General features: G+C 38.6%; 1 protein-coding gene across 7 annotated transcripts; it reads right to left on the bottom strand.

The window, feature by feature from the left end:
- Positions 1 to 56,784: 56,784 nt before the first annotated feature.
- AGFG1 (ArfGAP with FG repeats 1) lies at positions 56,785 to 128,644 on the bottom strand. 7 transcript variants are annotated; one of them, XM_081242468.1, is made up of 14 exons: positions 128,374 to 128,644; positions 110,711 to 110,804; positions 86,678 to 86,793; positions 82,952 to 83,114; positions 81,772 to 81,925; positions 76,225 to 76,344; positions 75,489 to 75,560; positions 73,974 to 74,183; positions 72,705 to 72,885; positions 70,176 to 70,255; positions 69,870 to 69,962; positions 63,190 to 63,348; positions 62,222 to 62,307; positions 56,785 to 61,486 (listed from the first exon to the last, which is right to left on the bottom strand). In XM_081242468.1, the coding sequence occupies exons 1-14, from the start codon at positions 128,538 to 128,540 to the stop codon at positions 61,427 to 61,429; spliced, it is 1,755 nt and encodes a 584-aa protein (XP_081098594.1). In that variant the 5' UTR covers positions 128,541 to 128,644; the 3' UTR covers positions 56,785 to 61,426. The 7 variants fall into 7 exon arrangements, with proteins under 7 accessions (XP_081098594.1, XP_081098590.1, XP_081098588.1 ...); XM_081242464.1 differs by lacking the exon at positions 75,489 to 75,560 and having other exon boundaries at positions 128,374 to 128,642; XM_081242462.1 differs by lacking the exon at positions 75,489 to 75,560 and having other exon boundaries at positions 62,222 to 62,313; positions 128,374 to 128,641.
- Between the last annotated feature and the right edge of the window lie 15,535 nt (positions 128,645 to 144,179).

Below are 144,179 nucleotides of genomic sequence, written 5' to 3'. Positions count from 1 at the left end.
ACCTTGACATTAATTATACATTTTGTACTAATGATCCACAATCCAAATTAGCTGGCTCTGATATTATGAGCTTTTACTTTATTAGCAATTCTTTGGCCCTTGTGATTTCCTGGGTCACTGAGACTAGATCAGATTCTCAAAGAAAGACAAGGGAAAGACCCTGGTACTTGTTGTGTTAGGCGCTGCTCTGAGCCCTCTCCTACTGACCTCATTTACTCCTACAAATGGTAAAGTAGATCATTTTTATCTTCTTTTAATCAGTGGGACTCAGAAAGACTAAGGGATTTGAGTGAGTTCAGCCAACTATGATTAAGTACAACAGAAAAAAAGAATATATGTGGTCTGATGGCCCACATCACATAATAGCTGGGATATTTATTTAATTCCCACCCACTCATGGAGTGAGCCAGCTACGCAAACAGCCAGGGCCTCCAGGTTCCCAGACACCAGAGCTGAAATGACGCCAGGATAGATCAGTGTCCTGAACCAGAAGCCCCCGCTTTCAGTGCACCCAACTTTGCATTTTAACATAATTAGGAGCATATCAAGGCATTTGTTTGGTAACATTTTAACTGATTACCAGTAACCTTTGAAGCAACAGGTTAAAAATTAACTAAAAATTATCACCTGCTTGAAATATTAAAAATTGTACCACTAAGATAACCTGGGATTGTAAATTCAGTATCTGGCCTTTTTTAAAGTTACAACACCACCCCTAATTTTTAAAATTAAAAAAAAAATGCCTTAGAATTAGAAAAAGAGCTCTAAGAAAGGTGTGTTTCAACTTTCAGGTTGAGTTTTTCTGCTCCCTTCAATCTATTTTTTTTTTTTTTTTTGCGGTACGCAGGCCTCTCACTGTTGTGGCCTCTCCCGTTGTGGAGCACAGGCTGCGGACACGCAGGCTCAGCAGCCATGGCTCACGGGCCCAGCCGCTCCACAGCATGTGGGATCTTCCCGGACCAGGGCACGAACCTGTGTCCCCTGCATCGGCAGGCGGACTCTCAACCACTGTGCCACCAGGAAAGCCCGCTCCCTTCAATCTTAGCAGAGACAACAGATCAAGGACTACTGTACTCCTCATGTTTTCAAAGTTCTTCCTAAGAAGCCATTAGGTTTCCGCAGACCATAGGAAAGTCATTCAATTCAGAGGGGCTGTGTAGGCAGAACATGGATAGGTAAAATAAAAACACACCGTCTTTTTGCAATAAATAAAGATAACAGCAGGGGGCAAACTTGGAGCCTGTCCTAACTGGAGTACTGTAGTGGAAATCTCACATTCGAGAGGATTTGCTGTACTATTTCTCCATGCAATCACTTATTATAGGAGTCTTTTCATGGTGGTGGTAATGGATTCCATAATCTAGTCAAACCAATCCACACATTTTGAGCCCAATATTCTGCTTTTACCAACTGGCTGCTGACATTAGGGGTAGAATTGGAAGTTATTTTCAACATAAAAACCTGAGACATGGTTTCTTTGAAATCAAAGTCCCTGGTCTCAAAAATGACGCTATTTCATTCCTGCCAACAACCGAGACATAGTTTCAGGAGGGGGATTTGAGATTTCCTCAATACAACCTCTATTAGAAACTATCTGATTCCACTCTGCATTTTATTAGTAGTATCCCAAGAATTACTACTCTCTCAAAAACACTTTCAAAAACTTCAATGGGTCTGACAGTGAGAAATTATGAATTTTTAGAAAGTATGCAATTATTTAGTATGTTGCTCTTTAGGGGATTACTTTCTGATGAATAGAAAACTCCCCTGGCTGTTCCCCTTAACTGCCAGCAGGACTGATCTGTGTAAAAACCATCTCAATTGCTAAACTCACTCACTTAAAACCTAATTGTCCCAGGTTCTAGAACGTACTCACAGATTAAGCATGTCATACTCCAACAGAAACCAGCGCAATGGTGCCAAATGCCACCACTCTCTAGTATTTTCCCTATCCATTGCCACAGAAGTTTGATGTGGATTCTCCAGGTAGAGGCAGGAATCTAGTCCATGTTATGTACCTGCAACAATGACAGGCATTATGCCAGGAAATCTCCCCACAGCTACACTCATGTGATGGACATTACAATACACCTGTGCAGGTGAAGAAAACTGAGGTCCCAACACACTAAGAAACTTGTCCAGAGTCACACGACTTGAGAGGGCAGATTAAAGATTTGAATTTGCTCAACCACGAAGCCGATGTCTTCCCACCAGGAAATCCTCTTTTCCTTATTCCAAAACTGCTCTAAGAGTAACCTACATATTTTTGAAAATCAAATGGTGTGTAGTTCCCACTCCAGAGAACAACTTTAAATAACTGAACACTTGGAAAACTTCTTGTTCTTATTATTTTGAATTTTTCTGGTCAGTTAGAAACTCCTTTTGGTCCAATGGCTGTACTTACAACAACTTTCCAGGAGACCTTCAGTGTGTCAGATCCTGTGCTAGACTCTGGGTGACAAAGATGAATCCCTGCTCCCGAGGAGCTCCCAGGCCAAGGAGCAGAACTGCACAGCCACACATCGGTGCCTTTCAAGCTATCAATATTACAGACTGTAGAGCTCGTGCTTATGAACTGGCATTGTTCTATCAGGTACTGAATCATGTAATCCTCACCATATAAGGGAATTATTATCGTCCTCATTTTACACATGAGAAAGCTGTGCAGAGTGGTCCAGGAACTTGCCTAAGATCATATGGCTGTATGTAGAAGAGAAGGATTTGGACCTAATTGACTCTAGAGCCCTGTCTTTGACTGCTGTGCCATAATGTCTTGCCCAGGGCTGTAACTGAGATGAGACACACAGTAAGGAGGGAGAGAAGCAGGAGAGAGTCAAGAGGCTTCAGAGAGGAAAACCCAGTCAATGACCAAGTGAGTGAGATTTCGCCTGGAGTTGTGTATTGCCTTTCTAAAGGATACCCAAGGTCTTTCTTTTTTGTCAGCCAACCTTAAGGTTTATCATCCAGAACATAACTTCTCACTTTTCAGTATTAGCAACATAAATGGAAAAACATAGGAACAGGGCACAGGCTAAATATCAACTCCTAAAATTACTTCTAAGTGTTGTGTTTTCATTTTACCCATGACATGATATTATCTAGATGGCATGAGAATTCTTCTTCTGAAAATAGGTATTAAAAACAAATCAAATCACCTCGATGGATGACAGTTGAAATTAATTAAGCCTTTTTACACTAAATCAATGTTCACTTTGAGTTTGATACAGTCGGCCCTCAGCATCTGCGGGTTCCACATGCCTGAATTCAACTAACCTCAGATCCTTACCGAGGGTTGACTGAACTGTGCCATTTTATATAAGGGACTTGAGCACCTGTATCCGCATCCCACCCTGCCCCCCAACCCGAACCAATGCCCCAGGGATACCGAGGGATAACTGTACTTAGAAAAAACAAGGGGTCTAACTGCTTTATAAATCCTTACTTCCCAAAGGCCATTTTATTCACCACTTCTAAATACTCAGTAAAATGAATTTCCAGTAAAGGAGGGTGCGGCTGACTTACTCAGGCAAATCTTGAGAGTACTTTTCTATCAGCAACCCCATCATTCCATCTGAGATGATATTTAATCCCTTACTACAGTTTCTTCCAATAATCATTAGTTTTCTCTTTAGACCAAGAAATCCAAAAGAAAAGACTCAAGTGTTGTGTTTTGACCTGTGGTACATTCTCACTGTCACAATGGAGCATAGGGAAGAGAATGCAAGTTTTATGAAAAGAAGTCAATTGGATTGATGACCACTCTTCTTACCTGCTTTTCTCTTCTTTCTGCAGTGGTTTAACCACCCTTGAATTGGTGCCCAACTTCACCAAGCCATTCCTGAGTTTTTCCCCCAATCATTCTCTGCTTATTTGGATTTTTCTCAATGATGACACTATCAGAGCCATTTGCCATATTTTACTTAGCAGGACCAGAAGAAAATATAAGCCTCAGTGTGGTAAGTTAGCTACCATGCTGATCTTAGATTTAAGTCTAGTTAGAACCAATGTCTAAAGCCTTGGGTAGGAGCAAAATATCAGCACTTCCTACATCTCAAATGTGAACAAATGGGCCTGAATGATTTTCATGTATTTGTCATGCAAGACTATAAACTCAAGCTACAACAAAAATAGGGTGGGTGCAAAACACCCTATTCAGTTATACAAAATATTATACAGTTATACAATAATATTTCAGTTATACAAAAATAATACTTGAGGACTTCATTGCTTATTATCATTAACCTAAAATAAAGTCGTTCTTAGTTATGAGCACAAGTCTTAGAAGGTAGTGTAAGATTTAGAGGGGAAAAAGTTACTGGAAAACCATGTGAAAAATCCTCTGAAGATTTTCCCCTCTTTATTTGTAAATATTAAGGCAGTTTTAACTGTTAGGTGATAGGATCTAATCTCAAGAAGCCCATTAGTCAGTGGATCTCAAAGTATCGTCCTCAGACCAGTGCATCAGCATCATGTGGCAAGTTGTTGGAAATATAAATTCTTAAGCCCCACCCAAGATCTGTTGAATCTGAATATCTGTTTTTAGCCATCCCCCTAGGTAAATCTGAGATATGTTAAAATTTGAGAACCACTGTTTTTTTTGTTTTTGTTTTTGTTTTTTTTGTTTTTGCAGTGTACGGGCCTCTCACTGCTGTGGCCTCTCCCGTTGCAGAGCACAGGCTCTGGACGTGCAGGCTCAGCGGCCATGGCTCACAGGCCCAGCTGCTCTGCGGCATGTGGGATCCTCCCGGACTGGGGCACAAACCCGCGTCCCCTGCATCGGCAGGCGGACCCTCAACCACTGCGCCACCAGGGAAGCCTGAGAGCCACTGTTTTGAACCATTGAGCAATAAGAAGATCAGACAAGGAACTCAATCAGTTCACTTTTCTTTAGGGAAAAAAAAAATCACTACCATCTGATTTACATCCTGGTGATTCAGCAAACGGGGCATGACAGTTTTATCTCCCTTTGCTTCCTTGCCCTGCCTGGCCACCATCCGCATCCCCCCACCCCACACCAAGGAAACCTCGCCCCCTAAACCAATCCACCATTTTTTCCTCACACCAAACACAAGTACATGTCAACCTTGAATGCCGTTAACTGCAAACTGGTTTAGCTGGGAGATATCCCAGCTAAATTTAGATTCCAGACTTAGACTCCAGACTGTCATAAAAAGCAGATCTGGAATGCAGCATTTTCTCAGGTTGGTAATTACACCTAAAGGTCAGGAAGAGGAAGAATAATGTTCTACCAAACTTTAAGAACACTTAGATAAAAGTCTACCGAGGAGGGCTGCCCTGACGGCGCAGTGGTTGAGAATTCGCCTGCCAATGCAGGGGACACGGGTGCGAGCCCTGGTGCGGGGAGATCCCACATGTTGCAGAGCAACTAAGCCCCTGAGCCACACCTACTGAGCCCAAGTGCCACAACTACCGGAGCCCGTGCATCTAGAGGCTGTGCTCCGCCACAGGAGAAGCCACCAAAATGAGAAGCCCGTGCACCCCAACTGGAGAAAGCCCACGCACAGCAACGAAAACCCAACACAGCCAAAAATAAATTTAAAAAAAAAAAGTCTACCAGGAAACTCAAGAGGTGAGGACACAGGTTCTGTCAAAACAAAGGACATTCTCAGGCTCAGTAAATCAGTGGGTTTATTTCAGAGGTCTGAGAGACACTGAGATTCGAGAGGATCTACCCCAACCTCCTCTATGTCATCTCCTGTCCACTATACATTACTCTTATGGAAATTGAAATAATCATGTGCTACTGATGGGGTCAGATAATTTGCTAACACAGCCAGTGTTCTGTGGGAAACTGTGACCCAAATTGACTTAAGCAAGAGAGCTACTAAGCAATTTCTCATGGCTCTTCCATCGCAGCCCAGTAAAATAAGGCCAAGAATGTGGAAGAGCAAGATACACAAACATATTTGTTTCTTTGACTCTCAATCTTGAACTGACCATTTGTTTTATATTTGCGTGATCACCATGGTGGCATCTCGATGGTCTGTCCTTGCACACTGGTGCAGATCAAAGGCAAAGATGTTCAGGTTCTTCAGGACTGAAACATCCTTTTTACCCTTGTGGTTCTGACTTTGAAGAAGAGTAAACTATTAAGTGCTCACAGGCAACAGTACCTGAGCAGCCCTGAATTGCCCTGGAAATACCATGCAGTGTGAAAGATGAATGTATGCATCGTGGACTCTTTTCCCAGCCTCCATAGCTTATGCAGATCAAATTACATGTTAAAATGAAAGAAGCAGGGCTTCCCTGGTGGCACAGTGGTTGAGAGTCCGCCTGCCAATGCAGGGGACACGGGTTCGTGCCCTGGTCCGGGAAGATCCCACATGCCGCGGAGCGGCTGGGCCCGTGAGCCATGGCCTCTGAGCCTGCACGTCCGGAGCCTGTGCTCCGCAACGGGAGAGGCCACAACAGTGAGAGGCCCGGGTACAGCAAAAAAAAAAAAAAAGTAAGAAGCACAACGAAGAGCAATAGCTGCTCTTTCTTTATACCTGGAGGAATAAATCTACATGTGATGAACATCTATCATCATTGCAGTTTGTTTCCTTGAATTTCAGTTGTCCTTTGCTTTTCATTATCCTGTCAGAAATGCATGTGAAGTATCAAAGTGGACCCACTTTGGCCGGGGCCAAGCAATGTGTCCTCAGATTGATACATTCCATCCGGATAATGCATATGTCAGAGAGCCATGGCACATTTCTCTTCCTGGGTTTTGTCCTCACGCCCTGCCCGTTTATTCTTATAGATCACAAAAGACATCTTTCACTTTGAATTCTTACCTGGTGCTGTTCCTGGTGTTTTTCCTCACCGATCACACCCACTACAAGCCAGTCATCATCCTACAAGGGATTAGCTTCATCATTACCTGGCTGCTGCTCTTGTTTGGCCAAGGAGTGAAGACCATGCAGGTTGTAGAGTTCTTCTATGGGATGGTCACTGCCACCAAGGTAGCCTACTATGCCTACATTTACAGCATGGTCAGCCCAGAGCACTATCAGAAAGTGAGTGGCTACTGCAGGAGTGTCACGCTGGTGGCCTACACGGCGGCCTCAGTGCTGGCCCAACTCTTGGTATCCCTGGCCAACCTATCATACTTTTACCTCAACGTCATAACCTTGGCCTCTGTCTCCATGACCTTCCTTTTCTCACTTTTCCTACCAATGCCTAAGAAGAGCATGTTTTTTTCATGCAAAACCCAGCAAAGAAGCTCCTCCAAAGCCAGCAGGAGAGGATGCTGTCTTAGAGGAACCTCAAAAGGATCACAAACCAGTCTGCCAAGAACAAATCACTATTTCAGGGGACCTGGATGATGGCTAGTTGAGCAACCCAAAGCCAGAAATTGTAGCTTTGAGAGTTTCTGCAGTAGTTCTAGGACTTGAAGGAGTGCTACTCCTCAACACATTTTTTTTTTCGGTACGCGGGCCTCTCACTGTTGAGGCCTTTCCCGTTGCGGAGCACAGGCTCCGGACACGCAGGCTCAGCAGCCATGGCTCACGGGCCCAGCCGCTCTGCAGTATGTGGGATCTTCCCAGACTGGGGCACGAACCCGTGTCCCCTGCATTGGCAGGCGGACTCTCAACCACTGCTCCACCAGGGAAGTTCCTCAACACATATTTTTTACTGGTCCCTATGGTGGGCTTTTTCCACAGCAGGTTTTAACCAGGTTTTAAACTATGTTCAAATCCTGTGAGATTACAAGGCACTGTCCCAGAGTTCCACAATATATAATGGAGCAGTGGAAGCCCTTGCAAACTTTGGGGGTAGCTATAGTTTATCTTTAGGGGTACGTGTAGTTATATCTTATCATTGTGCAAGAAATGTATTCTTTCAAATTGTATTCTTGGATAATCTTGTTGTAGTGATTTCAACATTGAATACCAACTACTTTGAAAAAGAAACGAGTTATTGTCACAAAATTTAACAAAAGGCTTTGATGAAGCTATACATGGAAGATAGAGTTTCACTCATCCCTAAAAACAGGGGCTGCAAATTGGTGTCCCACTGGTCAAACATGGTTTGGCCATGGCGAGTTAGGTGGTTCAAGGTCAAACTATCAAAACTCTTTCCTCTCTCTAACCTTTTAGTAACTCTAGTCTTTAAACTGTGATTTGCAAACCATTAATATGAGGTGGACAAATCATGGCCCATGGGCTACCATAGCTAATAGTTTTTACATTTTTAAAACATTGTAAGGGGGAAAAAAGAATATATGACAAGGGTTTTAAAAAATAAATAACTGGGGCTTCCCTGGTGGCGCAGTGGTTGGGAGCCCGCCTGCCAATGCAGGGGACGCGGGTTCGTGCCCCAGTCCGGGAAGATCCCACGTGCCGCGGAGCGGCTGGGCCCGTGAGCCATGGCTGCTGAGCCTGCGCGTCCGGAGCCTGTACTCCGCAACGGGAGAGGCCACAACAGTGAGAGGCCCGTGTACCGTAAAAATAAAAAATAAATAAGAAATAAAAATAAATAAATAAATAAATAACTAGATCCCGTCAAACAACCAAATAAAAACAAAGAAAGATATGTGGCCCACCAGCCTGAAATATTTACTCACTGGCCCTTTATAACATACAGATCTTGAAATCAACTTAGTGGATTTCTAACCAGAATAGAATAGAGTAGAATAGAGAGTGTATCAGCCTGTGAGGATAAATTCTGTTCTGTGAAAATTAGTTTACACACACATATATATGTACTGGTCAACATACAGAAGATATTTCTTTCTCAGGCTTTAGTCAAAGAGGTTTGAAAGTTACTGCTCTAGGATCTGTCTTATCACTTCAAAGTTTTCCAGTTGAGACAACTTAAATATCTGTATCTTGCCTTAACTATACATGTGGGGATTTGCCAAAGTTTGTTGCCTTCTATTAAGACTATTTTCCATACCCATTTACCCCATTCCCTACCATATCCAATTATCTGCTAGAATAAAAGTGCATCCAGACTGGATTCTCACAACCCTCCATCCAATCTTCTCTCCACAACCAAGTTATTGTATTATCCCATATAATTTTCTCTCTGGCCTTTCATGCATATAATACTTTCATTCAATTGTCATTAGTAAGAACTGAGGACATAGTCACCCTTAACAAATAAACAGTAATCCTTGATTTTAGTGAAAATGGCAGCAGAGGACAAAGAGCCTTCTGGAAAGGGAAAGGCCCTCCAAGAGGATATGGTGTACCTGAGCATTTATGGCTTTTCCTTGAGTTGGCTGGTATGTGTCTGTTTCATCCTTATTTACTACAGATTTCTGATATTGCATCTTGTCCAGTAGGAAGAAGGGAGGGAGACTGAGTGGCCTGGAGAAGCCTTGAGAAGGTCTCTAGGGGATGGAGGGTATCCAGCTTCTGCTACTGGGTCACCCTTCAACCCTTCCTGGACTTTCTGTTTTGGCAAAACTTCCCTCCCAGCTGAGAAGCTACAGTCTTTGGGGTTTTTTTAGATGCATGTCCAAGCACTCTTCCTTTTTCCCAGAACATATTTTGTGAAATTTGAAACACTTTTCCAAAAGGAGGGAACTGCAGAGAGAGAGGGAAGATGGGCTGATGCAGAAGTTAGTACTCTACGGCCAGAAGGCAGAGCCCAGAGCCATCTTTGAAGTTAGCCCAACAATGCACACGGATCTTCCTGATGAAACAAAGCCTTCACATCAAATAAGACTTTGAAGATACTTACTTTTGAAGTTGGTGTGTTCCACACCCATGTATTTATTGAACATATCAGGGTCCATTGTTGAGCTCATATTCTTCTCATTTCCCTTTCTGGAAATTCTATTTTGAGTCCTAGAAAACTGTTATAGGAATTGATTCCCCTTCACTTATTTCCTCTGTAAGTACTTGCTCCTGGGGAGAAGCAGGAAAAATTCCTCTTCTCTCCAGGTAATGTGTAGAAAAGATAAAATTTTCATAAAATGTATTCTTGACAAGCCCTCTAAACACAAATAGTCTTTAGTCTCTTGGTAATAGTGAAGACCTTACTTAGTGTCAAATTTTTAGGCAAAACCAGGTGAGGTAGGATTGGGTTGCTGACCTAAGGCCTCACGCAAATTAAACTATGTCTTTAAGAAAGAAAGCTGAGGGTAGTAAGAAATCTGACAGTTGGCTACTTAGCTCCCAGCACATTGTGGGAACACACTGGAAGTTTGTCTATATTATGCACATTATAAAATGGCTTGTCCTGTGGCCACATATGCTCCCAAGCACTCCATTAGTTGGGTCAGGGCTTGGGTCAGGGTTTCTCATCCTCACACTATTGACTATTTTGGGCGGGGTAATTCTTTGTCATGGGGCCTGTCCTGTGCATTGGAAGGTGTTCAGCAGAATCTCCAGTCTCCAGCCCACTAGATCCCAACAGCCAGCCGCTCCCCCAGTCATGACAACCAAAAATGTCTTCAAACATTGCCATCTGTCCCCTAGAGGCAAAAACACCCCTGGTGAGAACCACTGGGTTAGGTTTACGTTCGATTTGAGTTAGGATCAGAACTTTTACAATCTTTGTCACACTCTATTAAAACTACAAATTGGGCTTCCCTGACGGCACAGTGGTTGAGAGTCCACCTGCCGATGCAGGGGACACGGGTTCGTGCCCCGGGAGGATCCCACATGCCGCGGAGCGGCTGGGCCCGTGAACCATGGCTGCTGAGCCTGTGCGTCCGGAGCCTGTGCTCCACAATGGGAGAGGCCACAACAGTGAGAGGCCCGCGTACTGCCAAAAGAAAAAAAAAAACAAATTTATTGCCATATGATATCACTTATATGTGGAATCTAAAATATGACACAAATGAACTTATCTACAAAACAGAAACAAACTCGCAGACACAGAGAACAGACTTGTGGTTGCCAAGGGGGAGGAAAGGTGGGGGAGGGCTGGATTGGGGAGTTTGGGATTAGCAGATGCAAACTATTATATATAGAATGGGTAAAGAACAATGTCCTGCTGTATAGCACAGGGAATTATATTCAATATCCTGTAATAAACCATAATGGAAAAGAATATGAAAAAGAATATATATATGTATATTTGAGTCACTTTGTTGCACAGCAGAAATTAACACAACATTGTAATTCAACTATACTTCAATAAAACATTTTTCTTTAAAAAACTACAAACTTATTTGTCTCATTTCTTCAGTAGGGTGTATTATTTTCAAGAACAAGTATCCATAGTTTACTACCATGTTTTCCCACAGAGAAGCTCAAAAATGCTTGGTGGGCAAGTAAGTCAATGAATGACCAAACAAAGAAGGGAATGAACAAACACACAAATGGGGAAGAAGTGTGTAGAGAGAATTCTGGAAAGGAAGTTTGGTAACTGTCAGGGACCTTGAAAAAAATTTTAAACAATGTTAAGAGAAGAAAGAGAAAAACAGAGACAAGGACAAAGAGAGAGGCCGTTCTTACTAGAGCATCCTTACATGGTGCAGAGAAAGGGTGTGCTAGAAAGAGCTAGTGTTTTTGTTGAAGAACTTGGTACCTCGCTCGGTCACCAAGGGTTAACAATTCCCCGTTTCTTACCTATTGCCTTGTCTTGACCAAACTTTAATCAGACTCCTCTCTTTCCTACAGGCCTCCACCCCCTGCCTTATCTGTTTCTCCCAGGAATTGGCTGACCACAGAGGGACACTTTCCTGTCAGACTCTATTGGTCACTTCCCCTTGCTTGTCCAACTTCCCCTCCAAAGATCCTGTATATCTCTGCTTGCCCAATAGCAAAGGATTCTCTTTTAAAAGAAAAACCTTTTTCAGTTTGATTTTAAGATACTTTCAGATTTTGGCAATTGTAGCATTCTCCAGATTCCAATCGTTTTTCTTATAAATAAGCCTCTCCCTGTCGAAGTCTGGATTTGCTTTTGTTTGACACCAGGCTTCTGAGCCTGAGTTTTACCTTCTGCAAAGGGAAAAGGAAGGAAAAAGTGACCTCTATGGGTACTTTCAAGTCTATGATTTATGAAAACCCAAACATAGTTGGTCTATTTCAAACGCTGAGAGAAAAAAGATATGTACAGTTTGCTTGGAAATTGAGTTATCACTTGGATCAAGTGATTTTTCATTCAATCAAAGTTCACAATAAGTCAACGTTATTTACCATAGCCTGGAAATGCTTCAGTGCTTATGCAATGTAGATTTTAGCAAAACATTACACTACTTTATTATGCATAGAATAACAGGATGATTGGGGTTTCCTCTCTTTTCAGGGGTACATGGCAGTGGGCCATGTAAACGTCAACTAGAATCTTCGGGGAGAGTGGCTTTGGGAATCTTCTCTGCAGCTGATGCGCGTTCTCTATTTCTCATGCATCCACAGCTAATAGCTGGGTGTGCTCTGCTGGTCTTTGATATTCAAGTCAAGTTACATGCTTCTTATAACTATAGCAGCTTATGTATGTATCGTTTCTTTCTTTAACCATCTAAATCTCAAGCAACAAAATATGTTTCTTTCTTTATTCTTCCAGTTCCTCTAAATAGCATTTTGCATTGTTGTATTTAATGCTTCGTATAAGAGACAATGGAACTATATTCTTATTTTAACCAACTTTCTCTTGGGACTTAAAATTATTAAGCAGGCAAAAAAAATATCAGAGTTCTCACAATTAATAAACAGTGATATATTTTTCAGGTTTTGATTTTTTATCTTTTTGGTATTCCATTTATTTCTTTAACAGAATCATTTTATTGATTTTTTTCATTCATAGTGCCCCCCTTTTCTTTCTTGGTATGAACACGTAACATGAGATCTATCCTCTTAACAGATTTTTCAGTGTACAATACAGTATGGTTACCTATAGAAACAATGTTGTACATCTGATCTCTAGAATTTATTCATGTTGCATTACTGAAATATACACAGTTATACAGATTGATTAGCAATTCCTCATTTTCTTCTCTACCCAGCCCTTAGAAACCACCACTATATTCTTTGCTACTATGAATTTTATATTTTAGATACCTTATAATAATAGAATCAGGCAGTATTTGTCCATCAGTGGCTTATTTCACTTAGTGTAATGTCTTCAAGGTTCATCCATGTTGTCCAATATTGCAGAATTTCTTTCTTTTTTAAAGGCTGAATAATATCCCAGTGTATGTATGTACTACATGTTTTTTTATCCATTAATCCATCAATGGACATTTAGGTTGTTCCCATATTTTGGTTATTGTGAATAGTGCTATAATGAACATGGGAGTACTAATATCTCTTCAAGATCCAATCTCTGAAAATTCACTCATATCTAATTACTACTCTAACTTCTAGGCAAATTTTAAAATAAACTTAACAAGTGTGGGGTAAATGTATCTGTAATGCAAAAGGTTAGTGTTCAGGTTTGGAAGAAATTCTAAAAATTATTGAACATGGTTTCAACCATCATGTGATATAAAATTTCACATAAAATTATTGTGATTCTTCTATAAAAATATATTTACTTCCTATTTTTTTCATGATACAAAAACTGATAAATTTAACTAAATATTAGACAAAACAGTTATCTAGTACCAATTACTTATTCTCTGATGGAGTGCAAGCTCTGTGAGGAGCATCAAGTGTCAAGCTTGTTCATGATTATACACCCGGTACTTATCCTGGTTCTTGCTCCATGGTGAGCACTTGACCAGCTTTTCTAGAGAAAAAAAAAAAAGAACGAATAAAATACTTTTAAAACTTTAGGCTATTGAATTTTTTTTAATTTAACCATTCTATTTTCATATAGGTACAAATTAATGTTCTTTAATGCTTTAGAAAGTGTTCCTATTACTTTCCTTTAAGTTACAGGGTAAGCTGGTAAATGCCAATCCCATGATTCCATATACATGGGGCATAAACAATTAAATAAAATGTCAAGGCGGTTCTATCTTTTAAATTGTAGACTATCCCAAAGGCTCACTTGTATTTAGTGTTAAATGCCTAACAGAAGAACATGAATACAGTTCTTTTTCAAAGAACTTACTAGCTGGGGCCATGTACTCTGCATGGTAGCTTTATGGCTCCACAGTGAACAAGTGTGTGCCACTGAGAAATGACCCAGCAGGAATTCTGAAATAAGGTCTTAGATAATATGATTACATGTAATTTCAGGTACCTGGGAAAGTAATTTCTGGGTTTAGACTGAGAAATCTTAGTAGTCAATGCCACTCTCAGCCTGCCATCGGAATTGCGGTTTCATCCGAAACCCCCATGTGCATAGGTCTTATCCAAAACCAAGTCATCACTGACAAGCTGTTTAAGCATCTGTACAAATTAAATCAAGATTCCAGCCTGGAATAATTTACATACTAAATGGGAATCTGCCATTTGATTTAATCTAGGTTTCAAAACATCAATCTAGTATAACATTTGTTCAAGGGAAAAATTTTTATCTTAACAAGAAATACCTGAAATTATAAGGCTCATTTGGACCACCTGTTCTGTTCTCTTTGTGGGACCTAGGGTTATTTTTGGTTTTAGTTATGTTTAGTTGGTAATTCTTTGCCCTGAAGTAGTGCATTTTCACTGAATCACATAATTTTTAAATGCTTGCATTTGTTGTTTTTTTAAATATATATATATATATATATATATATATATATATATATATTTAAACATCTTTATTGGAGTGTAATTGCTTTACAATGTTGTGTTAGTTTCTGCTGTATAACAAAGTGAATCAGCTATACGTATACATATATCCCCATATCCCCTCCCTCTTGCGTCTCCCTCCCACCCTCCCTATCCCACCCCTCTAGGTGGTCACAAAGCACCGAGCTGATCTCCCTGTGTTATGCGGATGCTTCCCACATCTGGCAGTGTATATATGTCAGTGCTACTCTCTCACTTCGTCTCAGCTTACCCTTCCTCTTCCCCGTGTCCTCAAGCCTGTTCTCTACATCTATGTCTTTATTCCTGTCCTGCCCCTAGGTTCATCAGAACCTTTTTTTTTTTAATTCCATATATATGTGTTAGCATACACTATTTGTTTTTCTCTTTCTGACTTACTTCACACTGTATGACAGACTCTAGGTCCATCCACCTCACTACAGATAACTCAATTTCGTTTCTTTTTATGGCTGAGTAATATTCCATTGTATATATGTGCCACATCTTCTTTATCCAGTCATCTGTCAATGGACACCTAGGTTTCTTCCATGTCCTGGCTATTGTAAATAGCTTGCATTTGTTTTTAATGTGAGGATTTTGGAAGGGATATAAAAGTAGTTAAAACTTCTCATTTGGTTTTATGTTTTTAAAGAGACTCAAGTTACAAACGTTTGAGTAAATTGCATGGAAGTATTCTAGTTGGTATATGTTAGCTTGGCCTGACTAAATTTAAAAACCAGTAAGATTATTTAAAATGAATTAACTGCCACATATTATCACCTGTGAAAGAAAATAATCTGTGAATTTTCCAGAGAAAAATTCACCTATTAGACTCTGAAACTGCTAATTTAGACAATTAGTGATCCAGTGAACAATCTCCAAATAAGCACAAGTTCATCAATGAACCTGTGTTTTCACTCACTGATACAGCTCGTTTAAAAAGTGGTGGGGGGCTTCCCTGGTGGCGCAGTGGTTGAGAGTCCGCCTGCCGATGCAGGGGACACAGGTTCGTGCCCCGGTCCGGGAGGATCCCACATGCCGTGGAGCAGCTGGGCCCGTGAGCCATGGCCACTGGGCCTGCACATCCGGAGCCTGTGCTCCGCAACGGGAGAGGCCACAACAGTGAGAGGCCTGCGTACTGCAAAAAAGAAAAAAAAAAGTGGTGGGAACGTAAACTGATACAGCCACTATGGGGAACAGTATGGAGGCTCCTTAAAAAACTAAAAATAGAACTACCATATGACCCAGAAATCCCACTACTGGGCATATACCCTGAGAAAACCATAACTCAAAAAGAGACATGTACCACAATGTTCACTGCAGCACTATTTACAATAGCCAGGACATGGAAACAACCTAAGTGTCCATCATCAGATGAATGGATAAAGAAGATGTGGCACATATACACAATGGAATATTACTCAGCCATAAAAAGGAACGAAACTGAGTTATTTGTAGTGAAGTGCATGGACCTAGAGCCTGTCATACAGAGTGAAGTAAGTCAGAAAGAGAAAAATACCATACGCTAACACATATATATGGAATCTAAAAAAAAAAAAAAAGGTTCTGATGAACCTGGGGCAGGACAGGAATAAAGACACAGACATAGAGAATGGAGTTGAGAACGGGGGAGGGGGAGGGTAAAGCTGGGACGAAGTGAGAGAGTGGCATGGACATATAGACACTACCAGATGTAAAATAGAGAGCTAGTGGCAAGCAGCCACATAGCACAGGAAGATCAGCTCGGTGCTTTGTGACCACCTAGAGGGGTGGGATAGGGTGGGAGGGAGGGAGACGCAAGAGAGAAGGGATATGGGGATATATGTATACGTATAGCTGATTCACTTTGTTATACAGCAGAAACTAACACACCATCGTAAAGCAATTATACTCCAATAAAGATGTTAAAAAACAAAAAAGGTGACCTCTGACCCTCATCTACATCACATAATGTTCAATATCCTCTAGTTGTAGAGTAGTTGGAATATTTGGCTTAATTTTAGAACAGGTTAACTAGTTTTAACTTCTTATCATAATCTATCACATCCCCCCATGGAATGTTAAAATGCAACATTTCACTATTCCATTTGTTCTTTCCTTCTTCTCTGCTAGAAGAGCTTTTAGCAAAAAAAGTGTCAACAAAAGCCTTGGCTTCCTGAGCAGAGCAACTCGATTCACTGCTCTGTATTTAAAAGCCTACATATGTGCTCTTTCAAAACTCTTCCCATTTGTACGATGTCAGATTTCAGATCGCCATTAATCTCAGCATGGAACCCTCTGCCCTGGTGTTGGGAGTCAATGCCTTCATTGCCTTGCTGACCCAAACCATCCTGACTGTGGCCATGATTGACAACCAGGGACCAGGGCTTCCAGCCCACATTGAGGTAAGTGCATTGCTTCTGTGCCTGCACTGACACAGAGGCATATCTTTAAAAATATGTATATTTTTACAATCAGATTTATTGAGACATAATTTACATACAATAAATTTACACATAAATAAATTTATGTACAGTTCTGTTAATTTGAGCAAAGATACAACTGTGTAGTCACCACCACAATGAAAATCAAGAACAGTTCTTTCACCCCAAACAGTTCCCCATGCCCCTTTTTCGTCAGTCTCATCTTTCAACCTCCCTCTCCAGCCCACTGATCAGTTTTCTATCCCTATAGCTTTGTCATTTTAGAAAGTCATAGAAATGGAATTATAATAGTATATAGCTTTTTGTTTCTGGCTTCTTCCATTTCTCATAGTGTCTTCAGATGGAATAATTCTGCATTGAGAAATAGAAATATAATGTAGTTCAGATGCATTCTATTTCTTAAGAAGCTTTTTCATTAAACAGATGAGCTTTTTATTAAACAGGTGAAGGAATGAAGGAACTACCTAAAATAGAACCATAAAGCCATTCCCGTTTAAGTGGTTCCCCTTTCCCACAGATAAAGATTTTTCCTTGCCTTGGCTAAAGTTCATTCTCATTAAAGCTTAGTTCACAAATTCCATAAGCCTACTCAATCTCATGAACAAAATGGTCAATTTTACATCTCTATAAATATGTAATACAAAATATTTAGAATATTGAGCTATCTTCTTTGAAAACAAAAAAATAGAAATCATTTCACAAAACACAATTAAATAAAATAACACCAGGGTATTTTAAAAATCTATTTTAACCTCCCACTTGTTCAATAGAAGGAAGGATACCTACATTTAATAAATATTAAAACTAAGATTCATATAGATTCAATACTTTCTGAGATAATAAAGCAAGCAGTTTTTACTCTCTAAAATTAAATTTGAATTCCCGATTTATTATCTGGCTTGCAATTCTTTTCCCTGTTTTTCAGAAATTATTAAGTGTGTGATGGAGAGAATACAAGCTTGAAATCAGAAAAATATAGATTTGAATATTCAAGTTTATTAGTAACTATTTTAAAACTTCTAATTTTGGAAAATTTCAAATACACTTTAAAAAGTAGAATAGTGTAGTGAAACTTCACCCAACTTTAACAATTATCATTTTGTGGCCAACCTTGTTTCATCTGTACTCCTCATGCAATTCTTCACCTTTTTTAATGTTTCAGTTTTCTCATCAATAAAATGGAGAATATAACACCTACTTCATGAAGTTTTACAGAGACGAAATACCAGCCTATTAAACACAAGATTCCTGGCCCATAGTGTATTCAATACATGGGTGTGTTTCTCTTTTCTCCTAATTGAATAAATATTCACATTAGTCACACTGTTAGGATGTACTTATTTTTTCTAAGGACTTTTACATTAATCATCTCCAGATAGTTCTTTTTTTTTACACAAATCCACTGTGTCTTAATTTGAAATGAATATATTCCTATGACTGAAGTAGGCAAAATAGAACTTGAGATGAAAATTATCCATCAATCTGTCTATCCTCCTTCTGCTGCTATTTTGTATAACCTGATTTAAATGTCTGCTTTGCTGGCAAATCATTTTGACCTTTCTGGGGAGTTCATGCAAATATCAAAGACTCAGAAAAAAATTAAATTTGGCAGAAAAAGTCAAGCTTCATCTTGTTCCCCCTAATAATATAAGATTTTTAATCTTTTTAACTTCTCAACCAAGGGAAATCTAGATTTAAGAAACTTCTCCAAAATCTTTTTTTGTATTTCTGTATTTTCTCTTCTAGTTTCTGCCAACATCCTCAGCACTAGGAACAACTTTCATTGAGGTTCTTTCATTGAAAATTGTTTTAAACCTCAGCTCCCAAAGAAAGGACTTGTTTATCCAGGTGCCAGAGCAGAGTAAGCAAAAAAACATACAATCCAAAGGCATAATAGAAGACGAATCCTATTTCAATAAAATATTTCCCTAGACAAAAATGTGTTATTGCAAATCCCTGGTTTTGAAAAGCAAACTTCTTCAAAATTGATTTTTGGTAGGAATCTAATTAAATATGCTTGAGTTAAACTTCTAAGTGCCAAGACTGTAAAGATATTTGATTAATAACTCCCTAATCTCCATCATAAACGTTCATTTATCATTGATTATGCACTTATGACATCCCATGAGCTCTTTAATGTAATGCCATTTTAAAAGATTGGAATCTAAAAAAATAGAAAGTACAATGTCAGCATTTTCCACATGACACAGATTTATCAGAGAGAAGACTGCATTGAAACATCCTAAAGTAATTCTATTTTCTCAGCATTTCTCAAACCGTTATGACAACATAGGCTATTTATGAATTTTGCAATTAAAAAAGAAGCCAATGAAGAGCTTAAAAAGATGATTCAAGCACATCTTCAAAGATTACTGAAAGGCTAGGGGGAGAAAAGGCCCATGAGGAAAGCTAAAAGAATCCTTTTACCTCATCTAGAAAGAGTTAAGGAGTAATTTAATAATAATCTTTAAATACACAGCCAATTAGGCAAGGAGTGGTAACTATAAAGTCTCTATCTTTATTAAAAGCATAAGAATATGTTGTGACATATAGATGATATAACATAATTTCCTGGGGGGAATCTTATTTTTAAAAGATAGATGAGGGCTTCCCTGGTGGCGCAGCGGTTGAGAGTCTGCCTGCTGATGCAGGGGACGCGGGTTCGTGCCCCGGTCCCGGAAGATCCCACATGCCGTGGAGCAGCTGGGCCAGTGAGCCATGGCCGCTGAGCCTGCGCGTCCGGAGCCTGTGCTCCGCAATGGGAGAGGCCACAACAGTGAGAGGCCCGTGCAAAAATAATAATAATAATAATAAAATAAAAGATAGATGAAATTCCTCAGTCTAAAATATGGGGGGGGGCACGGGGTGTTAGAGGAAGTGGGTGAATAACCACACAACCTCTCAATAAAGGTTAACTTCTTCAGATAACCCTTTAGCTAAGTAAATGAAGTAATAACACCTCACTAGTTTCACACCAAACACCCAGCTATTGACAAATTGGTTGCCTGTTACTCTATCTCTCCAACTCTCTCTGTCTCTCTCTGTCTCTGTCTCTGTCTCTCTCTCTCTCTCTCTCTCACACACACACACACACACACATCCTTCCAACCTCCAACTTGCAAAGATACTCTTTTGAATGGGGAACAGATTGGGTGAACAGCCGTTTCTTCTCGATTAAGGGAGTTGACAGTTAGGACCTCCTCCCATTCATGGATCTCATTGCCTTCGCCCTCCTCCTCCCTGGATGGTCTGGAGGCTTAAGATATGAAAAGCAACTCTGTAATTTTAGAAGAATATTTTTTCCTCCTACCGTGTTTAGTTCTTAGCTGGGTCCCTGTAACAAAAGACAGATTAACAAGAGAAAAGCATACAGATTTATTTGATCTAAGTTTTATGTGCCACAGGAGCCTTCATAAGGAAATGAAGACACAGAGAAATATTTAAACCTGTGTGTTTTTATCTTAGATTTGATGAAGACTGGAAAGTCATGAAAAAAATGTGATAGGACAGAAAGGATATGAGCTAAGAGTAGTAAACTGGGGGAAATTTAGCATAGCCTGTTTATTCAGGTTCCTTTCTGTGTCCCTTTGTCTTTGGAGGTAAGGATGCTCCTTTCCTCTGGGTACAGGGAAGGCACCTCTCACATGAGGGTCTAATGACCTGCTTCAGGGGAAGGTCAGAAAGTCCTTCCTGCACCTGCAGTGTCTCAAATTCTTATTAAAAATATTAGAGAAAAACAAATATTGTATATTAACACATATATGTGGAATCTAGAAAAATGGTACAGATGAACCTATTTGCATAGCAGAAATAGAGACACAGACAAAGGGAACAAACATATGGACACTGAGGGGGGAAAATGGGGGGTGGGATGAATTGGGAGATTGGGATTGACATATATACACTACTATGTATGAAATAGATAACAAATGAGAAACTACTAAAAAAAATATTTCGTATGCCAAGATGCATATTTGGGGGTAGCATGGCCTAAACCCCGTTACCACCAAGTTTGGGAAGTACACATGAAAAAGAAGAGAAGAGTAGTGGTGCAAAGAGGTCACTTGATGTCATGAAAATCACAGCGTTGTGCTGCTCTGTCTTTCCTGTCCTCCCTGGGGAATGCAAAATGATCCTTTCTAGCTCTCCTGGCAGAAAGCCATTGCACTCAGCTACTCTAGGACCTGCCAGATGGACCCTGATTACACACTCCATTAGGTTATCTAGCTAGGATAACTGGTGCCTTCGTCTACCCTAAATTAAATAAAATTAGGATCATGAAAATGGATTTTTAGTTATAACCCCAAAGGGCTTAAGTAAGGGAGGGACACTCTAAACAGAAAGATTACCTCACAGAAAGTAGAGCAGTGATGCTGTTATTTTAAGTGCATGAAATAGGCTTGTGTTCAAATTTGGGGCAGCCTCACATACACCAAAACTGAAAATTTTTCAGATGTGTTTAAAGCATGTAATATTTGCCAGCCCAGGTAGCTCAGATGAGTGTTTTCACTTCACATCCATTAATCCAAACCTGTGATGTGTACAGTTGCTCAGCCCTAGGCTTCACTATTTCATAAGCTATTTTGGAGTCAACTCAAAGAATAGCTGAAGTTGAAAGCCAGATTTTCAGTATCAAACAAAACAACGACTTATATGGATTTTCAACGCATTTGGGCCCTGATCATTTGGACAACTTTTTTTCTTACCTTTCTATTCTCGTGGAGATGGCCTCAATGCAGTTATCTTCAGGGGAATAAGATTGAGGGATTGAACTTGAAGGAGAAGAGAGTAATGTTTGACATTTAAACAAATTTCAACAAGTGTTTTTAAAAATATTAAAATAAGAAAGGCTTACTTCCATTAAAGCAACAACCGACTAGATATCAGGAAAATCCTTACACTACAAAACACCTAAAACTTGTGGATATAAATTTAACTTCTTAAAATAAATGTCTGAATTGGTAATAAGTAAGAAAAAATCCTCAGAGGCCAAAGCAGGACAGGAAACCAGATAGGCAAGGAAGCATTGTGTCTGTCATGTGCTCAAGGCATCTGCTGATTCTCCCACTGACCTGGAATTTGGGCTCAGTGGCACCCCAAAGGGCTACATCCTCAGTGAGTGGTGAAATAGAATAAAACAGGGGGGGAAAACCCTAACAAAGAAGATTAATCTGGGTGGAATTGGAAGAATTAACTCTAAGAATTTGTCTTCATAAGCCAGCACTCAAATAATTCTAGAACCCAATTCCTGCAAGCTAATTTCTTTCTTAAACTGAGAATTTAGTTTAAAGTGGTCCAGGGACTTACCTGGTGACGCAGTGGTTAAGAATCCACCTACAAATGTGGGGGACACGGGTTCGAGCCCTGGTCCGGGAAGATCCCACATGCCATGGAGCAACTAAGCCCGTGTGCCACAACTACTGAGCCTACGCTCTAGAGCCCGCGAGCCACAACTACTGAAGCCCATGCACCTAGAGCCCGTGCTCTGCAACAAAGACAAGCCACCCCAATGAGAAGCCCGCGCACCACAACGAAGAGTAGCCCCTCCTCGCCCCAACTAGAGAAAGCCTGTGTTCAGCAACGAGGACCCAACGCAGCCAAAAATAAATAAATAAATAAATAAATAAATAAATAAATAAATATTTTTTTAAAGTGGTCCGTATTGGCAATGGTTGCAAGCACATATATGTATTAAAAGCATTTGCTGGGCTTCCCTGGTGGCACAGTGGTTGAGAGTCTGCCTGCCGATGCAGGGGACACGGGTTCGTGCCCCGGTCTGGGAAGATCCCACATGCCGCAGAGCGGCTGGGTCTGTGAGCCATGGCCGCTGAGCCTGTGAGTCCGGAGCCTGTGTTCCGCGACGGGAGAGGCCACAACAGTGAGGCCCGCATACCGCAAAAAAAAAAAAAAAAAAAAAAAAAAAAGCAGAGGCTCTCTAGAAGCGTATCCCTCAATACAAGAATCAAAATACTGGCACAGATGAAATTCTACCAAATATGAGTTTATGATTAAAAAATCCAAAATCATATAAGGATATAAAATATCATAAGCAAATCAACTGAAATAATAAACAGCATAATCAGACCAACAAAGGTTTTAAAAGAATTATCAGCAACATTGTGTGGAATTGCTGGATCATGGCAATAATAAAATGCAAACAGAGTTTTAAACTGTTTTATTATTGCTTTTAAATTCTCTACGGACAATTCTCCCCCTTACTGACTGTACCCGGGACAGACAACTCCCACCATCAACGTTCTTATACACCCCTGCTTTGTTTAAGGGTGAATATGTCAAGTGTAACTACTAAAAAATTAGAAATAGATTACATAATTTATATACAGAAAAGAGGAATAAAGCATATTATGGAAAAAAGATAACCCTAAAGAATTCAAGAAAGGAGGGGGAAATTCAGGAGCATGAAAAAATACGAAAAATATAGTAGTAAGAAATAATAAACAAGCTCCTAGACTGAACTATCAATTTACAGAAAATAGAGGAGGTACAAGGACTTATTAAATAACATCCAGGGATATCACTCAAAAACACCAGAATCTGGGAAGCTATGGTTCTTTTCAACAAATAAAATTCAAGGGGATAAGAAAAAGAAGTTGATAGTATCTTAGGGGATCTATCAATCAATTGCTATGTGTGAATTTTATTTGAATCCTGATTCATACCATAAAACTAATCAGGGAAATCTGAACACTGACTAGAGATATTAAAGAATTATTAATGTTTTTAGGTGTGATAGTAGTCTGTGGTTATGCTTTCGTGAGTCCTTATTTTTAAAGATACACACAAATATTTATTAAGTTATATGATACAGGATTCAAATTAATCTATGAGGGGAAAGGGTAAGTGCTTGGGGCATTGATGAGACAAGATTGGCTCTGAGCTGGTAATTGATGAAGCCTGGTGATGGATAAATAGGCATTTGTAAACTATTCTGTCCACTTTTGTGAATGTTTATAATTTTTTAAAAATTAAATTCAAACAATTTTAAGTTAAATTACCCAGTAAAAAAAAGTAAAATACTAAAAGGTATTGCCAGACAGGATTCCAATTATAAATGGAATCATTATAAATGCTTCCAAATATATTCTATTTATAGAAAACACATCTAAAATACAAGAACATCTAAAGTTCAAGGGGGAATGGGGGAAAGAGAAAATTCACACCATACAAACAAAAAAATTTTTAAGTTACTATAGTTCAATTTTTAAAATATAAAGTATAATTAAGGCCTCTTGATCGAGACATATAAAGAGAGTCATTAAAACAATTAAGGGTTCAATTATTTCATTAGAAACATACATTAATTCAAAACTTTTATAGGTCTATTAATATAATTTCAATGGTTCTAGATGGAAACACTGCAATTTTTTCAAGTATATTACATTCTAGCAAAAGAATAAACTATATATATAGATATAGTAAATATGTACTGTATCTGTATATAAAACTATATAGTTATAGTTTTAGAATATGTATATATTTGGAGAGTTTCAGAAGTATACAAAGTTAAAATTTACTGAATTCATACTATATAGGCACCCTTCTATATGCCTTACATGTAACAACTTATTTAATCCTCACAAGTGTGTGAGTAGGTATTGTTATTATTCTAATTTTACAAATGAGAAAACCGAGACAGAGAATCACACCTGCGGAACCTCTCAGCTTGTAGTAAAATATCATTATATATATTAAGTGTCAGACTTATGTGACTCATTAATGTCCTTTTCTTTCATTTTTTTTTTTTTAGTTTTTAGTTTAGGGGAGTTAATTTTCTGTCATTGTTGTACTTCTCCTAATAATAAGAATTTACATAATCTATTCAGCCAAATACAGAAAGGGAAAATGTAGTTCTACTATGGATCGGAAACTAAACGAATCAGAGGACTCAACTCCTGACAGGAGCCCAGTAACACAGTTTTAGTCTGGTCTCTCCCACCATGGACTCAGAAGACAGGCTTTCTGAATATGTATGGTGCTAAAATACATGGTTCTTTAGTGTTTTATCCTAGACTAAGATACCATGAAAGACAGGACCATCATGAACCTCATCAATATCACATTAAAGCCTCAGCTATTGGCCAGTAAACAGGATACAGCCAAAAGATGGAGCTGATGCAACTGAAACAAACCATCTGTATGGTCTCAGTGAGCAACTGGGACCCAAAATACTATTTCAATACTTTCAAGTCTGTCCCCAAAATAACATGGAAATCAGACAACTGGGATCATCCAAGAGCAGAAAGATGAAATATACAAGAGCAGAAAGATGAAATATCCTAGAGTGAATGATATATATTAGCTGTCTGTGCCTTACCTCATAAAAGTGTGATTTGTTTTGATTTGGATAATAGATAAAGAAATACATAGCACAGGTCCAATACATATTAGGTGATCAATGTGTGATTATTATTATTATACTAGTATTGTATATAGACATAGTTCAGAGATATTGCAGGTTTGGTTCTAAACCACTTCAGTAAGGTGAATATCAAAATAAAGTGAGTCACATGAATTTTTTGTTTACCGGTGCATATAAAAGTTATACTGTATTGCACTGTTGATGGGAATGTAAATTGATACAGCCACTATGGGAAACAGTATGGAAGTTCCTTAAAAAACTAAAAATAGAAGTACCACATGACCCAGCAATACCACTACAGGGCATATACCCTGAGAAAACCATAATTCAAAAAGAGTCATGTACCAAAATGTTCATTGCAGCTCTATTCACAATAGTCAGGACATGGAAACAACCCAAGTGTCCACTGACAGATGAATGGATAAAGAAGATGTGGCACATATATACAATGGAATATTACTCAGCCATAAAAAGAAACGAAACTGAGCTATTTGTAATGAGGTGGACGGACCTAGAGTCTGTCATACAGAGTGAAGTAAGTCAGAAAGAGAAATACTGTATGCTAACACATATATATGGAGTCTAAAAAAAAAAAATTGGTTCTGATGAAGCTAGGGGCAGGACAGGAATAAAGATGCAGCTGTAGAGAATGCACTTGAGGACACCGGGAGGGGGAAGAGTAAGCTGGGAAAAAGTGAGAGTGGCATGGACATATATATATTACCAAATGTAAAATAGATAGCTAGTGGGAAGCAGCCATATAGCACAGGGAGATCAGCTTTGTGACCACCTAGAGGGGTGGGATAGGGAGGGGGGGAGGGAGGGAGACACAAGAGGGAGGGGATATGGGGATATATGTATACCTATAGCTGATTCACTTTGTTATACAGCAGAAACTAACACACCATTGTAAAGCAATTATACTCCAATAAAGATGTTAAAAAAAAGTTACACTGTAGTCTATTAAATGTGCAATAGCATTATGTCTTTAAAAATAACATACAAATCTTAGCTAAAAAATACACTATTGCTAAAAAATGCTACCATGATTGTGAGAAATGCATTTGTGAGTGGAGCTCAGCATTCCTGAAGAATTCTGTGGTTGCTTTTCTCTACAGGTCAGAGATTACAGTGGGAGCTGATACCACTGAAATGAGATACTTAAATGCAATGGAGATAATAGGGTCCTGGGGTAGCAGAGCCCAAGTGCTGTCACTTAATTGCCAAAGACAAGATGGTATGGTTACCACAATGGAGCCAAAGCAGTGATCAGAATAGCCTAACTCACAGAGATCTGTGGTGTTGGCTGGTTAGCATCCCCAGAAAATAAACAGATGCACAATCTACTAAATTCTTACTCGATCTGTCTAAGCAGAGGTGTTCTAATTAATTTTAAGCAACTCAATATTCACTAAAAGTTGTAATGGAAAACACTGACATTTGCTTTGTGATAATTTGGAGTCTGATGTTTTTAGTAGAGTAAAAGCTGCCTGGAAACTAATCCACCCAAGGATAAAAGATGCCCGAAATTTAATCCACCCAGGTGTCTTTAATTTAAGTCCAAGTTGAATGAGTTTAGGGGTAGTGGTAAGAAATGCTTGGGCATAGGAGGCAGCTCCACTGGGAAAGTTTTCAAAACGTTTCTTCCCAGATTAGATAGAATGTTGAGACAAATGACTTTATTCTCTACTATGGGCCTTGATCTCTCCCTGCTGTGTGCTGAGTAAACACCTCATATCAATTTTACAATTCACAAATTCTCTCTTTGATGGTGCCCACATTTATTTTGTTGCTTGAGTTTTTATTTCAACTTGCATATTTTTATTCCCAAAATTTCAGATTGGTTGTTTTGATGTCAACCTACTCTTATTTCATTTCTACCTGTATCTGCCTTCTAAATTCTTATTCTTTTTTTATGGAAGTCATCCCTTTATTTATCGCCTAGAAAATCCAAAAACAAAATTACTATTTGAAAGACATTGTCAAAGAAGAAGTAAAGCTGTCCCTGTTTGCAGATGACATGATACTATACATAGAGAATCCTAAAGATGCTACCAGAAAACTACTAGAGCTCATCAATGAATTTGGTAAAGTAGCAGGATACAAAATTAATGCACAGAAATCTCTTGAATTCCTATATGCTAATGATGAAAAATCTGCAAGAGAAATTAAGGAAACACTCCCATTTACCATTGCAACAAAAAGAATAAAATACCTAGGAATAAACCTACCTAGAGAGACAAAAGACCTGTATGCAGAAAACTATAAGACAGTGGTGAAACAAATTAAAGATAATACAAACAGATGGAGAGATATACCATGTTCTTGGACTGGAAGAATCAACATTGTGAAAATGACTATACTACCCAAAGCAATCTACAGATTCAATGCAATCCTTATCAAACTACCAATGGCATTTTTCACAGAACTAGAACAAGAAATTTCCCAATTTGTATGGAAACACAAAAGACCCTGAATAGCCAAAGCAATCTTGAGAAAGAAAAACGGAGCTGGAAGAATCAGGCTCCCCGACTTCAGACTATACTACAAAGTTTCAGTAATCAAGACAATATGGTACTGGCACAAAAACAGAAATATAGATCAATGGAACAGGATAGAAAGCCCAGAGATAAACCCACACACATATCGTCACCTTATCTTTGATAAAGGAGGCAAGAATACACAGTGGAGAAAAGACAGCCTCTTCAACACGTGGTGTTGGGAAAACTGGACAGCTACATGAATGAAATTAGAACACTCCCTAACACCATGCACAAAAATAAACTGAAAATGGATTAAAGACCTAAATGTAAGGCCAGACACTATAAAACTCTTAGAGGAAAACACAGGCAGAACACTCTATGACGTAAATCACAGCAAGATCCTTTTTGACCCACCTCCTAGAGAAATGGAAACAAAAACAAAAATAAACAAATGGGACCTAGTGAAACTTAAAAGCTTTTGCACAGCAAAGGAAACCATAAACAAGACCAAAAGACAACCCTCAGAATGGGAGAAAATATTTGCAAAGGAAGCAACTGACAAAGGATTAATCTCAAAAATTTACAAGCAGCTCATGTAACTCAATAGCAAAAAAACAAACAACCCAGTCCAAAAATGGGCAGAAGACCTACATAGACATTTCTCCAAAGAAGATATACAGATTGCCAACAAACACATGAAAGAATGCTCAACATCACTAATCATTAGAGAAATACAAATCAAAACTACAATGAGGTATCACCTCACACCAGTCAGAATGGCCATCATTAAAATTCTACAAACAATAAATGCTGGAGAGGGTGTGGAGATAAGGGAACCCTCGTGCACTGTTGGTGGGAATGTAAATTGATACAGCCACTATGGAGAACAGTATGGAGGTTCCTTAAGAAACTAAAACTAGAACTACCATACGACCCAGGAATCCCACTACTGGGCATATACCCTGAGAAAAGCATAATTTAAATAGAGTCATGTACCACAGTGTTCATTGCAGCTCTATTTACAATAGCCAGGACATGGAAGCAACCTAAGTGTCCACTGACACATGAATGGATAAAGAAGATGTGACACATATATACAATGGGATATTACTCAGCCATAAAAAGAAATGAAATTGAGTTATTTGTAGTGAGGTGGATGGACCTAGAGTCTGTCATACAGAGTGAAGTAAGTCAGAAAGAGGAAAACAAATACCATATGTTAACACATATATATGGAATTTTTTTAAAAAATGGTCATGAAGAACCTAGAGGCAGGACAGGAATAAAGATGCAGACGTAGAGAATGGGCTTGAGGACACGGGGAGGGGGAAGGGTAAGCTGGGACGAAGTGAGAGAGTGTCATGGACCTATATACACTCCCAAATGTAAAATAGATAGCTAGTGGGAAGCAGCCGTATAGCACAGGGAGATCAGCTCGGTGCTTTGTCACCACCTAGAGTGGTGGGATAGGGAGGGTGGGAGGAAGATGCAAGAGGGAGGAGATATGGGGACATATATATATGTATAACAGATTCACTTTGTTATAAAGCAGAAACTAACAGACTATTGTAAAGCAATTATACTCCAATAAAGATGTTTTAAAAAAAAAGACATTGTCAGTTCTATAAAGTCAATTTCATCTTAAATGAATTCATGTCCTAAGTTTTATTTCATTGTTCTTTCTCAACATTAGATGTTTTCAAATGTGCACTAGTTATTTATTACTGCATAACAAATTACTAAAACACTTTATGACTTAAAAAGCACACACTGATTATCTCACAGTTTCTGAGTCAGGAATCTGGGTACAGCTTAACTGGGTCCTCTGCTTCAGTGCTTCAGGGTCTCTTACAGGCTGCAGTCAAGGTATTGACTGGGCTGTGGTCCTCTCAAGGCTTGCCTGGGGCAGGATCCATTTCAAGTTCATGTGACTGTTGGCATAATTCAGTTCTTTGTGGGCCGTTGAGCCGAGACCTTCAATTCTTGGCTGGCTGTTGACTGAAGACCGTCCTCAATTCCGTGCCATGTGGGTCTCTGCAACATGGCAGCTTGCTTCATCAAAGTGTACAAGCCAAGAAATCAAGAGTCAGCGTGAAGATGGAAGTTACAGACTTTATGACCTAATCATGGAAGTGACATCCTCCGATTTGTGTGGCATTGTGGTCATTAGCCATTAGATCCAACCAATACTCAAGAGAAGGTGATTTCACAAGTATGTCAACTCCAGGAGGCAAGGATCATTGGGCACCATCTTAGAGGCTCCTACTACAAAGAGTGTTTGAAACTTGTTTGCAGACTTACTTAAAGTGAGAGGTGTTTCGGTTTTGTTTTCATTTCTTTCTCTTCTCACCCCAATTCCCCATGCCCTGCTTCTTCCTGTCTAGAAGTTTTGTAGTTATCTTTCCTGCCCCACCCGCAGACCCCATCCCATAGCAGTCATGGGGTATCATAGATTATCCTCAAACCACAGATGATTTAAGTCAATCTGTGGTCTCAGATGTGGCATATATATAAAACTGGAATGATACAGAGATGATAAGCATGGCCCCTGTGCAAGGATGACATGCAAAGTCATGGAACATTTCATATTTAAAAGAATAAGAGGGGCTTCCCTGGTGGCGCAGTGGTTGGGAGTCCGCCTGCCGATGAAGGGGACACGGGTTCGTGCCCTGGTCTGGGAAGATCCCACATGCCGCGGAGCGGCTGGGCCCGTGAGCCATGGCCGCTCAGCCTGCGCGTCTGGAGCCTGTGCTCCGCAACAGGAGAGGCCACGGCAGTGAGAGGCCCGCGTACCGCAAAGAAACAAACAAAGAATAAGAAAGAGGGGGAAGGGGAGGGGAGAGGAAGAGGAGGAGGAGAAGCAGGAGGAAAAGATTTGCCGTCTCAGGACTGTGTCCATCCTCCAGTCTCTCTGGTGGACAATAGTTTAGAAGCCATAGCCCCAGACAGCAAAGAGCAGTAGATATTTTTCAAGACCCAAGAGGACCCCCCCCGGCACCTGACCTTGAAAGTGAGCGTGGCTCTGGTCTCCCATCTCATGTGGGATATCTAGTCTCTGCTATCATGTCCCCAGTCTCTTAATAGCCCATTTTCAGGCCCAAAACCCAACAAGGCCATGGCTACAGCCTTGCATTCTGCATTCTCATTCTGTGTCTTCTCCATAGGGATATTTATCTTGATTTTGAGTCCAGCTATACTATAACTTATTTTATTTTTATTTGTTATCCACACTAGATCTTTTTTCGTTTTTTTGAACATAGAGGTTGCATCAATGTGAAAATACTGAACCATTGCTATTCAAAATCTCCCCAGCCTACGATCTCTACTCCTATAAAACAGCAAAATCTCCACAATTGGAGAAAGTTGTAGAGAATAACCAGAAAAAGAAAAAAGGAAAGGAAAAGGAGGAGAAAGAAGAGGAGAGGGAAAGAAGGGAATAGAAAGGTAAGGAAAAAGAAAAGTGGTTACCCTGTTGTTTTTAATTAAATTGAAAGAGTGGGAGAAAAGACTTCCTCCTGGAAAAAATGCATTGAAAACCCCCTTTCCCCTTGGTTTCCTTTCTTCAGGCCTTCATTTCACTTATTACTTTTGCTAAAGATAGCTGAGAAGACAGAGGCATTGGGAGAGTTTGTGGCAATCTAATGTGTTTTATTTTAAAATGTTTCAATATCTTTTATTGAATGTTGCAGTGTACTGAAAAAATTGAAAAGAAAACTTCATATACAAAGAATAGGAAGAGGAGAAGAAAAAGATTGAATATGTCAGTGAAAGAAACCCATCAAAAGCCCAAGTGGTCTTAGTCTCACCACTGAATTCCGTATTTGGGTCCTGAAGGGAATGGCCTTGTTTGGCTTGCGGACCAGCTGCTGATGGGCCATGTCATGTTGCATCAATGAAACAGGGAAGAGGCTGCACGCGTGGGTATAAGGGAGGGAGGAGTCACTGAGGCAAAGTGCTCCTTCACTGGGAGGAGAGGTTAGTCCCCCCTGACCTGGCAGAGCTTCCTATCCGACCTTTGCTTGCAATGCTGCCACTGTGAGGGTTTTAAAGGCTTTGTTCAAAGATAAATTCTCTCTTAAGTTTCAGAACAGACAAACCAGGATTCAGTGTGCTCAAATACAACGAAGACAAAAAGAATGTTTTCTTATGGGCATCTAGTTTTTATTTTATTAGGAAATTTGGACAATATTCTGTGATAACTAAGAACACAAAAGGAAAAAAAGAAAAGAAAACCATGCATGAGGACAGGCAAAAACGGAGGAAAGATGGAGCTGAATGGCAGTCAGTTGGATGTATTCATATCCATAAAACCAAACATTAGGAATCATGATTTTATTCAGCTGAGTTTACTGATTTGCACAGTTACTCAGGTGCTGGGCTGCATACATATTTTTTCCATTAGATGTTTCCTATTAGTTTGGAAACTTTGCAGATGGGAAGACTTGAGGTACAAAAGAAAGCCAGGAAGAGAGTCCAGGACCATAGAATGGAGGAAAAACAAGCAGAATGGGAAGGAGGGAAGTCTTACCAACAGAATGGGTACCAGCAGCACCTGCAGACCAGCCCATCTGGCAGCAGCATTGCTTCCAGCAGCAGCTCTTCTGCTGGCAACAGCCCTTCCACCGCCACAGCTGCCCACAGTGTCGGGAGAGAGGACTCGGGAGAGGTGAGGAGGGAGACCCAGGAGGGGAGGGAGGTCTGATGCCGCCTTCTAAGAAGCCCTTATGTACCATCTTGGGAGAAGGGGGAGGGAGCAACCCAGGACTCCTGACGAGTGGTCACTCCCTCATTGTTGCCATTGCAGATTCCAAATAGCGTTGTCTGGGGTTATTCCTTGTTTACATTCTTATGGACTATATTTGACCCAATACATTTGCTAATTTTAGCTTTTCTCTTTAAAGTCATTTTAGAAACAAACCAAGAGATGCTAACATGTTGGAAGGGATCTTCATTTTCACAGAAACACAGCTAAATCTTTGAGATTTTTTTTTTTTTGCTGTGTTGGGTCTTCGCTTCTGTGTGAGGGCTTTCTCTAGTTGTGGCAAGCGGGGGCCACTCTTCATCACGGTGCACAGGCCTCTCACTATCGTGGCCTCTCTTATTGTGGAGCACAGGCTCCAGACGCACAGGCTCAGTAGTTGTGGCTCACGGGCCTAGTTGCTCCGCAGCATGTGGGATCCTCCCAGACCAGGGCTCGAACCCGTGTCCCCTGCATTAGCAGGCAGATTCTCAACCACTGCGCCACCAGGGAAGCCCCTGAATCTTTGAGATTTTGAATCAAGAAGGCACTTGATTACTACCAGTGCCTGTTCCGTTTCTCCTCAATGGTTTTCTCTCCAAATATTCAGTTGAAATCACCCTGCTTTAACAGAAACTTCGAGATGCAGATGAGTAAATATGAATATACAAATTGAAGAAGCCATTCTCTTTCAAAATTTTCCCACTTGTTACTATTGTGTGCCTTCCACCTCATTAAATTGGCCATTTTAGTTCTTGTGAAGTTACAAGTTCATGGCTATATTTCCAAAATTTTTGGAATGAAATGAAAATAAATTTTTTTAATGAAATGACCCTCTTTTCTTTTTTAACCTCAAAAGTTGTCTAGTAAAAGCCTGGATCCAATGCTCTCCTCTCTCACTCTGCAATCTTTCCCTTAGGACTCACATCCACACTCATGGTTTCCACTTCCACATGTATATGCCTGGACTCGTTCCTTCAGTGTGCACATACAGCTTGGAATCTTCTCCAGACTCCAAACTTAGCCAACTTGCAGTCCACCTTCTCCCTGCGGGTATCTCAGAGGCAGTTCCAGTGTCAATTGCCCCAGACTCAAGTCCTAATCTTCCCTGCCCACCCCCCACAAAAAGTAAATTTCTCCACTGTTCCTTACCCATCAACTTGGCAATCTATTAAAAAAAGTCATCTTTGAATCCTTCCTTTCTCTCAACCCATATCTAGTCTTTCACCAAATTCTGTTGATTCTGCCTCTTTAAAAGCTCTCACATCTGTTCACATATCTCAGCTCCACTGTGCTGCTCACCCCTGTACAAGCACCCCCTGAGCAGCTGAAATGCTCTTTGGTCCACATACCACAGAAATGGTTTGGGATCATTGATAACACCACAGTCAGCCCTGGGGACGACACAGCATTTCCTCTCGCTCAAATTCCTGAAAAACGATCTTACCAGATTGGCAAAATGGGTTCTGAACAGCAAGCCTGTTGCAAATGAAGCTTGGGGGAAAGTCAGCCACCAAACATCCCCACCAAGGTCTCTGCACTCTCAGTGATGGCTAGAGATGCTCCTATACCAGCTTGTGTGATGAATAGCCCACTTGCACTTTCATTTTTCCTACCTTATATTTTTACAGCCTCTGTGTTGGTCACCAACCCTCAAATCTCACCAGGATCCACAACTACATGCTTTACCTCATAGCCACAGACTCTTTTTTTTCCTCAACTTCCCCTACATCTCTGGCCTCTGCCCTTGCACTCCTCAGGGTACCTGCCCTCCTCTCAGAATCACCTAAGTCAGGCTACTTAGCATAGTGTTTCTCTCAGACATCAACTGATGTCGTATCATCAAAGACAAAATTAGTTCCTCATCCAAAGCTAAACATACCAAGAACTACATCATCAAAATCCAGACTCGTCGGAGGATGTATTTCTGTTTTATAATCATTACAGCCTGGGTGTGAGAAGACAAATCACAATGGTATGCTTCAGATGAAGAGGTAAAGAACAAAAGCTTCTAGCCTCAGCAGTTCCTACTGGTCACAGAACATAATCATGGCATCTGGCCTTGGCGGTGGACTTTGATTCTGTTACCATTTTCACATCCCCATCTCCCAATGTCACTTTATTGCAAACTCTTTGAGGTCAGAGATTATACCTTAAACTTCACTTTACTGACCCCCTTGGAAGCTCACAGACCACCTGGCCTAGGGGCTGTCCAATGATGGATATGGTCTGCAGACCCCCTGACAACCCACACACACAGTAATGTTCCCTGGGCAGTGAGGGATGATAGAGAAGTCTGCCCATCCCTGTTGACAGCCCGGTTCCCAGTATGCTTCCCTGGAACTTTCAGGCCTTTTCAAATTGTATTGGAATATAGTTTTATGAAAAAATTAACAAAACCGAAAATGTGATGAAGACAAAGATATCTAAAAGGGAAGTAATAAGAGATGATGGATTCTTCCATGTAAACCAAGCCAAATAGCAACAGGGAAACGGTCATGTGTCTTCCCTCTCCTGTCCCCAGAGTCGGTATATAAGGGCCTCTCCCAGCAGAAGGGGCATCAGACCTCCCTCCCCTCCTGTGTCTCCTTCCTCATCTCTCTCGTGTCCTCCCTACTTGATACCATGGGCAGCTGTGGCTGTGGAAGCTGTGGTGGCTGCCTCGGCTGGGGTGGCGGCAGCTGCGCCCCGTGAAGATGCTCCCGGGTCGGCTGTTGCCCCAGCTGCTGCCCCTGCTGCTACGGCTGCCCTGGGGGCTGCTGCAGCGTCCCCGCGGTCTGCCGCCATCGCCGCACCTGGAGCTGCAGCCCGTGTGGCTGCGGCTGCGGAAGGGCTGCTGCCAGCACGAGAGCTGCTGCCGGAAGCAACGCTGCTGCCGGGTGGGCCAGCTCAGCTGCTGGCAGCGTTTGCTGAGATTGGGTTTGCCTGTTGGCAAGTCTTTCCTCCAGCCCTCCCCGTCTCTCCTTCCGTGACCTGGAAGTCACTCCTGTGCACTCAAGGGTTGTAATCTCTGCCACATCACAAATTGATAATTTCAAAAGACCCTGCTATTGAGGTGAACGATAAGAACTGTGCAAACAAGACAGCCCAGCCGCTGGAGACAATTCACATATTGAACAAACTTGATAATCGAATCATATTTACTTTTTTGCTTTCCTGAAATTCTTTTACACAACTTCAATGCCCACGCTTGCAAAACGGGAATAAAGACACAGACCTACTTGAGAATGGACTTGAGGATAAGGGGAGGGGGAAGGGTAAGCTGTGACAAAGCGAATGAGAGGCATGGACATATATACACTACCAAACGTAAGGTAGATAGATAGTGGGAAGCAGCCGCATAGCACAGGGAGATCAACTCGGTGCTTTGTGACCGCCTGGAGGGGTGGGATGGGGAGGGTGGGAGGGAGGGAGATGCATGAGGGAAGGGATGTGGGAACAGATGTATATGTATGACTGATTCACTTTGTTATAAAGCAGAAACTAATAAAAAAAAAATGCCCACGCTTGTTTTCACTGTGCCCGTACATTACATGCCATTTCTTCTGTATTCTGCCCAGCAGTGCTGTACTGCTAAAAATGAAATCTTAAATAGAATAATGCACCATACACTGATGGCTAAAGATCTCTTTTATTTTATTTTATTTACTTTTATTAATTGTCTTGCTATGAAAAGACCTTCTGTGGTCTCTAAATTCAAGAAAGCTAAACAAAGAAACCCTTGTTGGGAAGGATTTCCCCAGTTGTAAGATTCTTTTCTTTTACGATCATCAGTTGCACTGATGCGTTATGGAACAATCACAATCAGGTCTCAGAGCAGCCGGATTTTCCCACATTCCGTCTCCTTATCTCATTGTGACACTCATTTCTTTGAAGTCAATGGGAATGTTATTATTCTTTCCAAAAATTCCTACATCTCACCTTGGTTTGAATAGAACATGAACCCAGCTGGAGTTGTTGCCACTCCAGAATAACAGCTGGCATTTCACCCCAAATCAGCCTACCCCATCCCTGAAAAGGATATTCTTAAGACAAATGTAATACATTTCCAAATCTGCCTTAAATCTTTTCTTTTCAAACCTCAGTTGGAAGTATATGGCCTCTGACACAAAATGCTTATCACAGAGAGTGATTTTTGTAAGAGGCCATGACCATGGATGGCCTCTGGCTCCTACCTAGCAATGACTCGGTGCCAGGATGTGTTGGGATGGGGATTGGGAACAGGTGTATGCAGGTGATACCAAAGTTCACTGACCCAAGGTTAGGTCAGCACCTGAAGATTTAGGTCCTAATTTCTTTGTTTTTACTCTGGTACTACTCTTAGAAATGGTGAAAATGTTTTAATTCTGCATTTGCCAGTTTCTGAGAGTGGTTCTCCACCCCATTCTTATGAGAAGAATAAATGAGCAAGACAGATCTAAGATGTTGATCAAGGCCCCCCCCACTCTATTTATGCACATTAATGTGCAAGAGGATGACGATTTTTGACATTTCTGTGTGATATGGGGATAAGGGTTACAATGACACTTAGCCAAGCAATGCCAGGAATATACCATGAGTACCTGACTGTCAGGACCCAGGAAAATTCTCCTTGTGTGTAACTAAGTGAATGCAAGTCTAACACAGAGAGAAAACGTCTACAAAATTGAAGGATTCAATTACTTACTTAGTTGTTTTAGAAACTGGGAAGAAGAATTCATCTACTGACTTGTGCCATCTCCTACATTTTTAGAAACTTAATCATTTACCTTTAAACAAGAGACTTTCTCAACAATTCAGAGCAAAGGATGGCCTCTGGCCTATTTTCTTTAGAAGGACTCCAGGTATAGAAAATCCGTGTCCTCCACTGTTGGCCTATCCCAATGCACCCTCACCCCTGTACTTCACATCTTCCAGATGTACAACTGGAATCCTCCCTTCTTTCATGTTTCCCCTGGTCCACTGTAGACCTAGATGAGAGTCTGCTCATCAAATCTCTTTATAGACCTGAGGACAGTCTTCAGTCTTTTTTTTTTTTTTCCCCAATAAGCAACAACCTCAAATTTTTAACCTTCAGTAGACTTAGAATATATCAGTCTATCTCAAAGTGTAGCCCCTGGAGCCAGCAGCATTGGCATCACCTGGGAACTTGTTAGAAATGCAAATTCTCAGAGAGTCTGGAGGTGAAGCCAGTAATCTGTGTTCTAACAAGTCCTCCAGATGATTCTGATGCATGCTTGAATTTGAGATCTTTGGACTGTATCAGCTTTTTTCCATTTAGATTTAGAGAACCATCTCATTATAATAGGCATCTAGTTAACTCTTTCTGTCTCATTTTTCCAGTGAATTTTTTTTTAATAGAGAAGATGATCTTTGGAAACTAAGGCTAGATGAAGAGTTCTTAGATTTGACACCAAAAACACGAACAGTAAAATAAAAAATTGACAAATTGGGCTGCAACAAAATTAAAAATGTTTGCTCTGTTAAAGACCTTGTTGAGAGGATGAGAAGACAAGCTATAGACTTGGAGAAAATATTTATAAACCACATATCCCGCAAAGGACTTATATCTAGAATACATGAATAATTCTCAAAACTCCACAGTTAGAAAGCAAGCAACCAATTAGAAAATGGGTGAAAGACGTGAACAGACAATTCACTGAAGACGATATACCGATGGCAAATAAGCACATGGAAAGGTGTACTACATCATTAGCCATTAAAGAATGCAAATTAAAACCACAATGAGATATCACTATATACCTACCAGAATGACCAAAATAAAAAATAGTGACAACCCAAAAGCTGGCAAGGATGCAGAGAAACTGAGTCACTCATACACTGTTAGCAAGAATAAAAAATGGTATAGGCATTTTGGAAAAGTATATGGCAATTTCTTACAAAACCAAATATGTGTTTAGAATACAATTTAGCAATTGTACTCTCAGGCATTTACCCCAGAGAAATGAAAACTTAATGTTCACAAAAAACCTATACATAAATGCTTATGGCAGCTTCATTCATAATAGCCCCAAACTGGAAACAGCTCAGAAGTCTTTCAACAGGTGAAGGGTTAAACAAGCTATGGTATATCCATCCCCGGAATACCACTCAGTCATAAAAAAGAAACCAACTACTGCTACATGCAGAACGTGGATGACCTCAACGGAATGAGGCTGAGGGAAAAGCCCAGCTCAACAGGATACATAGTGTATAATTCCACATGTATAACATTCTTGCCATAACAAAAGTACTGAGATGGAGAACAGGTTAGTGGTTACTAGGAGTTAGAGATGAAGACAGGGAAGGGAGTGAATGTGACTGGAAAAGGGTGACAGGAGGGGCCCTGGTGACAGAACAGTTGTGTCTTCACTGCGGTGGTCACACATGTCTACACATGCAATAAAATTGCATAGAGGTAAGTACACGCAAATGAGTGCCTGAAAAACTGGTGAAATCTGAGCACAATGTAATGTCAGTTTCTCAGCTGTGATTCTCTACTACAGCTATGCAGGATGTTACTATTGGCGGAAACTGAGTGAAGGGTGTGCAGGACCTCTCTGCACTCTTTCTTACAAGTGCGTGCAAATCTACAACTATCACCAAATAAAAAGCTTAAAAAATAATAATAAGCTGCAAAGAACACTTCTAGATCAAAATGGCACCTAGGCTGACTGAGATCCCTAAAGCCCTCCTTTCCAGCTCTTCTCTGGCGACTCCATTTGCTCATTTTCAGTCTAGACTGTGAAGATTATGATCCTCCCACAATTCCTCCTGTGTCTGGATTGTCCTACCTTCACCATGTATGCTGGGTGAATTCCTCTTCCAACAACATCCAATTCTTTCTCCAGTACCATCAACCCCACTTCTAGCCACTGTCTCTTTTCTGAACTACATGTGTAATCTCCCAAATTACTCTCCACGCTTCACCCTTATCCCCGATAAATTCCCTTTTCCACACAGCAGCTAGAGTTTGGACCACATCATGCCCGAGCTGACAACCCACCAATGGCTTCCCTTCATGCTCTGGGTTTGTCTTAATCCCTTACCCCAGCCCACAAGGCTCTACATGATTGACCCCTCCCCTTCCCTTCATCAGCTCCACCCACCAGCCACACTTGCCTTCTCTCCATTTCTCAAATACATAAAGCATATTCCAACTTGCACACTTTTGCCCTAGCTGATTTCTATGCCTGGAAAAAAGTTTTCCAAATCTTTGCACAATTGATTCCTGCTTAACTTTCAGGTTGAAAATTAAATCTCACCTCTGTAGAGTGATCTTTTCTGATCACTCACTCTGAAGTAGCCCTTAGGGTATGGTGTTTGTAAACACCAGAATTTTGCTTCTCCGTTGGCCCTTATTTATTGTTTTTCTCTCTCCCTCCTTGAGAGTTGAGTCCTACCTGCCTATCAGTGCTGTGTGCCTGGTGCCCACGACAGTGCCAGGCACACCCTCAGTAAACACCCACTCAAAGAAAGAAAGGGAGCTCTGGAGGCTGACTCTGACCAGCTGTCTTCCTCCCCATCATTCACAGAGTCAATTACTCCCTTACCTGTGCGAGCAGCTGCCTTTTACATGATCTCACTGGTACATCAACACAATCATGCACATGCTTGTTTACAAGACCTTGCAGTTCTAGAGGGCGGGAGCCACATGTTTTGGTTTTGAATTCCCAGGTCCTTTCACAGTATGAGGCATCAATTAATATTTGATGAATGAAGGACCATCCTCTTTCCAGGGGATGACACCAGGTGGTCACATCCCCAGGAATCCATTTAAAGCCATTTACAAGGCCAGCGAGGATGGGTATTGAACAGTGTCTCCCGTGAGGTATAAGGGTCAGACACCGACGACCTGACACTTCCCTTCTCATTAAAGTACGCAATTCAGCCGTGTCCTTAAGCTTCTGGCCAAGGACATTCTTCACAGAAAACTCACAAAATAAAGGAGCAAAGCTGAAAACCAAACGCACAGTTGCATCTTCTAGAAAGATTTTAAACTGGAATGCTTTTTAAAAAGGTACCTCATCTGAAACAGTAGGGAAAGGAAAGCCCCATAATAGTCATACAACAAATTTCATTCAAAATTAAATCAGTGATTTTCATATGGGATGCCCAAGTGACCTTGCTTCTGGGAGGTCACCAGAGCAGATGATGGAAACTCAGAGAATAAAGCCATCTTAAAAGCAAGTGGGTTTTTTAAACCCATGCTAACATAAGATCATGCTAATGCCCTTTTAAAGACATTAAGATGATCTCCCAATTCATCTAGAGTTTTTGTTTTTATTGTGGTTTTTGTTGCTTGTTACAAAAAGTGTAGTAATTAGATACAAGCAAAACTGAGCTACCGATATATATATATATATATATATATATATATATATATATATATATATATATATATATGCCCCATAGTTGGACAATAAAAAGAAAACCTTTGGAATGAGGTACCTAAAATGTCTAATCTATGTGGATACTTCTTAACATCCTCCATCAAAGTGGAGAACAGGCCAGAAAATCAGCTTCCAAAGAGAAGACTTACCCCCGGTGCTTCCCACCAGCTCCACACTTGCAGACCGAGCTTCACCCAGCCCCACCTAGCCCCAGGGGCAGGGCCGCCGCTCAGTTCCATCACCAGCCTCTTCATCCTGGGGTAAAAAGACTTACCAGCGGAACCAAGGCAAGACCAAAGAGATATGCCTAATTCCCTGGGACCCAAGATCTTCAAAATGACTTTTGACTATTTTTCAAGGCGAGTATTCGTGGATATTCTTTTCCCTTTGAGCTATTCTGACACAGGACAGAATAAAGAATTAGAAACTAAGAGCCACTGAAAGGAACAAAAAAGGGGTGTCTGGGACCCATCACTAACCCACCAGGAGCCAGCAGGCAGGACCAAAATCCTCATCAAACACTTCTCAACGAGACCATAGGATATGGGGCTGAGTATTTTTACCCAGAAATCACCAGCTCTGTAATTGTTCGTAAGGCTCTGGGAATAGAGGGTGGGAGGCTATAATTACCAGTGGTAGCTCTACGGTGCCTTTTAAACTTGAGGTCAGAAAAGAACCTGAGTGTTTTAAGACTGATGGGCTAGGATGGGTCAGGAGACTGTGAGAGATGGAAGATGTACATTGATTGGGGAGTTCAAACAGGTAATTGAAGGGATAACATAAAGTAAGACCTTAAGGGCAAGTGACCAGTATCACTATTTGTCTTTTTCTTAATACAGGAATTGGTGCCTTGGAACAAGCGTTGAGTGGGCACGGCAGGCAGAGCCATCTGGTTTTGTCCATGTCACAGTGCAGCTGTCTGCCTGTCAATAATATTGTCACTAAACTTCTCTAAACAGCCATTTCTCCCCTTGTAAACATTGGGCTTAGGCTCTCCCAAGGATCCGTCCAGCTCTTAATTCTTCCGTGAGTTTAATGATAATACAGAATGATCCATTTTAACTAAAAATTATTCTCTAGATATATGCTCATAAAGGGAATTACTGATTTATCTAAAGAGGGCAGAAGTTACTTTTATTTGATCTGGATTGATGGTTTCATTTTTTTAACTTAATGTATACAACTATGTAATTGTGAAATGATTTCAGTCAAGTTTACTTACATGATGAGAGGTTAAGCAGATGATGATAGAATTGTAATTTAATGTAAGCATATAGAGCCAAATTTTATTCTTAAAAGTTAGACCAGACCTAAAAGAAATTTAGACTCTGAATAAGTAAAAACTTGAAAACAAAAGCCACGATGATAATAATGAAGGTATAATAGTCACCACTTACAGAGGGCATACATACATACATCAGTCTAACTTAATTCCGATGATAATTCTGACAGATCAATATCATGATCTACATTTTACAAAGGGAAAAACTAACGTTCAGGGAAATTAAATAAGCTGCCAAAGGTGCAAGGCTTTCTGAGGTGTGGAGCTGGAATTTCGATCCAGATTTGAGAGTTTTTATAGCCCATGTTCTCAGTTACTGCACTGCCAACACCAGCAGGGTCACAGAAACAGTGGGTTGCTGGATAAACTAGGGCAAATGGTGGGGTAGGGGTGACCAGACGCCTCCATATATTTTAGCAGTAACTACCAGCACTGTTCATTCTCTCTGGATAAGGACAATCAATTTATCAGGAAATATTTGAGGCCAGCTAAATTCTTTCTTGATTTGAGCTGTGTCAGTGCTCTATCACATTAAAAGCAGCAAAGAAACATACAGATATCAGGTTCTTTCCAAGCCGAGGACAGGACGATTTTCCCTTTGTACCTTAGCTAGTCCATCCCTTGCTTTTCTCACTGTCACTTGTAGCTTCTTTCGCATCCCATGCCATCTCAACCCAAACGTGACACGGTAAAAGTCGTGAGATTCTTTCATCACAGATACAACCCACCTGGTGTCTTCAACCATGTTATCAGAGCATCTTATATGAAGTCTGAGAATACTCGTCAATAAAGTGCTGAAACAATCAATTATGACCAGACTGCTCATAACATCACTTGAGCAAGTGGATATTTGGTAAGTGGCTGATGGCAAAAGCCATTCCAGGAAGGGAAGCAGTGGAACCGCCAGCCACATCATCATTGGGAAATGAGTCACAGGGACCCATTTCATCACCCCTGGGAAATGAGTCAAAGGAATTCAATTTGGGATGACATATGTATTTAGTTCACTTGTTGAACTGCTCCAAAAAAAAAAAAAAAAAGGAATGAGTGCCTACTACTTGCTAGCACTGGTTTGGTGCTAGGGATATAGAGAAAGTCCCTATAGTCCAGTTAGGGGAGATTAAACATTTGAATGACTTACCCGTGCATAGTTATTTTATTTTATTTTTGCATGCTTAATTGTGATATCATTCACATACCATACATTGTTCCTTTTTAAAGTGTACAATTCAGGACTTCCTTAGTGGCGCAGTGGTTAAGAATCCACCTGCCAATACAGGGGACATGGGTTTGAGCCCTGGTCTGCGAAGATCCCACACGCCACAGAGCAACAAAGTCCGTGCGCCACAACTACTGAGCCTGTGCTCTAGAGCCCGCGAGCCACAACTACTGAGCCTATGCACCACAACGACTGAAGCCCGCACGCCTAGAGCCCGTGCTCCACAAGAGAAGCCACCGCAATGAGAAGCCCGCGCACCGCAACGAAGAGCAGCCCCCGCTCGCCACAACTAGAGAAAGCCCATGCGCAGCAACAAAGACCCGACGCAGCCAAAAAAATTAATTTAAAAAACTTTTAAGGGGGCTTCCCTGGTGGCGCAGTGGTTGAGAGTCCGCCTGCTGATGCAGGGGACACGGGTTCATGCCCCGGTCCGGGAAGATCCCACGTGCCGCGGAGCGGCTGGGCCCGTGAGCCACGGCCGCTGAGCCTGCGCTCCGCAACGGGAGAGGCCACAACAGTGAGGCCCGCGTACCGCAAAAAAAAAAAAAAAAAAAAAAAACTTTTCAAAAAGTGTACAAATCAATGTTTTTCAGGACATTCACAAAATTCACTATTTTAGAACATTTTTATCACCCCTGAGAGAAACACTGTGCCCATTATCAGTCATTTGCTATTCCTCCATCCCCACAAGCCCTGGAAGCCACTCTTCTACTTTCTGTCTCAATGGATTTGCCTGTTTTGAACATTCCATATAAATGGAATCACACATATGTGGTCTTTTGTATCTGGCTTATTTCACTTAGCATGTTTTCAAGGTTCACCCATGTTACAGAATGAATCAGTACTTCATTCCTTTCTATGGCTGAAAATTGTTCCATTGTATGGTCATACCATATTTACCCATTTACCAGTTGATGGACATTTGGGTTGTTTCCACTTTTTGTCTATTATGAATAATGCTGCAATGGACATTCGTGTACAAGTTTTTGTATAGACATATGTTTTTCTCTTGGGTATATACCTAGAAGTGGAATTGCTGAATATGGTAACTCTATGCTGAACTTCTTGAGGAACTGCCAAACTGTTTTCCAAAGCAACTGCGTCATTTTAAATTCACACCAGCAATGTATGGAGGTTCCAACTACATCCTTGTTAACTCTCGTTATTGTCTGTCTTTTTTATTATAGCCATCCCAGTAAGTATAAAGTGATATCTCACTGTGGTTTTTTTTGTTTGTTTGTTTTTTCTTTTTTGCGGTACGCGGGCCTCTCACTGTTGTGGCCTCTCCCATTGCAGAGCACAGGCTCCGGACGCGCAGGCTCAGCGGCCACGGCTCACGGGCCCAGCCGCTCCGCGGCATGTGGGATCTTCCCGGACCGGGGCACGAACCCGTGTCCCCTGCATCGGCAGGCGGACTCTCAACCACTGCGCCACCAGGGAAGCCCCTCACTGTGGTTTTGATTTGTATATTGCTAATGACTAATGATGTTGAACTTTTTTTAATGTGCTTATTGGCCATTTGTATATATTTTTTTGAATAGAAAAATGTCTATTCAGATCCTTTGTGCATTTTTCAGTTGGGTCATTTGTCTTTTTGTTAAGAGTTGCTCCAAACAGTTAAAGGTACAGAAAGGAATGTATTACACTTATGTTACACCGAGTTTGAAATACATGTTTAAAACTCATTATTATATGGGCATAATATTTTGTCTTGCAATTTAAATAATTTTTATGAATATTTAGAAAATTAAGTTCTATCCGGTTATAATAAAAAAGGAAAATATAAGAAGTGCTAAAAGCTCTACCAACTCGTAAAACAGACAGCAATAAAAATGGGCCAAATAGGGTGGGAGGGAAGTGCAAGAGGGAGGGAATATGGGGATATATGTATACGTATAGCTGATTCACTTTGTTATACAACAGAAACTAACACAACATTGTAAAGCAATTATACTCCAATAAAGATGTTAAAAAAAAGAAAAAATGTGCCAAATAAATTTAACTATACAAAAATAATTTCTCTATTTTATGTACTATTAAGTCACTATTAATCTCTTCATTTGTAGACTGGCCACATGACTTTTTCCAGTGGTAAGAAAAATTATCAGTGGTTGCAAGATGTCCATCGATAATTGATTACTGTCTTCATCTAATTTAAACCACAAACTGTTGTTCAAAGTCAAATTCAGTTAACACTTTCTTATCTCGATTCCAAGACAAACGTCATGTATCTATTATATTTCATACCATTAAAATGCCTCATCAGGGATGTGACAATTCCTTCCTAAGAAGATAGAACATCTTCCTCCTGTATAATTTTCAACCTTCTAATACTTGAGATATTGTCCTATCTTCAAATCTTAGCAGAAATAATTTCAAAGTTTTAAGATGGTACTTTTTTCTCAATCATCTCAAATAGGGTTTTTTAATACCTGTAGTCTATAGATAATTCTTAATTACTCCACATGGTTGAGTTTTTCTGCATCATATCTGCTACCCACCTCCTGGTTCCCAAGTGAGTCCAGATAAGATATAAGGCAGGGGCTGCCCACTGGGGTGAACAGGGAGATAGATTCTTTTCAGGGTCCAGTCAGATGGGAGATGGGTGGCCCCAAGATTTCTTAGATGCATTAAACCAAGGACAACACATCTGGATGGAAGCCAAGATCAAAGCCAAGAAAGAATGCATCGTGTGACCAACTAAAAGGGCCAGGTGAAGATGGAGAGTGGACAGAAAGCCCCTCTCTCACTAGAATAAGCTCCAGGAAGACCGGGGTCTTACTTTTCGTCTACTTCCGTGTGTAGCACAATGTAGGCACATTGTGGATCATCAATATTTGCTAAATGAATGAATGAACGTCAAGTTAGGAGCCTGGAGTTTGGGGGCGGAGGGTGGGCTGAAAGAACAGACATTTCTCCCCTGTGTGCACTGAGGGTCCAGGGGAGAAGTGGCCAAGAGCCCAGTCCGCGTGTGCTGACATCTGTGGAAGTAGAAACTCCATGAGTGGGGCATCAACAGTTCATCACTGAACACAAGTCTACAATTGAAAGAACCGCCAGTTCTGCTGTCGACATGTCGTCAACATTGAGTATGGATCAAATTTCCCTACTTCTTTATATATTTCAGGGGTTGGCAAGCCATGAGCTGCTGGTCACATCTGGGATGTAGCCTGTTTTAATAAATAAAGTTGTATAGGAATATAGCTATGTGCATTTTTTAACATATTATCTATGGCTGCTTTCATGCTACAGGGCAGAGTTGGGCTGCTTGTTGTCAGCCTTGTGTGTACATAATTCAATCAGAGAGTATTTAAGTACTTTAAAAAGTAAGTTTGAGCTGCTCCACATGAAGTCAACTAGAGCCTGTGCTCAGGCCAAGAGCTATAAAAGCGGGAAATTCAGTGTTCCCTTCTCCCAACTGTCAGCTCCTCTCGGTAGGCAGCAGTTTCCACCTGCTACCGGTTGCTCTCCAGTGCCTTCAGATAACTGTTTTCAGCTTTTTTCCAGGATTCATAGTTATCTGTGAGAGGCTTGGTTACAGTTATTACTGAAAGATGGAAGTTCTCTCATACATTTAATTTACTGCTAAATGCTATGAGTGTCCAGACTCAAGTGCGTATCTCCAGGTGAGACCTTTCACTTGAATCTCTGTAACAACCTATTGGTTATGTCTGCATAGAGGACCCTCAGGAACAAATCTAAAACTGAACTCAACATCTTTTCATCCAACTGTCTCTAAACCAAGATGTCACTCCCATTCATCCAACTACCTCAGCCAGAAGTCGGGGAGTCACGTGTGGTTGTTCTCTCTTAACCCCTAAAACGTACTCCATCTCCCTATTATGCTGGCTCAAGTCACCATCATTTGTCACATAAATTACTAAAAACCTCGTCTCCCTACTTCCACTTTCGTCTCTTCAGTAAATCATTCTCCATGCTGCCGCCTAAGCCATATTTCTTTAGCATGGGGAAGTCACTTTTACTAAGCCATATTTCTAAGCAAGTCCGATCATATCATTCATCTCCTTAAATCTCTTAATGCTTAATCACTCTTGTCGCCAACTTCTACCCTAAAACAAGTCAAAGCCCCTCAAATGGCATAAGAAGCCCTTCAAGACCTGGCTTCTATTCAATCTCATCTCTCACCATTTTGCCCCCAGTCTCTGTCCTCCTTGTACTTTGAGATTCTCGAGTTTCCCGTAGCCCCAGATTTTTGCACAGTGATATCAGTGCCTGCATTTCTCTAGGCACTAAACTAGATAACTCTTCCTCACTATTCAAGTCTCAGCTGGATGTTTACTTTTATAGAAAGCCTTTCTCAAGGCTCTAATTTGAGTTAGGTGTATCTCCTACCTGTACCCATTGCACCTTAGACTTTATCCTAGTTCTTATTTCATTGAGCACTTGTGTCTATATCCCCCACTACACTGTAATTTATATCACACTGTAATTCCAAGTTTCCCCCTAATTTTCAGGACAGGCACTATATGTTATTTACTGTTAATTCCCAGTAGCTAACTTGGTTCCTGGCTTCTACTCCACACTTGATATATGTGTTGATGAAGATAACAAAATTTTCAAAAGGTATGGAGAGGTATCTTTCTAAAGGATTGTTATCTTAACCAGTGCCAACTCTTATTTTCCCAGAAGTTGATCCAAGAAACCCTCATTTATCCAAGCAACATTTATTGAAAGTTTAGCATGTGCCCAGCCCAGTGGTGGTTATAGTTGTCCAGAGGTAACTGAGACAGAGCTACTGCTAGGGAAGAGTTCACTGCTTAGTGGGGAAGCAAGTGAATAAGTGAATTATAAATATCATGCTAAAGTAGAAGCATTCATAAGGTGCATTAGAAACACTGCTGACAGTAATAAAGTGACATTTGGAATGAGCTTTGGAGGATGAATGGTTTCCAAGCAGGAAAAATGTTGCATTTACTAAGCAATTAAGAAACAGGCTAAGGACATGAACAGACAATCAAAAAAAAAAAAAAAAAAGGAAGCAGAACAAGCAAATAACACTTGGGGAAATAGTCAGCTTCTCTGGCAATTTAAGTACAATTTAGAAAATGAGATACGGTCTTTTGCTTATAATAATGCTTAGTTCCTAAAAGTCCCACATCAGTAAGGGTCGGTGGGAGTAAAATCTCTGTGGAAGGCAATTTGACAATATGAAATACTGTGAAAAGATCAATCCCCAAAAACCTACTCCTGGAAATGTATCTTTCAAAGAGTAACATTATATATACACACAGGTTTATGTATAAGAATTTTATTTTATTTTATTTTTTTATTTTTTTATTTTTTTCGGTACGCGGGCCTCTCACGGTTGTGGCCTCTCCCGTTGCGGAGCACAGGCTCCGGACGCGCAGGCTCAGCGGCCATGGCTCACGGCCCCAGCCGCTCCGCGGCATGTGGGATCTTCCCGGACCGGGGCACGAAGCCGTGTCCCCTGCATTGGCTGGCGGACTCTCAACCACTGCGCCACCAGGGAAGCCCTATGTATAAGAATTTTAAAAAAATTATTTGTAGTAATGCAAATAGGAACCAAACTAAATGGGGTAATGTTTAATAAATTACTGCATATCTATGTTACATAATACTACACAGATATTAAAAATCTCGTTTTCACAGTATTTAAAGACATGTGATTATATAACATTGGTTTGGTTAAGGATTTGAGTAAGAATTCAGAATTAGAAATTACAGAAAATATCGAGATTTGACTTTACAAAAACATAAAACTTAGGAGAAATATTTGCAAAATACCTAAGTGACTTTACTTAATATCAATATGCAAAAAGGTCTAACAAAACAATTTTTAAAAGATGCGCCTACTAGAATAAAGGGATAAATCTCATGAAACAGTAATTTACAAAGCATGAAGATGATCAACCTCACTAGCAATCCAAGAAAAAAATGAAATATTAGATAACATCTTTGATTTATCAAGTTGACAGGTTTTTAAAGATAACCAGTGTTATCAATGTTTCAGAGGAATAAACACTAGAAAACTTGTGGGAACTCTAAACTGGAGAACCATAACATGACAAGTTAAAGTTTTGCATACCCTTTGGCTCAGAAATAACCATTCCAGGGATTAATTGATGGAACTACAATTGTGCAAAGATGCTCAAAGTACGGTTCATGATTACAGAGAATGCAAACAACCTACAGCCTGCAAGCCTGGTTTTTCAGTTTCACTGGGACAGAACAGAGCCTGCTCATTTACATACCCCTTAGGGCTGCTTCCGTTCTACCAAGGTGGTGTCCAGTAGTTGGGACAGAGACCACATGGCCTGCAAGGTCTTAAATAAATACTATCTGCCATTTAAAGAAAAAGCTTACAAACTCCTAATCTATAGAACTAGCGAAGAAATATACGATCTGTCCAAAAAGAGATACGTATCAGTTACAGCCATTAAAAATGACTTTGCACGCAATTTAAAAGGTACTTGTCAATTGTTAAAATTTAAAAGCAGACAATATACTATTTGCATAAATTTTATACAAAAAAAATTATAGCTAGGAAAAATTCTACACCCAAATTTTGATATTGGTGATCTGAGATAATTTGGGAAGGGGGGGGCTGTCTTTAAAAGTTTTCTTCAGTGGAAAAACAAGTTTTCTTCAGTAAACATATCTTTTGTAAAAATGCGAGAACGAGCTGTGAAGTAACTGCTTTCAAAATGGTTAGGGTGTAAGAAAAACAATTTTAAACACCAGTTCTTTAAAGTCACCACACACTGGTCAGCTTCCTGCGCCTGGGCCATACCTTGGCCAGCAGGGGATGTGACATGCATGTATCTTCGTCCTCTGAGCCACCACTCTTCTGAGCCAACCACTCCCCAAGGTGGATCGGCATGGCTCAACTACTGCCACCAAGAGATACTTCGGGTGTCCCTGGGTGCTTCTGTTCTGTCTGCAGAGCCTCCTCCCCTTTTCCAGTGACTGGTTTCATGGTGACAGTGAAACCTGTGCTCTTTGAATTCACCTCTTCACACAAACCTTCTAATGCCTTTATGTGCTATGAGGTCAATACTGGTATGTTTCTTTACTAATCCTTTTTAATAAATAAAATGGCCTCTGCGCTGACTCCCAATTCCTAGAAACACTGAACATTCTTAAAAGGGAACTTAACTCAAATGTGCTTCTACATAATATCTTTTGATGAGTTTTTCTTAAAACTACCTTTTAAAATTCTCTAGAGCAATTTCTGCATAATAAACTAACATTTATAAAAATTTAAAAAGCTAAATACAAAAATGATTTATCTAATATAGTACCTAAATCAGTGCTTCTTGATCTTGAATATGCATACAAGTCACCTAAGATTTATTAAAATGCAGATCTTTTTTTTAAATAAGGTGTTTTTTTAAACTGATGTAGAGTTGATTTCCAATGTTCTGTTAATTTCTGCTGTACAGCAGAATGATTGTTATACATATTTTTTATATTCTTTTTCCATTATGGTTTATCACGGATAGTGAATATAGTTCCCTGTTATATAGTAGGACCTTGTTGTCTATCCATTCTATACAGACTAGCTTGCATAAAACACAGATTCTGATTACTATCCTGGGATGGGAATTTACATGGCTAACAAGCTCCCAGGCAACGTCCAGGCTGTAGGTCCTCAGATCACACATTGAGTACCAAGTGGCCATAATCATCTTTAATGCAATAGGTGCAATATATATGCTTTAGAGCAGCGGTCCCCAACCTTTTTGGCACCAGACACGGGTTTCCTGGAAGACAATTTTTCCACGGACATGGCTGGGGATGGTTCAGGCGGTAATGTGGGCGATGGGGAGCGGTGGGGAGCCGCAGGTGAAGCTTCGCTTGCTTGTCCGCCGCTCACCTCCTGCTGTGTGGCCTGGTTCTGGTCCACGGCCTGGGGGTTGGTGACCCCTGCTTTAGAGAATTCCAAACTAATACTATTTTACACTAACTTTAAATTATTATAGACTCTTACACTGCTTTCCATGTTCTTCATGCCCTAGGAACCTGGAAGCGTTTGCAACAAATACTCCTATACACACATACCCCATCCTTTATTCAAATGCTGGGAGGACACACCTGTCCAAAGTGCTGCAAATAGCAGCTTCTCTATCGATACGGAGTTCCCACAACATAAACTCCTCTCTTTCCTGCTTCCTTCAGCTTCTGCTCAGCCTTAGCCCTCAGTCTTACATTCTACTGTTCTTTCAAGGCAGCTACTCCTTTATGTCTGCCTTAGGCCGGACTGAGATCCCTCCTACTCTCCACAGCCCTTTTCCCTGCCCTTGGCTTAGTGTTTGCATACATCATCAGCCTTCCCCCATCTAGAAGATCAGTTCTTCCGGGGCACTGTGGTGGAAGAGGTTCTGAACGTCTGCTTGGAGAGTTCTGCCACTTACTTTCCCTGAGCAAGTACACCGCCATATTAGCCTGTTTTGTCTGGTAAAATATAAGTCATATAAGGTTGTGAATTATAGGAAATAATGTTTAAAAAACATTTAGCAAAGTGGCACCAAATTAACAGCGACTAAATAGAAGCTACTATGACAATGACATACAGCATTCAGTATAATCTTTCACATGAAAAATTCTCAAACGTTACTTAAAAAGTCAGAATTGTTCTGCATTTTAAAAGGTATTATTTCTGAATAGGGGAAACTGAAAATATTGGAAGTCTCTGCATGGCGTACTAGGATTTGCAAGGTCCTCTAATCTAATATTCCCACAGTTTAGGATGCTGGACATCTTATCTGGAAAGCCTGGTAATTCCTCTCTTCCCTGAGGGAGCTACCCAAATATATTTAGTAACTGAAAAGAACAATAAGGCTTGAAAGGAACTGTACGGTTCTAAAATCGTTAACTACTGTATTCTATAAGTTTACAGTATTCTTCGGTGATAACCTTATGGAAATTTAGTCTGAGTTGTTATTTATAACCATAAGCATTTAAATGTTTGAAATTCTATGATTCCACAAAATTTTATTCAGTTCCCTCATCAAAAATTCCCCCTCTTAAAAACCCTAAAGGTTTTTTAAGAAGACCATACTGCAGAGATAACATTTGAAGATAGAACAGTCAAGAAACTTGCAGAACTGGTAAAAAGAGCAATCCAGATTCAAGAAGCACATCAAATTCCAAGCACAAAATAAAAATAAACACCCACATCCAGACACATCGTAGTGAAACTAATACCCTGCCCCCTCCCCCACCCCTGCCAATAGCCATTTCTAGGTTGCTACGTGTCGCAAATACAGGGTAGGGAGAAAAGATGAGCTTCTGAATCTAAGTAATAATCAGTTCAACTAGAGTATCTAAATACATTCATCCTTCTCTAACTGGTTTAAAGGGGAAAAAAATTATGGAACTAAAAGGAAATTTCTAGATTTGAAATTCCATTACAGATGACGTTATTCTGCCTGAAAGTTAAATGACATTATTAACAATAGAGAAGTCCTTGATTGTGCCTCTGTAAATTCATAACAATATAGAATGTAATAAATAAAAATACAGATTCAGGTGATCCAATTAATATTTTCAAGTTAACTTTCAGAACAATTCATAAATGAGAAAATGCAACTAGTAAACTATGGTAAAATCAACCCCACCAATAAATAAAGATAAGGCATTATTTCATATGCCTTAAATTAGCAATCATTAAAAGGAATTCCCTCTGACAACTGGAAACTGAAGAAAGAATGGCCCATGTGTCTTTTTCATATTTATAAATATTAAAATAATCCCTTTAAACAGTAATTTAGTTGAGAGGATAAAATGTTAATCCTTATAAGCCATCAGTGTGAATTTTTTTTCCAGAATTTATTCCAAGAAATAACACAAATGAAAGGTTATATACAGCGAGGTACTCACTTAACATTAAACTATGAAAAATGTTAAATGACCATGAAGACTACATAGCAATACAGAAAATATCTGAGACGTACCCAAGTCCTTAAGATATACATTCTTCCCTCAGCAATTCCATTCCTAAGAAGCACGACGCCAAACCCCAAGTGTGCAGAAGTACAGGTAAAATTTCTAATGTTGAAAAATTGGAAACAATCTAAATGTTCATCATAAGGATGAAACATCACTGTAAGAGAATACAGATCTATATTTGAAATTGAAAGAAACCCATGATATACTGAGGAAAATGTTACAAAGTAGTAAGCATAGCATGATTCCATTCTGGAAGAAGTCTTTATATTCACTTATACATGGAACAAAATCCAGAAGTACTTACAATATACCTTCACAGGATTATAGTTTTTTAAAAAATAATTTTCTGTATTTTCAGATTCTTTACAGTGAGCATATATTATTTTTACAATCAGGAAAAATAATAAATGTAATTCCAATTTGGAAGAAAATTATCTGGGAAAAGTACAATATTAAAAATTAACCAGCTATGATCACAATGCAAAATTTCATATGGGCAAAAAGCAAATACGGAGAGAAAAAAACCAAAATTAGATCATTGGGGATAAGAACGCTGAGTCTGAGTTCCATTAAATGTTTGTGAAAGTTTTTTTTTTTTTTTTAACTCACACTCTTATTAAAACTGCTGGAACTAAGAGCTTCAAGGGGGGAATACGATATGAGAGGATGAATCTTAAAGTCAGGTAGACTTCTAGTCCTGCCACTTACTAAACAGCTGTATAATCTCGGCAAAGTAGACACCTAAATGCCAATTTTGTGACAAATACTGCCTAGAAGTTGTTGTGGCTATTAAGTGATATCAATTATATGAGGTGCACCTCACAAAGTTGGTAATTAACAGTGGCCATAACATTAAACTATATGATGTTGTTGACACCTGGTACTTTCAACCTACAAAAACACAAGTTTCTTATGCTCAACCGAACAGCTGTTATTCTGAAATGTCTCATTCCAATTTCCAAAGCTTAACTGTTCTCTAAACATGTATACCAAATGACTGACGTTTACCACGTTTTACCATTTGCAAGAGATCTCACTTTAAAGCTGGGGAACTGGAATCTAACTTACCTGCTTGAATGCCAGTTAATGGCAGAATTTAAGACTGAAACACAGGAAACTTGACTCTGGGTTAGTACTTTCCAGAGTCCCAATCCTAAAGTTCAGTTAAAAAAAAAAAAAAAAAATTAGCATACTACTTAAGAAAAAAGTAAGAATTTGAATCTTTCCTCATTAAATAAGTGAGACTAAAATAAATACTAGTTTCCCCCTAGGGGGAGGGGAGGGAAGAGTGGTGGTAGTGGTGGTGGAATTATTGATTCTAAGGAAAGTAAATTTTCTTCTGGGTTCTGGTGATGATTAATGAAAATAATTTAAACAACAAAAATGACAGAATAACTGAGACGGATATACAAAAAATAATGGTGACTACTACCAGGAAATAAGATTAGGGGTGTGAAAAACTAAAAACAGTTCACTATTTACCTTTTAAATTTCAATAGGTAGTAGAGTAACTGAAATCCAATTACAAAAAATACTGTCTTAAAACCAAGCTAGACCAACATGGATTTCGAGAACATCGAAATATACGGAAAAATAACCAAGTTAAACAAAGAGAACCAAGTTATAAAACCATACATTTAAAACAAGGGAGGACAGTGAGAGGCATTTAGAGAAAGAGGTATATAAAATAAATGTTAACATTTCTGAAAGACTATACAAAAACACAAGAAACTGTATTTCCCTGGGATGTGGGAATCAAGTCCCAGGAAGGAGACATACTTTTTCACTTTGTATATTGCATACTTTTTAAACATCATAAATATGTATTATTCTATGGTAACATATAAAAAAACCTGATTGTACCCACAGCATTCTATGAAACACTGTATAACATCAATTCGCAATCCTCTGCTGCCTTTGACTTAACAGTCATTTAGTCAAAATTAGAAGGCTCCTTGGGGTGTTTGCTTTCTCTGTCCCTCCACTCAAGATTGAGGGAAATGTTGAGAATTTAGTTTAAGTTTTAACTCTCATTGCCTAAACTGTAATTACAAAATTAATCAATGGACATCTGAATCACCAATTAAAATATTTTATCTAGGATCACTTTTCCTTGTTACAAAAGCCTGAATCACTGCACTCTGTTTTCGTTAAATTCTACAGCCCTGTGAGTTGGACAAGCACAGATTTCAAAAATATAGTTAAATTTATATTGAATTTTTATCCATTGGCATAAAATAAGCAAAATACATAGAGGTTATCAAGTTTGAAAGGAAATACATTTTTGGAAAGAGTCTTCACCAGAAAGTATCATCATAAATTCAAATCCTACAGGACTGACTCCAAAATTAGAACAGTTAAGAGGTGGCATAAGAAGAGCCGTTTTATGTCTACTCAGGATTTGCCAATTCAAAGGCCTTAGAACATGTCTGAACGTCTGAGGCTCAGAACACTGTGAGTGGTAGGCTAGTGCCCACCTTGAGAGTGTGAATACCCTTCAAACTATATAAAATCGGAGTTTTTAAAACACTGTGACGGTCAAACAAAACACAACTGCAGACAGAATTCAGAGTATATGCCATGAATGTGCAACCTCTACGTTAGCACAGTAACTGGACTTTTTAACAGCAGAATTCACAATACTTGGGTCTTTCCAGATTAAATACTTCAGTGCCCAGTACACTTCTAGAAGTAAACGAGTGTTCAAATGTTTTCTGGATTAACAACATAAAACAAAAGGTTCTTCAAATACTGGATACAATGACCAAATACCCAGTATATTTAATGAACTGGGTTGTGGGATTACACATCAGTGCTGTGTGCTGGAGCTGGCCTGCAAAGAAAGACTGGTGTGTGTCTCTTTCTAACGCCAAATTTAATGATAACAGATTGGTAGGTGAAATCGGCCATGGTCAGAGTATTTATAATCACAAAGGTCAGTAAACACTACATAACAGGGCACTTTTTCACAAGAGAAAAGCATTCACCAGCACAATATATGACCAGTACATCTTGGTCATATTTTCATTTGTTCAAATATACCACATAAAAATCTTAATGAATGACATGTTTTAAAATATACAAAGAAAAAATTTTAACTAATGAAGATAAATTCAATACAACAGGCTAATGTAACACAAATGTTAGTAACAGCATCCTTTCAAAAGTAAATTTTACTACTGTCTAGGGCACAGACTTTATCAATAAAGTTGAAATGTTTCACAAAATAGGAGTCCCTGTGATACTTCAGATGTCTCTTTAGTTTAAAACCTGATCCACTAGTTATCCCATTAATTTACTTGTAAAGTTTAAATAAAACCCTAGAGAATAAACCGTACTGATTTCAGCAAATTATGAAGAGAACCCAAATTAAAAATGATTAAGTTTAATTAGGTATATAGGATATAGAAAGCAATTCTATCAGAATTTCCTAAGATTCTGTAAAAAATCTACTTACACATAAATGTAGACAGCATTTTAATCCAACAATAAAATATTTGCTCCCCAGAGCAAAAGCTCTGTCATTAGCCTGTGCCTTGCTTCTTTCATCCTTAAAGTATGAGTCCACTTTAAGGACTGTATGAGATAATACACGAAAAGCATTTAGCAAGTTTCTGATACATTGAAAGAGCTTAATAAGCCACACTCTGTAATACCACCACCAGGTTCAAGTCATTATTTTTGAAAAAATATATAGATCTTTATAAACTCCCCTAGAGATTAATTTTCTGATGTAGTCTGAGACTACAAGTGGAGGCCAAACATGAGGTGAGTCATTCTGAACATGAGTTCAGCAGAGGAGCACAAATGTATGGACAAGGAGGCCCCAGAAGGAAGGCACAGGCCGGCCTGGGGATGGCAGCGTGTTCTGTGGTATGCCAGCAGCAGCAGCAACAGAGCCAGAGCTTTCTGTGGTGACTATGTACCGTAAGTTACCTTCTACAAAGTCACTCTGTCTTCAAAAGAATTTTAAAACATTCTGTTTAAATGAGAAGCAACAAGTGCTCTCTCTAAAAATGGACAAGGTATAAAAAAAACACTGGGGGAGAAAACCATAGCAAACCTCCTTAAGAAGTAAACACATTCCTTTAATTGTAGCCGACTTCCTGGAGGGTAGTGATTTCTGTTAGAGAAATCCAATTTTCATTTAATATATATATACACACACGCAGACATAAACAAAGCTAAAATTCTTTGTTAACTATAAGCATAGGAGAGAGAAGAAATTATTCTTCGTTTTGAACTTTCTTTAGCAAGGTGTTTTAATTTTTAAATACCTATTTGATACTCCCCCAAAACAATTTCCAAGTGGTCAGAATAGTAAATAATTCCTAAATAAACACTCATAACCAGGAGTTAGAACTTGTAATATCCCTTTTAAAAAGGAGCTATTCACTCTTTTCATCATTATTGAAATACAGTCAAATAAAAATAAAAGAAAACCCAGAAAACAGTGTTTTAAAAGTTTACAGTTTCGGGCTTCCCTGGTGGCGCAGTGGTTGGGAGTCCGCCTGCCAATGCAGGGGACACGGGTTCGTGCCCCGGTCTGGGAGGGTCCCACATGCCGCGGAGCGGCTGGGCCCGTGAGCCATGGCTGCTGGGCCTGCGTGTCTGGAGCCTGTGCTCCGCAACGGGAGAGGCCACAACAGTGAGAGGCCCGTGTACCGCAAAAAATAAATAAATAAATAAAAATAAAAAATAAAAGTTTACAGTTTCAAATGAAATATCAATTCTTCCCACCAAGCCAACAAAAACACTTAAAAGTTCAGGGAGTAGTATATTTACCCTGAAACTAAACACTGTTGTTCCAGAAAATACAAACGTAAAGTGTAGTGTGGTCTCAGGACCCTTGAGGGTCCCCCCAAAACGCAAGGTCAAAACTGTTTTCATAATACTAAAATGTTATATGTCTGTTTCACTCATGGTTTCACAAGCGCACAGTGGAGTTTTCCAGTGCCCACATGCCATGTCACATAAAAAGAACTGTCAAGCAGAAGTAGTATGAGAATCCCACTGCTTCTATTAGGCAAAGAGATGTGCAAAATGTAAAACAATGGTCTAAATAACATTTGTGGAAAACAGTAATTTGTCATCAAAAACGGTATTTATGTTAACATGTAATGGGGTTATTATCGTTATATTTAAATGAATAAACATGTTTTAAAAATATCTCAGTATTAGTTTCTAATACAACAAATTCTGAGCAATATAAGTTACATAAACAAAAGCTCTTTGGGGATCTTCAATAACTTAAGAGTTAATAATAGTCCTGAGACCAAACTGTTTCAGAAGTCCTGGTACTGTGACAGGAAAGCAGCCAGTTAGTTACTGCTTCCATTTTACCAATTTACAGGAACTGTACCAACGAGGACGTGTACTGGGAGCAGGGCAAGTCACAAGTAAAGAAAGCACCGATATGCTTCTTCAAATTTACAGAAATAATTATTCTACAGAAGAAAGTGATTACCTAATCTCTATTTTCACAAAAATGAGAGTAAAATATGCCTTTAAACTTATCAATGAAGTTTGTCACCCTAAAAGAAAAGAAAATTTTCTTTCCTCAGCAAACACAGGAGAGAAAACCTGATTCAACTAGTAAATCAGGAAACTCGAGTCTTCATCCTTGCTACCTCTGAGTATTTTCTCCTCTTCAGTGCTCAACACAATTCTGATGGTCTGTGCAAAACCAGAAGCAAATCTGAATATGAAAGTTTAACTGAAGATTTTAATCCACATCAAATCTGGATCACTTCTTACACTAAGCATTTCAATTTCGCAAGTTTTCATTTAAAGTCAACAAGAGTTCCCACTTAATTACAAACCTCAAGATTTACCCAGAAAAAAAATAGTCTTTAAAATTATTTTATTAACAACTGTTTAATTTACTTGTTTCTTAGATGGAAAGCCTGGTAGGTTAATTGAATAATGGCCTACAATTTTATAGCATAACTTTGTACATGAGTTGATTGGGACCCAATACAATCTAAAACATAGGAATGCAAAGACATTTCTTAAGAATTTCCTCCATGAGAAGGGGTCTGGAAGGACACCCCAAAAATGCAGACATTTCAAGTATACACCAAGATACACCCAGACCTTTGCAGCATTCATTTAATTCTAAGAGGCATACTGCTCAGAAAAGGGGCAGAGATTTCCCAATTTTCTTGCTTATCAAAATAGTTCAGATAACCATACATTCAGCTAGATATGCACTGGACAACAATGTGTCAAGAAGTCTGGAACTCTACACAGATTTTAATATAGTATGAAAACAACTCCTGTAGTCACCATTCGAAAAGGTATTCAAAATGAATAAATAATGTTTGAGGAAACTGATGTTCACCTCTTTTAATACCAAGCTTTAAAAACAATTTAAATCATTATAAGAAAACTTTTCAAACATGTATCATGTATTTATATACGTAACCTCACCTTTTCTTGATGACACAGAGTCACAGTAATAGACAATTATCAGAAGAAGATGTAATATACTGATGCCCTCTAAACTGGGCTGGCTGTCCCTACACTAACTGGTCTTTGACAATATATGCTCTTTTGGTCTGGGAAATCTATTAATCAAAACTTCACATAAAGACAAATGCATGAGCTCTAACATATAGACAGTGTGACTTATATGGGCTGCTCAAAGGCATTTTTAAAAAAAACTATTACAAGTTTCTCAGTTGTGTTCCGTTTTGATGAGATTGACAGATTATCACTGGATGAATGAGGCATTATATAAATATTTAAACAAGTTCATTTGAATATTAACATAAAGCTATAACTAAACATTAGTATTGTTGCCTTTTTAAACAAAGTATTCTATAACTTTAAGGTAACACTGGGTTCCAGTTTCTTTCCCCCTAGAAATGAACATAAACAAATGTCCTATTAATATCAGTTTGTCCAAACAACGAAAAGAAAACTGAGGTGCAATCATGTCACAGTTAATGCATGTCTGCTTCCAATACATTCAAAGACAGTATTTAAAAAAAAAAAAACCAAAAAAATCAATAGTTAAAATAAGCCTTTTGCAGTCTGAGAATTCAAGATACTTTAAAAAATTTGTAAATACACATACATGCAAATTCTTCATATATACAAATTTTCACAAAATTAAGAAGTTGCAAAGAAATCAGAAGGATTACGGTGAATCTAACAAGCTACATTTAAATGCTTTACCACTGACATATTCCTGAACATAGCAGTTTTAATAAATTTTCTACATGGCCTTTTTATAAAATTTTCTCTTTTAGACATAAAAGTTAGTCACTAGAAGTCTTCTGAAATTCTAATTTAAGAATTCAAGATGTTCTCAATTCACTACTGATATGTAAGGCCACTTTGGTAAAGGCATTGCAGCAAGAACACAAAAACAATAGCATATTTTCTAGTATTTATTTTTTTTCACCTGCAAACTGTAGCAAAACATGACCAGCTTTATTATGCAGACAGGTATCCCTCTACATTTTTAAAGAATTTAGGCATGTATAAATAGAAGAGCTCTTTAGAAAGGAAAAATTCAAGAATGAATAAAACCTTCCAATTCTGACTCTGTAACTTTCCAGAAGCAATGGTTAAAATGATTTTAGGTCATTCATTCCAAGATATATGACAGCACCTTAAAAGTGGCTGATCTATTTCCCCAGTAACATTTCTCACATAACAATGTGTTAAAGTTACAAATACTGATATGCACAAATAGCTAATTTCTAAGAAAAATATGTACAGTACTGCAGCATAATGAATGTGGTATCTGCAATAACTTAATATTAGCCAATTTTTAATATACATGATACCGCTACTTTTTTTGCCAATTCACAGGTTAAAAGTTGTTACTGGAGCCCTCTGTTTTGCACATATTTCCTGGTGTTTAATACACAATGCAGGCTTTTTAAAGACTTCTCTTGTGTTTAAAGCTAGGATCAGTGAAACAAGACAACAGTGCAAGAGGCAGAGAGATGTAATGTGACCATGTAAAAGTTCGTTCCAGTAAAGTGTCTATATAAGGCTATAAGAAAGGATTGGTTGATGAGCTTCCTGTTGGAAATTGTCCTGTCGGTGCACCGGTCTAAAGGAAAACATAAGACAAAATAAATAAACAAATAAAGAGTGTGTGGAGAAAATATGAAAATATTTAATGTTATTTAATTAAACTAGATTTAATTAAATAGTATTTAGATTAGGAATTATTTCATAATTATTGGCAATCATATTTATTCATTATTGTTATTAGCAATATACTGTAATAAAGCGATAGGTTATCAGGCACTGTGTTGTGCCTCTTATATCCATTATTTCATATAATTCTCACAATAGATTCTAAGAAGGGACCTGGCCCTAAAAAAATGCATTTATGATTCAAACCAAACCTGACTCCAGGATTCCTTTTTCACATTGTTCACTAAATCTACAGCTTCTCATAAAGCATTATTTTGACAAGAAAGCAGACAAGTTTCATGTCTAAAATAGCTTATTTACTGTCAGTGCTTTGATTTGCAACTGATTAATGTGTTTTCTGGGGTATTTTTTTGAATTTTATTTTTTTATACAGCAGGTTCTTATTAGTTATCCATTTTATACATATTAGTGTGTACATGTCAATCCCAATCTCCCAACCAATTCATCACACCACACCCCCAGCCCGCCACTCCCCCCCTTTAATGTGTTTTCTTAAAAAGGAATTTCTCGATTTGTATAATCTTGCAGAATACCAAAGAGCATCTAGGAGGAATCACATCCTGCTTTTCCCAATTTGAAAACAATGCAACAACTTATAAAGTGCTTAAAATTGCATCTCACTTACCATAAAAGGATTACTAGATACTCCAGCAGCTGCAACTTGACCAAAAGGGGTTACCACTGGCTTTGTTTGTCCAAATGCTGCAAAACCTGCACCTTGTTTAAAAAAACCCACCAATTATAACCATACCTTTGAGACAATCTGATGCTTATAAAGTTTCATAATGAGTTTCAGAAAAATTCCTACCAGAGCAAAAATAATTTAAAAAATCAATGTTAAACTGTTGAGTCTCATGCTCTTTTAAATAGCAGTTAAACTTCCACTAGCATGTCTTAAAGAGCTTACGTTGACTCTCCAGAAATAGTTAATTCCAGTTTGTCTCAGCTACTGTGAATTGCTGACAAAGGATTTAATGAAGAGATAAGCTTGTGATTATTTGAGAGGGGCTGTGATCCAGGTATTTCAAACTTTAGCAAATGAGTGAAATGGGCTCCCCCCCACCAAACAAACAAACAAACAAAAAAAACCCCAGAAACAAAAACTGGTCTCTAGTGAATCTTCCTGAAAACAAGTAACAAACTCCAACCACGACACAGTCACCTATTTAGAAAATGAGTTTATGTCACCAAAAAACCCCCAAAACAACAACAACAAAAAACGTACACAAAATGGAACAGAAACAGTTCTCCAATGCAAAACAAACAAAAACACTCTAGGTCTATAAAGTTTCCTTTTAAAATCAAGAGGCATATTAGAACACAGAAGATAAGAAAGACACTGGAGATTCTGAGAAAGAAGAGGTACTCTTTAGTCCCTGATTTCTCCTAAACCTATAATCTGGTCACAAAAACTACCAAATCACTCAATTTTCTGTGGCCCAAATCACCAAAGGCTTCTATATTTGTGTAGTAAACATTCAGCAGATAATGCTACAGCATTCTCTAGATAAGTCTTTTTGTCCAAACATTCATATTATGATACATAAAGGACACCTGCAGTGGACCTACAGCTAGCCAAATGTTAGATCTTACCATTGGGCTGTTGAGAAAAGGCTGTCTGCTGAGGGAAAGCTGCTTGGGCTGGGAAGGCCGGCTGCTGGAAGCTGCCACTAAAGCTGGTGGGAAGACTGTAGGGCGTGGGAGTCCCAAACCCCGCAGGCATGCTCATGGATGCCGTGCCGAAGGTCGCTGCTAGCAGGAGAAAAGAAAGGCTGGTCACTTACGAAGGGTAGGTTTTCGTATACGCATACTCAACATTATGAATCAGACATCATTTACCTTAAAAACAGTATGATGTATTTTAAATTCCAAAACTCCCAACAAACTTAATAGTAAGTTTTAGCTCCAGTTTAACATAATCTATATTTGTTCTGAAACCAATGACCAGAATGAAACTAATAAAGACTTCTCAGAGTAATTATATACAGTTTGAGTCTAAACAGCAGTCTACTTTTTAAAGTCCATCATCATGCAATTCACATGTATACTAGTATATACATTTTTAAGTTTTGTTTTGCTATATGCAGTAAAATAGTCAAACATTTAATTGTATCCAGTGAATCGTCTGCTATAATGTAATATATGTGTTCCTGGAAAAACATTTAAAACCTCTGCAAAATAGTTCACTATAAATAAAACTTACAGGAGAAATGGGGTCACAGGCAGGCCACTCAAAACCTATGCAGCTTTCTAACCCAAGGCAAAAAAAGGGGTGGGGCGGGGGCGGTCCTAATAAAAACACTAACACAATTAAACTGAAAACTTATGGACTCCCATTCCTTTTTGGAAAGTAAATGAACACTGCTTTGGATAAGGGGTATAAGGAAGGTTAGGTTAGGACTGATAAGTTATAGAAACTGGGGCAGAGTACATAAAACTTGAACAGAAAGTGAAATAATAAGCATTCTTACAAGAGACAAAGAATGTAAGGTGAATGACACTGTGTCCAATAACTTCTCCATGGCTTGCCATGTCTAGCCACTATAACTTGATGGAATAAAGCATTCATTCACAAGTTGGGGAAATTCGTGTGTGAACTACAGCTATATATATACATGGTATGCTGCCATCACTCCCCCCATTTACGAATTACTTATGAACTAATTCACATTATTACATTATCATATTATTATATTATTTATATAAACACACATAGTAGCAGAACAGTATATTACTTTTTGCTAGTAAAGATTCAAAGTAGAATCTTCCAACTATACGTTGTAGGAAAAGCCTAAGTGAAATAAGAGCCAATAATGGTGCTTTTAATACAGAACACTAGTAATTACATAGTGAAATATTTTCAGCATGATGCTATCAAAAAACATAATTCACTGAATTTCCTGATTTTAAGAAAAAATTACCAACTTGATTGCTGATTTAAGGCACAAGAAATTAATACTAAAGTGCTACACAGAATTATCTTTTATTAAAAAAAACCCTAAAAATCATGTTACGGATGTTGCCCAAAGTAATTCTCATAATCCTAATTTTTACAACAGTGCAATTCTCCGCAATGAACCTAATTAGATTTTCCAATTTAAATATTACTTTTTATTATTGATAAGAAAAAGGGGAACTAAGCCACTGGGAAGCAAGTGAATTAAAGAATAATAAGCACACTGCAAGGGAAACAGGAGGGTTTCAGAACAGACAACAATGCACTGACATAACTTTGACAAATCACTTTTTAAGAAAGCAGTATAAAGCATAAGTTGGATACAGTTAAGCAAAACCAAACTCCATGGAATAATGTGGTAAAATGGTTTGGTACATCGAAAAGGTGTGTCACTCAAAGTACTATGAATTCAAACTTAAGAAAAATAATTGAGAAAAGTATTAACATTCTAATGTGACCATGGAGGTAAGCAATATGCTTTTCAGTATTAGAACGCCACAGAAGATTTTCATGTAACTTTAAATATAATGTATTCCCAATGCCACACATCCATGACCACTCCATTTTAAAACATGGAAAAAACTTAATTCCACATGCAGGGATCCAGAACACCAGCAGAAGCTTCCACAAGCAGGTAGACAAATTGCCACACAAATCTAGATATTAGTTGTGGCCACCTACCAAAATGAGCGTGAGGAAACACTTGAGAATGCATTGCTCCAGAAAGGCCTTATGGAAAGCCATAAAGAGACCAATGTCAATTAACTTATGAATAACTACTGGCAAAATAAAAGTAAATTTGTTTCATTAAAATGTTCTAAAATTAGAATATACTGTTACAAAGTAGGTAGCATAAGCATACATAATAAAGACACATCCAATGGAGTCTTTTTATTTTAACTATATTCATGACAGTAGTATTCACACTGTTTGAAATAAAGGGGAGATTAGAATAATACCAGAAAAACAAATATCAAATGAAGAAGCATTTACAGAATCCATCTTTTAAACAAATAACATTTTTTTCATGTGAAGATACAATAATATCCATAAAAAGACTTTCTAGGCCTCACCACTTACACCCAAAAATGCTATTCATAGGATCATCTAAAATGATCTAGCATCTACCTTTAGCATCTAAAAAGTCGACTAAATCTAAAAAAATAAAAATAATAAAATAAAAACTCAAATCTTGGAGAAAGCACTTGAATAATGTTTGATTGTTTTATTTATGACTCCATACATTAACTAGAAAGCCTAATGATAACTCAAGTGAACTAATTAAATATTACTCAGGGAAAATTATTCAATGTAGTTCATTAGAAAGGCGAGCAGCACTTTCAGTTTAAAATATGACGGCTAAAAAGAGAGAGAAAAGAAAAATACACCTTGTGCAGATCTTACCTGGCATGACTGAGGTCAGACAGGTTACGTATAAATAAATGTAATTAACAAAAAACAAATTTAGGTTGTTAAGTACCAGAACCGCTGTTATAACCATCTGGAGTGGGGTTGTTTCTAAAATATATGGCCATGAATTTTAAATTAACATACTTAACATCAACTAAATTTGGGGAAACAAGGCGATTGAGAGATTAGAGTGGTTCTGTCTTGGTTCTGTAGTTTTCTAATTACAGGATACCACAACTTCTTTAAGCCTCAGTTTCCTCATTTGCAAACAGGGGGTGGAGGGACATAACATAATACGTATCTACTTTACAAAGCTGCTGTGATTAAAAGTGCTACAGGGTAAATATCCAAGGAGTGTTATTTTTTCTTGCTAACTTAAAAAGATGTTCACAGCATGTTCTAAATTCAACAAAAGGTTGCTTGAGGGGGAAGGGTTCTGAAACAAATTTGGTCACTTTATGTTTATCTCTTTTCTTAGAGTACTTTATAAGCTCTGAGAAATACCGCATTAATAATACTGGTTAAATTTTGTTTAACTCAGCATTTCCCATATATATCTGGGCATAGAATCCCTTTCCATGAAGCACTGATAACACCATCTCAGGACACATGTTCTACAAAATAGGCTTTGGCAAAAACTGACTTTTAGTCAACAGTGATTGTTAACCAGTATTAATTTCTGTACCTCAATCTGCAACAATGATGCCTAGTCCTGGGCTGCTATAAAAATATTTTAGACTTGTTTTAACAAGCTTTTTGATATATAATTCACATATCATACAATTTGTCCACTTAAAGAGTAGAATTCAGTGTTCTTTTTTAACATATTCACCAGGTGTACAACCATCATCACAATCTAATTTTAGAACATTTCATACCCTCCTCACTAAAAGAAATTCCATACCTATCAGCTCTCCATTTTGCCCCACCTACTTTCTATGGATTTGCCCATTCTGGACAGATTATAAATTGAATCATACATTATATGTCACTCTGTGACTAACTTCCTTTGTTTAGCCTAATGTTTTCTAGGTTCATCCATGTTGTACCATGTATCAGTACACGTCATTACTTTTTATTATCAAACAAATTCCACTGTACGGCTATACCACGTTTGGTTTATTTATTCATCAGTGGATGGACACCTGGGTTGTTTCCACTTTTTGGCGATTAGGAATAATGCTGCTGTGAACATCTGTATACAAGTTTTTGTACAGATATATGTTTCATTTACTTTCCTATGAGTGGAATGAGCAGAACCAGTGGAAACAGTGCTGGTTTAGAAGCACTCTGGGTACTAACACTAGATTAGTCATTGATTAATTTTGGACCCTTAAGGTTGGGGGGGGGAATCTTTTTAAATCATTTTTTCATTAAATGAATGTTAGAAAATAAAGGTACTCATTCAGGGACAAAGGAGAGATTTAAGAGTTATAAGAGAATTTTCTAATAACTGAAAATTATATTAACTTTATTAATTAGATTTAAGGGCTCAAGTGCTCTGGAAAAAGAATGCTAAATATTATAGAATCCTAAAATAAAGAAGGTCTTAGGCCACATTGGCTAGTCTACTGAAGGTTTCTATATAACATGGTAAAAGAAAGCCCAAAAGCTTTGTAAATGCAGGAAAAAAGTTATTATTAAAATGTTCATTTTAAGAATGAAATACGTCAGTAAAACTTTTTAAACAGTTCACACTGAACTATTATCAATACCCTCTTTCAAAAGCTACCTCAAATGGAATTTAACAATACTAATATATTTGAGAAGAACACAAAATATTTCCTAAAGAACTAATATTAATTTTGATGGTAATAAAAACACTAGAAATACCTAAGCACAGTGTATTTGTCAAAGTGTTGTTTATATTTCAGCTTCAGCAGAAACATGTTATATAGTTAACATTTACTTTGACTTAGTCAATTCAATAATAACCTAGTAAAGATGATCAATGTGATAAATCAAAATGGTTTATAAGGGGAAAAAATTTTTGACCTTGAAATAAAAATTTGTGGACATAGTAGTTTACCTTTCAATAAATTTTGCTTAGGCTAATATTAAAATTACTTTATATCATCTGAACATACTTTGTACACTTTATATTATTTCACATCCCATGTAGAACCTTAACTTTAAAGGACTTTCATACTCCAAATAATTGGGGTGGGGGGGTGGGCCCTTAGCTCTAATAACAGAACCAGTCTGGAGGTACAGTCATGAAAGGAAAATAATAGGAATGATTTACCAAGTATACACAATAATGCAATGACCATGCATGGTGATTTACATAACCTAATTCTCACAACATCCCTGCCAGAGAATAGTGTTCACATTTTACAGAAAAGGACAACAATAAGGTTCTGAGGAGTTACATCAACATAACCTTGGTCAAGGTATAACTTGAGTTTCCATCCTTCAGTTGTCAAATGGGGTTATAATAGCTATAAACATCTCAACGGTATCTTGCAAATAATATACCTTCCTATCACTTTTCCTCCATTCATTAAAAAAATAATATACAGAAAGCATTTTTAGGATTACCTAGCAAGTAAACCTAAGTCAGGATTTGAACGCAAATCTGGCTGTACCCAAAATATACGCACTTAACTTTTCTGAGCCTCAGTTACCTCAGATGTCAAAGAGTGATTAAAACATTTATTTGATGAGAGTTAAGAGGACTAAATGAGAAAATGTAGAAAACCCTGTGTCATGAGACATGTTATAAATTCATTCCACGAAGTCAAAAAAATATGCTTAGAAACAGAAATACTACATATATCACAAGTGATGTATAAATATTTTGTCCAAAACACAACAGAAATTTGAAACAATCACTGATTATGTATATTTGAATTAAAATAAACCATTTTAAAAATCAAATTATGTACAAAATTCAAATAGTTATTAAACATCTACTATGTGAGATATCAGCAGATTATGACTGAAGACATTTATATGAAAAGGAAAGTTATGGTTCAAACTCCCAATATCACATATTCTCAACCTTGCCAATGACAAAAAGATATGCTAGTAATTGCCAATTCTTAATGGTGCAAATTTATTGTGATGTAACAAACACCTTAATCCCTCAAAATATCACATCAACAAAGGCTATAACTGAAGTTCAAAGTTTAGTTCTAAAACTATCTAAATCTAAAAACAGAACTGACAAATTCAGTTTAATGGGTATTGGGCCATACCACATGCACTTGCTAATATTCCAAGGTACTGGCAAATAACTCTGGTGTTCAGGGTAATAAGACAAAAATCAAAGAGGTACAATACAAGAAATATGTACCAAATAAAGGGGGAGCAATAAAGAGGATTTTTAAAAAATTACCGGAAAATATTCAAGTGTTATACCACAAATTAAACCAGTTTCCCACAACCTAAAAAAATGTGAACACCTAAAAGAAATATGTACTAGAAAAAGACCTCATTTTTAAGATCTCATGTAATAATACCCATCTATTCCTTGCAATCCCATGAAAAGGAAAAAAGCAAAAAAACTTACACATTTTTTCTATTAAGATTGAGTTATAACCAATAATTGTGAAACCAGACCAACAAATAAGTCAGAATTACAACGTTCAAGTACCATCTCTGTCATATATTGGCTGTGCACTTTAAGGCTTTAACTCTCATCTCCACGCTTGGGCTTCCACACCTGAAAAGCGAAAGCTTTGAGTGGTGGGTGCTAGATAACTTCTCTGGTCCATTTTCAAATATTAAATTCAAGGATTTTATAAACTTTCAGCTAATATATGTCTTTATGGACAAAACTAATCCACTTTACAGTCACTTCAGTAAGAAAGGAACCTTATTTTCTGATGTTCTTCACATGGTGTCTTTGCAATATATACTTTTTCCAAAACTTACTGTTCTATAATTTATATTTATTTCTTACCTGTTGCTCCTCTGGCATTGGTCTGAAATGGATTTGTAGAAGATGCCACAGAAGGACCAGCAGCAGCAACAAATGGATTTGTGGAAGGTGTAGCTTTAAAAAATTATAAAATACACTATAAAATCCTAATGCATTTGTATTCAATTATTTAAAGTATTTGTTCATATATTTATGAAGACAGAAAACTAGAGCTTTCTGATAATAAACTGGTGCTTTGACTGTCTTCTGGTATCCCTAAGAAAATGCGATACAATATATATTAGGGTTTCTTATAAAAACCAGTATATATATACCAGAAACACGTACCTCCAAATGGAGCAGGCACACTTGAAGAAGCAGGCTGTGTCTGTGCAGAAGCACCCACTGGCACTGTTCCAAAAACATTACTGAAAACAAGTATTGAAAGAGTTCATGTTTTGAGGGGAAAAAAAAGCAACGGTAATCTCTCTACAAGGTTGCCATAAAATATGGAACAAATAATATTGAACATATCATGTATCACATCAGTTCTCAAACTTTAAGTCTCAGAACTCATTCACATTCTAAAAAATTATTGAGAACCCCAAAGAACTTTAAGTTGCTATATTTACCAATATATATTGTACATCAATTAAAACAAATTTAAATAATTTTATTCATTTAAAAATAACAATAAAGCCCTTACATGCTAAGCTAAGTAGCATTTTCATAAGTAACTATATTTTCTAAAACAAAAGGAACCTAATGAGAAGAGTAACACTGTTTCATATTTTTACAAATCTCTTTAATGGCTGGCTTAATATATGATCAATCTGTTGTGATATGTTGTTTAGGCTGATGCATATGAAGAAAAACTGGCCTCAAATGGTAACATAGTTGAACAAAACAAGAGAATTTTAACACCTTTTCCAGATAACTGTGGATATTTTCCTTGACATCATACAAAAAATGCCAGGGATAGTTTCCTAAAGGTTAGTTGCAATATGGAATTTAAAACCATATCAATGGACTTTTATGTAAAGTAACATCCACTAGTCTATCTTATACTTTAAATGAATATTTTACTAACTTTGTATCATTTGGAAAATACTTGATGCCAATCTTCAAAATGTCAACATATTTCCCTATGCAAAATAAAAAAAAATTACAATCATTAATGTCACCATCCATCTCATCAGAAAAGTAATGGGAAGCTTAATTTTAAGCCCACGGTGGCCCCTAAATTTTCCAAAATTCTACTATTTGCTTGAGAGTATGTATTTTAAGTAGTTATTTTCCTTAAAGTGACAGACTTAAAATTTCATTTTTGAGAAAATATCTACCAAATATCGAAATCTGAATAACCATGGTTTGCCTATCAATCATACTTTCAAGGAAAAATGGTGTTCCATAAAACAAGTGGCCGGTTCATTCCACAACTCAAACAACCACACAAATTGATTTTACTCAAGACAGCTTTATATTTCACTATATAGCAGAACTACCTGATGCATACCTTACTTCAACACACAGAAAATTAAGAAGACATATTTAAAGGTCAAGACTTAAATTCCTTTACTGCTTCATACAGCATATTCATAATAAAAACTGCATCAAAAATATTCCTAAGTAAAACTGAATGTGTGGTGATAAGGAATATAATGACTATTAGATGACTATTTGTACGGCTTGGTGCCAAAGCTGTAAATCAATGCTAAGGCACCAGGAAGTTTTACCTATCATAGTTTTTGCACCATCAATACAAATGTCAATTACTGAAAACACAAATAACCCCTCAGAATTATTATGAATTTAGGTTTTAACCTCACAGACCTTTTGAATGGGTCTCAGGTACTTCAAACATTCCATGGGTTACACTATGGGGACCACTTATGATTATAATGTAATACCAATAAACCATTTCATTACATATACCTATGTTTCCAGACTTTACGACCACCTTGCTATAGTCCACTATTACATACGTGTAATGTAGACAACATTAATAAAGCAAAAAATATATAAATACTCTGAATTTTATTCTTTGGATTCAATTTTTTCCATCTGCCATACAGAAAATTCGTTACTGAAGAGTGAGCCAAACTAGTTAATGTTACAATCCTACCATTTCTCTCTGGAAAAGGTGCTAAAGGGAAATAAAAAGCTACTCGAATAACAAAAAAGAAGAGACAACCTGCAGGAATGGAAAACTAAGAGATGGGTAAGACACTGTACAGGTAAGTCACCTGTACTTCTAGGTCTGCTTCCTTGACCCAAAGATGAAAAAGTCAAAACTAGAAGAGTTTTTAAAGACCGAACACTGTTAAAATGCAGTAGACTTTCTGCTGCCAAGAATTTCTTACACCAGATATATCTGAACACAGTAACACGTATGTCTATTTATAAATACCAGTATGACAAAAGAGATACAGAATTGGTCTTGGGTTCTGGTGCAAACATTTCTAAAACTGCTTATTTACAACGAAGGCTATAACATGCTACTTTCAGTGTTTAATCTTCATGACTGAGAACTGTACATTAAAAGCAAATAATTCTGTAAATGGATTCTCTGCTGAGTACAATTAAATTTGTGTATGACTATCTATTTCAAGATGTGTATATACTCTAAATTACATTTTAGTGTTCAAGGGAAAAAAGTAACAAAGCCTTCGATTAAATAAAAAAATAAAACTATGGCATTTAACTCAAGGATTATATTTTAATTAGAAAATTTAAACACAGTTTCCTCAAACTTACAAAAATATTCACAAATCTTTAAGCCCCAAATGGTCATTACTTAACAGCATTATTATTCAGAGGTGAAAATAAGTTTAAAAGATAAAACACAAAGCAGGAACACAGACTAAGACAAGCTACCTGCTAGCATTACTTGTGGAAGAATATGCGTTACTGGAGGTGGCCGCGGAGCTGAAAACGCTGTCCAGTTCTGCTAGGGCTGCATACTTGTCTGAAGATGCACTTGACTGACTGGGAACTGAAACCACAGAACCAACAGGAGCTTTACCTGTGGTCCCAAACCCACTACCCTGATCACCACCTGTGAACAAACAAAAACATATTACATCAAAAATTTTAACTGATGCTTAACTTACACTTTCAACTTACAACCACATTTGCCATGAAACATATGTAAATTCAAAACCGATCTGGAGCTTAGCAAATAAATGGACATGATTCTAGAGTCTTATCCGATAAATAATACAGAAAATATTGGACAAGATTAGTGCTATACATACCACTCTGATAAAGACAACATACTGTTTCTGTAACAAAAACTAAGACCCAGTACCAATAACATGTCTAGATTACACATAAAGAAGAAATTCTCAAAGTGCTACATTAAATCTGCAAGACGGAGACATCTCATTCAAGTGAACATATACACTCATAAAAATGCTTGAACTATATGAAGTCTATTAATAATATCATTTTCCCAGGGTTGTTCATGAAAAAATTAGAGATAGTAGTAAAAGAAAACATTCACAGAGCACTCATGATGTGCCAGGCACTGTTCTAAATGCCTCCCATGCAATAACACATATAATACAACTTGTTAAGTTCAATGCTATTACTATTGCCCTCATTTCGGAGGGTAGATGAAAAATCAGGCTCAGAGATCAGGATGCAGAATCCAGTCTGAAAGTAGACCCCTGCTGTTCCTCCACTACACTATGCACTTAGAGAGGCAAAAATACTAGCCTTAAGACCAAAACTAGGTATAAAATACACTGTAAATATCTTGTTTTTTTTAATAAATACAAAAATATTAATAGAACATAGTAAACAAATATATCACAGAAACTACCAAATAATCCTCTAGTCATCTCTATTAATAGGATTTCTTGGCCCTTTATGGCCTTAGAACAATAAAGCATGCTTTCTAAGACAAAATTAAATTTTTGTCAATTATTTTCTTTTAAATCTAGACGTTTACAAATTAGTTTCTAGGCCTTCCACTGTGTAGTTATTTCAGATCCAAAATGTGCCAAATAGTCATGAACATTTAGTGTAAACTAAACGTCTATACAACTAAGAAAAGCACATCCTCAGATTTTAATAAATACAACCAAATTTAGAGGACTGTTTAATATACAAATTTATATTCATTTGTTTAAAGCTTGATACCTTGCCCGGCACTGAAGATATTGTCTAAATTAGCAAGTGCCGCATATTTGTCTGTAGTCTGTAGACCAGCTTTGTTCGCTGAAACTTTACTAACAGTTGATGCTGTTTGATGACTCTGGGAAGTATTGAAGGTTCCAAAATCAGCACTGGAGGATTTGGGGAAGTTATCAAAATGAGCAAAATTAGCATTTACTGATCCAGCACTTCCACCTGTAACAGAATAGACAGAAAACTTGAAATTGCTAGATTTTTCTCAATATCCTTTGATAAAGATTATATGATCATTTCTTCCTAAACTAAGTGTTCTATAAGCAATCCTAAATTCTTAAAATTAAAAACTGGCAAATGGCATTCAACTGTAATTATCTACACGTGACTTTCCATAATTTACAAAACTAGATTTTCAAAGGCCCTGGCAACATATAGGACAACAAGTTTCTGTGTGTAATTTTCTACCCTGGAATGAAGAGAATAATTCACAGGAGAGTATCTCCAGGCTACCTAATTTGAAACTCAGTTACTTCATAGAACATTCAGCTATGTATACTATGACCTTTTACCAATTCTCCCTAAACAAACTCTGTAGGCAAGATGTAAAATATCTTACACTACAGAAGTTTTTGTAGTTCCAAGGAAGACCTGGCTGAAACAAATCCCAGGGTAGAAATTTAAAATGTTTACAATGTACTATTTTGATCCAAATTTCTTAAAAGGTGGTTTTTGAGCTTTAGACTTATTTTACTTGAAGAGCTATTACTTAATTCCACATAATAATTTAATGTACACATGACACCACAATGTCTTCAGCAAAAGTATGCCCTAATGTATAGTTCAAGGAAAAAATTATTACATCAACTTTATCCTGCTAAGATTTTAAAGACTGTTCTGTATTCTAGAGTACTCCCTAAGGTACTACTAAAATACTAAAACCAGTATATATTCATTCTACACTTTTGGTGCTACACTTTTGATGTTGGTTCTTTATGACTAAACATTAGTCTCAGCAATCAAGATAGTAGATATAGATATAGATATTTATATATTAAAGTGAGAGCAAAGCACACTTATAGGTATTTCAGAAACAGAAAGGTTACACCCTATTTTTTAAAAAACCACAAACACTTTCCATCAATCAGTTTTTTATGCATTCTAAAACAAATATATTTCTTTCAGGAATTAAACTCTAGTTGTTTTCGATTAAAACTAAGTAATGTTTGTATTTAAAAGACTGTGATCTGTTACAAGGAGCTGATGAACAAAGTACATACTGAGCTTTCAAAATCTGTATGAAGAAAGTTATTTCAAATTAATAAAAACTGAATTATTAAATCAGCTAACTCTGTTACGGTATACTACTGTGTTCTCTGAGTTTAGCAATAGTGGAGAGAGTAAAAGTGAGAATTTCTGAAGGATTATCGTTAAAAGATGATTAACATTCTATAATTGAAAAACCTAAAAAATATAGCACAAAACATACAAATTAGTAAAAGATGCCTACTTGACAACAGAACTTACTGTTGGAAGCCTGGAGAGGAAAAGCTGAAGTAAATTCACCAAAACTGCAGCTAGATGAAAGCATTCTAAATGCTGGACAGCCAGATATTATGTAAATGATGAAATTTAAAGAAAAAAAAAAGAAGAAAGAAAGAAAATTGAAAGAAAAGGCTTTAAGACAATACAGAGTTAAAAGTTGAACAAAAAATAATCAGCCAAAGATCTAAACAAAGGTTCAATGAGTTTCTGAAAACAATACAGTTTATGGGAGAGTATTGAATGTTTAAAGACCAATTCCTGCACAGAAAACTATTTAAAGTTTATTAAAGTGATTGTTAAATAATCTACTCAACTACTAATATTTATTTTCTGAAGCTTGTTGCCCTGAAAATTACTTAACGTTTTTAGTTCTATGGAAGCAATCAACTAGCTTCCTTTATTCAGAGCCTAAATCGTAATGTGTTTTGTGAACCTAATACTAAGTACTTTAATACTTCTGTGCTTAAGAAATTTAAGGAAGATTCATGTGCAGGAAAAGGAGAATAGATGTGAATTAGACAAAATACTAGCGTTCAGAAAAACAAACGAACAAATAAAAATATAAAGATTTCAGGTTTCCCCAGAGCTTTGTAAGACAGAACTATTTTAGAACCAGATAATCACAGAATTTAAGTTTAGAGTAATTTTCCAAAACTACCTCTAGAGAGTTTTTTATTTTTTGAAGTAAACATTTAAGCATAATGCTGGAGAGCTCTACCTGTAGATTGGGGCTGAAAAGAAGAGTGGCTTGCTGTGGGGAAACCTCCAAAATTACTCGAACCACTAGACTGTCCAAATGCATCAAAGTTTGCAAAATCTGCATTTGCAGAATTCTGAGCTGTAAATGGTAAGGAACAATATATGTTAATGAATATGAAAATTATAAATGAAAAATATGATAAATGAATTTAAGAATTTTATGAAACCTTCTATGTCTCACAACTTACTTTAAAGAAAATTCATTTAGAAATCTGATTTTAAATTCTACCAGTGTTTATTTCACCGAACTTCAAGCAATTAATTAAAGGGTATCCAGGAATTTCCAAAAACGCTTTGTACAATGATAAATTTGTACACAATGGCCTTTGAGTGACCTCAGGAATGGTACTGTAAAGTGCCTCTATTAAAGGAAACTCTGAATTAAGAGCACTAAATATTTAGTTAAAGCAGATAGAGATGCAGGATACAGGATACATTTGGAAAATTCAGATTTAAAATAGTGATAAGTAATTCATCAGTTATGTGAATCTAAAATAATGATACAAAGATGGCTTAATTACATTAAATCTTTTGGTTGCTTTTTGAGTTTACAATGATGTCACACCAGAGCATATTTAAAAAAAGAAAACTCGAGTGTATAAAAAGAAAACTCGAGTGTATAAAAAGAAGGACATGATCACCAAATACATTGAAGATACTCATATTTTATTAGGAGGCTGCCATTTTTAAAAAAATATTAAAACTTAAGAAAGGATAAAAACGTAAAAATCATAGCATAAATGCACCTCATACCCAGTGAAAAAGACCAACTAATATTTCCCAACTGGTCACCAACCTAAGAGCAAAATTCTAGGCTTCCCTGAAGTTAAAATATGTAAGTAAAATGAAATAACTCAAAAGACTTTTTTTAAGGCCAAAACAGATGCTGGATAAGATTTTTATAGAGGATAAGATAAGAATAAGAAGTGGTTGGTATGCAGGAAAGGGAATGCTAAGTGGTAAGAACGAAAATCATGTCCAAAAGATGGAGAAAGATTATATGTCACCAACAAAGTGAGTGAACCACTTAAACCCTTTGCAGGCAATTCTAGGTAGTTTTTGTAAAGAGAGAATACTGCAAATGAGCATGGCTGAATCTAACAGCTAAACAATGTGTTTTTTATAATAATGAAAAACTGAGAAACTCAAATGGCCGACGAGAGATCACTTAAATATATTATGGAACATCATACAATGGAATATAATGCAGCCATTTAAAAAATTCATGTAAAAGAATATTTAGCCCTATACAAAAATACTTACAGCAAAGTAAATAAGATAAATAGGTTAATAAATTCCAGATACATTTTCATCTGCTAATTTCGTTAAACATGGCATCATGTGCATAGAAAATCTGCATTTTAGTTAAATCAAAGTAGTGAGATTTCAGGTAGGTATCATTTCCTTCTTTGTTTGCCTGAGTTCGCCAAGCTTTTTCAAAGAATATGTACTCTACTTGTAAACAAACCAAAAGAAGTCACTAAGCAAAAAAATTTTCCATTAACAAAGTAAAACATTATTCTAGGAAGAAAATCAGGAAAACTTAACAGTATTTCATGTAATTGCTGTTTTATCTATCTAAATGGATATGACGGGGGCGGGGGAGGAATGTACCTAGAGTAACCCCCCTTTCCTACACACCTGTGCCACTTCCCTTCTAGTGTCTTCGCACCTACCACTTCTGACGAGTGGAGTGCTATCCCCACATGTCACTGCTCACACTGCGTTCTTGAAAACCTTTTTGAAACACATTTGACCTGGCCCTTAAGCACTATACACTAGAATCTAAATTAAAAGGCTGCTTACTGCTTAACAATATAAATTCTGTATTCTGGACTCCCTACAATATTTTGTCTGTTTTTACTTAATATGATAAAATTCAACTTCTTTACAGGCTGAAATTTTACTTTCCCCAAAAGAAATATAATGGAAGAAATGCTAATAGATAAATAATAAATTTTAAAAATTAATTTCCTAAAAAATATTTTGAAAGGAGTAACTATACCAGTTTAAATATAAGTTTAAACACAGTTACCATTTAGCATTGCTGAGAACACCAGTAAGCAAGTACAGTTTAGTGAAAAGGGAATCTAAGATAAGAATCAGGGAACTCCATCCTAACATAAGTAACTGTAAACCACTGGACAAGTCCCTCAATTGTTCTGGCTCTACCAGTATTCTCATTAACAAAATGAGAAGATTTGCTAGATGGTCTCTACTAGCAAAACCAACAAACACTATGATTCTACAACTTATGAAACAACAGAAATAAATTTCTTAAGAGCTTTGAAATACTAAGCCAAAGAGAAGAAAATTCTACTAAAAGACAAAATAAGTTTATTAAGGCCAAAATAGATAATAAATAGATAATGTAACTATAAACCAAATGAATAGAGAACACGATATAGGAAATTCTCAAATTTAGAGTGGATTATATTCCAAAAGGCAAGTTTCCAAGTTTTTTGAACACTTAGCTGTACAGCTGGGAACAAAAAATGAAACATCTGTCCCTTGTAGAAACAAGAACTGGGTCCCTAAGCTAGTTTGTGGCTTATAACCTCGAACATATCTGTAGCCTGTAATAATACATATTCTACATTTAACTTATAGTTAGAGATCATATGGGAAAATTTTACATTTAACATGTTTCAAACATCATCAGGGGAAAAAAATCAGTTCAATGCAATCCATTTTGTTGGGCAAGCCTATTTTATCACATTTATATTTTCCCAATGTTTTCCAACCAGAGCACCAAACACACTCATCAAATACCTATTCACTATAGCAAGACAGGGTTTTGTAATACTTCTATCCGTTTTTATTTGTAGACACTGAATCTACTGTCTTCAATAACTGATTATAGTAACTTTTTAAATTTGTGAAGTGTTGCAGAATGAAACTGATAAGCACAACTTCGGAAATTAAACACTAATAAATTCGATAAACAAAAATTACTATCTGGAACCTCAAACAATCTCTACACAAAGAAATCCAAACTAAAAAGAATGTGACAAAATAATAAAGATGTTTTTTACACAGTCTTATTCAAAAAGTACAAAGGAGTCAACTCAGAATTTAGAATTTAAGGCACCAAGTTAATGAGCCTGAATCTTGCCAAGAGTTGTCTTTACTCTTCGGTGAGCAACAGATACTCATGAGAAAGGGGAAAAAAAATGTAGAGACCAGAGGATGGAAACAGGCAACCCTCATCAAATTCAGCTAACCAACAGACTTTGTTTCACCTATATGATAGTTTATTTTCATTAATTCCTAACATTTAAAAAGAGAGCATTTCACATTACATAACAAGTTTTCAGTGTATTTAGTAATCCTAAGCCTGTATTTTCATGTGGCAACAGGAGATTATAGACCATCCCCCTTTTAAAGGGGCACCGCATTATATTATTCATTTGTGTTAACTGGGTGGCAAGGCAACTGAGTTTGACATCCCTCATATAAGGTGTGGCCAGAATCAATTACAGTTTACAGTTCACAGGTTTTCTGATACATTTATTACCAGGCAAAATAACTATTACATGCTGTAGTAAATTATGTTTCTAACTGCATGCCTATTTCTGTAGAAGATGACTTTTCCTGAACATAATACTGACCCCACCACTGACACATATCCACACACACGCCAACTCAGCCAGAATGTTCAAATAAAGAAGGGTAAAGACTTCTGGCTTTTAACCCATTGAACCATCTGCAAAAGCACAGTTTTCTCTTTAAAACAATGCTGGCCAGATTGGCGTATCTGAATAATTACTGTTTGCTAGTAAAAGTTCCATTTGTCACATCAATGTGTTCAGGAGAAAATTTTCACCTAATGTATTTTTTTTTAATGATAATTTCAGGGCAAAAACTCAGCTATCAATGACTTTGTTATTATCTATGAACCATGTATGGAAAAGTAAAATTCAGAGTGCTTGCAAAGGCTCTGGAAAAAGACATTTCAGATTGAACCGTGACACCGATTTAAAACTTACTTAAGGTAAAATGTGAAAGATGGCATCAACTATACTAGAAGGGAAAATAAATGAGTAATTTTATTAGCTTGTTCTTGCAATATCCATATATATTTTATGCTCCTGGGAACAATCAAATGAAGTAAGAAAAGTGATCTGAGTAGTCATCTGTAAATACAAAAGAACTTCAGGCTAAAAAACTATTACTCTCAGGCAACCTGACCTAATCTACACGGTTATTCAACTACTTCCTCACAGACACATCCGTCCTACCATTTTTGCCATATGTGGAAAAGAGACAAAATAGTTAAGATTTACTACCTTCTATCAATCTGATAAAATCATACATTTCTCTCTCTTTTAACATTTTCTATGATTAAATAATGACAATTATTTTCAAAAACCATTTTAAGGGAGTTATTAAAAGTATGAGGGTAATCACGGTACAAATTAGTCTGTGGAGCTGCACTGTCTTGTCTATTTTTGGCTAATATGATTACACAGAAAAGTGTACCATCAATTCCCTGACTTGCAAATATTCACAAATTGCGTTTAGAGACAAAAACACAAAACAAAAACACACACACAAGGGAAACATGAAATAAGTCATGAAATAAGCTGAAAATTTACAAAAGAGTTTGGCAGTTACTTTTCCATCATTTCAAATTACATTTCCATAAACCTAAAACTGAGATAAATGCAGAATACTCATAAATTACAGAAGGGTCACTCTCTATTCACTGACTCTTCCACCAACTCTTTTGGACACCATTCGAAAGCAAGAGGGGGGACAGAAGCTAGGGCTCCTGTCTGCTCAGAGAGGGAACTGGTTTCCCACCTACAGTATGAAGGGAAGAGTCTCCTCAGCCTCCTTCTGGACTTCTGGGCTCAGCCAATGTAAAGCAGATGGAAACCTACCACAGCCCTAACAGCGTGAGCCTCCCGATTTCTTACCCTTCTCAGTACAATCCCTCCTGAAAGAAATTCTCATCCTAGAATCCCTTTTGAAAAGCAAACACACACACACACACAAACATACATAAATCGCACCACAACTTCTTCTGTAGCATATTCTTAGAAAATGTTTCCACTGGTATTTAAAACAAAAAATTTCTTCAATGCTTGATAGAAAGAAATATGGCTGAAGAGCAGGTTTTCTATAATTTTCCAAACTATCTCAAAAGGCACATTTCTGGATGCATATATACATGACATACTTTGTACCATTATTATCCAACTATAAGCCAGGACATGAAATTGAAAGGAAAAAAAATAAGTGGGATAGCATCACAATTTCATAGGTGAATAAAAGAAGGTAAAATAAATCCCAAAGTACAAATAGGAAATCAATTCAGTAAGCAGTGGCTTCTGTTATGCTTAAAAAACAGTGAAATATATACACGCAAAAAACATAAAGCAAAGTTTCAAATTATCAAATAAAACTGCTTCAAAATGACCAAATCAATTCTTAAATTAGTGTACATTTAATTTGATGATTATTCAATCACTCTGGCAAAAGCTGCTGGAAAAAAACTTACCTGCATGACTGTTGAAATGTGCAAAGTTTGCAAAATTGGCTGTAGCTGTTGACTGAGGTGCTGGAGCAGCAAAGATGTCTGAGCCAAGATCACTTAAAAGGTCAAACTGCTTCTTTTCCTGCTGCTGCCCTTGAGAGCGACCTACAACAGGAGACTATAAACCACATATTAACTATAAAGAGCTTCCAGTCAGATTTGCTGAATTTTTATACCACTACTTCCAATTCACCAAGCTTAAAACACAGTTTAAAGATTACATAATCTTCTATTTGTAGAGTTTTGAGTTCTTTGATGTTTTTTCAAAAGCACAAATTTTCAACATCTATTCCCATATTATCTTTCAATGTTAAGTACAGAATCAAAAGCAATGAAATATTATTACAACAGTTGTTACACCTCATGACACGAGACAGACTTACTGCTAAGACAGTATGATGACAAGGCTTTCATAGAACAAATCTTTTATCCATGGGAAGAGTTACAATATACTGACTTTACCCTTCTCTCATTTTCTACTCAAACCTTTGATGAAAGTGGAGCAACTTATCTAGATGCCCTAGTATATGCATTATTTAAAAAGGTGGAGTTTAATTCAAATAGTACCATGCTTCAGAATCATTCTTGTGTAGGACAGACATTATAATGCCACACAGTAACAGATCTGTCACAGCTCGCTATCATGAAGTACAGAAGCATATACTCTAGACACCAACTGCTGAAAAGACTTCAGTTTTTTGAATACGCTATGTAATGCAAAGCCACCTGCGTTTCAGTGATAAACATGCTTCACAATCAGGATGGAGAAAAAATTCTATGCTTGAGAAATCCTTTCCTGTAAAAGAATAACACAGAGGCCATACTGTGCTAACTCTGATGGTCACCACAGATTCATGTTTTACCACTGTATGTTATATGATACGTATGATACATATATGTTGATAGTTATAACAATGTTCCTGTACAGCTTTACAAACTCGTATTCACAATAGCATTCGCAATAGCAAAAAGAACATAGACACATTCCAACCACTTAACCAAGTATCTTTTAATGTAATATAAACCATTAGGACATAATGTTACTGGTATACAAGGTTAGGCAACTGTCTTAATGAATTCCCAAATTCATGGTACTCAATCCTCCTTAAATAGAAGCCTCTACAAAGACTTAAAAACTACTCACCTGACTAGGTGTGCCCTTATTTAAATGCAGTGCTGGTGCTGAATCTCCTAAAAGAGATTTCAGTGGTTTGACCTCAGGTGTGCTGCTTGTGCTACTGGCAGAGGACCCTGAAATAGATGCATGAACTGATGCCACCACTTTGGCTTGTTCTGGTGGGACATACCTAAAACATATGAAAAGTTAAACAGCCAGTTAACTAAGGAAGATGTAGGGAACACTAAGCTCAAAATTATAAGCTTAATTCTAATTTTGTACAAGACTGTTTTGATATTAATCTTATTTCAAAACTGTCTTAGAACTGATAGCTTAAGACTACACTTAATTAAAATGTTCAGAGAAAGGGTAATAAAGACTAACCACAAAACTTGTTTCGATTATTTACTTACAGTGTTTCTAATAAATACAATATATTAAATAACTGCTTTTTTAAAAAAAGAGGACTCGTAGTTAATCATGATGATAGTTAATAAAAACCAAAGTATCATACGCTCATAAATAACGTTTGAAAACAGAGCAGAAGGAAGGAGAAACATTTATTATATTACAGTTAGTAGCCCAAAATATAAAGGTCTATTACAAATCTATAAGATTAACAACCCAACTTTTAAATGGACAGAAGCAATTCACCAAGGGAGACAAAGAGATGAAAATACTTGTAACCAAATAAAACTGTAAATTAAAATGACATTCGCATTTGATCTGAGTATAAACTTTACAAACTGTGTTACTCTCTATTAAAATACATAAATAGGTATACTGTGCCCCAGAAGTACCATTTCTAGTAACTTATCCTTAGGAAATAATTGACTAACTGTATACACATAAATGTATACGTAGGTTATCACAGCACTCTTTAAAATTTCAAAAAATTAGACAATAAACCAAAATCCACCAGGAGAAAAATGCTTAAAAGGATTATACTAACATCTATATAATAGAATAATACATAGCTACTCTGTCTTGACATGCAAAGATGTCCGTAAGACTTTACAGGTCTTTCACGTTTGATCTCAGACATGTAAGAATTCACGGGATCAAGGGAGTAAAGGAAGGAAAGAGAGGTAGTAAGAATATAATGCCCAAATATTGGCAACGCTAATCTCCAGAGCTGGGATTATGTGCGAGCTTTTGCTCTCTGTATTTCTGGGGTTTGTTCTACCTACCCTCCTTCCCCGTATCACACAGGTGGGAGAAGTAGAAAAACAGAGCTTTTCTACTCTGTTCTAGAATCTGAGTTCAAATCCCAACTCCATCACTCGATAGCTATGAAACATAGGGCAAACTACTTCAACTCTCTGTGCATCCAAATTTTCTTCTAAAACACTGACATATGGTTGTTATGAGGTATAAACAAGTTAACATTTATGAAGTACTTAGAACAGTTTTCTGGTACAGGTGTTAGCTACACAAGTGTTGGCTATTATCAAATTATATAATAATCACGAACAATAAAACTGCTTTGTTTTTTCCAGTGTATGGGAGAAAACAGGAAGTCACACTTTCCCATAATTTGGCCTATCAGTGATAATGCCAATTTCTGAGTATAGCCAAGTCTTATTAAAGGATAAAATCAGATAATAGTCTTTGGCTCAAAGGCTTGCTTAACTAAAAGTAAAACAGCTAAGCACGTATAGCACAGGAATTGAGTCTGAAAACTGGTTAAAAGAACAATTTCAAAATCCCTTTAGATGACAGCAACAGTCTCAATGTTTTAAGTATAGTTGCCCAGTGAGGCTTTTTAGGGAGACTGCATTTGGATAGTGCTTATGTCCTGTTAAAAACCCACTGCACCAGGGGCTTCCCTGGTGGCGCAGTGGTTGGGGGTCCGCCTGCCGATGCAGGGGGCGCGGGTGCGTGCCCCGGTTTGGGAGGATCCCACATGCCGCGGCGCAGCTGGCCCCTTGGGCCATGGCTGCTGAGCCTGCGCATCCGGAGCCTGTGCTCCCCAACGGGAGAGGCCGCGGTGGTGGGAGGCCCGCATACCAGGGCGGGGGGGGGGGGGGGAACACCACTGCACCACTCTAGTTACACATCACAGGTATGCAGGTATGCAGGTATGCAGGAGTGTGAGTTTAAAATGCACAGGTCCCAGCCTAGCTGAATGTTGGTCACTCCCTCTCCCCTACCCACCAACTGAAGTTTGTATTTGTATTACTCTTATTAACTATCCTGTTTCTCAGGACAGAAAAGATAACACAAATTATAATTATTGAAGGTTTACAATTATTGGAGGTTTACAATTATTTGCTTACTGTTTGAATGAATTATTTTTATTTTGTTGTTATTATTATTAATGTGGGGGGGGTTCCTGGTTTTAATTCTATAAACCTTATTCACACACACTTTTCTCTTACTAGTTGAAGCTAAACTATCTGAAATCCCAGATAAGTCCTATTCAAACTAACTCTGAGCTGGTAAAAGTAAAACTGTTGGGAAAATCAAAAATTAGGCCAAGGCTATCAAGTAGAAATGTCTTAACTACAGGAAAGGGTCTAGGAAAAGGTCTAAGAAATTAAGAACTAAAATGATAAAAAGATAATTATACACTTCATTTTAAGAGAATCATTTATGGCACCATGTTTTTACTATCACCGCATCTTCTAAGTTTTTTCTTTCCTGAACTAAAATCTTACTGATATGTTTTCTTCTATATTCATACTTAATGTTTCTAGTAACGCTGAATATATAGCCCTGGCAAAAATTAGTCTCCTCTAGGGAACAGTAAGAATAGAAAGTTCACAGAACATACAAATCAGAGCCACTTCTTTCTACTATGCTCACCTAATGAAGGTAGAGATATCTCACTCATAACCATGGTAAGTATTCCCTCAACCAAAACAAGCTCTTGAAGGTATTCTCTGGGTTCAAATACAGCTCCTCAGGGAAACAAGAGGCCATGTACTTCCTCATTACCTATTCCTTCTATTTGTGACTCTCTCTCTCAACTTCTTAATGTCCCAAGAAGGAAAATATACACTACTGAATATTGATAAAGAAACAACCAAGAATTCATCATTGAGTCTCAGTAAACTGACTTAAATTGTACTCATACAGGTAAAAATGAAGAGCTCAAAGTAATTGAACACTACTAGTTCTACGAATATACCCCCTCCTCTGCTTTAAAAGGCTTACTAGCCAATACATACCTGTTTTAATTCCTTTTTAAAAATTAACATCTGACAGATTTAGTTAAAAAGGTATAAAATCTTCCTTCTTAAACAGGTAGAGTAAAATGACTTCTTGGTTGGACAGTGAGTGATATTTTGAGCAAAGAATTACTACAACATGCAATTAAGTGAATGAATAGATTGCTTCATGAGTGCTTTAGCATAGTGCCTAGTATATAAAAGATAGTAAATAAACACTTGCTAAATGAAGGAAGATTTTAAGAAAGGAGGCTTTATAAGACTAAAATGTCTAGAGAAGCTAACAGGGATAGAGAAGGTTTAGAAGGAAGAATCCCTAACTTCCCCAAAAAGGGTAGGAGGCCTGGTGATAAGAAACAGGCTACTGCTAGGCACAGATGAGTTAAGATAAAGCAGACGTAAAGGTGTGTGGAAACTAAATTCAATAAAAAGCTAAAGTATAATGAGTTCTACCTATTTCCTTATTCCCTACCTACCTACCTACCTTCTTATTTCCTTCCTTCCTTCCTGTTATACTAATCTTACCCATAATTAATGTGATTTGGGGAGGCTTTGCTCTAAACACAAACTATTCACTCACCATCTTTTCTTTTCATATTTTTCTTGTAGGAACTCTTTCACTTTTTGTGGATCCCTGAAGTCTGGAATTGCTGAAGATCTATCATCAAATAATCCTAGCCAAATCTGTTTACAGACCTTTGGAAAGAATTAAAAAAACAAAAGTGTTAAATTCGACATCTTAACTTAATGAAATTTTAAGATAATTAAGATTCTCTCAGAAAGATAACCTACTTAATTTTAATAATATTGCTTTCAATGAGGATATTTATCACAATGATCAATGAAGAAGCAACAAATGAAGGAACTAAATTTATTTTAATGTTACAGCATGCAGTAAAATCTTATCAACAGTATCACAAAGAACAGCTCCTCACAGGGAAACAAACAGTGAAATGGCATTTAAGAGGACCTCAGATTGTTTGGTCGTAAAATAATCATACACTGTAAACAATTAGCAAAGTCATGTAACCTTTATGAACCTCAGTTCCTTCACCCCGTAAAACAAAGGAATTAGACCAGTGAGTGGCAATTTCCTGAATCCTTGATAAGTAAAAATCAACCAAAAAGAACAAATAAAAAGTACTAGAATCATAAGTAATATGCTATTAAAGTAAAACATAACACAAATACAAGGCAGATAGAACTCTAGCTTTATAATTACCTCCTATGCTTTTTTTTCCCTAATGACTAAAAAATGAGAATCTGAGATTATTTAAGTTTTCAGTAAAATCAAAGAAATGAAATGATGCAGAACTCAAATAAGACACAAAGCATAAAGAGAACTATAAAGAAAAAATTTATAAGGTGGGCTTCATCAAAATTTACAACTGTTGGGCCTCCCTGGTGGCGCAGTGGTTGAGAGTCCGCCTGCCGATGCAGGGGATACGGGTTCGTGCCCCGGTCTGGGAGGATCCCATATGCCGCGGAGTGGCTGGGCCCGTGAGCCATGGCCGCTGGGCCTGCGCGTCCGGAGCCTGTGCTCCGCAACGGGAGAGGCCACAACAGTGAGAGGCCCGCATACCGCAAAAAAAAAAAAAAAAAAAAAAAATTTACAACTGTTGCTTTTCAAAAAAATTAAATGAAAAGGCAAGCCACCAACTGAAAAAAGGTAGTTACAAAATGTATAGAACCTTGAATTCTTAAAACTCAGTGATAAAACAGACCCCAAATCAGTATTTTTTTAAGAGTGGGCAGAAAAGTTGGCCACTTCACCAAAGAAGATATACAAATGGCAAATAAACATCCCAACATCACTAGTCATGTAGAAAATGCAAATTTAAAAAACACTGAGACCCCACTACACAGACACTCATACATACCACTAGAATGGCCAAAAACAAAAAAGACTAAAGGAAGGCAAAGCAAGGCTTTTTTCACGAACTATGTTAATCAAAAATGCACTGGAGAAAATGCTTCATCAGAATTTCCCCTAGAATAATTTTCCTTCTCTCCTCTATAGACCATTAACTCTCTTGTGCCATTTGTAATTTTTTTTGATACATAAGAACTTTTGGAAGTTCTTATGAAGTAAGTGTATGATTATTGAGATACTTGGTGTTTTGACAAATATTTATTACAGCCATCCAGAAATAACTATTCTAACCACCTCAAGTTACACTGGATGGTTATTTCTGAAATAATAACGGTTCTAGCCAGAAAAAGAAAAAAAGACTGACCATATCATATGCTGGTGAGAATGTGGAACAACTAGAACTCTCAAGAATGTAAAAATGGTACAACCAGTTTGGAAGACAGTTGGTAGTTTCTTAAAAGTTAAACATATACCTACGATATGACCCAGCCATCCTACTTCTAAGTATTTATTCAAGAAATATAAAGGCACATGTCCATACTGAGATTTGTACACAAATGTTCACAGCAGCTTTACTGCTAGTAACTCCAAACGGAAAACAACCCAAATGTCTATCAACAGGTAAATGGATTAATTGTGGAATATCCAAGTAAGATACTATCCAGCAATAAAAATGAACAAATTATTGACACAAGAAACTACGTGCATAAACCTCAAGACAATTATGCTGATTGACAGACCTCAGAACCATCCCCTACAAAGTACATACTATGTAATTCCATTCAGTTAAAATCTTAGAAAATGTAAACTTATCTATGGTGATGGAAAGCAGATCAGGAGAAGCATTACAAAGGGGCACAAAAAACTCTTGGGGGTGATGAAAATGTATGTTATCTTGTTACTGTAATGATGGTTTAACATATGTCAAAACTCAAATTGTACACTTTAAATATACACAATTTATTATAATTAATTATTCCTCAGTAATGCTATAAAAACACATCCACAAGTTTCCAAAATTATATTACTTTAAAGAATAACCAGTTGTAACACTGAAAAGAAGGCAGTATCTAACTTCAAAAGCCTGACAAAGATTTGAGAAATCAGACAGAAAGGTAGCACCCTTCTCAAGCTTACCTCCTCACTGAAGTGGGTAAGAGAGAAATAAAGACAGGAAAAAAGGATTCACCCTTTTCCTCTCTTATTATGTACCCCAAGCATGTTCAAAATAGAATTTCTTGTGGTTCCTTCCTACTCTAGGCTCAGTACAGATACTACAAAGTCATTAAGGCAGTACAACTGACACAAGTGAGGCCTAGGTGAAGGCACAATCTCATTATAAAAACATTTCAGTGGCAAAGCCCAAGAAGTTCAGATACCCAGGAATGGTAATGCAACTTACGCTAGAAATACTATATAAACCCTGTAGAGGGCCAGCTTCTCCAATAGATATTTAGCTACTTTTAAAAAACCACATGATCCAAAAGGAAACATGCACCCCAATGTTCACCGCAGCACTATTTACAACAGCCAAGACATGGAAGCAACCTAAATGTCCATCAACAGAGGAATGGATCAAGAACATACAGTGGAATACTATTCAGCCATAAAAAAAGAATGAAATAATGCCATTTGCAGCAACATGGGTGGACCTAGAGATTATCATACTAAGTGAAGTCAGACGGAGAAAGACAAATATTATATGATATCACTCATATGTGGAATCTAATTTTTAAATATGCAAATGAAGTTATTTACAAAACAGAAACAGACTTACAAATATTGAAAACAAACTAATGGTTAAGGGGGGAGGATAAATCAGGAGCTTGGGATAAACAGACACACATTACTATATATAAGATAGATAACCAACAAGGACCTACTGTATGGTACAGGGAACTCTACTCAAAATTGTATGATAACCTACATGAGAAAAGAATCTAAAAAAGAATAAATATACGCATATGTATAACTGAATCACTTTGCTGTACACCTGAAACTAACACAACATTGTAAATCAACTATACTCCAATAAAATTAAAACACTAAAAAAAAAAACCCACATGAGACTCTCCTCAGGAAAAGATTCTGTGGCTTTACAATTACATTCGTAAAGCGAGAACTGGTAGTTTCTAATTCTTTTATTTTAAAAATTCCCAAGTGAGAAAACAAGAGAAATTTGCTCGAAGACTTATTAACTGTAATTGACAGAATTAGTTTAGTTCACTTCATGACATTTAGTCTTTGTATTCCAAAACCCCTATTAACTAACATATACAATTTTTTTAACTAAAAACAATTAATGAATAGTAAATAATAAACATATTGATACAAACATAAAAAGGAGATGGGTTAAAGACAGATCATAAAGTTATTGTCTTGGCACTCAACATGGGAATACAAAGCAAAGATGGAGTGCTTGATGATAAATTTTATAGATATTTGCCATTAGCAGCCTGTAGGAGTTACTCAAAATTCTGTACCAACTGCTGGTGGTTCTGATCCTTCTCTCTGACAGGTCAAACTGCTAGAGAAAATAATTAAAACTCACTGCTTGGGTCCACTACAAATTCCTGCTATCTTACTATCAAAGTTCCATCATGTTGTTAGTCAGCTCTTATTTCTTCTGACTATGCTATCCCACAATAGCTATTTGCTATATTGCTCAAAATCCTAACTATACCTGCCACTCTTGGCAGCTGAATTCTTACTCAAGTGAAGTGACTCTCAAAATGGGATTCCCCAATTTCCTGGACTGGCAGCATCAGTGTCACCTAAAACCTTGTTGTAAATGCAATTTTTTAGGAGCCACCCAAGACCTGTGAAATCAGAACCTCTGGAGATGCTATCCAGCAATCAAGCCCTTTAGGTGACTGTGAAATAGGCCAAAGTTTGAAAACCAATGCTTTAGTAAAATCTAGGCCAGCAAATGGAAACTTCCTTTCCATATAAATACTATATATAGTTTTCAGCACTTCTCAAGTTTACTTAGCCACTAAACCTTTTCTTGAGCAAGAGTCATTAAATAAAGACAGTGTTCCAGAGATACATCTGGGAAAATGTCACAGCCTCTATCTCTTTGGATCCATTCACATTTTAGTCCCTGAAAAGTTGGCTTCTGCTCCTACCATTCTCCTGAAACTGCTCTTTCAGGTTTGTAGATCTGCTGATAGGAAAGTATAAAGTTCTCCTTTCTCCATGTTTGTTTTGGTTTTTTTTTTTCTTTTAAAGTAAAATAATAAACACCATCAACTGAAAAGGGAGGGTTCTTCAGAGCTGAAGAAAAATGGGAGAGTGAACCAACTAAAACTGCAGGCAGCACTAAGGTTTTGAGGTCACAAGTATTTAAAGTGAAACTAGTCAAGACAGTGGTGTGTTTTCCACCAGTCTCATCTGGTTGTTTAGGTACAAAGTAGGTAGAGTATTGGCTTTAATCAGGTAAAATATAACAGGAGTTAAAGTGAGTGGTTATAACAACAGACCACAGAATAAAAGCTAGGTTAAGAAAAATGAAAACACAATAAGGATGATACACAACAAAGAAATTTAGCGTCAGTGGACTGGAGGTCTCTTAAGGTTGTCCCAGAACTGTTGGAGTAAGAAATTAAAGGAAATGAGCTGGGAAGAGAGAAGCAGTGATGGTCAGAGAACAGGATGCTTACACTTGAAATCTGAGAAGTATTACAGTTACTGATAAATAAAGTCTAAAACAGAAGGAAGGATTACTGGACATAATAAGTCAAAGAATTCCAGAGGCTGAGTTATCTGTGTAGACACTGGGATTGGCAGAAATGATTAACACTAGTGGAAGAAAGACACTCACTAAGTGAAGTGCTGAAATCTATACTGAATGAGGGGGGCTAACTGGTATGACTGCAACAGGATGACAGAGCAAGTGATAAATGCTACTGGCAAGAGGAACACAGGGCTGCAGGCCTTGAAACATCACTGAGGAGCAACGAGGATACCTAAAAGCCATCATTTGAAAGGGCTGCATATATGATGGATTCGTTTTGATGATCTCTCTGGAGAGGTGGATAGTTTTAATTAGAGAATAATATTGTAGGTATGGTAGTTATGAGCCTAGACTAGGAAATCAGACTGCCTTAATGTGAATTCCAACTCAGGTAAGAGAACCTGCTTCACTGAGATGTTGGAAGGGTTAAATGAGTTAATATGTTGTCTACTCAGAACAGGTATATATAAGTGAATTTTAAATAGTATTAGTTATTCTTACTTTGGGGTCTGGTATCTTATGTGGTTTGCATTGGTGTGTTATGGGGTGATGAAGTAAGCAAGGACTGGGAAATACAGGCCTTACCAGAAACACAGGAAACTGTAGGTCTCTCTTCAGTCCTGCTGCAGATGGAATCAAAGTGGTCTTAATGGAACAATCAACCTCTCTGAACTACTATAGCACTTGTAATTCTCACATGAAACTTACCACAAACTCCTTTTTATTAGAATTACTGAGCATGTGTCTCACCTACTTCTGAATTCCCCACAATGCTTAAAACAATGGGTTGTGCCATATTAAGTGCTCAGTAACCAGGCCGATACTACCCAAAACCAGATCTTATGGAGGAATTAAAAATAAAATCACACATCAACCAACAGAATAAGTTCATGAAACTGTCAGAATAATTTTTTCCCTTATTCTAGTGCTAATCCACTTAGGATTGCAATCACAATAACCACTGACAGAATCTAAAATACTTTAAAGTATATTTATCAGTCAGGGTTGCCTTAGGAAAGAGATGGCACACTCAGTTTGGGTAATTTGAGAAGTTTAATAGAGACTGTTTAAAGTGTAGGTAGGCTGTAAGGAAATCACAAGTGAGAGTATAGTGTCCCAGGGTTAGCAACAGGAGGACCTACCACCACCCACTGGCAGAGAAGGTAGAAGGAGAGGAAGTGGTTGGCAACCTTAAAACTAAGAGGGCTATTTGATGGGAGTTTTGACCTTCAATGAAAGGAGGCAGCCAGGCTACAGAAATCCCACATGAAAGAAGTTAAGGAAGTAAATTTATCTTAACCTTTCCCTCCTTCCTTTCTTTGGTCCGCTGACAATGTTCTCCATCAGCTGAACGCCCCCCACCACCCCCCCAGAAGCCAGGAAGCAAGAAAACCCATTTGTGTATCCAGACAAACCAGGTGCTTGGAGACAGAGCTAGAAGGGCAGCTGAAAGCTATGCAGCACCGAACCTAAATCATGATAGTAAATACATGCAGTGCAAGCAGTTTCACAAACTCAATTATGAACACCAGAATAGGGAACATCCATACTAATTCTCAATTACTCACATATAAAAAGAAGAGTAAGAAAACAGTGTTGCATCAGACAAATAGATATGAATAGAGATAACATGTTACAGTTTTATAATCCTCTCAGGGACAACAAAATAGAGTGGAAACTTGCTGGAATGGATACTTACCTTTAAGATTCAGACAACCCCTTATTTTCACAAAAGAGATACAAAGAATAAACAATGTGACATGACCCTGCTTGCAACCTCTAGGTCCAAAGATATAAAAATAAGGAAAGGACAGAAAGATTCTCTGGAAGTAGAGAAACTTTTTTCATTAAGCCAACCTATACACATCAACTAGAGTTCAGACTCCTTTCTGTCCTTTCTCTCCTTAGTAGAGAGATGGAGTGCCTTCTTCTGTTAGATATAATTACAGCAGTTAACAGTACTGCCCATAAAATATAGGAACAAATAGGAGACTTAGGGCTTCCCTGGTGGCACAGTGGTTGAGAGTCCGCCTGCCGATGCAGGGGACACGGGTTCGTGCCCCCGTCCGGGAAGATCCCACATGCCGCGGAGCGGCTGGGCCCGTGAGCCATGGCCGCTGAGCCTGTGCTCCGCAACGGGAGAGGCCACAACAGTGAGAGGCCCACGTACTGAAAAAAAAAAAAAAAAAAGAAAGGAAACTTAAGGAACTGAAAAATTCATGAGCAAGTAACTAACATCCACTTTTTGGAAGCAGAAAGAAAAATTTAGCAGAAATAAATATTAACATTAGAAGCTCTCTGGAGAGTTATGATAGACCTACACAAATTCTATCAGCAACATAACATTTTTCCCTAAAAGGGAAAACAAGGGTTTTTGGGGGGTTTTTTGCCTTATTTTGTCCTAAAAATTAACAATCAGAAACAATATCTCATATATATGTCATGATTTAAGTTAAATACTGAAAAAACAAGTACATGATTAAAATTTTCTACACTCACCCAAGTCTACATGAGCATGACTATGCTAGTATTTCTAGGTCAACAGCTGACAGGTATTTCTCAGTGATGACCTATCTATAAAGGATTTATTCTCATTAATAGTGCTTAAAGAAATAACACTATCCATATGCCTTTTGCAAAGAAACAGATAGTCCTGCAATTATTTACATCTTTTGAAGACTGTATGGTATATTCCATCTTAAAATTTGGTTTTAAAAAATGTCTTAGCAAGAATTAGAAGATATGCAACTGAGTCATTGAAAACAGGCATGCACAAGCTGTATGTGCAGACCACCGAGACACCAGAGCCTTTGTGAACCAGACAGATAATTTGGGTATGTGAGGGAATATCAGATTTATGAGACATCAAATCCAATTTATTTAATCCTAGTTTGTTGTTGTTGTTTTTTAATTTAAGCATGAACTACCTTATAATGGCTTCCTTAGCCTAAGAATCAAATCCTTCATCACCACCTGTTTAGGCCCCATAGGATCTCACACCTGATTAACTCTGCAAACTCATCTTACATCATCACTCTTTCCAGCCACAAAGGCCCCCTCATAAAGTCTTCTCTGACCACCCATTCCAAAGGGGTAACATTCCCCACACCAAAACTCATATACACGTTATCACAATGTATTATTTATTTTCACAGACCTTTATCTCACAACTTCTAAATGTAAATTTCACGTGGCAGGAACCTTCTCTCCGATTCCCCACTATCTGTATTCTCAGTGCCTGCCAAACATAGAGCAGACACTAAATAAATATCTGGTGCATGGGTGGAAGCAACTTCCTAACAGCCCTGAAATATATATACAGTAGAAATTATCTTTTTTTCCCCTTCGTTCCATCTAAAATATACATGCTGACCTAGAACATTCAGCTTACCAACTTACGCAGAAGTAATAAATTCACTGATCCAAATTCTCAAATCAAATTTAGGACAAAGGTTAGCAAATTACACCTCCCAGGCTAAATCTGGCCTACAGCCTGTGTTTACAGCTGAAGTTTCACTGGAACACAGCGATGTCTGCTTGTTTATCTATTGTCTAGGGCTGCTTTGCTAGGTAGTTGCAACAGAGACTGTATGATACAAAAGCCTAATATTTACTATCTGGCTCTTTATAGAAAAAGCTTGCCGATGCCTGAATTACGTGCAACGTGGACTTACTATGATACCATCCCAGCATCCAAGAATAATAATGATTTAAATAGTATAATAAATAAAAGCCTATTTTTGAAGTCTGTGTTATAATGTGCATGGGGAATAACAACAGAGAGATGAACATAAAATGAAAGAAGCCTTTCCCTGCAGGAAGAACTTTCCAAGAGTGAGGACTACCTAAGGGCCAATTTATTATACATACCCATTCACTTGAGAATGAAGGAGAAAAGTACCATAGTTTAAGTTTCAGGGAGAGAGTAACACTTTTCAAAATAACTGATAATTACAAAGAAATAGAAAAGATAAAAGAAGAAAATATTTAGGATACTAGAGAGAAATTAAATGAAGTGGAAATAGCAATAAACCTTAACTGCAAGTGTTTGTGAGTTGTGAAGGAGAACAGCAGATCTAATTCAGACACCTATGGTAAAAGTCAGTATATACAACTCACAGCACACTCTCATGCCTTGTTTTATTTAATGTCTCTAACGTCAGAATTGCATTCCATGTAGGTTTCGAAGAACCAAAACTCAGCCACATTTGATCAGATAAAACAAGTTTATGCAAAGTGAACAGTAACACTTAAAACATGGGAACCTGCGCTGCAAACAGGAAGCCATCTGGGACCTAGGCAGTCTGATTACCTGTTTCCAAAGTCCTTCTCCACACCCCGCCCCCTGCAAACACATAGTTTATCACTTTTGCTTCTCATACTATGTCTAATCCCTGCTCTTGCTTATCTTAGTACAATTTCTTTTTCCCTGTTTACTTGTTAAGACTTCACATGGCCCAACTACATACTGCCTTTTTGGTTAAGTGATTCATCTTTTCAATCCAGCCTCTGTGAACCTTAATTCAATTTCGTAAGAGAGGATCTGATTAGTCCCTGGCCCCGAGGGTTAGGCATCCATTCTTAGTCCAAACAGCTGTGTGTTTTGTGTGTTGTGTGTGTGTTTTGTGGTTTTCCCAGGAGAGGGAGTCTTCCCCCCCCTTTCTTCAGTAAGGAGCATGAGCTTGCTAAGCTGCCCCCCACCTCCTAAACACATCTATTCATGAATGTGCTTTATAAACAGCTTTATAAATGTAAGATTTAGTATATTAGCAAAGGGACAAGTAATTTGGAGAAAGATTATCAGCTGCCCTATTTTATCAAACTAAGATGACATATGTAAATTACCCTGTACCCTGTATTGCTCTTTCAATTTTGTATGCTATGTCTTTAGTAAGTTTCCATGTTTTAGCTAAATTTGCCAATTTTTACTTCTGTGAGTTCTTCCATTGCTTTTAGTCTATAAAGTCTCCACACGTTTAAATGTTAAATATGTAGTCAGCTAACCTTAAACACTACCATTTAGTTTTGCCTGCCTTTTAGTTATGAAATAATCTGTTTTACAGAAAAGTTGCAATTGTAGTGGAAAGAAGTCCCATGTATTGTTTACCTAGAGTCTCTAAGATTAACATTTGCTTTATCATTCTCTCTCTAAAAAAAGTTTTGGAACCATTTAAATTACAGACATGAAACTTTTACCTAGAGTCTCTAAGATTAACATTTGCTTTATCATTCTCTCTCCAAAAAAAGTTTTGGAACCATTTAAATTACAGACATGAACCTTTTACCTCTAAATGTGTATCTCCTAAAAATGAGGACATTTTCCTATAACCATAACACAATTATCAAAATCAGGAAATTAACACTTTATACTATTACTATCTAATCCACAGACTAACCATTATCTTAACAGTATCCTTAACAGCAAATGGAAAAAGTTCTCCTGGTACAGTATCCATAACTGTCTTGTCTCCTTTAATCGGGAACCGTTCCTTACTCTGTTTTTGTCTTTAATGACCTTGACATCTCTGAAGAGTACAAGTCAGTTATTTTATAGTACGTTCCTTAATTTAGGTTCCTCATAATTAAAGTTATGTTACGCATTTTGGGAAGGAATACCACATAACTGATGTTGTATCCTTCCCAGTGCATCATATCAGGAAGCACATGATGTCAGTTTGTCCCATTCCTGGTGATGTTAACTTTAATCACTTGGTTATAACAATATAGGCCAGATTTCTCCACAGTAAAGTCACTATTTTTCCCCTTAAGATTAATAAGTATCTTGTAGGGAAATACTTTGAGACTATTTTCTATATTTTTATGGCTTCCTAACTCTAAAATTTTTCTTAAATTTATTTTGGTGTACCATGTCAGTTAACATTCTAATTGATTCTCCATTTACTGAATAACAAATTCCTTCCACAGCAGACTGCTGAACTTAATTTATTTTATAATAACTTCATATACATATTTAATATACATAAGGACTATAGTATATCTCAGGCTCTAGTCTACAGATCTAGTCTACTAGGCCCTGCACTAGCTTCAGATTACTGTAATTAATTACTTCAAGTTTACATTGCAAATTACTGCCTATAAACACAGGCACACATTTAGTATCTACTAGAGCCAATCCTATTTACTCCTTGCTTTGTAAATTCTTTCCAGCTAGTTTTACTTTTTTTGAGCTTTTGGATAAACTTTAGAACCATTTTCTAAAATGGTATTAAAAAAAAATTCCCACCAACGTTTTGGTTCCATTTGTTCTAAACTTAATTTGTGAAGTCTCTTAAAGCAAAGCATTCTCATTCCCTAAGACAGTATGAATCTGATAAGCAAGCTTGCCAAGAAGGAAAAATTACCAAAGGTTTACGTTTCTCTCCCTACAGGGAGAGAATTTTTTACGTTTTTCAGAATATAACAAGAATAAACACAGAGGTGAGCAAGGGAGGAGAATGGGCAAGTTGGTCTGATACTTCATTTAGAACTGAATATTAAGAAGTTTTATTTACTTGTCTTGATATGAAGTAAGAACTATCAATGTAAGGATTATCAATGGTTTAGGGATAGCATCAACACCAGAGCACCACCTCTAGCATGAACACTACTCATCCACTGTTTAGCTTCATCTAAGGCTCAATAATAGGGATTGATTTGGACTGACATTCTATTGTCTGGTTGTCCTGGTGACTGAAAGCATGCATTTGCCAGGCAGTTGACTAAGGTTGGGAATGTAGCCCTTGGCAAAGGAAGAGAGAGATTAACTGGCCCAAATGCAAAACAAGTCTCTGAAGTAAACGTGATCTGTACCATATTCTACATAAATCAATCATGAGAAGAAGAAACATTTAGTTTTCTTTGAATATTTGCAAATAGACAGATGGCTCACAGGTTAATATAAAAAGAGGAAAAGGAAAATTTAGGGAAAGCTCTTCTAAGTAAAAATGAGATTTGCAGAAGTGGTAAATTATAGTAGCTTTCCAAAACAGATTATCTAACTGTCCAAAGGGGACAACTGAACATCAACAAGAATAACTGCTACTGACCAAAATAAGTCAAATAAACAATTTCACAGTGATATATATATGACCAATTTATTGTATACACACACACACACCCTGATTGGTCACTGTGGGAGATGCTACAGAACTAACTCATTTTGGAAACAGTTAAATGTTGAGGACCATAAATGGCTTTGTTTATGTGCACTCTATCTACTGATATTTATGAGAAACAGTTTTAATGTACTTTTTTTACACTTTAGAAGCTTTATTGAGATATAATTTATATAACATATAATTCACCTATTCAAAGTGTACAATTTAATGTTTTTAGTACATTCAAGAGTTGTGCCACCAGCACAGCTCAATTTTAGAACATTTTTATTATCGTCTAAAGAAATCCCATATCCATTAGCAGTCGCTCTACATTACCCCTACTCCCACATCCTAGGCAATATTAATGTACTTTTAACAGCAATAAAACTATTGTATGTTAATGTAACTAACTTTTAATTGTAAAAATAGCTATATTTTCTAAAGCAAAAATTAGCAAGAAGAGTGACACTGCTTTACATTTTTTGCAAATTTCATTAATACCTGTTTAAATAGAAGACAGCTGATTTCTGATTAGCTTCTGCATTGTTATGTTATGTAGCTTCTGGAAAACTCCATTGTATACTCATGAGACTGGGAGTAAATACAGCAAATCAAGTCTTAAAATTATTATTAAAAAATTTTTTGACCTCAGAGAACCCCTGTAAAGGTCTCAAGGATCCCCTTACAGGTTCCCAGACTAAGTTATCACCATTTTACAATCCCTACTAATGGATGTAGGCAGAGTATTAGCCACCCCTTCTCAACACAGACAAAAACACGAAAATGTGTTTCTCCACAAAAGAACACACCACCTAACCTATGTAACACTGAGTCTTCCCTCTTCCCTCAATTAAATGTGAATCTTAGGAAGCTACTAGATACGACTATCAATTTATAGGGAACTGAGATGACAGAGGAACACTGACACTGCATGGACAGAATCAGCAAAATCGTGATAGTGGGACTACTGAAAAATGACTGAGCTGAGAAAGGGAAAAAGGGAGGGGGAGAGGGAATAGGAGTAAATAACTGAAGGGAAACTTATAGAATAAAAAAAAAGGTTTAAAGACAAGCAGAGCAGGCTCCACTTCCAGTAACGTCAGTGTAGCTCAAATTAAAACCCAGCTCCCAGAAATTAACAACTATAAACTCAGCACACATTATAAGAATTATCAGAAGGTACTAGAAAGCAACCACAGGTAAACAGATTCTGGAGAAGAGTCAACACCTGTAAGAAAGAAACAGCACTAAGTACCTACTCTGTTTTTAAAGATCACCATTTGAAAGCAGACCTCTGCCAAGCAGAGCTGCCAAAACTCAAGGAGAAATCCACAAATCTAAAAGCTTAAAGACAGAGTTCACAACCACAGCAACTGGAAAGTGAAGGGTATGTCCAAGAAGGGAGAGCTGCAAAACTTGCATAACAACTTTGCACAAATCTCTGGCTCACCCTTGATCGAGGCATGTACAGGGACAATTCAAAGCAGTTCAATTAAGGACTAAAAGAACTGAACAGAGATTTCAACTGGCTCCCACCAGGAGAGGCAGAGTTTGCTAAAGTAAAAAGTGAACAAAACAAACAAACAAAACCAATACTTTCTGGACAAACAAGACAGAACCCAGAGGCTCTACAACCTACCATTTGCCGATGCTCTAGATATAATCCAAAATCACTAGATACACAAGAGAGTGTGATCCATAATCGAAAGAAAGGCAATCAGTAGGTCCTTGTTGATTATCTATTTTATATATTGCAGTGTGTATATGTTAATCCCAAGCTCCTAATTTATCCTTCCCCCTCACCTTTCCCCTTTGGTAACCGTAAGTTTGTTTTCTAAGTCTGTTTCTGCTTTGTAAGTAAATTCATTTGTAACATTTTTTTTTAGATTCTACACATACTTGATATCATATGATAAGTCTTCTGACTTACTTCACGTAGTACAATAATCTCTAGGTCCCCCATGTTTGCTGTAAATGGCATTATTTCATTCGTTTTTATGGCTGAGTAGTATTCCATTGTGTATATGTACCACATCTTTATTCATTCATCTGCTGATGGACACATGTTGTTTTCATGTCTTGGCTAGTGTGAATAGTGCTTCTATGAACATAGGGATGCATCTATCTTTCTGAATTATAGTTTTGTCTGGATATATGTCGAGGAGAGGAATTGCTGGATCATAGGACAACTCTATTTTTAGTTTTTTGAGGAACCTCCATACTGCTTTCCATAGTAGCTGCACCAATTTACCTTTCTACCAAGAGTGTAGGAGGGGCCCCTTCTGTCCATACGCTTTCCAGTATTTGTTATTTGTAGAACAAAAAAAGCACATTCTTAATTATTTTCTTTATACGAGTATGAATAAAAATCAAAACAGTGGTTGCCTCTGGAAAGGGGAGGGACTGAACAGGAAGAGATGTTAGGGGAACTCTGGGGGAATGATGGTCATGTTCTATATCTTTATAGGACTTTGGGTTACCAAACTGGATACATTTATCAAAACTCTTCCAAAGGTGCACTTAAGACTTTTACATTCACTGTGCATAAATTATACCTCAAAAAAATCTGAACAAATATCGAATTCTAATTAATGATATACAAAAGATTTTATGGGTGATATGAACTAATGTTTGCAAATTACTTTGAAATGCAAGAAAAATATAAGGTGGATGACCAAATGGAGACACACACAGATATTTGCTAATGCAAATACAGCACCGTGTTTAATGTGCCTGCATAATTTTTAAAGTTTTATGTATTTCTCATAATAAAATGTTGAGAGTTGGGGGGCAGAAGACAGCCAAATATGGCCATTGTGCTGTGGCTTTGAGCAGCCTCTGCCGGGGACAAGATCTTGCTATGGCCATCCATGAGAGGGGGGTATGAGAGACAACTTAGCAGGCAACCCAACCAGGCCCCCCTCAAGCAGAGCAGCTACAGCGCTCACACTACCAGGAGACCTTGCTCACCTTCAGTAAGACTTATGGCACCATACTGCAGTTAGGTGGCACAAAGCAGGACAGGTTCCGGTGCCAGAAGATGACTGCTCACAGCCACCCCATCGTTGGGAAAATCCTAGCATCACAGGCCAGTAAGAGATCATCCCTGGGGAACTGGTGGAGCCCATGGTCTAGGAGAAAACTGACAAAAGATACCATCTAAATCTCTAAGAAGTTCCTGCCGGGCGTGGCCTATGGCTACTACTACCCAAAGATGATCTTGCCTGTGCAGGATGGCTTGAATTTCATGAAACAGAACCAAAAAACCTTCGATGTCATCAACAATTCCTCAAAAATCTATGGCCCCAGAGCTTAAGTTCCTTCTTACCAGCTCATAAAGCACCCTGCATCCAGATGGCATCTTCTGTTGCCAAGATGAATGCCAGTTGTTGGTTGCTGGTTGGTCCTAGCAACCAACTAGCATTCCTGCTCTACGGTAAGAACCCAACATTGATTTTCAGCAGCCTGGTAGCAGGTGATGCTGGAGCAATGGAAGACACATGTGAAAGACTACAACTCAGATATGTACCGGGAGAACTTGTACTATGAGTTTGACTGCAAAGCTTGGAATTCACCTCAACTGCTATGTTTCCCAGGAACTTGAGCTGGCAGTGCCCCCAGTTACAATGTATCCAGCCCCAGAGTAACCACCTGGTCTGAGGCCCCCACTGTCCCAGCACAAACCTGACTCTATCCCACAGACCAAGTGGTACAGGCCCCAGGAAGTTGCCTGGTCCCAGCCAGGCCTAGGCAGGCCAAAGTCTGACCCATCTAGCCTCCAATCCTTTCCTTTGTCAGAGTTTCAAAACCCATATTAACCACTCATAACATGTGAGCCTTACTTGCATCTCTATATTCAAACATATGCTTAAGGGAAGAGAAAAAAGGAAATTTATGAAATAAAAGGAAACTTGAACACTGGCTATGTAATTAGATTACTATTAATTTCTATGGATATGAAAACGATATGGTGTTATATATTCTTTTAAAGTCCTTTTTTAGAGATAACATCTAGTTCCTGAATTTACAGAGGAAAATTGTATGTCTCAGATCTGCTTCACATAATAAAAAAGGGACAGGAGTTTGGTACATTATTCTGTCTACTGTGTAGATATATGAGCAGCTCCACAACAAAAAGCTTAAAAAAGAACAAAAAGAATGAATAATTTTATTTTTAATTAGATTCAAGTAAGATTTTTTTTTTAAAGATAACATACTTAATGGCAAGAAAGAAAGAAACAAAAGCTGAGAGATGAAAGGAAGCTAGAATGGCCGAAGCAAAGAGTTAAAAGGAAATAAATAATGTGACCTGGGATAAAAATGCAATAAAATGTTAAATAAATGCTCAGAGTAGTTACAAACTACCATCCAGCTCCTTCTACAATACTCTTGAGTTTTCAGTCATCATTCAGAAAGATCAACAAGCTACAATATGCACAAAACAAAGATAACATTTCCAATATTCTTTTTGTTAATTAGTATTATTAGATATTTCTCTGAAAGCCAACAACTAATATCAAAGAATGCACTCTGAATATTTTAAAGATTACTATGTCATTACTGATTTGATTCAGCAGAATTTTTAGAAACTCTTAACACCTCACCTTTCTTTCAAAATAGAGGCCAGACTTTAAAATATGTGTTTCTTCATAAATATGCAGAAGTTAAACAAATAGCATCTTTAATACAGAACATGCTTCGATATTTTAGCTAGATGGTTTTAAACCTCAAATATCTCACTAGGAAGCTAGTCTCTCAAATAATTACATATTTTTAGTTAAAAATTTTTGAAATGTTACTATTATTATTGAATTAACTTTTCATACTGATTAATACCATCATATTGACTGTAATTCTGCAAAAATCTCCCTAAACTAAATTCAGTTCAAAGCACACCATTTTCCTATATGATACTTTTTTTTCCCCTGAGCTTAGAATTAGAAGTCAATGAAAAAGTACATTTGCACTTAAAACTGACATCTTACATCTACATAATACATCAGTTTTCAAAATGTTTTCACATGTACTACCTTCAAATCAACCTCATCAAATAGGCAGGACAGGTACTTCCCATAGTGTACAAGGGAAAATGAAGCTCAGGGAAAAGTAGTTTCCCCAAGGTAACAAGGCTTATCAATTAGTGGTGCCGAAACTAGACCACAGATTATTGAGTCTAGACTGGATGGAGCCTTTAGTTACTATACTGGTTCTCTCAAAAGGTGGTCTGTAGCCATCAGCAACAGAATTACATGGGGCTTCTGGCTGAAAATGCAGACAGACACTCCTCTGCCTCACCCCACACCCAGGGTCAGAATCTCTGAGGAGTAAAGCCCAGGAATTTTTACAAATATAATAATAATAAAATAAAATAAAACAAAATTAAAATAAAATTTAAAATAAAATACACACACATTTACATATATGTACAAACACACACAAACACACACATTCATACATTCTCACTGCTCTAGGTCTAATGAAGAAGTATATAAGATTATGTCATGGAAATGTCTATAATGTAAGACCAATACAGAAGAAACTATGAGAGCAATAAAAAAAATTTGTGTAAAATCTTAGAGTCAGTGCTATATTAAAAAAAAAAAAAAAGCTTAAAGTATGGGGGCGGGGGGGTTGTCCCTGTGGGCTAAAATACTCCTGAAAGACTTGATGGAAGGGTAAAAACTTTGATAGGTCTTGAAAAACAGATTCAGGATAAATGATTCAGCTTGAGCAAAATGGCAAGAAAAGTGGAATACAGACAGCATATATAGAAAACAAACCAGAAACCACTGGGGTTCAAACATTTCTATTGGTAATGAAGCAAGAAAAAGATTAACTAGGAAAAGAAGCAAGGTTATAAAAGAATTTATATTGAGAACTGAAAACTTTGGAATTCCATAGACCAGGAGTCTATAATCAACCACCTGCAGACCAAATTTGGGTTACTGGCCTATTTTTGTACTGCCCCTGATTATTTGGTTTATGCATATTTAAAGGGTTACTTTTTTTAAGATTTTTTCTAACAAGAATATACAACAGAGACTGTATGTAGGTGGCCTTCAATATTTACCATCTGGCCATTTACAGAAACAGTTTTGCCAATCTCTGTACAGACAGCAAGGTAATTGTAGACCCTGGAGTAATGACTATGTAACTTAACTCTGCCACTCAATAATGACATTTAATATGCTGTTACTAAAATAACTCCCAAATTTTACTAATATTATTTAAGCTCAGCATAAAATTAATATGCTCCAAGAGTTTAAATATATAACCTAAAATTAATGTAAATGATGCTACTGTATTCTAAGAAAACTGAAAAATTCCCCTAATGAAACCACTCTGAGCAAAAAGTCAAAAAAAATATTGATAATCCTTCTATACCTTCTACTATCTTAGATTCTGATTCAACAAACATCTGAATATCTATATTATTCTATAAGAAATATGCTGGGAACTTTCACAGGTTGCTTGAGCTCAAATTATTCTAGCCTTTCTATATTAAGATACTGTTATTATTTTACACTTGTAGAAATTGAGGCTCAGAGGCATCTTGTCCATCGTTCTCAACCTTCCAAGTCCAAATCCAATCCTTTCTGCACAAGACCACTTCAAGTACTCTTTTAATAGGCCCGGCCCATATTTTATCAATTTCCCTACAGAGCTGCAGTTTGGGTTAGACTGTTTAATTTTTAATCAAATTTAAAAGAAATGAATACAACACTTTGAAACTACCTGACAGTTCCATGCCCTGATTCAGGATTAATTCAAAAGCTCATTGTCTTTACTATGATAATGGCCTACGGGCTCTTTCTCATATTGGCCTTCTACTTTACGGAGTCCACTGTTCTGTACTGACAATGACCATCACTTATTATAAGTTTATAAGACAAGATGATTTAGGAAATAACCACTAGTGTCCTGTTTAACAGCATAATAGATTGAGTATAACATATCATAAAATGATACCTGAATATTCCAGCAAAATTGTCACAGCATGTGAATTTGGAATTTTAAATTTTTTAGATATCAAAATATTTTTCTTTGTGGCAATGCTTGTTTCTGATTATAAAATAGCTCCAATCTTCCCAAAGATGCAATTTAACTACTCAAAAGGCCTAAAGAGCTGTCTCATAAAATAAAGCCTATTTAAGCCATAAGTATAACTTCTTGAAGAAAACTGTCTGCATAATCCCAAGCATTTACAACTCTAAACTGAAGCCCTTTCTCACTCTTATACCAAAATGGAACTGAAAAAAAAAGATTTTTACTGTCTCTCTCCCCTACTAGACTGTAAGCTTTACCTGAGGGCACGAATCATGGACAGTATCCCTAGCACCCAAGGACAATCCCTGGCACATGGTAGATGATTAATAAATCTCTGCTTCAAGAATGAAGAATGGGGCTTCCCTGGTGGCGCAGTGGTTGAGAATCTGCCTGCCAATGCAGGGGACACGGGTTCAAACCCTGGTCCGGGAAGATCCCACAAGCCGCGGAGCAACTAGGCCAGTGAGCCACAACTATTGAGTCTGCACGTCTGGGGCCTGTGCTCCGCAACAAGAGAGGCGGCGATAGTGAGAGGCCCACGCACTGCGATGAAAAGTGGCCCCCGCTCGCCTCAACTAGAGAAAGCACTCGCACAGAAACGAAGACCCAACACAGACAAAAATAAAAAATAAAAAATAAATAAATTTTAAAAAAATGAAAAATGAATCCAATCATGAATGTTAACCAGGGAAAAGCACACCTTACCTTATGGGTCTACTGTTTAAGAAGGATTTTTTTAAAGCTTTAGCTTCTGGGTTGGGGGTTATTTTTTTTAATCTAGCATAAAGATGATCAAATACTGTCAATCAATGCATGATTTTATTTCTACATGTAGATTTTATGCCTGTGGAGCATCAGCAGTAATCTTTTTACTCTCAGTCCTGAAACATAATTAGGAAGATTAATTTATTACTAGAAAAGAAAAACTATATGGTTCAAAATAAAATTACTTCTACATTTTCCTTTTACTGAATTATCTATAGCACTGTTAGCCAGCCTTCCTCCATTAAGTTTGATAATCAGAAGTTAACCCAATAGTGAAATTCCTTCAACTAGAGGACCATGGTTGACCCACATCATAAAAGAGGGCATATGGAGCAAACCACTAAAGATTTTTTTAAAGTAACATCATGATACAAAAGAAAGCATTACAAGATAAATATGTGGAAATTTTTTGTGAAATATCTGACTTTTGGAAAAAATGTCAACACCAATAAACACAAAGGGCTTTGCTATAAAATATTTTATTAACATCTGGCAAGTATGTTCTATAACCTGATAATGCACGTATCTCCTCCAATGAACACACTGTAGGAGTCTAAGAATTCTAAAGTAATATTCAAGTAACTTGTAAACTATATCTGTAGATACTAATGATATGTTATAAACATCAAGGGTGTCCGTGATACATATTTATAAATACTAGTAGCATCATCTGCTTATTACCACAGCTACCAACTCAGACCAATTCAGATGGACTTTATTAATGACTCAAATGCCCTGAGTAGTGCTGCCATCAGTTCTGTGACTTGCCAAAAACAGTGAACAATTCTTAGTAAAGTTCTCAATGAAAAGTGAAATCTTTCCCAGATATACAAATGTGTCAAGTCACTGCATCGACGGTCTCAATTCATGGCTTCCTGTATCCAAGCCCTCTGCCCTGTAACTTGGTAGTCCCCTCCCACACTTGATTCTGGACTTGGCAGCATGACTTCTGGCAATAAGTTGTTCACGACTATTAATGAAAACATATAAAACAGATTTAAGTTATACATGCAGACTGACTGTAAAAAGGTTTTTCCCGCTTATAAAGGTCTGGAGGAACATCCAAAGCATGTGGAATATAGGTTAACTCTATTCAACACCTTGTGAATCATCCAGCAACCAAGGTGCTTGCCTGCTTAAGCCAGCAACATTCCCTAATCGTAACAACCAAACGTGCCCCTCAGAACGTTAAAACTTCCTCATAGGGGTAGAAGATCCAAGACTTCTGCCAGTTAATATACTTTTTGATCTTTTAACTTCAGGCATGAACCCATTCATGCACAAGATGTATGACAGTACCTTCTTTTTAATCCAAAATTTATATGATTGAGTATGGTCCTTTCCAGACTACTGAGAGAGAACACACAGTGCAAATATGGCAACATAATTTGAAACAAAAAATAAAGATCTGTATTTTTTCTCTATGCATGTTATACTTAAGATTTAAATGTTTAAATAAGATAAAGTGATAATAAAGCACTTGCACTTCAAGTCTATAGCTTTTTATTAAGTTGTACCAATCATCCTGCATTTCGTGATATCAATCCTCACCTTCTATACATCTCTTGAAATTTTAAGAACACAGATATTGCTAATATTGTAAAGAATCAAATATACCTAGTCCAATACTTTGGTTCTAAGATGCCCTTAGGGACACAAGAAAGTATGTTTTTCTCCCTTAACAAGTAATTAAATGGTTGGTACACTTTCCAGCAGTAAGAACCATTGCAAATTTCTCTTTTTCTTTGTGCACTGTGTTTCCTCTGCCTGCAATATCTTTTCCTGCCAGCCTAAGTCCTAGTCACCCTCAAAAGCCAGCAAATATTCAGCCCCCTCTATGAGATCTTCCCAATCCTCTCCTTTTCACCAACAGATTGAGTCCCTCCTTCCACATTACTTCTGAAACTTCTTATTCTTTATCATTAATTATCTAACACACTGTTGTAATTATTTGTTACATACCTGTCTCCCTAACTAGACCATGAGCTCTATGTCAGCTAAGCCTATGTGACATTTCTATAACTGTATCCAAGTACCTAGTACAGTGACTGCCAGGGAGAGGGCTTTAAATTTAAATGGCTTATTAATTTGCATGACTCTTTTTAGGATTTAAGATTCATAAATCCATTCCATCATCTCTATTGTTTGTATTTTGTTTCTATTATTTGATATAATGAGTTACCTAAAATTTCTTTTCATATATTCTAAATTTATTTTGATATTACAGTCTTAATAACTTCCTTCAGAAATCCTGTCATACGCAACAGCACAGCTGAACCTTGAGAACATTATGCCAAGTGAAATAAGCCGGTAACAGAAGAACAGTACTACATGACTCCACTTAAATGAGGCATCTAAAACACTCAAACTCACAGAAGCAGAAAATAGAACGGTGGTTGCTATTCAATGGGTATAAAGTTCAGTTATGCAAGATGACTAAGTTCTAAAGATCCACTTACAACACTTCGCCTATAGTTAATACTACATTTTACACTTAAAAATTTTTTAAGAGAGTAAGTCGCATGTCCAGTGTACTTACCACAATTTCAGAAAAAAAAGGTCCTTCAATCCTAGTATTTTGGAACCAGTCTCCACCTAATCTTATCTACTGACAGGTTTGAATGTTTTTTACTTATTTCTCCAATGCATTGTTTGTTACCTTTCCAGTTCTACTACTCTGACTTTATCTACTGTCAATTGATTTTTAATCTAAGAACTGATATTTTTTCATTTCTGACTCCATTCTGATGTCCAAAATTTTGCATAGAAGGCCAAAATTCTAAGAAAGTAATTTAAAATACGCACTGCTAGGCTAATCCCAAACTTTATACAAACAGTTCAAATTGTCTTTTAATCCAAAAATACATTTCTACACTTACTGTCATTACACACCTTCTGCCCTTTCATCTTGCTTTAGATTTTCCTGTAATGTACCTACATCAGTCTGGCACTCGATTACTCAAGATAATTTTTTATCGGCAAAATCTGGAAACTTCAAAGTGTGTGCTCAATTCTCTAAATCATGTATTTAAAAATATTTCATAATCTTAAATTTACACTTCTTTACTACTTTAGAACCATATACACACATGAATCACAAGTAGACAAGCAAGTTTAAGATGCTACTATCAAAGTGTTAGGGAAAAAAAGAGGCAGAGTACAAAATGCTTGCATGTATCTTCTGAGGGTGAAAAAGAAGATGGAAATTAATAAAATCTTAAGACTTAAATTCTTTTCTGTGTCATATCAAAAACATGCAAAAAAAAAAAACCACCCCAAAAACACGCAACCACTGTAGTACAACTAAAGTAATATTTCCTTTCTAGGAAGTGATTCAAGTGTCTATTAAATAATAATGGCTATTACTCATCAATTGGGTTGACTGGCTCATCCTTGCCCCAAGATTATAAAACATTCTTGCTTTCGCTGTTAATTTTATAGTTTTTTTTTTTTAAAAAACAGTAGACCACCACTTTTACTAATAGAAAAACATGGAACTAAAACAAGAAAGCAAACAAACAGAATGGAATTCCTGAAAGCCCATTAAAGCAGAGTAGAAAGAAAAGGCTCCCCTGCAAATCTTTACTCTACTGAGTTCCTCGTGACGCAAGGCTGCCCCCTCAGAACTACTAACCTCCTCCTTACTGAGCACCTGCTCAATATTAAACATCACACATACATCTAAAGTTAAAAACGTAAAAAGGAAAGAGGGGTCCTCAAGTGAAAGCTGATCACACAACAGGCTAACAAAAGTTTACTACAATACCATAATGTTAATTCCCTTTCTCCCTCTCTTATTTTGTCTTTTAAAGCAAAAACTAACAGTTACTCCAATACTAGATGTCCTCCAAAAATGCCTTTTACATTCAATACTGACAAAGTTTACACACAGGTTTCATCTCAGGTTTAAGGTTAAGTATTTATGTAGTAGACATTAATTCTAAACACATTATTAATGAGTACTTTCTATAACATCTAAATATAGAATACAAAAATAACTTTCTAGACAGTGAAAATTCACCATTCTAAGCAACTTATTAAATCTTATTAAAACGACTACCAACAAAAAAGTTGAAAATTGTAAAAAACACTTACTTCATTCCCATGTTTTTGAAGGAATTCAATTTCCTGTTGTGTGAATGTTGTCATGGAGATGGATTTCACCCTGTGTGGTGGATTTAACCCTCGCCTGAAAGATAAAATATTTTACAGATTTACTATTACAAACTATAGTATTTTAAGAATTATGTATCAGATAATTCAAAACATTTTTAATTAGCACATTTAAACTTGGAACAGTGTTTTCATTCCATAAACTACAAATATTTAAAAGTTATCTTAAACTATTAATCCCCACAATAGATATGTCAATGTAAATTTAGTCAGACCCACACTAAATAATATATTTAAAGATAAATTCAAGTAACCACCTAGTTAGAAGCAAACAGTACCTGTAACACATGAGATTCTTGGAAACACAAATATTGCTTTAGTGTATGTCTGATGGAAGGAGAATAATATATATATGACGGGCTCAATGGTAAAGAATTCAAAGTTATTATTTAAATATTTTCATATTTCCTAAGAAAGTGACAATGATATGTCAGGTTTGGACGTTATCTGTTTCACATTTCGAAGTGGAGAAACGTTAAGTTAGGTTTTGTTGTTTTGCTTTAAGTTTTAAACTAATAAATTACTTTCCTTCCAGCTCTTGGTAAGTCATAAAATACAGATATGAAGATTGCACAGTAGGAGAAACTGAACACAGCAATTTCATCCTAGTAAAACTTCCAAACTTAACTATAAAGAAACAACTACCATATGAATTACTTTCAAGTACCTTTACAACTAGCAATCACAAATTAAGGCTTTAACGATATCATCTAAATTTCCAAAAGTGAAAATTTAGCAAAGTCATTATTATTCCTTTAAAGCAGGACATTTTGTTTTCCAATTCATCTGTATTATGAGAATAAGACTAAATTCATCATATTCACAGCTTATTCATTTATGATATTTACCCTAACAAGTCCTATCTTGTTCCAAAACAATTTAAAAAGGAATTAACTTATTACTGTTCTCTCAGATTCCTCTGCTCCCTCCCTCACATTTAGCATCTCTGTCTCTCCTTATTCCCTAATACTGCCTCCTTGTTCCAGCCAACCCTCTACCCTTCCATCTCCCTTATAGTATCCTTTCAATAAAAAAAGCAAAGGAATAACTTTCTAACAAGGAAATGTCAAACACTGCTACAAGGGTGTATGTTTGAATAAGCAAGTTTGGAGCAATGAATTATATCCCTGTACTTCTCAAATCATCAAATGAGGGAACCCCCTGACTCTTAAAGTTACATGCAGATGTAATCTCATGAAAGCACTGCACTGTATAGCTTACTCTCTCATACATCTCAAGGCCCTACCATACCACAATGTTCATTTTTGCATAGAGAAGGTATTCATATTACTTAAATAAGTGAACAAATTTTCTCACTTATGAAACAAACAAAACCATAACATACTCATAACCACAATATGACAGGACATTTTCCCACTTAACAAGAAGACCTATTACAGAGCTTCTTTAAATGCGCTCTCTCAGTGCACTTAAAATAAGATTCAATTTACAAAACTGGTAGACACAATTTTGCAAGGCCAGATTACTTACATAAATTGAGTAACTCCAAGGAAATTTTACATTTGTTCATATTGGTTTCTCTAATTACTCTTTTATATTTCATTAATTCTGGTAGATTAAGTGTATTTTCAGTGCAAAATTTTTCCCTTTTTTAGCTTCCAAAAGCTTTGTATGTGGATATAACATGACTATAAAATAGTTCGGTAAAAAAATAGAAGGCTGGGCTTCCCTGGTGGCGCAGTGGTTGAGGGTCTGCCTGCGGATGCAGGGGACGCAGATTCGTGCCCTGGTCCGGGAAGATCCCACATGCCACGGAGCAGCTGGGCCCGTGAGCCATGGCTGCTGAGCCTGCGCATCCGGAGCCTGTGCTCCACAACGAGAGAGGCCAGAACAGTGAGAGGCCCGCGTACGGCATGCATGCATGCATGCATGCATGCATGAATAAATAAATAAATAAATAAATAAATAAATAAATAAATATGGAAGGCTGACTCTATCAATTTCTTAAGAAGAATGCAGACTGATGAGGCTGTAGTAAAAAATGTAGTCTCATACACTGACGACAGTAGGATAAATTCACCAACCTGTGAATAACCTTATTCATGTGTTTTGACCCAGTAATAAACTTTTAGGAATCTATTCTAAAGAAGGAATCTGAAACTTAACTACGTACAAGATGTTCATCAAACATCACTCATACTAAAAAAAATAATAATAACAAACACTTCATTATCAAAGGGGAAGTGATTAAGCGACAATAAAACTGTACAACTATGCATACTTATGCTTGGTTTTTTTAAAGATGAAAATTATATAGTATTCTCAAAACTACATTAAAAATATCTGCAAAGAAAACAAACTAAATACCCCAAAATGTTAACAGTCTTTGCTTATAGATTATGGCACTGAATGATTTTTTTTTCTATTTATAATTTTCTATTCTCTCCATGTTTTCCACAATGAAAACTTGTTACTTATTCTGTAACAGAAAAAAAAATTGCAAGAAATAATAAACAATTCAATTAACTAGTAGTAGTCAAAAAATTTGGACTTTTAGTCCTGGCTTTATGGATGTGAATGTCTGTGCTGAAGAATTACAGAAAGAAAATGAAAGAACAGTTCTTAAGGCTTTCTTTCAGTTTTTCTAAAAAACCTGGAAAACTTTCCTCCCAAATATAGCCACCAGCATCAACAATTTATCTTTACCTCATTTCTCTAAATCAGGCACTACCGACATATTGGGCAAGAGAATTCTTTACCGTGAGGGGGCTGTCCTGTGCACTGTAGGAGGTAGGGCAGCATCCCTGGCCTCTACCCACTAAATGCCAGAAGCATGCCCAAGCCAGTAGGAATGATGGAAAACGTTTCAAGATACTGATAAATGTCCCTCAGAGGTGTGGGATGGGACAGCAGAGTCCTTCTACTTGAGAACCACTGCTCTAAATATACCAAATATGTTAACTACCAAGTGAAGAAAGAAGCAGAATTCCTTTGGATCACTACTGAGATATAAATTCTACCTAGGTTCAGTCTTCTACACAACATTATACACATTTACCTCACATACAACAAAAAACTTAAATTTTCCCATAAATTTACTATTTCCAGAATAACAGAAAATAGAAACCCTTAGAAGAGATTAAGGAAAGTGTCCACAAAAGGGAACCATACGATGTCAAGCACACTTACACAAATTGGTAGGCAAAATATAATTTAATAAGACAGAAGAAAATTAATATTTTTAAAGTAACCTAGATTGGCACTTTGCATATCTAATCTCAATAATTTCTACTTACAATAGTATAGCAGACTAGATATTTTGAAAGGTTCCTCTGCTAAAATATGATACCCCATAAATTATTTTAAAAAAGAAAAAAACCCTAATTGTTAACATTTCTAGAAAGTAAGGGGGCTCTCAAAGAATTCCCCCTTCCCGAAAGAAGAAAAAAGACCAAAAAAAAAAAAAAGAGTGAGCTAAACCAGAAGAGTGGCCCATGTCATACAAAAAAATTCAGTGTTGCTCAGAAGGCAAATACCAACAATAACTAAGACAAGATGAGAGGTAAACCTGAAATATCCCTGTTAAACCCAAGACCCTGGATGGAGAATTAAGTAGCTTCAAGATGGTAGTATCCCTAGATCGCAGGAGAAGAATATACAAATCCTCTCAAGAGAAATGCATTTCTGGGCTCCCCTGGTGGCGCAGTGGTTGAGAGTCCTCCTGCCAATGCAGGGGACATGGGTTCATGCCCCGGTCCGGGAAGATCCCACATGCCGCGGAGCGGCTAGGCCCGTGAGCCATGGCCACTGAGCCTGCGCATCCAGAGCCTGTGCTCCACAACGGGAGAGGCCACAACAGTGAGAGGCCCACATACCACAAAAAAAAAAAAAGAGAAATCATTTCTAATTTATAAATTATGCTATCAGGATTTGGAAATATTAATTTCAATAAAAGATGAGATTATAATAAAAATCATCACACAACAACAAAACAAACCACTGAGCTTGAGTCAGTAGAAACAAAAGCTTTATGCCACCTCTTCCCAAGACTTTAGCCATTGGATTTATCAAATACAAAATACAAAGTAAATACAGCATGTAGGAAATGTTAAAACAAACAAAAGATGGAATAAAAATGAACAGGAAATGTGTAATAATCAGAATAACAGTTAAATTTAAAAGTCAGAACTTTCAGAAATGAAAAATTATAAATGTGGAAATTAAAAATTCAACAAATTAGTTAAAGAGCAGATGAGACACACCAAAAGAGAGATTTGGTGAATTAGAAATAAGAAATAACCCAGAAAGCAGCACAGATACTTCAGGAGACAGAAAAAAGCAAGTGTTTTCAGAAAAGGAAAAAACACGGGGGTGGGGGGCTATTCTTGCTTTTGAGAGACAGAATTGAAAGAATGAAGGAGAGGCAATATTTGAAGAGCTAACGGCTGAGATTTTTTGAAATCCAATGAAAGTCATGCGTCTACAGATATAGGAAGCACAGCTTATCAAAATCAGGACAAATAAAATTCACACTTAGAAACATTTGGGTGAAACTTCAAAGATAAACAGAATATCTTAAAAGCACTCAGAAAGAAAAGACAAAGGAAACAAAATCTGACTGAAAGACTTTTCAATGGAAACCAGAAAATAGTGCAATATTATCTTTAAGTAGTTAAAAAAAAAAGTTGCAAACTCAGCAAAAATATCTTTGAAGTCTAACATCAAAATGACATTTCCAGATAAACAAAAAACGGAGTTTACCCCCAGGAGATCTTCCCCAGTTGGCTCTCTGTGTCCCTGGGCTCTACATCCAGGAATTCAACCAACTGCCGGTCAGAAACACTGGGGGAAAAAAATTCCAGAAAGTTCCAAAAAGCAAAATTGGAATTTGCCATGTGCCCAGCAACTATTTACACAGTATTCACATTGTATTCACACCTATTTGCATAGCATTTACATTGTACTTATGATCATTTACATAGCATTTACATTTTATTAGGTATTGTAAGTAATTAGAGATGATTTAAACTAAACAGGAGCATGTGTATAGGTCATATGCATCTTATATAAGGGACTTGAGCATCATCAGATTTTGGTATCTGTGGGGCATCCTGGAACCAATCCCCCATGGATACTAAGGGATGACTGTATATACTTTAAGAAGAAAAATAACCCCAAGAAGGTCATGCGATGCAAAGGGGTGAGCAAAAAAACTGGGAAACACATTGGCAAATCTAAACAAATAGCATCTGATTTCAAAATATCCTACGTATGGTGGAGGGGAGGGGGCAAATTTAACATTTTACCAAAAATAGCACTTAAGTGAGAGTACTTTGTATTTTTAAAGACTTTGTATTATTAGGGGAAGGTTAAAATACTGATTAACTCTAGAATGTTACGATGGATAATAAAATTTCAACAGTGACCATAAAATAACAGAATTTACAGCTTCCTAACCAGTATAAAGGGGAAATCAAATCAAAACAACCAAAAACACTGTCTTTTTTAAAAAAAATTAAACATACACTTACCATAAGACCTAACAATTCCAATCCTAGGTATTTACCCAGGTGAAATGAAAACTTGTGTTCACCAAAAAATCTGTATATAAATAACTGTTTGAAACAACTGGATTGTTTCATATGTATCAAAAACTGGAAACAATCCAAGTGTCCCTCAAATGAGGAATGGGTATACTCCCAAGCAATGAAATACTACTCAGCAATAAGGAGAAATGGACTACTAGAATATGTATTGGGTGTGCCAAAAAGTGCCTTCGGTTTTTTAAGTAAAAATAAAAGACACATTTTTCATTTTCACCAAGAACTTTATTGAACAACGTATTCACCCTTTTGTTCCACTACCTTCTGTCATTTTTCAGGCAACTTTGTAATTCCATCTGCCCAAAACTTTTTATCTTTTTGAGCAAAGAACTGTTCCAAGTGCCTTTTACAGTCTTCCAGGGAATTGAATTTTGTTCCATTAAGAGAATTCTGTAAAGACCGAAATAAATGGAAATCCGAAGGTGCAATGTCTGCTGAATACGATGGATGAATCAGAACTTCCCAGCCAAGCTGTAACAGTTTTTGCCTGGTCATCAAAGAAACATGCAGTCTTGTATTATCCTGATGAAAGATTAGGCGTTTTCTGTTGACTAATTCTGGACGCTTTTTGTCGAGTGCCGCTTTCAGTTGGTCTAACTGGGATCAGTACTTGTTGGAATTAACCGTTAGGTTTTCCAGAAGGAGCTCATAATAGAGGACTCATTTCCAATCCCACCATATACACAACGTCACCTTCTCTGGAATGAAGACTGGCCTTTGGTGTGGTTGGTGGTGGTTCATTTCGCTTGCCCCACGATCTCTTCCATTCCACATTGTTGTACAGTATCCAATTTTCATCACCAGTCACAATGTGTTTTAAAAACGGAATGTTTTCATTACGTTTCAGTAGAGAATCGCATGTGGAAATATGGTCAAGAAGGTTTTTTTCACTTAACTTATGTGCAACCAAAACATCAAAGTGATTCATGTAACCAAGCTGGTGCATATGATTTTCAACGCTTGATGTGGATATTTTGAGTATGTCAGCCATCTCCTGCGTGGTATGTTGACTGTTCTCAATTATTGTTTTGATTTGATCACTATCAACTTCAACTGGTCTACCTGGCCATGGAGCATTGTCCAATGGAGAACTCTCCAGCACAAAACTTTGCAAACCACTTTTGACACGTTCTATCAGTCACAGCACCTTCTCCAACACTGAACAAATCTTTTTGTGTGTTTCAGTTGCATTTTTACCATTCTTGAAATAATAAAGCATAATATACCAAAAATGTTGATTTTTTCTTCCATTTTCAATATTAAAATGGCCAATTTTGATAAGTCTTTTTAACTGCATGCTGATATGATAGCTGCCACATACAATCTAACAAAATTGTTTCAAATGAAGTTAAAGACAACTAAGTTCTACTAGAGCCATCTTACGGAAAAAACAGAACAAACCTTTTGGCCCATCCAATAACAACTAACCTGAATTAATCTTAAAGGTATTATGCTGAGTGAAGAAGGTAACCTAAAAAGGTTATATACTGTATAAATGACATTCTCAGAAAGAAAAACTATAGTTGTTGGAGAATGGATCAGTAGAGGCCAGGGGTTAAGGAAAGACAAGGGTTAGAGAGTCTTGAGGGGTAACTGAACAGGCCCATTCCATGTTCTGATTGTGGTGGTAGTTACATGAATCTATACAGATGTTAAGACTCCTAAAATTACACAACAAAAAAGTTGATTTTAATGTATGTCAACTTAAGAGTCCATGTTACTATCTTACAGAAACCACAATTTTTACACAAACTAAAATTTTTTCATTGGCAGACTACCTTCTCCATCTACTAAATTTGATCACTTAAATGAATGAAATCCTCAATCAAATCTGAATTATTCATTTATCTAGTTATTTTCAAGATATATTCCTGGAAGCTGGTGCCACTTCCCCTTTTTTGCTAAGCCAAGTTTAGCTATCATGTGAATCCAGTGTTTATAAAACACTTTACTGTAATGACATTAGTCATAACTATTGGATGAAAGTGTTATTAGGCAAGTAACCCACATCATTTTCACAGTGCCAATATTGTTGAAGTTCCACCCATTCTGGATCCTAAAATACACGTTTTAAGTCTCCACTTCAGTGCAAAAGAATTTTTTTTAATGACTCATTTAATAACAGCAGTATTGATATTTTGAAAGCATGTTTGTCACTTAATTGGTTTCAAGAAGTTCCAAAGTCATCTACTGGTGGAGCCCAACATGCTTCTGCAGTATAATTAAGTCATATGCAGATTCCCAGGAGTTTTAGTTTTAACGACCACCACCCAGGTATGACTGCAACCAGATGGTGTGACTCATTCCATATGTCCACCAGTATGCTACTCTTAACTACGCCTCAAACAATCTTCCAAATAGCCATTTGTCAACTCAAATTACAATGTGTGCTAGATAAATAAGTAAGAAAGCTTATTTAGCTAGTTTTATTAATTGTTTTCCTCCTGCTGGGGGAAAAGCTGGTTAAAATATTTTACTAGGCTGTGGAAATTTAAGTGGTTGTTAATGCTGGCATAAAGTAATAAAGCTAATCTGGCATTTAAATCTACTCCAATCTTAGTTATTTAGTAAAAATATTATATACAATGTTTCATATTATAAAAATTATACATTTAAAATCTACAACAAATGGAAAATGCCTTTAACAGGTTATCAAAAATCTACAGACTTTTGATGCCAAGATATGTATGTATTATATAGTCCAGAATATTAGTTTATCCAGAACACAACTTTAAAACACTGAAAATACATACACACACACACACACACACACACACACACTCATGGTGCAAACTATAATTGTTATTTTGGGTTTTTTTTTTTTTTTTTTTTTTGCGGTAGGCGGGCCTCTCACTGTCGTGGCCTCTCCTGTTGCGGAGCACAGGCTCCGGACACGCAGGCCCAGCGGCCATGGCTCACGGGCCCAGCCGCTTCGCGGCATGTGGGATCTTCCCGGACCGGGGCACGAACCCGTATCCCCTGAGTCGGCAGGCAGACTCTCAACCGCTGCGCCACCAGGGAAGCCCGGGTTTTTGTTTTTGAAAGCCAGAAACACTACACTGTAAGGTCCTTGTAACATTTAGGGCAAGCACAAAAAAATAACATCCAAGTAACAATTTAAACCTAATTAAGGTATTCTTGCTAAAAGTGGACAAAACCCAGGAATGTCTTTACTACCTCTCTAAACTCTACTGAAATGATAGCAAAGGAATAAAAAAGCATTAACCCACAAAGAGAAGAACAGAGAACAAAGAAGGAACCCAAAGGCATACCAAAATCTAGAAAATTACCAGCAGTAACTGACTGTGTAGACTAAAGAAAGCCAAAACAGATGCTCCTGTAGAGGTGGGAGAAGCCAACTAAAGACGATTCCCACCACAGAACCCCTGGAAGATTCATGAAAGGAATCAAGCCACAAGTTGGGGGATTTACATAGGGTCAAAAATAGATTCCCAGTTTCCCTACTTCCATAAGACTACCCCTAAGAAGTCCTAGGCAGAAGTCTGAAGGAAAATCTGATCTGGAGAGGCTATACCAAATAGACTCTGGACTCAGGCACAGCTGAGGATCGCTACTGGGTACTATGCTAAGAAATGGAGGCTTATCTGAGACTCCACACACTGAATGATAATGAGCTCTATGCCCCCAGTTCCCTCCCTCAACTTGTGCCTAGAAGAATGACAGCCAGGTTTTTTTTATTCCCCAGTAAGAAGACTGGAGAAAAAATATCTATAAACTAGCCAAGCGTAAGTTTCCAATCCAACAAGTCCAAAATAAAGCCTAAAACATTGAACAAAAAGACCTATACCAAAATACTTCAATATAGGTTCAGAATAGTAGGGATAAAAAGATCATATATACTCCCAGAGAGGGAGTGGAAAATAGGGCACAAAGAATGAGTAGTAAGAATAGAATCAAACTTCTCAATAGCAGTACTGAAGGATTAAAGACAATTAAGCAGGACTTCCCTGGTAAGAGCAGTGGTTAAGAATCTGCCTGCCAATGCAGGGGACACAGGTTCGAGCCCTGGTCCGGGAAGATCCCACATGCCGCGGAGCAACTAAGCCCGTGAGCCACAACTACTGAGCCTGCGCTCTACAGCCTGTGCTCCACAACAAGAGAAGCCACTGCAATGAGAAGCCTGCGCACCGCCAACAAAGACCCAACGCAGCCAAACATTAATTAATTAATTAATTAAAGACAATTAAGCGATGCCTTAAAAATTCCAAGGGTAAAGTATTTTCACCTTTGTGAATGTGAGGGCAGAATAAGACACTTTCAGCCATGTAGCTCTCAAAAATGCTCTCCCATTAACCTTGAATCAGGAGGCTAATGGAAATGCGGGGGTCCTGGAAAAAGAGGTTGCAACACAGGTTAGGCACGAAGGGAATTTCCACAAGGAAGGCAGGAGAAAGTCCCAGGATGACAGCTGCGGAGCAGGCCTAGAGAGCAGCATTTCCAGACCAGAGGATGACAGAAGTACCCAGGAAAAAAAGAAAAAGTACCTGACATACCTGGTCATATTGAAAACAGTTATATACCTCAGCCAGAGATAATTTATCTGGGGATATATTAACGATACACACATGGAAAACAATGCAAGTGAAGAAACCTAGACAATTACAAACTTCAGGGGGAAAAGGTTGTACAAGAAAGAAAATGTAGTAGTAATATACTGTATGACTTAGCTGAGAACAGTAGGTACATAATGCAATAAGGTAAATACTAAATAGTGATGTAAGCAAAACTTGTGATGTTCTATTGAAGGAGCAGCTGCAGAGTACAGGTGGAGAGTGAGAGAAGTGTTAAGAGGCCAAAGCCTCATCTTCCCTCTTGTACAGGAGAGAAGTCAATAGATAAAAGCAAAAATTGAAGAATCAAAAACATAGCTGTAAGCATGCCAGCTAGAAATACTAAGATAAGCAAAGAGGAAAAGAACCAACCATCTATGGTAATCAGAAACAGAGAAAGGGAAGAGACGACGGCTGCTGCTCGCTATTAAGTCTTGGCCTTTTTAAAACTATGTGCATATATTCTTCTGATAAAAATTAAAATTCAATTAAAAACTAAACATAAAAAAGAATGGAAAATAAATGGTTCTTTCCCTTCAAAATCAAATTTAACTGACATATACGTAAGCTGGTTTCTTTGATGAAAAAACATTCCTAGAAAACATGAGGAATTTTTTAAATTTTAAATCCCTCCTATTTCAAAAATACCAAGTCTCTTTACTAGACACTAGCAATCTTTTTATAGAAGCACCTACTGAACACAACTGTTGCAAGTTAGAGCCACCAAGATTCACAGAGTAAGATAAAGGTTAGAAGAGAGAAATGGGGAAGTTTTCACATCTTCCCACATTATTAGTTCTGCTGATTTTCATACTTCCCCCATCAAAGATCTTGCAAAATTTAACCAAAAAGTGCGGGAAGAAAAGAATTTTTAGAATCTGACACTACAAGGAAAATTCCTCTTCCTTTTCTAAACATGTATGTTTCTCTGTAACTTCCATACCTGGTCTTGTATCTCCCCCTACAGAATAAACCTATTACCTCTTCCACATAAAGGCCTTAATTTACCCAAAGACAGTGACTACATGAACAGCTCCCCACCCTCACTCTCTAGTTTTTTCTTCTTTAAGCTAATAACACTTCTGTCCCTGCAAATATTCCTCTCATACAGAATTTCAAATCTCCTTATCCTAATCAACTTCCTTACACCACGCTCCAGTTTGTTAATTCATCTCTTAAAATAAGCAACTAGAATAAAAGCAAAGTGTAACTACGACTTCCCTCCCTCTAAAAAGCAGTTATGGTACCAATCAAAAAGAGACCATGTCTTACTCAGGAGTCTTTGGAAATATATGTTCTAACTTAAAAACAAACAAAAACTCATTCCCCATACATAGAACAATTCAAATAAGGTTCCCATCCCTCCTATAAGTTAATAAATTTCATTCTAATCACGTCCAATCAGGTGTCTTTAGGGCAACAGCTCTAATGTGTGAGGCTGTAAAGGATGTCACAAGGAACCTATTAACAAAGTACCCAAAGTTATGAATGATTTACTTTTTTAATATACATTAGAAGAACCCAAGGTTTATATTCCTAGATAATCATCGATTTGATCATGTGGATTGGGAAACGCATTACTGAGTGGAGGAAAAAACAGGAAGGGTAATGGCACCTAGTCCTGAATATCTCCACAGAAGCTTCTCAAGAATGTAAGTATTATGCATGTTGCAAAGAGAAGACTGAAAATTATCAGTCTGGGGATTTGCTTATTTTCCAAAGAGTGTACTGAAGTTAGATACAGAGGTTTCTAAAGAGGCAATAAATTTTAAATTAAGGTCCAGAGATCAGCAAGTTCCTTAAAAGAATGTTTTAATTCTTCTTATTTGTAATCCAACTCACAAAATTTTAATATAGATTTAATCTAGATAAATTGTACAACCACTACTTTGAAACTGACTAAAGATCAAAGTGTTTACAATCACACTGACCCAAATTCACAGACAAATGAGAGAAGAACAGATATGAACTTGATATAAAAATGCCTTGGTAGCAAGTTAAAAATGCCTTGGTACCTATGTGCCAAACTCAAAAAAATCAGTATCAGAACCAGTCAGCACCATATCCCATTACACTCACAATACACAACAACAGTTTCTAAATAAGTCAATGAACAGACATTTGAAGCTAACTAAAACTATTTAAAGAAAAGCATGACATAACTATAAAACAAAAATGGATGATACATCCATAAACTATCTGTCCTGCCTTTTAAAATCCAATGAAGTAAAATCCACCATTTAAATCCCTCAAATACAGAATTCACAACAATTTACAGCAAGCATTAAGAGTGTAAGCCACATTTTACAATTTAAAGTTGTGGAGAGTAACAGTACTTTCCTTATATGATTGTTACCAGAATAATGCCTGACACAGAGTGAGCACTCAGTAATTCTAACTAGTAGTTATTATTATCTTATTTTTCATTTCTTTAATTTTTGTATCCCCAACACATGTACTGGTGCCTGGACTTAATGAATATTTGTTTAAAAAGGAAAAAAAACCTCTGCACTTCACAATTGAAAAAGTATCAGTTTTCCCACTCACACTAAATTGAAGTTGTACTACACTGTCAAAATATCTCACTGAATGTAGCCATGTTAGAGTACTAAAAAAGTGAAAAGGGAATTAAGGATATAAATCACCGCCAACTGTGAGCTCATGTGGTACTGAATATTATAAACAGAGTTCCAAAAGGGTATTTGATTGCAATCCACTCAAATGCTAATGAGTGTATAAAAACAAATGCCTCTTTTCATCTGTCCAACTTTAAAGTCCAAATTCTTATAAGATTCACCAAAAGACTCAAAATGCACACAAAATTAATAGAGTATAAGTTACTATCTGTCTACATTTATCCTCCTGTGAAATTCCAGGTTTAAAGGCACTGTTCACATAAAAGGGCTGGTATTAAGTGGGGCACGGTGTTTCTCAAATGTTATTTTTTATTTTTATCTAAATTCTCTCTGAAAAATTTATGAATCATTTTTAAAGGATAGAACAATTCTCATATTATTTACTGATTACACAAATGCTAAAACTCTCCACAAAATAAATAATTTGGTCTAAACCTAGTCTTTAACTAAGTTCTTTAACATGAAGGTAATATTTTATGTTGGCTGTAATAGAATGCCATTCATAATTCTACATATTTCTGTAGACAGAAGCAGAAAGAGTGACAAATCAATCTGTTAGAACAACCCCATTCTACCTCAGTGACAGTTTAATACATCTATCTCAAGTCTATTTGAAAGTTTCACAATCGGAATTCAGTTACGTATTCTAAATAAGCATCGTACAAGCACAGAGTGCAGTCATCTGGAAAAAAAAAACAGGAAATAAAAGATCAGCTCTGAGTCTAGTAATATTAACAATAAGATACTTGTTCGATTTATTTAAACAAAGATACCGCTAAATATGTGATAAAAGGCATGTGACTATCCTAAATTTTTAAATTCATGATAGTAGATACCCTTTACTGTGTATCTGCATTTTTTAGGCACATCAAGGTTTCTGACCAGCAGCTAACATGACTCAGTTCATATATGTACATCCACTGTTTAGCCCCATACTCAAAAATAATATATGTTCATAAATATTCAATGAATTGTACCATTTAATCCTCAGAACAGCCTTAAGCTATGTATTATCATCTTTTATCACAAATAAAGAAACTGAGGCTGAGGGGATGGGTCCAGGCCAACCTACACATAGTGGCCTTAATACTTTGCCCTAAGTCACAAAGCTAGTGGCAGTGTCAAAATCTGACTTCAAAATTCATATTCTTTCAATTATACCATGGCATCTAAATAGCAAAGACATTATTATTAAACTCAATAGTTATATTATTCTTAAAGTATTTTCCAATATTATTGCTTTCCAAGGAAATAAATCCTCAGGAATTACTGTCCTTTCAATATTTCTGCAGCAGACCTTTGATTCAGGATCCATTCTTTCCTTCACAAGGATCCCAGATTTCTGATTTTGGGAACTCTATTTTGGAGATCCTTGTTGTTCCAATAATGTCATCATAGAATGCATCCAATGAGGGCACTGGTTCTACTTAGCCATATGACCTAAGCTAACCCAGACTGAATCACAACTTCTGGAAAAGTTGTAACAATGATATAAATTAAGGCAGTATGTAGCCCCAGGAGCTGGGAGCAGCCATCTTTGGATGAGGGAAATCGAGGTAACATCATTAACCACTGGATAAAGCCTTATTTAAAAACACACAATAAATTCCCCTCATATTTTCAAAGATTTTTTGATGTGGACCACTTTTTAAAGTCTTTATTGAATTTGTTACAATATTGCTTCCGCTTTATGTTTTGGTTTTTTGGCCTGGAGGCATGTGGGATCTTAGCTCCCTGAGCAGCGATCGAACCTGCATCCCCTACACCGAAAGGCGAAGTCTTAACCACTGGACCACCAGGGAAGTCCCTCCGCTCATATTTTTAAACCAACTTGAGTCAGGTTTTGAGTTACATCTAAAGAATCCAAACTGATAGATTTTTTTATAAAGCTGCTTCTCATTTCAGCATCTTTCACATATTGTTCCCTACTCATGGAATATCCTGTCCCCCTTGTTAATAATGCCCCTCATATATTGGGGAGCTATTGATATTACATATCTCAGGCATCATGTGAGATGTCATACATAAAATATCTCTAATATTAAAAACTAATCTACATCCCAAATGTATAAGGTAAACCTTATCCTCACCTTTTCATAGATGAGAAACTTCAAACTCAAAGAGACTGACATTGTCAGTACCACACAGTTAATAAGTGGAGCCAGGATTCAAAACCAGGTTTATCTAGCTCATAAGTATTTGTTCTTTCAACTACATGAAGCCACCTGCCATGTGGATCTTGTCTTTAAAGGTCTTTGCTCAGGCGTCAAATCTTCTGTGAAGCTTTCCCTATTCATTTACATATTTCAGAGACAGCTCAAAGATATGAAATATCACAGTATATCATAACTATGTTTACATACTTAGAATGCAAGCTCCTTAAGGATAGTGGGATCCAAGGAGGACCAGTGCCTCCCACAGTACATGACACAGGCCAAGTGAGCAATAAATATTTGTAGAATCACCACTAAACAGAGATATGGAGTCCTATCTGTTACAGGTTAAATTCCAATAAAATAAACAATTGTCATGTATAATGAGATATCCTTTCATATGTAATTGTTCGGAAATGTGACCTCTAGGAAGAAATTTGTAAATATTTTTCATATTACACATTTCCTGCAATAAAGTAAATTTATACTTGCAAATGGCTACACAGAAATGTCAGAAATCCAGAAGAGTAAATATATACATACTTTTCAAACTAAATACTTTAAATGTATCAAAAGACCTTGTGTTTAGTAAAAACACTGGCATATTTATTATGCACATAATAAAAGTATACTAAAAACAAACTGGACTACTGGCTTCATTTTAAAACCAAAAGTTGCCCACAAACTAAGTCTTTATTTGTAAATGAAAAGAATGAACCAGACTATCTCCTAAATACCACCTAGCTCTGGGATTGTGTTGTACTTCAATAACAACACTAATTATCAACTTCTCAGAGTGCTTTCTTGACTCTACAATCTAAAAGTAACCTCTCCGGCTTCCCTGGTGGCGCAGTGGTTAAGAATCCGCCTGCCAATGCAGGAGACACAGGTTCAAGCCCTGGTCTGGGAAGATACTGAGCCCTCGAGCCACAACTACTGAAGCCCGCACGCCTAGAGCACGCCTAGAGCCTGTGCTCCGCAACAAGAGAAGCCACCGCAATGAGAAGCCCAGGAGCTGCAACCAAGAGCAGACCCCGCTCGCCGCAACTAAAGAAAGCCCGCGCGCAGCCACGAAGACCCAACGCAGTCAAAAATAAAGTGAAATAAATTTTTAAAATATATATATATAAGTGACCTCTCAGAGAAGGTCTCTCCTATCATAGTATTTTAGTGCTTACTTGCCCCTGACATTTTTCTCATTTGATTACTTATGTGTTCCCATCTCCTCCACTAGAATGTAAGCACCAAGAGAACAAGGATTGTGCTCTAACCATCAGCACAGCCCAAGGTTTTACAAAGAACCTATAGGCACCCAATAAATGTTTGTTGAAGAAATAATAGTCATGGAAGAGTAATAATGCTTCTTTGCCCAACTTAAGAAGAAAACAAAACATAAACAAATCCTACTCTACCAGGCATACCTCGCATTTTCCAAGAATGAGTTTTCTCATATATCCATTGCCTCAGTATTACTCTTACAAAGCTTTTTGGGGGAGAAGTGGGGTACCAAATTACTTTATTTCAAAGAATGGTACAAGTGAAAGAACTTAAGTAGATGTCTGGTAGACCAAAGGTTATTCGAACATTTAGTAACCACCACTTCGTCAATAATTTACTGAATACAAAATAATTTAGCATATAAAAGCAACTTATTCAGTTCCAAAATCATCTGCAAACTCTCCAAAAGAAACCTTCAATCACAGTAACGAAAGTTTTATGAAAACGCAGCTTAATGGAGCCAAGAGGAAGAAATACAAACCATCCCAGTAATTCAAGACGGTGGTCTCCCTTTTTCTGAAACAACGCTGTCTTTCCATCTCTCCTCATTTCTGTACACAGCCAGGACACTTAGCTATTAACAGAGAAATCTTACAGATACCACCACCATATTTACAATGACACATCCCCGAGTCAATACCTTATTTCCTCTAAAACTTCCCCCAAACTCCTCAAGACTCTGCACCATAAAGCTAAAGCCCCGCAACCTCACGTCTGCTTTCTCTGCCTCCCTCTCCCGCAATTAATCTTCTCTAACTTTTCCCTTGGGAATCACATCTCTACCATCAAGACATTTTAATCCCGCTACTATTCCTAAGTGCCGGCTTGCTCGCACAGACCTAGGTACTCTCGACCCGAGGAAAAAAAGCCCAAGCTAAGCGTCCCTGCTCTCTCCCACCCCAGGTTCTCCCCCACCCCCCAACGGCGCCCGGCAGGTGTATTGCTCGGGACCGCCGCGCCCCGGCGGAGAGGCGGGGCACACAAAGGACCCGCACGGCCCTCCCCAGCCTCCTCCCGTCTTTCCCCTGCAGTCCCGTCGGGTCAGCGCCCGGGACAGCCGAGGCCCGAGGGAAGCGGCGCCGGCTCCGCGGGGACCAGAGATGCTCACGCCGGACGCCCCCCACCCCCGAACCCCAACCCCGCCCACGCCCCACCCATAAAGGCTGCCCCGGGCCTGGACCCTCGCCCGGCGAAATCGAAAGCGCATCCCCAGCCCGGCGGCAAGGGCCCAGCGCATCCCGGCCCCTGGCCTCGACCGCCCCGCCCCGCGAGCCCGCCCCCCTACCGCCGCCGCCGGCCGGACCGCCGCAGGACCCCCACCCAGCCGCCCGCTGCCCACGCCCGGGGAAGGGCCCCCCGCCCGCCCGGCGGCCCCGCACTCACAGGCTGCCGGAACAGGAGGTACAGACGAAGGAGCCGACCGTCATGTTCACGTAGGTGGGGCCGCGCTGGTCGCAGTCGAAGCACTTTCGGTTGTGCGGGAGGCCGGTCATGTCCCGCAGCATCTTCAGGTGCTTCTCCTCCTGCTTCCGCTTCGCGCTGGCCGCCATGGCTGCGGCGCCGAGAGAGGAGGCCGGCAGGGCCGGGAGCCGGGCGGCGCTGCGCCGGGGACCCGCGGTCCCACCGGCCGCCCTGGCCGCGGCCGCCGCCCTCCGTCAGCGCGCGCCGCCCGCGCCGGACCCGGCCGCCGCGGCGGGACTCGACTGGGCTGGGCGCGGCGCGGACGCTGCAGAGCTCGGGCTGACGGGCCACACCAACCGGCCCAGCTGGGACAGCCGCCCCCGCCGCCGCCGCCGCCGCCGCCGCCGCCGCCGCCGCCGCCGCCGCCGCCTCCGCCACCTTCCCGACTTCTCCTGAGGGGAAAAGACGAGGAAGGAGGACGGCAAGAGGAAGCCCGCCCCAGGCGGCCGGAGGCCAAGTGTCGGCCGGCGCCCTCTGCTGGCCAGGAGGAGTTACTGCGGCCACGCTTACAGGGCTAAGCGCATTACTTGGGTTACCTTTCCCCTCTGCCTAAAGCTCTCCAAGGGCTGCCCACTGCTTTGGGGATAATTCCAAGTTCCTCACCGTGTGCCCTAAACAGCGCTCCATCATCTAGCCCAGGATGCCTCTCTCACTTCATCCTGGTTTATTCAGCCACAGTGGATTTCCATTTGTATCCGAACACAGCAAGCTCCCTCCTGACTCAGGACCCTTGCCCTTGCTGTTCTCTCTGTAGCGGGGTTTCTCAACCATGCCACTGTTGACGTTTTGGACTAGTTAATTTTTTGGTGTGGAGGCTATCCTGTGCGGTGTTAGGATATTGAGCATCATCCCTGGCCTTTATCCACTAGATGCCAGAACGACCTCCCCACCCCTCCCACAGCTGTGGCAACCAAAAATCCCCTGACATTGCTGTATGTGGAGCGATGATAGAGGGAAGTGAAATCAACGGGACTGAGGACCATTGCTACACGTGGAAGGCCACGGCATCCATGCATCCATGCAGCCTGGAAAGTGCAATATTTCCATGTGAATATTTCCATGTTCCTGGAAAGTCACTCTCCATGAAATGGCTGTGTTGTATTGTCTTCATAGTTCTAGCTGTTTAAAATCCTACTCCTTCTTTAGTGTTTACTATGTTTTATCTGGGATCTCCCTTTAGGCTCCAAAAACAGCCTGCACCCCAGTGTTTTCTTCACTACTCCACCCTCTGCCCCTCCCAGGGCTGGAGGCTAGGTGCTCAGTATTTATGGAATGAATGCATTAAGTATCTCATTTAATCTTAACAAGATCTCTTCGAGGTAAGCATTATTGTTCTTTCCATTTTTACAAATCTGGAAGCCAAAGCTCCGGAGGATTAAGTAAATTTACCCTAGGATACATGTGGGTTGGCCCAGACAGTCAGACTGCCGGACTCACATCTCTTAATCACTCCAAGAATCCACAACCAGCAGGACGTTAAAAATCATCCCTGCTGCTCATTTCCCAAAAGAATACAGGGAGACCCAGTGAGTCCAAAGTCACTCAGCCGGTGAATGACTGAAAGTAAGATTAGAATCCAGGTTTCCTAATTGCCAAGGCCAGCCTCCAGATCTCCCATGAAAGTGACTGTATAAATCAACCAAATGAGACTTCATATTAATATACTACTGAGAAATGGAATATTCCCTGCCATATCGGTAAACAAAGGACGTCACTGTCATCAGTGATTGCAACCACAGCCGACGGTGAGCTGCTGAGCCCTAAGGGGACTCAGGAAGGAAAGAATACCTGCCATCTAGCAGCCATCAGACGGCAGCCCCTCCCTAAGGTGAGCCCTGAGGAAGCTCAGGATGTGACAACATGGGGTATTGGCCCCAGAGAGCTGAGGTGCAGATCAAAGGAATGATTTCAGTGAGCCCAGACTCTTGCATCTTCCCATACATAGAAAAGCGCTCAATTCCTTAACTTGAGATGCCTGGTTTTCTTTAACAATAATCTTTTGATGTTCTGACTACCTGCCCTTTGTTGCAAAACTCCTATATAACCTGGCTTCCCCCCTCACCTCCTTGCAGCAGTTCTCTCAGGGTTACTTGAGATGCTGCCTCCTGGGCTTGAAGTCCTAAAAATTCCCGCTGAATAAAACATAACTCTCAATTTTTAGGTTGTGAATTTTTTTTTGAGGCAACAATACTATTAATAATAATCTTTTTTTTTTTTTTTTTTTTTTTTTTGCGATACGCGGGCCTCTCACCGTTGTGGCCTCTCCCGTTGCAGAGCACAGGCTCCGGACGCGCAGGCCCAGCGGCCATGGCTCACGGGCCCAGCCGCTCCACGGCACGTGGGATCTTCCCGGACCGGGGCACGAACCTGCGTCCCCTGCATCGGCAGGCGGACTGCCAACCACTGCGCCACCAGGGAAGCGCAATAGTAATCTTTTCAATGTTAAAAGAAGGGATCAACAGATTCCGGATTGGCCAATGGATTTTTTAAAATTTATTTTCATTTATTTATTTTTTGTACTTATTATTTTATGTATTTATTTTTTTGGCTGCACTGGGTCTTCATCGATGTGCACGGGCTTTCTCTAGTTGCGGCTAGCGGGGGCTACTCTTGGTTGCGGTGTGCAGGCTTCTCACTGTGCTGGCTTCTCTTGTTGCAGAGCATGGGCTCTAGGCGCGTGGGCTTCAGTAGTTGTGGCTCACGGGCTCTAGAATGCAGGCTCAGTAGTTGTGGCACATGGACTTCGTTGCTCCACGGCATGTGGTCTCTTCCCAGACCAGGGCTCGAACCCGTGTTCGCTGCATTGGCAGGCGGATTCTTAACCACTGCGCCACCAGGGAAGCCCTGGCCAGTGGATTTTTAACTTAACCACAATACCATTAACACACCTAAAAACTGAATAATAATTCCTTAAAACCATCAAATATCCCATCAGAGTTGAAGTTTCCAATTATCAATGTCTAAAAAAGGTTTTTACTGTTTGTTTGAATCCCCACCTTGCAAATGGGTAATATGTCTCTTAAAATCTCTTTTAGTCTATGGTTGCCCCTCTGTCTCCTTTTTCCTTGCAATTCATTCTTCTTTTTAGGAACTGGACCCTTCATCATGTCATTTCCCACAGTCTATGTCATTTAACATTTTTCTCTGTCCTTTCTGTTTCCTAAGAATATGTTGTTGGATCCAGTCCACTTGTATCCAGTTCGATTTTTTTGCTGTTGTTTTTTGGCCAAATTTTATCTTTGTGTTCTTCCATCAGGAGTCGCATAACGGGGTGGGGGGGCAGGGGGTATCTTTCTATCTTTTTATGACATTGGCAGCCATTGATGATTAATGTCTAGATTCATTAATTCATTAAGGGTTCAAAAATGGTGATATTCTAACTCTGTTGTTCCTTCTTCATTTATCAGCTGAAAGAAAAGTTTTCCTATAAAGAAAAACGCTCCCTCAGCTGCTCTTTGGCACAGTTCACATCAGAAAGGCAGGGTGAATATTTGATTCCTTTCATTTATTCACAAATTTTCAAAATAATATATTGGTTTCCTAACACCTTGCAATGGTGATCAATATTTTTTCAGTGTCGTTACAAACTCAAGAATTTGAAAACATATTTGATATATTTCACATCCTTGGCATTGTCTCAACATCGGATAGGGCGAGCCTCTTAAAGTTGACTCCCCGAGTCTTTTTGACAAAACCCTTGAGTTAAGTTCAACTGGAGTGTCATTGCCGCAGGATCCCTGGCTGTTTAGGAGAGGAGAGTACTGAAATGTTCAATCCTGGACTGATCAAAACAAGGCTTACTCAGCCCCCCTCTGACTAAACGTGACACCCAGCAGCCTGTTATTCATCACCAACAAATGCACTCAACCCGCAGCCAATGGCTTACTTGTTTCTATGTTTATAACGCTCACTTGTCATTTGTATGTTTTCTGTTTGTTCATCTGTGCATGGTCTATCGTCATAAATGCCAAAATCAGAAGGCGTGACCGTAGCCCGGGTACAAACAGTTTAATACATGGTTGTTGTATTATTGTGTTGTTGTTTAGAGTCAGGAGAAGGTACTTCCAGACTGTCGTTCTATAGGAAGGTGAAGTCCAAAATGTTTTCTCCAAATAAAGCCGAAAGTGGTTATGACCTGCTGAATTTTAGCTTTCTTATACCCCATATAATATCAAAGTAGGCTTCTACTTTCTCAGATCCCAAGGAGAGTTTGCAGCGTGTCAAGCAAAACTTTTTATTTTCTTTAATTTTCTTAACCCTCACAACAATGCAGAAGGAGGTATTATTATCCCCATTTTATATACAAGGAAGCTGAGGCTCTGAAATGCTGGCTTGCCCAAGGCCTCGCCATAAGTGAAGCATGAAGCTGGAATTCAAACCCAGATCCAGCTGCAAGGCGCCAACTTCTTCTTCCAGTAACTGAATACCGATCCTGCATATTGTATTTGCAAAGCAGAAGTTACCTTCAGAGATGTTAGCTCTGTAGCCAGAGTGATCTTTCCAAATGCAAATATGATTCAGGCATCCTCAGTCTCCTCCCCCTGCCTTTCAGAGACTTCCCATTGCTGATAGGAAGATAGAGACCCTAGGAGACCCAGAGGCCCTGTGGTCCAACCCAAGTTCCTGTGCCCGATGCACAGTGAAGCCAAACAAACTGAAACGTTGAAGTCTGGAGCAGAGAGAAGTTTATTGCAAGGGCCACGCAAGGAGAATGGGTGGGTCATGCCCCAAAGACCTGAACTCTAATTGTTTACAGGGAAAAGTTTTCATAGGCAAAATTTGGGGGGAGGTCTGCAGTGTGCATGATCTTCCTCTGATTGGTTGGTGGAGAGGTAACGCAGTGGTGTTCCACCTCTGATTGGTTGGTGGAGAGGTAATGCAGTGGTGTTCCAGAACTCTCAATGGTCAGCCTTCTGGTTCCTACCAGTCTGGGGTCCATGTGCTTGTGTTCAGCCTGAAGTTACCATCATCCTCCACGTGGGTGGTGGCCTTAGTTCCTGTAGAAGAACTCGGAGATTCCTATCAGATTGTTGTGTATATCCCTTAAGGAGGAGCTAGGACTCTGCCCTATCATTGCAGTATTTTTTCTTGATTGCCTTTCCCTTGTTTCTGCATTCCCTCAGGTCTCTAATTAGTAACAGCATGAATTTGCCCTTTGGAACTCAGGAAAGGTCTAGGAGGCTGAAACCTTTTTCCTACAAACAAGGAAGAGGGGACAAGCAAAGGCTTTTGTGCCCAGTAGGGCCCCACAAGGTCTTGCTCAGTTTCAGCCCTGCACAGGCAGCCTCCTTCCTGCTACCCATGCTGGTCTCCCCGACCCTGCCCCAGCTCCATCCTAAGTCTCCACCAGTCTGCTCCAACCCCTCTGCCTTCTGAGTTTTTTATATTCTCTTCTCTCCCACTGCAGGGCCTTTGCAAATGCCATTGATGCGTCCCCAAACAGCCTTCCCTCTCCTATTTCCCTTCTCATTTCTCAGATCCAGCTCAATATCTGTTTTTCAGAGATCCTTCCCTGTCCTGCCTAATCAAGTCAGACCCCATAATATGTGCTCATGGTACTGAAACAGGAGGGAAGGGGGCAGGGCACAACATCTAAAAGAATGACATAGCCCTTGAGGATTCGACATAAACTGCTTAGAACCCACTAGGTCCAAGATGGCAGAAGATTCCACTTCCAGTGGACCTTGAGCCTCATTATGCGCTCACTGCTATACATTAGCATCTAAATTACATGCCTACAGGTGCCATGACAGTTCCTAGGCTAACCATAAAAGATCAAAAAGTGGGCAGTAGCCCAATTCCTGGAAATCTCCGGCCCTTCCCCAAAACAGTTGGAATAATCCTCCCTCTTGTTAGCCTATGAAATTACCCAGCCCAGAAAAACTAACCATCCCATATTTCGGAGCCTCTTGCCTTCTGAGTGGCCCACACTCTGTCTGTGGAGTGTGTTTCTCCCAGGACCGCTCTTGCGTTTTTAGACAGACTACGTTCTCTCTATGGAATGTGTATCTCTCTAAATAAATCCACTTCTTACCTACCATTATGCCTCTCGCTGAACTCTTTCTGTGCTGAGACATAAAGAACCTGAGCTTCATTTAGTCCTGAGGCTAGGTGTGCGATTTTAATTAAAAGACGGTGGGTTTGGGCTTCCCTGGTGGCGAAGTGGTTAAGAATCCGCCTGCCAATGCAGGGGACACAGGTTTGAGCCCTGGTCCAGGAAGATCCCACATGCCACGGAGCAACTAAGCCCGTGCTCCACAACTACTGAGCCTGCATGCCACAACTACTGAAGCCCATGTGCCTAGAGCCCTTGCTCTGCAGCAAGAGAAGCCGCCTCAATGAGAAGCCTGTGCACCGCAACAAAGAGTAGCCCCCACTCACCACAACTAGAGAAAGCCTGCGCACAGCAACGAAGACCCAGTGCAGCCAAAAATAAATAAATAAAAATAAATAAATAAATTTATTTTAAAAAAAAATGACAGTGGGTTCAAGTCCCAATCTGAGTTTCGGCTGGGTTCAAGTCCCATCTGAGTTGTGCGGTTTCAGTACCATGTACCTCTCCTTTAAAGTGCTTGCTGCTGTGACTGCTTTGGGATTTTCAGGTAGGGTTCCTAGCCCCCCTCCCTCCCCAGTACACTGTGGGCTTCATCAGGATGCGGACCCGGTCTGTGTTTGCTCACCACTATTTCTCCAGCTCTTAGCGTGGGGCCTGGCACTTAGAAGGGGCTCAAGTCCGTATTGGTTGAACGAACAAATAAATGCAGCAATGGGAGTCAGAGGATAAAGCTTCCCTCAGTCTTATGCAGTGGGTTCCACGTTCTGTTTATTGCCGTCTCCGCTGCTTTGGCTCCCAGAACGACTGCAGTTCTGCCAAAGCTACAATAGTTTTGTTAAGGAACTTGCAAATTCTGAAATCAAACCTCTGAGGGTAAGAATCTAAACCCTGACTTGCTTAGAGGCTCCCGCCTATCTTATCACCAGGGGTGACTCAGAGAAAATGTCCTGAACAAACCCTGGTGTTTGGAGAGGCCCCATGGAGCCAGCGATAGAGCTGCCAACTCATCCTTGGCCGCCCCACCCTCAGGGCCTGTAGGCGAGGCCCAGAGAGGAGGCCCCTCTGAGTCTTCTTGGGAGCAAAGCAGGACAAGCAATAACAAGTATCAGAACAGCGGTGGCTTGGTCGCTCTGGGTATTTGAGTGAGGAGAGAAGAGTCCCCCCATTTTTATGTGAAGGACTCAAGTGTAGACTACTGACAATATACCTAACTGAGTTACACACAGTGTCGAGGAGATCCACTGACAGAATAGAAAGAAACTGTAGCCAGAGACACACGCATGGCCTGTGTGCCTCTTCACAACCTGCAGTGCACTCTGAATTCATACTTTTAATAAGTCCTGGATTTACCTTGTGAATAACACAATTGCTTTGTTTGCTTGTATACTAAAAGTGCTAATCTGTTGTGTGTAATTATTTAAAAATACGCCGCAGTTTTTGTGGTCCTGTTTTGTTTGTTTGTTTGTTTGTTTGTTTGTTTTGCGGTACACGGGCCTCTCACTGTTGTGGCCTCTCCCGTTGCGGAGCACAGGCTCCGGACGCGCAGGCTCAGCGGCCATGGCTCACGGGCCCAGCCGCTCCGCGGCACGTGGGATCTTCCCGGACCGGGGCATGAACCCATGTCCCCTGCATCGCCAGGCAGACTCTCAGCCACTGCGCCACCAGGGAAGCCCTGTGGTCCTGTTTTGACAGCTTTCCATGTTTTGATATACTGGGAATTTTGAAAAACTTGAAGCGGACATGAACCCTCCCTGAAGCGAGCCCCCTCTCTCTCCAAAGCCCCCAAACCCTCAGTCGGCTCTGCCCAGCCTCAAACCTCAGAAGCTCCCCAGTCCTCCCTCAAGGCGGCCCATTTCTTGATGCCTGGGGTCTTCTGATCTTCCTTCCCCTCAGGATCCCTTGATGCCTGAAGCTGATTTTCTTTATGGAGAGGAGTTACCTGATAGCTGTGATCATATCCAAGGTAGGAAACTGGAGCTCTGGGTCTTCCCCTTTTATTAACATTCTTCCCTCTCCAGAGCGTGACTTTTTCCAGCTTGTGACCAAGGAGCCAATGCTAAGTTTTATGGCCTATTTAAGTAATGGCAAAGGAGAGTCACATCGGCCCATTAACTCCCCCAGACCGCAGCAGGTTTCACAGAGTGAATAATCACAGGGCCTGGGTATAAAGCACTGTGGAATAATACTCAACTCAATTTTTCCCCCTTTTCTTCTTTTGATACCGCCTTCCCTTAGCTGTGGTTTGATTATTTTTACATTGCTTCCTGACTTGCTTTTTAACTTGCAAGAAACAGCAACATAGAAAGGGAAGAGGGAAAGAACCTACAGAGAACAAGCAGCTGGTGCATACTTCCTGGAAACATCGGCGTGGTTTCTGGGTACACTCTGCACAGAGCCCCGGGAAACCACACACCTGAAGGGCGATGCTGTGGAGCTGACAGGCAATCGGTCACCTGGCCTCCTCCTCCCAGCAGATCTGCCCCCCAGCTGTCCCCACCACCATCGAAGCCCTGCTCCTCTGCCTGAGTTCATTTTACTCTGTCCTTTGTAAGCTTTGTCTCACCAGTTGAATGGCATCTGCCCATACAGCAGGTCCTAAGCTCTGTGTTGCTAGTTTGCCGGGCCACAGAAGGACTGTGCCAGTTGGTTGACTGCCCTAATCTCAGGCCATTCTGGAAACCCAGAACAATTGCAACTAGACTTCAGTTATCCATGTATCAGAAAGGCACTTTCTGGATGTTAGAGAGAAACCAGAGGCAGTTTTCAGACATCATTCACTTATTCATTCATTCATTCAATTAATATTTCTTGAGCACCTACTGTGTGCCAGGCACTGGGGACTCAGCAATGAATAAGACAGAGTCGCTACTCTTCTGGAGCTTGTGTTGCCTGTGAGACGGAGACCAGACAGTATCCATGTTAATAGAAATGGGCCAGGTGACGTTAAGTGCTCTAACCCAAAGTGAAGCAAGGGAAAGGAATAGGGTGTGAAAGGAGAGGATGCTGCCGGGTGGTCAGGCAGGCCCAAAGGTTGGTGAATCAGGGAAAATTCTAGGATGTGCACCTGTCAGAAATCACAGGACAAATATCATATGATATCGCTTATATATGGAATCAAAAAAATGGTACAAATGAGCTTATTTACAAAACAAATAGAGTCACAGATATAGAAAACAAACTTATGATTACCAAGGGGGATCGAGGGGGAAGGGATAAACTCGGAGATTGGGATTGACATATACACACTATTATATATAAAATAGATAACTAATAAAAACCTACTGTGGCACGGGGAACTCTACTCAATACTCTGTAATGATCTATATGGGAAAAGAATCTATAAAAGAATAGCTGTATGTATATGTATACCTGATTCACTGGTGTACACCAGAAAGTAACACAACATTGTAAATCAACTATACTCCAATAAAAATTAATTAAAAAAAAAAAAGGAAACCACAAGTCAAAGGGCCTGGTGTGGAGACCCTGCAACCGAGCAGCCCCCTTCCCTTTGTCAGTTTGTGCCAGAATCAGGAATCCTGGCCTCCCGGGGGTCACCTATAGAGAATATGAGTCTTCGGAAACCAAGGGAGAGAAAAAAGGTCCCTGCGTCTGCAGCAGCAAGAGAGTCTGGGGTAAGAAACGTTCCATTCACGGCGTCAATGGAACGTTGTTCTTGCCCATTACTGAAAAGAGAAAGGGGACCTTCCCTTCTGGCCCAGGGTAAAGAATGGGGCTCCTGTGGGGAGAGAAACCTGCTCTGGCTTCAGAAAAGAAACGCCAGCAGGGCTTGCAGGGCTGCCCGAGAGGAGAATGGACCCTAGCAGCAGCCGTCCATTTTGAAGGGATCAGACGGAGATGTTGTAAAAGTGGGTCTCTAAAAACACTCATCTTCTTCCTTTTCCTTTTCTCACCAAATGCCAGCTCCTATGACACGGGGTGATCTGAGCGCAGAGCAGTTCTCTTGAGCCCAGCTGACTGGCGTTGCCATCACACCCCAGCCCCTGAGAAGGGAAGCGATCACACAGAATTCCCTGTTGATGCCCAGTAACGATGACGAACATTTCCTGGGACTAAGCACCAGGCACCATTCAAAGCACGCTCTGTAGAGTGACTCCATTTATCCTCACACCAGCCTTCAGCAGTAGGCTGTATTAGTTATGCCCATTTTACAGATGAAGAAACTAAGGCTGCCGAGTGGAGGACCTTGCCAAGGTCCTACCACTGGGAAGTGATGGAGCTGGGATTTGAAGGTCAGTGGGGTGACTTCAGAGCCCAGGATTTAATGTCTACAGTCAGCACTTCACTATCTGTTAGATGCTCTTGTCAATCAAACCTGGCCCTACATGAGAGCAGGAAAAGGCAGGAGTGTGTGCTTTCCTGGTCTTGATCTGGCCTCCGGGGGTACAAACTCCCTGGAATACAACCGGGCTGGTTTAGCCCAAGGTTTCTGCTTTGGGAGGATGCCACCCCACCCCCAGAGCTTCAGGCTGTGCACTTGAAGGACCTATTTTCATTCAAGGAGTTATTCAGATGAGGGAAATTACCTGAAAGTTATACACACCAAGCTTCCCCCAGTGAAAATGTCCCAAATACTCATTTAGGTAGTTGTTGCAGTGCAGATTCGTCCTCACAGAATGTGCAGACAGCCACAGAGCAAAGTCCACTTCAGAGGTGGGAGAGCCCCTGGAGCAGGTTTACAGGAACAAGGCTATAGTCATTTTTACCAGAAAGAAAACCTACAGCTTTATTACTAGTCACCCTCCCAGACCTGGGGCCAGCGATGATTCAGAAGGTTTTGGTAAGGATTGAATGAGAAAAAATAGTCAGCCCAGCACCTGCCATTTTAATGTAAGTACTACAGTCATTCTTATTTTAAAGATGCCTATGAATTCCCTTTCCTTCACTCAGTGAGTATTGCTTGTGATGTACAAGCAATGCAGTTTAGCTGCAGTTTGCTAGAAGCTACTGTAAAACCGTAAGTGAACCCCCCTTGGGTACATGGCTTCTTTGACCAGAGTGACGTTGCACTCTGACTGGTTGAAATCACTGTGGTCTGAGTGGTCTGCAAGGCAGTCAGTGATGCTCATGAACAACTATGTTTCATTCAGTTCATACTAGTCTTTATTTGTTCTAAGTGAATATCTGACAATGTCTAGTTCAATGGATTCTGCAGATGCAATGCTCCAAGCACATCTAACCATAGAAGAAACAGGTTCCTTTATTATTATTGTACTTGGAGGGAGGAGGGGAGGATGTGGGTCTGTGTGTGTTTAGGTGACAAGTTTCTTTCATCAGACCCGTGTCTCCTGTGTCTGTCTGCGAGTGAAGAGACAGTACAGCAAGGGCTGTTATAAGCACAGCTTCTGAGTCAGACTGTTTGATTCCAATCCTGGATCTCCCCTGGGAGTTTAGGCAAGTAACTTCAGTCTTCTGTGCCTCAGTTTCCTCATCTGTAAAATGGAAATGATTGTATCACCTACTTCATAAGGTTGCTATGAGATCAGGTGATTTAGTATATAAAAAGCACCTAAAATAGTGTCTGGCAGATAGTAAGCACTCTATAAGTGTTAGCTGTTATCATAATATTCCTCTCTCTTCCCATCAAACACCTCCACTACAATCCAGCCAGAGTAAGCAAGCAAATGTGTGTGTGTGTGTGTGTGTGGCTTCTTATAATACACTTTGCTGTTGTTGTTTACTTTTGTTTTTTAAAATTTATTTATTTATGTATTTGTTTATTTATCTTGGCTGCGCTGGGTCTTCACTGCAGCACGCGGGATCTTCATCGTGGCACCTTCATTGCGGCACGCGGGATTTTTAGTTGCGGCATGCCAACTCCTTATTTGCGGAATGTGAACTCAGTTGCGGCATGCACGCGGGATCTAGTTCCCTGACCAGGAATTGAACCCGGGCCCCCTGCATTGGGAGCACGGAGTCTTACCCACTGGACCACCAGGGAAGACCCTTCTTTTGATTTTGAATATCCTAAGTAATACATGGATACAACCTCTTTTTTTAAAAAAAAGGAACTTCAAACATTGCTGGTACAGTGGTTGAATAATGTCCCCCCATTCACCCAGAACCTCAGGATGTGACCTTATTTAGAAATAAGGTCTTTGAAGATGTAATTAGTTTAGGATCTCGAGATGAGATCATCCTAGTTCAATAGAGTGGGCCCTAAATCCAATGACTGGTGTCCTTGTAAGACAAGGAGACCCACACAGACACACAGGGAAGAAAGCCATGTAACAACAGAGGCAGAGGTTGAAGTGATGCTGCACAAGCCAAGGAATACCTGGGACCACCAGGAAGCAAGGAAGGATCCTTCCTTAGAGACTTCGGAGGCAGCTTAGCCCTGCTGACACCACCATTTCGGACTTTTAGCCTCCAGAGCTGTGAGAGAATAAATTCCTGGTGTTTTCAGCCACCTAGCTTGTGAACATCTGTTACAGCAGCCCTAGGAAATGAATACAGCCGGCACGGCAAGCGTTCTCCTGTCCACGGCACATGGCCCCCATCCACGTCCCTTCTCCCAGCACAGTGTCATTTTGTTACCTTTCCAGGCCTTTTCCCATGCCCTTACACACATAGCCAACATATTTTGTCTAATTGGCAACAACATTTGGCAACTGTGGCTAACCGTTTTCATTACATTCTGCAGCATTGATTGCGGCCGAGCGGCTGGACCACATTCAGGATGAGGACTGCTGCCGTGCTGCCTCTCCCAGGGGACCACAGGGACCATCTCCTGTGTCTCCCCTGAGCATTGCCTCTGCTGATAATCATTAAAAGACAAGGGAATCCTCTAGAACAATGTCTCCTTTTTCATAACTCATGAGCTCTCAGGGAAATTTTTAACAACGTTACTTCCTCTCATGCAGGTTACATTTTTGTCTACCTTAGTCATCTTCTACAGATCTGATTAATATGGGTCCATTAATATTAATATGGGACCATGCTCTGTAAGAACTGGAAGTTGCCGTTTGAAGAGTGCTTTGCCGTATCTTCAGCTGTGAGCATGATACAGAGTTATCAATTACATGAAAAGGGATCTTCACGTACAAAGTTTCAAGTTAAAAGAATATTCAAAGTCTCCTAACGCTTAAGAATCCTATAGGGATTTCCCTGTGGTCCAGTGGTAAAGAATCCACCTTCCAGTGCAGGGGACGTGGGTTGGATCCCTGGTCAGGGAACAAATATCCCACATGCCGCTGGGCAACTAAGCCTGCGTGCCACAACTACTGAGCTCGCGCGTCTCAACTAGAGCCCGAGGGCTGCAAACTACAGAGCCCACGTGCCCTGGAGCCTGTGCGCCCCAACTGGAGAGAAGCCTGCATGCCTCAACGAAGATCCCGCATGCTGCAACTAAGACCCGAAACAAGCATAAATAAAATAAATAAATAAATAAATAAATCTTTTAAAAAGAAAAAAAAAATCTGATAAAGATGCCAACCCCCTCCCCTGAACTATGCACCAAACATATAAACTAGAATCTCAGGCCAGTCCTTGCGCCCAGGTTAAAAGTCCCCCTCATTTACAGTTGAGAAAAATCAGACTCCGAAAAAATAAAGCAAAAAAGGTCTCAGAGCGATCTGGTGGCAGAACCAGGATAAGAACCCAGATTCTGCATGACCTACCATCTCCCTGTGACTCTATGTTTCAGTCAGAAGACCCATTTGCCAGCAGATAGGACAAAGGTGGGGAAGAGGGTATTGTGGGAAGGAAGACCCTGATTGAAGGAGCCAATGGTCAGAAGCAGGAGAGAGAGTTCAAGGTCTGCACACAGATGGGTTCCTCAGACATGGCATTCTTCCAGTGTCCACCAAGGCCAAGACAAAAGAAAAGAACTTTACATTAAAGCAGCAAGGCCTTAGCTCACACAAGGACATTTTATTTTAAGTGACTATCTTTCCATTTCTAAAAGAAATGTATATGATGTCCTCTGCAGGCCTCAAAAATAGAATAGCATCTCGTCTATCTAAGATGATTTGACTGTAGATAGATATGGAGACGAGGCTGGTCAGGAATGTTAAATACATTGTCTGGGCACACCATTCCTACCTCCTTAGCCCCGAGCGGACATCACTCACCCTCATTGTACTATTTCTAAACCAACTCCAGGTGTGGCCTCGAAATCCTTCACAACTCACTTCCTCCTAGTTGGCAATAAGGTCTGCCACCTATATGCCATCCTGTAGCTAAATGACCTTCCAGTGTCCTTTTTAGTCTCTTGTGATTAGGGATTTCCCTGTAGGGATTTCCATTTAAACTTTCTGATGGCTTTACTCAGTCCAGCAGAGGCCTAGGGACCTCCCTTTCTAGGGCAGTAATCTCCCCTAGGATTTCTTCTAATAGCTGTACTCCTACATTCTCAGTCACGTGAAATAATTAAGAGAGCCCTAAGAATCCTTGCTTATAACTTATGTTTACATAGACTACAAAGGCAGCTCTTTAAAAGTTTTAAGTTCGGGCTTCCCTGGTGGCACAGTGGTTGAGAGTCCGCCTGCCGATGCAGGGGACATGGGTTCGTGCCCCAGTCTGGGAAGATCCCACATGCCACGGAGCGGCTGGGCCCCGTGAGCCATGGCTGCTGAGCCTGCGCATCCGGAGCCTGTGCTCCGCAACAGGAGAGGCCGCAACAGTGAGGGGCCCGCGTACCGCAAAAAAAAAAAAAAAAAAAGTTTCAAGTTCAATATTATTATTGCCCATAGAGCTTGTGTCTTGATTGCAGAACCCTCTTTTGTATCAGTGCTCCCTCCCTCTCTCTCTCTCTCTCTCTCTTTCTCTCTCTACACTACATCCCTTATGTTAGATTTTGAAAAAGAGACAAGTAGACTGACACAAATCTAAGCTGCATCATGAAGTTCAAAGACGACAGGGTGAGGTACAGTGTAGGATTTGACATCTTGTCACCCTGAACTTTAAAAGGGAGCTCTCTGCATACATGACATTGATTAGATACATAGAGGGTAGAGCCCAGTGCTGGGCCCCTTTCTTGCCTCTTTGCTTTGCTTGCATCACCAAGCATTCCAGAACTACTTCCGGAACTTTCCAACCTTGTGTTTTCCTCAGTGCCCCTTGACTTGATGTCTTCTGCAACACAGCAGTACTGCCCCCAAAGGGAACAACCACGTTCACGTATATCTCCAAACTGGAAGAAGCCATGTGCCAGGAATGTCGCAACCTGTGATGGCAGGGTGGTCAAGTTCTCTGTGCAAGAGAGGGACTGAACAGGAGGTCGTGTTGTGTTGTGTTTGGTTTTCTAGTTGTAAGTCTGATGTAAACCAAGAAGCTTTTAATATTTTCTGAGTTGACTTTGAGAAATCCTTTCGTCCTCCTGCTTCCACACTCATGTTCCTCTACTGTCCATCCTCCACCCAGTACGTGGTGGGGGCAGGGGGGGTGTCCTTTTAAAACCATAAGTTCTACCACGTCATGTTGCTACTCAAAATCCTGTAATGCCCGCCTCCACGCCTGGCTTCCCCTTCTACAAGGCTCCTCTTGTTCCTCTCTCTGCCCAGCCGTTCTGACCTTGCCACATGGGGAAGGCAGCAGGCTCCTGCCTGGGGCGTTTCCTCTAGCTGTTGCCTCTGCTTTAAGCCAGATGTTTGTTTGGCTAACTCCTCATCTCTCTCTATCTCACTTTCTCATCAGGGCGTGTTTCGATGAC

Source organism: Mesoplodon bidens (assembly GCF_964165515.1).
Source record: "Mesoplodon bidens genome assembly, chromosome: 8".
NCBI lineage: Eukaryota > Metazoa > Chordata > Mammalia > Artiodactyla > Ziphiidae > Mesoplodon > Mesoplodon bidens.
The sequence above is the reverse complement of the archived record's forward strand: the minus strand, read 5'-3'. Positions and strand labels throughout refer to the sequence as shown.

Coding starts and splice junctions, on each gene's coding strand:
- AGFG1 (XM_081242468.1), bottom strand. CDS start 128,540: ATGGCGGCCAGCGCGAAGCGGAAGCAGGAGGAGAAGCACCTGAAGATG. Junction 74,184..75,488: donor TCCTCTCCAGGCTTCCAACA/GTAAGTTCTGTT, acceptor ATTCTGTTACAG/GTGGAAGTGCTGGATCAGTA. Junction 69,963..70,175: donor TGTGCCTGCTCCATTTGGAG/GTACGTGTTTCT, acceptor AATTTTTTAAAG/CTACACCTTCCACAAATCCA.